Genomic DNA, 144,179 nt, shown 5'->3' on the forward strand with positions numbered 1-144,179 from the left:
AGGGACTGCAGGAGATGCAAAAGAGCAAAGAATCTAACCAGAGAAGCATTTGGAGAAGAAAAAAAACACAAAAACACCTATAGTTTTCAGATCATTTCTTTTTAAAGTCATCTTCTCCTTACTTCTAAAGAAAGATCACCACCTACTTAATATTTTACTGGTTGTGCTTGACAGAATATAGCTATCTAACAGCCTGCCACACAGCAGTCTAACAAGGCCATGTGAGAGCAAGCTTGATTTCTCATCTACAACTAACAGCCTGATCAGGTTGTCTCTGGCAACCCAGCAAACAGATCAGCCTTCTAAAAGAGAGACTCTGCACTGCTGTCAGACCTGTTCTCAACTGCAGTAAAAAAGCTTGCCTGCTCTTACCCCAGCTGGTACCTCCTTTATGGCTCTTTCATCAACTCAGGTTGTGGTAACAGCAGTCAAATGGCTTGAAGTGCAGTAACAGAATTCCATGTCATGCTTTCCTTAGGGAACACTACCATGAGAAGCCTGGGAAAACACATTTTTGTGCAGACTATAACATTCCTATCACATAGAACATTCTTGTCCTCCTTAGGGATTCCTCCAGAAGAAAGACCATAGAAAACAATCTAAATATAATATACTAAGTTAAATGCTCTGCTTAAAATATTTTCTTCATCTGTTTTGTGTATGCTGCCTCAAAACAGAAAGGAAAAAACACCTATGAAAGGAAGATGCATAAAATAGTCATCAGCTTTTCCATGTTCACAGTCATTATTTTCCAAAACGGGCTCACCACAATGTTTCCTAAATCACAAACAAATTGTGTATTAATTGCTTAAACATACAGCCAGCAAACAAGCTTGCTTCTTTTGCACTCTTCTGACCAAAGAGCAAGTGTCCACAGTGATTATGCGAACACTAAGAAGTCCATGGAATATCTGTACTGTTTCTTTCTACTGCCTCACTATCAGAAGGCCTGACAGAGCTTTGGGAAGTGAACTTGGACATATCCAACAAGTAGCAGATTTAACTGAACAATACTAGGAAGATTCCATGAGCACGATGCCATACAGCCTCCCACTTGTTTTGTACACTTGCTAGCAGCCTCTGAGTCTGAGAAGCACATAAATGCATTTCCATTTGATTTACTCAAAAAAAAAAAAAAAAAAAGCAGGAGCACTCTTTTAGAAATAGCATCATGCATCAAGCACAGCACTCCGAGATTACAACAGACTTCAACATTTGTACTGGAATAATACACTGTTCCAATTCAGCAGGTTCCACAGCCTCTTTTGAAAAGGCCTCATTCTTTCTTCAGTCAGTGACTCGTTATTTTTCCACAGTGTCATTTTACTACAAACTCTGTAAATCTGCTGTGCTCTATGGCTAGGAATATGTCTCTCGCTCTCTGGCAGGTGATAAAGCTAGATGATCAAATAAGGAAATGGACAAACATTTCCCAGCTCACATGCAGTCAGAAAGTGGAACTGCATCAAGTAAGGTCATCAATCTGTCACAAAAATATCTTCTTTGAAGCTGCCTCTCTTCTCTCATGTTTCTTCTATAGCAACTCCCAGTGCATCAATAAAAAAAAGCCAACCTTCCCTGATAAATATCAGCAATAAATAACAGCAATAAAGTTTTTCTCCCAGTACACATACAAATTCAACATGGCTTGAGAATTTCTCTCCAATTAATTGTATCAGGAACTAATGCAGACCTTGAGCAACAACATTATTAAAATGATAACAGTCACTCAGTAGTGTTTGGAAACAAGTTATATGGTACACACTACAGACATTCATATTTGATCACAGAATGACCCAGATTGGAAGGGACCTCGAGGATCACGAAGCTCCAACACCCCTGCCTGGCAGGGCCACCAAACTTCCACATTTACTAGATCAGGTTGCCCAGGGCCCTATCCAACCTGGCCTTGAACACCTCCAGGGACAGGGCTTCCACAACCTCCCTGGGCAGCCTGTTCCAGGGCCTAACCACTCTGATCTTGGTTACCAGCCTGTAACAAGTGATGTTAGCATCCCAAACAGCCACAAATAGCGCCACCGAATTACCAACTGAAAGTTTCTGCAATACTCAGTACTTTCCATTATGTGCCAGCTCCTCAGATCACATGGTTTAATCACAGATTTAAATGATCTGGAAATTGTAGCTTTTGTGACGGAAATATCTGTTCCCAAAACTTGTTTGGGAAAGGCTCATTCTACCACCCATCAGAGAAAAAAAACCATCCGTCCCATCTTACAAATAGATTTCATTTTGAGTAGCACAGCACCTGCCCTGTTTCTTCACACATACAACACCTACTCAGTCACATGCCCTGCATGTTCTCGATGCACTATCTTCAGTACCTTCTCCCTACAGTAACAAAGTATTTCCACGTTTATATCTATATTCAGTATCTCATGGTCCAACTCACACCAGAGTCTGAAGCAGCTTGCCCAGTGAAGGACTAAATAAGAATCCAATGTTCTTAATTTAAAGGAAAATTAGGTATTTCATTTACTATCAAATCATCTGGGGAATTTCTGAGCTAACACAAGCAGTGCTTTAACTACTGAGTGAAGAACATTTGTTCACAAGGCCACACCATGAATTAGGCCCTATAGAGGAATCCCATAGGTGAAACATCAGCCTTGCTTCTGTCTCAAGACGGAACTATTGCCTCCATTTGTTAAAATGTTAAGTGATCCAAACCTAATCTAGGCAGAGGAAAAATAAAAACTATAATCATACTACCTAGGGAGGGCTGGGGTGGAGGGAATTTGTAAGCGTGCTGGAAGGCGGGGTACAGACCTGTCAGACTCCACAGGCATCTCAGGAGAATAACACTGCTATGAAAGGCTGCTGAAGTACATTTCAAGAATAAAATGTTCTCGGAAAGTGAGATCATCAGTAGGGCAAAGACAAGTTCATCTTCCCGTGAAACCAGACAAGCTGTGCTGATCTGTTCTAGCTGAAGATCTCACCTCTGGCTTTCACCCAGTTCTGAGGAAAAGATTTACCTGTATCAGCTTCAAATGGTAGTCAGGATAAAAGACAAAACAAGAAGTGATGCAATCCATCCAGAGGAGTTATTTAAAGTATTTTAAAGATGATGGAGTTACAGTGTGCTTTCAGAGTCTGTGACTTATTTATTAAGCACAGTATCCACATATATGTTGGATCACAGATACAAAAAAACAAAGATGCAGAACAGATTCTTGTTGGAAACGAATCATATCTCAAGGACGCATTTCTTGCTGACTAAAAGACTATCAGTTCACAGGGCATACTACACATAATGTGATCAGCTAGTACACGTTAACTGAACTATCTTCTTCAGAGTAGAAGACTTACAAGTTCCATTTTAATAGCTTCACCATCAGAATCTGTGAAGTTCATGAATTCAGCACTGAAAGATACATGAAACCATCTAGCCTATAAGCAACTGCATCCTCAGTACATATCAGCATACACATTTAATAAGATATATGATTTTTATGTAAACTATGAATTCATATCAAAATCATCCATCATATCAGACTTGTTTGTGTTGAAGGTGCATATTTAAAAGAAAGCCTGGCCAGAAAAAAAAAGAAAGCTTTCACACACAGGATCAAGGTGAATAATAATATTTACAAGTAGAAGATTGAATCACTTTGTTGTTCTTCCTCTTTTCTAAAACCATAATAAAGTACAGTGGGCACCTGTATATTCTGTTACTATGCCCCTCTGCTTACTCTAGACAGATTTATATTGACAGACCAGCACCTCAAAAGGAGATGAAGAAAATCAAATGCAACTTAAAGTTTGCTTTCATATGAAGAAATAGTCATCATAAGATATTCCTGTAATTTTGCATAATGAATAATTTCTCTCTCCATTTCCCATGTAGTACTTAAATTCCCTCTCACTACACACACAAACATAAGCATGTTAATTAGAGGGGGTCTTCTTTGAAGTTCAAATAATCACATAATGCTTAACTTCTTTTGTTATGCCCCTGCCTTTATTACATAATGAAGAATGCATAACACTGAAGTAAATGTTGAAACGGGGCAAAGGGGGCTGGAAGGGCAACACATGGAACAAAGCACAGAAAATTGCTTTTCTGTAGATGCTCAGAGTAGCCTGCACAAATGCCAGCCAAACTACAGAGAACTCAGTCTACCTGTAGTTTCTCACATAAAGGTGGAAGAGAAACTATTGCACTTCTTGCAAAAAAATGCTATAAGGCAGAAAATTGACATAATTTAAGTCAATATCGAATGATCTGAATTAACGTGGGAACTAATTCTGAAGACTGTTTAATTCCTTGCTAAAGGAAAAATCCCACTCAAGTCAAACACATCCCACACAATCTCCTTAACAACTGTAATATGAAGCAGTACAATACCAGGCAGTCCATGAGAATAAAAGAATTTTACTTGCATATAACTACCCTTGTAAGGAACACCAAAACGATCAGAAGTCCCACAGGGTTTCAATTTCATTTTAATTTGAATTGAATCATTTCAAAACAATTCTTGAAGTACATCAAACTCAAAAGCAGTCCCAGGCTTAGTTATACAAACAGCCACAAAAGCCACGGATCGGTTTGCACAAAAATACTCGTGTGAAAATGTATGATTTCTGCTTCTTTCAGATGTTGTCTTTAAAATACTCTTTTCAGGATAGATCAAAAGAAACAAAACCAAGATCACAAGAACTGCTATATCTGTCAGCATTACACCTATGTGGGTGTCCTAGAGGAACAAGCAATTCAGAGAGAAACTGAAGGCAGTGGGTCGTAGAGAGACATCTGGAGTCACAGTCTCTGATTTTGCCTTACTTAGTGACCAAGTTATTGCTAGTTAGGGCAGAAAAATATGAGCATGGCACAAACCCACTTTGTGATCTAACAGAATAAATCCCTTGAAAAGCCTTGCAGTAGATAATTAGAAAAATCTTATTCTCAAGGAACATTTCTTCTAGAAATCTCAGCAGCTAGACATTTGGCTTATCATTGAAGCACGAAAATTTACTCTTAAATATGCTTCCTTTATTGTAGTATGACTGTCAGCATCATCAAATCACAAGCCGTAAAGTATACTCTTCCTGAAACTTGTTGCTTGGTTGTTCTGAGAGCAGGGGGAGAGCCTTATGAGCCATTAAGGTCCTTGAAATCTCAAACTGATTGTTCCTCCTGTCTTTTCTATAAAGAACACATCCCATCTTTTCTCAGTTGCTTTTCTTGAACTTACCTGTCTTTTCAAGAGTTTTCTCCCCCACGTACTGATTTCCCCAACACTGGGGGACATAGTACAACGATACTAAGAAATATCTTATATTCACTGTTCTGCTTTTAATGTATACTCATCTCTCATCTGCTTTATTTCAGAGGCTGATGCGATTCCTTCAAGTGAAAAATTAACTATTTAAAAATCCAATCACTCCAAAAGCCACATCATGACCCTTCCCTTTAGTACTTCAAAATTTCTTAATTTGAAAAGACAATATGATATCAAGTCATCTAGTTTGGATTCATGCTGAAATTATTCAGTCTCCTTTTGACTTTGATTAAGTTACCATACACAACCATCCAACTTTGCAATTTTATTCATATTTCTGTGGAAAGTCTGAGAGCAAAGCATCATTGATGCACAGTTTAGCTGATACATGATATTGACCTCAAATGAAATATTTATGTTGTCCTCCCTCCTAAGATTCCAGACAGTGTCTGAATTCATAGCAGTACTTTGACCCTCTCATTAGGACAACTGGCATCAGTAATACTTTGCTATGAAGGATCTTTGCAGGGTACATCCATAAATCTCTGCAGGCTTCACAGAATACAACAGCTGACACCACCTAAAGCTTGCAGTGGTCCCAGTGCTCTCTTCTATACTCTGCCAGAGCAAACACAGCTTTGAAATCTTCCCATCTAAACTCAGCATTAGCAACTGTTTGACCTCCTAACACTGCATTCATCTTTGCACCCACAAAGCAGTGAATTCAAGTGTAGGCACTAGCATTAGAGCCATAGAATCTGCACCAAACCCATAAGCTCTGCAAAGAGCTCCTCATGCAGCCACGTGCTGCTTCACTGCTACCAGAATGAACTGCTTCACTAGCTCACATGCCTCTGGGCCCCACTCTGCAGCCTCAAGCAACAAACCTTCATGATACCAAAGAACCACCCAGTTTGCTCTAGTAAGGAGCAATGCTGTTTCTCCCCCACATTATTCTTCCACGTGTTAAGATTTCCCTTAGAAGAATGCAAAGTCTTGCAAATCATTATTTGGAGTACTTAATACTAAAGCCACTGAAAATTTCCTTCTGATACATATAAACTGAAATCTTTCTACCACAGAAGTTTCTTTCTCATGAAACAAGAAAGAAATAAGGATCATTTTTTTAATAATGTATTTTGGTAAACAGATCATCACACTTCCTGCCTTTGGAAATTAACCAAGCAAGTTGGAAATCTAGGGAAAAACCTTACAGCCATGTCTGCTGGCTTTCTCACAGTCAGAATCTCATCACACCACTTTATTCCCCAGTCACATTTTTTAGCCTTACTGTCACATCATCTGAGTTCCCGCTCACAAAAAGGAACACACAAACATTAGTTAATATGCTCTAACACAGAAGTTACCATCAAAGCCTGTAGTAGAACACTTTGCCCCACTTTGCTTTCCAGTAGTATAGATAATGGCTACTGAACAAGCAACAGAATGGCAGAGTCATCCCTCTATTACTGGAAGAGTAAAATATCAGTTGAATTTCTCTGCTTGTTCAAATGTTTTTCTTTGAATATCAGCTGCTCTATATTTTAAGTGTTTTAATTGCTTTAGTATTGTTTATATTACTGCAGTATCCATTAATTTGAGTGAAAACTCAGTAAAATTTAGGAAAGATTGGTGTGAAGATTTTAAACAGAAGCAGCACAGCAAAACTAAACATAATCCTCAGAACAGAGAACTGTTATGCACGAACTGTAGTCACTGATCCACCTAAGATAATTGCCATTGGGAACAAAGGGTTTTTTTCTGTTCAGACATATGATAGCATAAAAGAGTTAATGCTGGAACTTCTGAGAAGCTATTACGAATCTGAGAAATGTCACAACTTCTTTGCAATATGAGGAAAAAGTCCCTTCCTTTTGCTTCTGAGGCAACATTACGCTTCAGCAGGCATCAAAAAAACTTGAAAGTAATGGAATTGGATCAACATCACAGCTCTTTCACAAAGCTTTGCTTTTTGCCTCTGAGAAATTAATCTTCTTTTCACGAAACACTACTTTAAATAAAGCAACTTTCTCAGTGAAACTCAGGGTACTGAGAACAGTGACACAAGAAGTGCATCTGCCCCAGTCAAAACAGATATACTTATGAAAGACCACACCATTCTTACCTGTGGTTCATTCCTCCAAAATTTAGAAAAATCTTAGACATCTGCATACACATATTCAGCAGAAGTTTATTTTTTCCCTAGCCAAACTGTCAAAAGACAAGTAATTTACTCGACCTTTGGTTTAGGTACTATATTTACTTCATTTTGAAGTATATATCCTAATTAAATATCTCTTCTATTTTTTTCCATCCTCCTGCTTCAAATCACCTCCAAGTTTTAGGTGGTAAGTAATATAAGACTACTTGAATTCTCTCCTTGATGTTTAAAAAGCACGCTGCTTAAGCACTAACTTCTTCCAGGCCAGTTGTTTGCTTGATTGTTCTTTCCAAGGTGATCTTTAGAAGGTAGAATGACAGTGACCTATCAAACCACTGTTTCTTTTTCTCCTACATTTCCAATACCTCCACAATCAAGCAAGCCCAGAACTCTCAAGCTTTTCCAGGGCCAAAGATCAGATTGGTCTCAAGTATTTGCAGAGCTCTTGATAGCTTACATGTTGCAAGATGAAAGGATCAACTCTCCTGGTTGCAGTTCCAGCCTTAGAAGGATAATGAGGTTGACTCAAAAAAACCTCTCATGGGACTCTGAGGTTACAGCTTCCTTCTCAGCTGTTCAAGAGCCTATTACTTCTTTCTGCAAGCTTTGTCCATGCATGATGAGTACATTTCCTTGAATCAATGGGAGAGCTCTAGAGGGTAAAGTGGAATGTATACACAATAGTTGCTTTTCCACTTTCTCATTCTGTGTGCAGAATCCAGAAATCTTACAGATTCCTTAAACCAAAAAAAAAAAAAACAAAAAAAAACCCATGCATTTTAAAGATGCATTTACCTGGAGGGGAGAAGGAAAAAAAAGTTTTGTCAGGGAAGACTTCCATAATTGCTGCAAGATTATCCAGCACAAGGCTTGTCATGTCTGTGGTACCAACCTAGCTGAACTGGATCACAAAAGATACAAATATCAGAAGCATGATGACACAGATAAGATAGTTATGATTACACATAAAAATTTTCTCATGTGCTGCCACTTGCTTTGAAACAAAACAGTTGATCAGAAAACTGACCACTGCAAAAAGAGAAAGTGAGTGAGAGAAGACGGATTCGGGTGGTACTGCTCTCAGATAGCTGAGAAATTCAAATAGTGGAAGCACACATTAGTAACACTTCTGCCTGCTCCGTGGCCTTGAAATTCTCATAATAGTTAAAAGTTTTGTCTAAGTGATTAACAACTGGATAACACGAAAAACTTGTGACTTAACTCAGAGTTCTATTTATTGTTGTTCAATATGTCCATTGGATCACGCTATCAGATGTTCAGGCATAATGAAATAGTGAAATCCCAGTACTAAATACCTGAAGTATTTAGAAACATTTTGCTCTAAGTTCTGTAAAACTAGTCTCTTGTTTAATCTACTTAATATTTAGTCTAAGCAGAAGCTGTGTTATGATGCGATCAGAAAGTAAGATTTAAATATTGCCTGGCAAAATAAAAAGACGAGTTAAAACCAGCCCTTTAATGAATTGCATGAATAACTAGTTGAAAATGACAAAGTTGATCACATGTATGTGGTTTGCATGGGACAGTAGCTATGAGGTACTATCAATCTTGTAAGTATCAGCAATCATATCACTATAGCTGCCCATAAATCACTTCACATAGCTGTGCATGTACACTTCCCAATATACACTGAAAAGGTCCAGTAATCAGCGATTTGAGTTTACATAAGAAGCTTTTTCTCCCTAGTTTCAGAGTCCTTCCCAACTACAGACTGTCACAGATGATCGGCCAAATTATTATATCCATTTGTATATATACTTGAAACTATTAAAAGCGGGGAAGAAAAAAAAAATAAAAAAAATGGATGTATCAAAATCAGCCAAGAGTTTGCACAGAATTTGGCGAAGAATACTTGAAATACTGGATCCCGATGCCCCAGCTTGACCACAATAAAACAAAACATACACACACACACACAAAATAAATAAATAAATAAATAAATAAATAGTCCTCTTTTTTGCAGCCTCTGTTCCTCTGTTTCTAAGACCCTAAGGAAAAGGCTGAAGAAAGAGTCATCTATAGCCATTCATTGACACAGTTTGTATGGAACACTAATGAGGTTTTTTCATTTCTTCCTCCTCATGTCCCCCCAGTGAGGCGTTTTGGTTGTAGATACCAGACACACAAACCCAGTCTGCATGAGAGAGTGAAATTGGAAAGATAAATGGAGTGGAAATACCACATTGTGGATTGAATGCTGAAACATGCATGGATTTCCCAGACTACTAGATGTGTCCAGAAATGAACCCACAACATTTCCACATTCCTAAACATCCTGAAAGAGGGCAGAAATGCTGTCAACAAAAAAAAATCAAAATTGAAAGAAGAATGTGACTCTATAGTTACCTGTTGCATGTCTGTCATGTTGCATGGCTATGACTGAAAAGAAATCCCCTTGGAAATGATACTAGCATTGATTATTTTTTAATTTATTTCTTCTGAGAGTTTCCCTTGAGAACTCAAGTTGTTCCATCATTAAAGCAGTGTATGCGAACCAGTGCTCTGTCAATTTACATTTGAGCCTGAAAAAATATTAATGATGTAGCATATGTTCTAAACCAAAAAAAAAACCAAACAAACAAAAAAACAAAGCCAACAAGCATTGAAAGGTAGTCAGCACTTAAAACATTGATACGTGCACTTTATACCAGAACCTGTCTTCAAACAAATGACTACTGAATCAAGTCTTATGATAGCTATTGTACTGAGTTTATCTATCAAGGCAATATTGGACATGCATAAGTTACCCTGCTGTCACTCTGGTTCTCTCTACAAATAATAGCAACTTTAATAGTTTAAGAGGATGATTTTAAGAGTTTTTTATGTACAAATGAATTTTAATGCACAATTTGCTGCCTTTTAATCAGGAATCACCAGCTGTGTTGGTACTGACCAGTGATTAAAACTCCAAGCATAGAAGCTTTAAAAAGAGGAGATCAAAAGCATACACACTTCATCATTAGTACCTAACGCCATCAAATTGCAGTCTGAAAAAATGCTCTGCATCTGATACAAGAAAACACATTTAAGCCCAGTAATGAGACCAGAAAGTCTGTGATTCATTAACTGGAGCAAAAAGCAGCTAGATATCAAGTAGTGATCACTACGTAGGTTTTCATGTTGTTTAAGAAGGATGGTAACACAAGAATAACTGAGGCTTAAATCAAAGTAGATAGAAAGTAAAGCTGGGAGTTTAGTAGGAGGACAAAGGAGAGGTAGAGATGCAAAGTAGCAATGCTATTCCCCTTTTTCAAAGGGATTTTTAAAAAAGAGAGTGAGAGAAAGTAACAGAATAGATACAAAGAAGTACCCAAGGGTCAACGCACTTTAAACAAGAAACAGAGATATTACGTATAGCCTTCTTACTTCATAATGCTTAAAATAATACTTGAATACTTCAGGTTTGCCAGGAGAAATGCATAGAGCCACCCAAAATATCATTTTCGGTAAATAATTACTTCCTTGAGAATACAGAAATAAATTAATTCATAAATTAGAATGGTTAAATTGACCCTTCAGGAAATGCAGTCACATAAGAGTGTAAGAGATCACGTTTGTTACTTTCCCCAGATAACTCATATAATAAAAAGTGACATGAATTTGAGCAGTTTGTGCATGGTTAATTCATGTTTAAGCTTGAAGACTGTTTTTCTTTTATTCTTCATAAATAAAACCTTATTATTCTACGTAAAGTTCAGACAAGAATAGACGTCCTCCAAGAACAATTGCATGACTTTCAACCAATTCCATTTAAACTCATTTATAAACTTCAATAATCAGCTCATTTACACTGCTACAAGTGAGGACCCAGCAACTATGCTGATATATATTACTGGCATTTGAGTTCAACATGCTTCTTCTTGCTCCAAAACTACCATAAAGTACTCCTCATATTTAAATTGTGACTGAAGTGAAGTAGGATGAGATATGGAAAATGTCATCCTTCAAGGGTGAAGGATCAGACTATTGTAACCAACAGAAACCAGCAGAGCAAAGCAGGGTTGCTTGTGTAGTATCAACTATTGCAGTTACCACCACCATCTGTATTTATCTGATTAATCGAGTTAGAAACTTGTTCACACCAAAATAGATTTAAGTTCTACTCTTCTTACTGACACATAGCAAAGAAATAAAACCCATCACACCCAAATGAGCTTTACTCAGCCACTCCTAAGCTACAAAACACTCAAAAGCATTTGAATGGGCAACAAACACAATGAGTGCTAAGATTCTTCTCGCTTATGCTGAAGTATAATTTATTAACTTTAGATTGCCTAGGTTAGTGTATAACCAACAAGTATATAGTTGACAAGTACACAGAATGGTGTAGTTAGAAAGGGACAACCGGAAATAAATGTAAAATGCTCACCTGCATAGCATCAAGGAAAACTCCAAGAGGAGTGATCTCCAGAAAGAAATCCTTCCCCGCTGGCAGTCAGACCTTAAATGGGGTCTAGGAGAGGTGCAGCCAGGCTCCACTCCTTCTGATCACACCTGTGAAACTGAATTGCCTTCACCTGTGCTCCCAGAGCTGACTCATTGCTCACCTCAGGTGGTCAATCAGAGGTTCACGCCATGATTCAACAGCTCCTATACAGTTAGCTACTGCAAAAGCTGACAGATAATGTCCTCAATTTTTCAGATACCTAGTTTCCAAACCAAGAACTGAGGCATTTCTTTCCAAACTCAGCAGCATTTGAAAGGTATAGGGAAGCTGCTCACCATTCAGGCAGGAGACTGGAGAAAATACATTGCTACATTATGACAAAAGGGAAAATACTGAAGTTATTGTTGGTTTTGGATGATACTTCTGGGACTGATACAATCAACTGAGACTTTTGATAGAGCCACAATTTATTGCCCTGCTGTCAGGAGCTGTACCAAGCTGTGCAGCTGCCTCTTTTTCCACCCTTGCTGTCACTAGTGAGAACCCTCCACAAGATTTGCATCCAAGCAGGTATAACAGCAGGAGAAATTACTGGGTCTTGCAGAGCTCACCTTGCTTAAGCTGCCCTAACACAGTGATAATGCTGGGAAAGCATGAGTGAGGTCAGTACATTTCCATTAGTACCCTGCTATTAGGTCTTTCCCACCCCCATGCACACTGAACACCCTCCAAGATTGCTTGAATATTAAGCTGCAGTAAAAGTGAGGCAGTAATTCTACTAAACAGGAAATAGCTTTATGGCATCCAACACTCACTTCTTCCCTAGGGCCACCGTGACCAGGAGCATACTTCAAATATCCCTAGGACTGGAACACAGATTTATGAGCACACCACGAAGATTCAGCAGCCCTTTATCATACTGTGACTATCTTGCATCACAGATGCACCCTTTCTCCTTACTCTGCTATAAAATAAAAACCAAACAGAAAGAAAAAGAAAAATTCCAACTGCTTTCAAAAAGGGAAAAAAACCTTTTTACGTGACAGAGCTCAAGTTGAAACACATCACCTCTCAGTTGATTTTGCCTACATAAGTTTACATATGCACAGTGCTGCATCTGACATTACTATTTTCTGTTTCTGAATGTTTTCCCAAGTACTTGCTATCTGGATAATCCTAATCACTTACTTACAGGGCAGGATTTGGTTTTTAGGTTGAAAAAAAGCCAACAACCTAACTCCTCTCAAGCCCCTGGAAGGGATTATTTTAACCAAATTCAGAACATTGAGGAAGTAGTTTGAGCTTGAGAGGCACTAGAAGTTACCTTTTAGTGGTAACATTTCTTGGCATCCCTAATGAAAATCTGCTCTTGAAATAATGGCTACCACAGAGCAGCAAACTTGAACAAAAAGAAATTTGGAACAGAAAACAATTTACTGTGCCCAATTTCCCTCATCCCTGTTGTGCTGGCTAATTATGGACATTTTCATGTCCAACTTCTCTCAGACTATGTTTTACTTCATTCTTCATTAGCTAGTTCCACTGCAGAACAATGTATTTGTCATAAAGTTCATTGCCAAAACTCACCTGTAATCTCACACATATTGATCACAATGACTTTACAGCAGAAGCCAGAACAGAGTAGAGAACTTTTTCCCTGAGAAGGAAATATTTCCAATTCTGATAATTAGTGATTTTAAAACGTGAGTAGGACACAAGTCCTCATTTAAATACAACACGTGGTCCACAGCAGAATTCTTAGTAACCTAGCCTCATATAATAGGAGAACTGAATACCTCCCCTGCTATGCATCATTTGCATCAGATTTCCCCGAATCTGAAACCCCATTTAGCTGAATGATTTCTGTCTCCCCACCCTGTTCAGGGTAATGTAGTTCTACTTTATGCTTGGTTCTCATAGTACCCACATACAAAACATTACAGAACTATGTTTCTCCAGTTCACCTGCATTATGTACATCCATATTTGCCTAGATCTTCACATACAGGGATAGCTTATGGCATTCAAGCATCTAGTTTCTGAACAGACCTCTAAAATTCCTTGAAGCAAAGTAACTTGTAAAATACTAACAGTCCTATCACACGCATACACACTGTACTGGTACACCTCTGCACTGTCACCTCATTTGCAAACTGACTAATATCTAATATACCGATAAAAGAGATAAATATATTTTATTACAGAGTAATGAACAATTCCTGAATGCCCTGTACATGAGCTAACAGCTAAGGTATGCTCAAATATAAATTCTCTTATTGTAAAAGTAGTTATTATCTCTCAAAGATTTAATGGCATAGCCAAGGTTTATTATGGAATAATATTTAAAATGTGATGGAAACTAATTTTTTATTTATTTTTTTTTAATATCTATGTGACATTCAGGATAATAAAAGCATTAAGCCATAACAGACACAAAAGGAATGTCTGTGCTTATAGACATTTAAGAGACTATCACCGAAACAGAAATTTAAGAGTATTTTTGGTTTCCCACTCACAAACACTTCATTATTTTATTACTTTATAACAATAAAATTGTGAATTCCAGTTATTAACAGTCCATCGTGGTGAACATTTAACATGATTTACTTGTTAATTAGGGAGCACTTTCTGAGGCTGAAATAGTTCACTTTTATCAAGAAGAAAGTCATCATCTTTTTTTCCCCATAAACTGTGAATCCTTGAAGGGCTTAACAAGCTACGAGGCTGACTTTGCAATCATTACACTCAGTAAAAACTGAGACTATTAAAGTTTATTTTACTGATAGAGCAGCTAACATGGTGCACTGTCTCAATGTTCTTGGGGATACAATAGGCTGGGTTTTATTACTAGTTAGTTTTATCTGTACCTTCTCCTGAAGGTTGATGGAGATTTGTGAATGGCTGGTCAATCATAAACATGCAATCTTAAAATCTGGAGAATGACTTAACATGGGGCAGACAGTGCTTTGACCCTCTGAAGGTGACTTTGCACAGAGCAGAGCAGCATGTTGCCTTTCCTTCAGCCTATTGACAGAATGACTCACAATATTAGGGAGGGAAAAAGTTTGAGAAGTGTTGAGCAGAGATATATCATCAGCCACAAGCAGATTTCCACAGGTTATCTGAGAAAGAGAATACCCCCAGTACAGTTCACACTGGGTTAGGTTACCAGGTTGGGTTGTTTCTTCTTTAACTGTTCCCAAAGTTCAACACCCTTGCACAGAAACTGGAATGTCAAGGCACACCGAAATAGATTCCTGACACTGCAACTAGAAGCATTATACAAATAATTATATTTCTAGTTCATGTATACTATTCAAGTACAGAAAAGAGCTGTTTAACTTATATTTTGCAAACAAAAAATGCATTAGTGAGCAAGCAAAGCCAGTCTAAAGGAGGAGGGACAGATTCAGAAGTTTTATCCCAAGCCTCACATTTGCTGCCCAATAGAAATAAGGATGATAGCCCATGGGCAAAAGATCTGATAGCATTTTTCATTAATTATACATACATTTATTAAAAATATTCAGAACGGGCTGGACAAGCCTTGATGGATTTCAAAGGTTCTCAAACTCTATGTACTAAATAGCCCAAATTTATTAAAATTCATCTTTCAGCTGTATATACTGTACATTGCAACTCCAATAACTTCCCATAAATTGATGATCTTAGAAATGTAGATTAATTGAGGCAATGAAATAGCAGCTACAGTAAAGAAATTACATATTCCCTTTCATAACTTCTTCCTTGAACTTTCAGATTTATTGGTGGTGGCAAATTCTCTAAAACAAACCAGCAAGAGAATATAAACTCATATAGCATTTATTAACTCCAACAGTAGACTTGATAAATGGTTGCATGTTGATTTTTCTTCCCATCACATGCCATTCTGAAGCAACCAAACACACGGTTGAGCATTGTGGTTGGGAACTTTGCTTGTTAAAGAAAAACGAGAAAGAAGCAAGCGTAATTTGGTTTGTCATCCTTCTTTGCCAGCAAACTACAGATGCCTTTGGGAACAGAGCATTTGCTTCCTGAGACAAGTAATTTTTTGCTTTTTAAGAAGTAATAAACCCAGCATAGCTCATGGGCCGTTTAGTTTCCTGAACAGACTTTGATGCTTTAAGCATATGCCCAGCATTACATGGATGATTTCTTACTCAGTTGGCTCTGGATGGCTCCAAACCATACACTTACTGGAAAATTTTTATGCTGTGAAAGCAGTTATGCAGTCAGCTAGCTAAACAGCAAAAGCATAAAAATCAAGAGTTCTTGGTGAGGGATGCTGAGTTATGTTCTTTGCTAATCACATCTACATTTCTACAAGAAAATTCACCAACAAATAAGTTGTTACAAGATCACAGCCTGTGAAAGCAGCATGGGCCCAGAGCATGCACAAAAAGTTACCACGAGCAGAATCAAAACTAAACACTGAAGTCCCTGTTCCCGCCCCCCACTACCAGCAGTTAACTCACAAGCAGCCTTTTTTCTAGAACCATTATTAAGGAAAAGAGGCAGCAGAAACGATTGCCTTTGGCCAGTTTTTGGATCACCTAAGAAAGATATTAGACACAGACTGGTTACAAAGAAGGAATAGCTTACCCTTTTCCAAGGATCAGTGCTTTCCAGAAACATCTAAAGAAGACCACCTCCAAGTACAGATATTTCCCCATCAACTGCCAGCCACTAAATGAGGTTAGGTAGGGGTGGACCTGGCCCTGCTCCTTTTGGTGGCACAAGCAAATTACTTGCACCTGTGCTCCCAGGGCTGGCCCCAGCCTTCACCGCATGCTCAACCAATGGTTCAGGTCATGACCTAATGGCTCCTACATGCCACCCTGTCCCCTCTTTGTACCATCTCTTCATGCCCCACCTTTGTATTGACTGAGGCCAGGCTCACCATCTGGGAAGTGCAAGAAGAGGTGGATAAAATGCAAATACTTCAGGGGAGTGCTCCACCTTACACTGCAGGCCCCATTCTTCTTTTCCTTCATGCAGTGTGTTCAGGCACATAACAACAACTGCTACAGCAGCATGGCTGCTCCTAAATCTCTGAAAAGCCAGACTCTGGTAGCTCCCAAATCTTGAAGATTGTTTTCTATCAGTAGAAAGGTAGTTACATGATGCTGATTATCATTCAGAAAGCACACATCTAATATAACTGCACTAGCCCAGTTACAGAGCTAAGAGAATCAATAATAACAGTAACAGAAAACAATAATGATGAAGCAGCTCAGTGTCTGCATTTAAAATGAGATGGAAGTACCTGGCTCCAAATTAATTTTAAAAAAAAGCATCAGCAAGTAAAGTTGTTTTTTTTTTTCCCCACAACTTCTCCTGTTCAACCTTTCAGCTGCCTTTAAACGACTCACAGCTTTAAAACCTTGTCAAAGAGAACAGCCGTGGATTTTTTGGAAGTGCTAACTTCACTCTCACGATAACCTCGTATCTCACTAACTGTTATAACAATTTATTTTGTGCTAAGTTTTATATAAGTTCTTCAGAATTGAAAAGCATTTTTAAATGGGCACTGTTAGGTAAGTCATGAGGAGCTTCCTATGTACTAAGGAACAGCAGAAACAGGGCAGCTTCCAGAAGAAAGGCGAGCAGAGGGCAGCTGCAATGCAAGATGAACAGCCTCACAAGCAGAACTCGGCCATATAACACTAGAGCAGGGAAAGACTAATAACAGTAGCAAAAAGTCCTGCAGATGGACCAGGCAAGAACGAGGCAAGGAAACAGACTGAGGTCAATTCAGCCAACTCAAAGAACAAACTGGGAGCAGAACTGCAAGCAAATACACCAACAGCATAACACAGGTAAGAAGAAACCACACCACAGTTTTAGCAGAGCTTCAGCAGTGACATCCAGGGGATGGAGGGCCAGGTGGCAGCAGGTCCCAGGTGAGGCTGATTAGGGCAATTAAGGTTTATTGATGTCTCTGGGGGCCCTGACACAGTGTTTTGTTTGAATGAGCTTTAGTGATCAAAGCCTTTTAGAGAGCACACCCTAGCAACTGAATATTGCATCGTAAGATATATCAACTGATTTCTTGCTTAAGCCAAAGACTTACATGGTGTAGATTAATGGAAATCTATCTCACAAATAATTCTAAACACATTGCACATAAAATCCATAGGAAAGTCAGTGGGAAACAGCAACCTACAATTAATAAGCTTCCAAATTGCATACTTTGAAGTAAGTCTCTGTGTTTTGGTCTGCTTTCGTAACATCTTCATTCTGACAATGAACAAGAGGCCAGCTGTATTGCCATTACCATATTACCATCAGAGATCACATCCAAAACTCAACCTGGAAGAAATAACACAGAAAGAGGTTGACCCCAAGAGCTCTTTCCATGTTAGCAACACTGGAAGTCAGCAGAAAATCTGAGCAGCAGCTTGTTTTCCCTGCCTGCAATATGTATGGTCTGTGGGCATCTCTATGAGCTACCTGCACACATAATAGTGTAGTTACCAGCTCCTCAGCCGGCCTTAACCTTGGTACAGATATTCCTTGAAGTTTACTGCATCAAGACCTATTTCTCCAGTATCGTTCCCTGCAAATATAGACTTTCACCTCTCCCATGCAAGTAATGTTTTACATTTTCTATGTATGGGATTTAGAGAAAAAGCCTTCAAAATGTGTAAGAAAAAAGATGGCTTGGTTTCCTTTTTTTTTTTCAAATAAATAAAAGGTATGAGATTGTGAGTTGTTCCTTCACTTCTGAAAAACCTTCCTTCAAGCCCTGAAGATAATTTGTTCTCCTCCACTATATTCCTTTTTAAACTTCTTTATGCAGTGTTCCAGAATATATCAAAAAACCATCTTTGATTCTAAAAGTACTCATCACTCCCTCTTGAATAACACTGGACCATTGGTATAGTTGCACTTCACATGAAGCAAAGCCCAATTAGAAGAATGTACCCATCAAGTACATCATCAGCCTGCTTAAAGGAGGGCACTTTGCTTCACAGAACGTTAGAAAAAAACCTCAGAAGACTGAGCACTCCAAACATACTTGCCACTGTTTTTGTAGGCTATCGCTGCTTGAAGCCACACGTTGGAAACTAGTTTCAGATAATAAATGTGATAATAGATGTGATTTTTTAAAGATATATTTTTATAGAATGTAAAATAATTTTCAAACTTAAGCCAAAGATCATGCAGACAACAAGACAGCAAGTATGGCTCTCACACTGAAAAGGAATAACGCCTGCCTGCTTTCACAGCGATATGCCACCACACGTGTACATGGAGACAGTGCAGCCACATGAAGCAGCAGCATGAAACTGCAGATGAAGGAGCTTTTTCTCCCTCCTCCTTCTATTATACCTCATGTGGTGACATTGACTCAGCAGCAAGCGAGGCAGATTCATCCACTGAAACAGAACAGCTTTAAGTGCTTCCACTATAAGCAACAGCAGAAAAAAAGACACAAAAACAAATGTCCCTAACAAACAGCACTGCCTATTAATATTCCTGCACTACTGTCAAGTTTCAGGGCTATCATTTTCTGTGCATTTTTTTTCCTGTTACTTTCATCTGCCAGAAACACCCACTGAGGGCAGACAGCTAACTTTTCTTTTGGCAGAGAAAAGCTCTACAGAACTTGAAGCCTACATTTCTCAAGAGTTCTGCTCAGCTGCTGTAAAATTTGATGAGTGAAAACACCATTTCTACATCCACACTTTTTTTGACAGTCATAGACGTTTTTTCTGACCCTCCTGTGCAGCGAAACACCACAGTCTTCTTCCAGCTTTAAATCAAACAGAGCCAAGAAAGAAACAAAATCTCTAACCTTATTGTGGTGGTACTATTGCTTTCATTACTATGATCTTTTATCCTTATTCCTTGCTAATATTAAATAGCAGCTATGATATAGGCCTGAATGAGACTGATCTTTATTCTTGTTTTCCAGAAACAGACAGATGCCATAGTTTGCCATTCCTCAATTCCTTAAAAAGGGCAGAAGCAGGAACTTACTGAGTTCTGCCCAGCTGCTGCACAACCACTCACCTGCTTTTATTGGAAATCAAGTTGCACTCACTCTGCCTTCATCACTGAGATCTTTACTTGTCTCAGTGAAGCCAAGGCAAGAGCTACATGGACAATACAGATTACAAAAACGAATGCAGGATTGAGTAATGGCTGTGATACCAGCCTATCCCAGCTGTGCAGGTAGAGTCAACACTACACTGCTAGATGCATGATGACTGAATTGAGAGGTGACACTGCACAGTCCTTGCCAAGGGACAAGATAGAAAATAAAACATTTTCAAGTGCCCTGGGAATCAACAAAGGAACGACAAAAATATCCTAATATAAAAAAGTCACAGTTTAATAAATACTGTCCTTTCAAGGTGGTGGATGCAAATTCACAGAACATCATGCTTTGTTTGCCCTGGTGCTCAGAGAATTATTCATTTAATGATATTTCCTGATGTGACTGTAATCTCACATTAGTTGATAATTTAGCCAACGTGTTCTTTGCGTTGACAATTTTATGAGATAAATTCTAATTATAAACAGCAAGCAGCAATTAAGACATCGGCAGTGAATTGTGTTTGATAGGTGGTCATTTTGAAGGACTGTCTCACTGATGTCTTTATTATTTTTCTCTCTCACCCACCTATACACAAACTTTCATTAACATTAGCTTCTTGCATGGTTTTGAAAATGCAGGCCTGGTAGCAGCAACATGAGTTTAGCAGTCCCTGTGCAGACTTCCAGCCATTACAAGAGCTCAAGTCTCACTTGTTCCCTGCTCTCTTTGAACACTGACAATGAATCACATCAACTTGTGCCAGATGCCAAAGCTGTTTTATGCTGTCAATAAATATTCAGAGGAGACTTGCTTCAGATAAAGGCAGCCATTTATTTCAAACAATGATCTAAGCAGGGTTCAGACCTAGAGGTAAGAGGATATTGGACTAATTTACTGCATATCCTTCATCACGTCAATCCTGGGAACATGAAGTCATATTTTAGGAATGAGAATAAATATTTTTTTCACTGGTCCTAATGCATGCCAGCCTCATCCTGGCATCTTTATAACTAGGAACAATTCACTGGCATTCATTAGAGTGCACATGCACAACAATTTCAGGACAACAATTTCTGTTCTATTATAATAGGATCAAACTCTCTCTTTCCTTTTTTGTAATGCTAGTTTATGTTCCAGGATTTAAATAAATTTTGTCTCTCATGCTGGACTATAGATACTGGTCAACAGCCCTGGTTAATTCCCACAGCAGGGTATTTTGAAGTCTTTTCCTCCTTCATCTTCACATCAGATCATTTTAATTCCGGCAGAGACTGAGAGAAGCGATGCTGATTTCCCCAGATGGTTCTGCTTTCTTAGAACCCTGATGGAATGACAATTACAGCTGTGGAGATAGGCAAAACTGTGAAATAAATGATAGAAAAAACAATAACTAGATTTCACTGGCATGCACAAGCTAACTGAAGCGATCATATGATTCATTATTGGCCCCGTGCACAATGCTGCCAGGCATATCTTTCATTCTTCATCAGATTTCACTAGGCCTCTTCCAGACCTCTTTTCTATGAATTCAAAATGATTGGCAAATTCCTAAAGTAAGAAAAATGCTTTTCTTCCACACTTCTCCCCTGTGACAAATGGGGTGTTATCAGCAAGGGAAAATCCATTTACTGGATTATCGAAGATGCTGCTTCTTGGTATTTCCTTCAGGAACATGTGAAGTTCTTTCTAATTTTAAGACAGTTTTGCTGCACTACTGATAGGAGTGGGGTCCCTTGAACGATACCAGCAGCCAAATCCAAAACCAGAGCCAGCTGACTTACGGATAGGCTGTGGCTGTCTCACAGTCACTGACAGTACTGAATAAATATGGACAGTATTTTTTTGAGCAGGATTGAAAGGCCTCAGAACAGCTCGTATATGCTCAGAAATAGGAAAATAAAAGCAAATCATGGCCATCGACAGATAAGAAGTACAATAGACTGTTGAAGTGGGAGGGAGTTGGGGAAATTGTCATTTATACTGAAGTATTTTAGTTTCCTGTGAAGTTGCTGATTCAACACCAAACTTGTAACAGCTTTTTTATTTGTATATATCCTAGGATAATAATAGGTATGGCTAGTAATCAGCCCAGCAGCTATTCATGAGATCTTCTCTGATTATGCCTATTTCTTTCTAATACAAGACTTTCTATGAGGTGCCCATTAGCAGCACAGTTAACAGAAATCAGAGAGCAGGCTTGCTTTCATCCTACACCTTGATAATGGAGCACAAATTCAGCTAAACAGGGAGTGCCTATGGCAGCCAAGTTGTCAGTTAAACAGGCAAGTCAGCAGAGACTCAGCCTAGCAGACATCCATGTGTGAAGCATCTGCATAAAGCAGGGCTGTCTCATATCCCCTGCTGACTTTAGACTCTTAACTAGAATGCACTACAATTTATCCTACCCTCCAGCTGAGCTAATGGTGGAGCAGGCCACTCCTGGGATTGTTATTTTTCATTACTATTTTATAACGCCTGCTGGTGTTATTTTAGCAGCTGCTTGCATGAGGGAGTAACTAAAAGCCAGACCACCTTTGTGGCATCAGCACAAGCGTATGGGAGCTGCTGAACCACAACCTGTACCTCCAATTGACCACCCAAGGCGAGCAATAAGTCAGCCCTGGGAGCACAAGCGAAGGCAATTCTCCTGTGCAACTGGAAGGTGTGGAGCCTGGCCGCACCTCTCTTAGACCCTATTTAAGAGCTGACTACCAGTAGGCTCTCTTTTGGAGATTGCTCCTTGTGGAGACTTTCAGTGAGCCCCGAATAAGGGTAAGATCCATCTATTCCTGTCTAACATAGCAACCTGTTTAGCCTAACTCTTCTGTATGTTTCTTAATGATAACATTGGTATATTCACTGGTTACACAATGAGGCACGTGCACTGGGAACAGAGACCAAGGACAGAATGATGCTGCGTATCTGTGTCAGTGCTAGTATTACTGCAGGATGACATAGGTGCTAGTATCATGCAAGTTCTATAAATGCAGGAATCACCTTTTCATAAATTGGCTGAATAAACCTACAGTTACACTTGATTATTGAGTATCTTGGGTACCTGCAGCTCTAACTAAACTGCAATGGTAGAAGCTTCAGCTGAAAGAAAAACTACTAAGAGCTCCAGCAGCATAGCACAGGATAAAACCTGTCAAGCAGGAGAAATACCAGCAAATCCTTACCATTTTTAAAGTGTAGTTTGTTCCCTTTTTGTAAAGGGTTCTCCAGTGTGAGGCCTGGGAGGCACTGACTGAGGTAGCTGAGTCATTCAGAAGATCTCTCCAGTCCTGTGCTCCTACTCTACTCTGTGCATTCCAAACATCAGAACTGATCATGAGCAGGTGCCAAGTGGTATGATCACACTGTCCTTCTTGTATTGGCCTACAGGAGAAGAAACGTGGAAACATTTGATAAGAAAATGATCAGTGAACAATTGTAGTAGCATGAATGACAGGGTTATATGCTGAACAGTTTCCTTGGCTGGGGGTATCTGCTTTCAGACACCTAATACACAGCATAATACCAAATTTACCTAAAGTTTTACAGAAGTTACAGGACTCCCACTTGGATTCTCTCATTTCCTTCAATAGCTTTCTCTTCCATTCTACCTCAGTGTCCAACTGCTGTGCACTACACCCAGCACTCCCCATCCTCTGCTGTTCTGCACTTAAATCCCTTCCCCACAACTCCTTCCCAGTCTCCCCATGGACACAGTTCAGTCGAAGAAAATCACCCTGGTGCAATTTGATACCAGCACAGAATGGAGGAGATCTCTTCTGTTCTGCAAACTGTCCAGGGTCTCCAGAATCTCAGAGGGCTCTGGGAAATAAAACCGAGTCCTTTTCCAGCAATTCTGACAAAGGAATCTGAAAACTCTAGAGTCTGGCACCTACATCACTGTTGTGGGGTATGTGGGAAATGGCTTTTCACTTTTCCTCATGTTAATCATCACAGACAACACAGTCAGAAACTCAAGGGATCTCCCAAGCAAGTTCCATGGTTTGAGATGTACTGTCTTTCCCTTGGGGAAGAAAAAACCCAAAATCTCTTATCTGTGAAATGATCTAATTGCCCCACAGTTGGTTTCTGTAAGTTAGCTCAAGTATATTTCTGCTAAACCTTTTTAGCTTTATAAAGCAGCATCTTATTAAAATCCCCTTATTAAAGTTTCCTTTTATCTCATGAACATTCAGCTTGGGCTGGAAAGAAAACAGTAAAATCAGTATATTCTACCACCTCAATGAGCAGAGTCACCTGCAGAACAGTGAATTACTGTACTGGTAAAACACATTCACAATTAATACACTATTGATATAACCAATGTAAAATATTTAAAGTGCAGCATCAACATCTATTACAAAATCAATATTATTGAAGTAACAGTAAAAATAAGTGAATTTCATCACATGCTAAATAATTAGTGTATTTGTTTTTTTTTTTAAAAAAGATGTGTATTTACATGAAATAACACTGCAGAAAAATATGATAAGCTAAAAATACCTACAGAGGGACAATATAATTTGAGACAGGCAGGGTATTAATTGGAAGGTGATATTTCTGAGGTGATAAACAGGTCAGTATGAACGCTTTCATTTTATCAGACATTGCAATAGGTGCCATGCAGGTTACTTAACCTGTATCTGAAATGCAAAACAGGAATTGTCCTGTTTTCACCGAAAATGTGATTATAACTAGTAGATTATATACTATGAGGACAAAACAGATGTTAGATAGTGTGATAGGTGTGTATTTTGCTGTGACCTAATGTAGGTCACTCAGTGATGAGATGCCTCAGCATTAAGAATAATGAGCAATCACACTCTCCAAACTCAGACTGCTATAAAACCTCAGCCTTTTCTCTTTCCTTTCTATTATGCCCTTTCATCTGATTTAAATGTAGTATATTTTCATATTGGTTTGTATGGTTTTAATCTGATTCCAAAACACATGAAAAATATATATATACATGATACACTGGGCAAATAATGGGACTATATACTACTTGTCATCCCTTTAATAAAAATAGTGAAAAGTTAGAACATCAGGCATCTTATTTTAGGTCCTTGTATATATTTTTAGTATGATTACAGCCCTTCCAGTTATTACAGACTTCACAGAGATGATTCAACTTTCTTATCACATCACAACAAACTGCTGGACATCTAAACCTCTACTCTCTGCGAACAGACATAGCAGATATGTACAGAGATTATTAGCACAGATACTCCATTGTGAGGGTTGCATCCAAATAATCTGAAGTCATACATGCCTGCTTTCCTCCAAGAGCACAGCTTTAGCAATGGAATTTCCTGCTGCTTTAGCCTACAGATCTCTTGAAATTTCCTCCATGCTCCCACTTGCTTTCACTCCATAAATTCTTAAGAGGTGGCCTTGAAGTTGAACCCTGGCTGATAAATTTTGAGGTTTGGTGGTTGGTTGGGTTTTGTTTAATTTTGCTTTGTTTTGGCAGTTCTACTCTCCTTACTGTAAGTACACAACAGTGAAAAGTTTCTGAGGAAGAATGATAATCTGGAAACTCTTATTCAAGTAATGGCATAAATACCAACAGTTCTGCTTGATTTCTCTTGAAATATTCCACCCTACAAACTGCAATATTATACCAGAACCAACTGCAAATCAACTAATGTCTCAGAAATCATGTAATTGCTGCACTACATTGCTTCTGGTACCACTGCAAGCTACTACAGATTCATTTAGAGTACATCTGCTGCTCCAAGCTGAAATAAGGCGCCTATCAAATTCTAGTCATAATGGGCAGTGAGGAACAGGGGCTGTGGTGGATTTTTAGTACTGTTTGATATCATCCAAAGCTCAATAGCTCCAAGAATTCAAGAAACACAGTTTAGCCTGCAAAATCACTTCCTAAAGCTGTGAACATCTGGGTTCTCCATGGAACACCCTATTCCTTTAAAACCTCAGTCTTTTTGTTGTCTTTACGAGTCTAAAAATTCACTGGCCTGGTGACAAAAATAGAATGGCTCCTATGACTGAGGAACAAGCCTGATGTTCTCCTTCTATTTCTGTGCACCCTCTCTATTGTTCACAAGTATTTCAGACTTTCAAAGAAGGAAAAAAGAAGCATTTTCATGACATGAGAAGACAGGCTGTATTTAACAGGGGAATAGAAGATTTATTCCTCTAGTGGCAGATACAGTTGTAGGTACATTATTATTATTTCCTTCTTATTTAATGCTTTTGAAGAAGTCTCCTTACACGTAGCTGGGAAGCTGGTCACGAGCCAGTAGCATGTGCTTGCAGCCTGGAAGGCCAACACTATTCCTGTATCAATAAAAGGGGTGGCCAGCAGGGAGAGGGAGATATGGTGGCAAAGGGAAAATGTGGTGGGAGTAAAAAGGAAAAGGACTGTAAAGAAGGTTAAATATATAAACAATGGATTTTGGTGAAAACTTTCCTGTTTTACTTGACACTATTGTCATAAAAGCTCACACAATCAAAGATCTAGATGAATAAACACACCTTGTATCAAGGCTGATTATACAAAGGTATGCTGTATAATTAGCATTTTACCTACTACTCTTACGTTAATGAATACCTACAACAGTGCAAAATTATCTCACAGCTCTTATCAGCAAGACCACGCTTACCATCATTAGGAAATATACTATAGGAGTTCCAATGAGCTTTCCATCCTTATTTTTATTATATTTTTACCTTAAGCTTCTAAGTTTACTTTTATTTTAGTACCATTATTCTGCTTAGTCTTACACTTTGCATTTGATTGCAGGTCCACTCCAATCATATTTTCCAAAAAATTAAAGCCCCCTTCCAAGGACTTTGGTTGCATATTATGACACAGTGTCGTACCACTGTTGTTGAGTTATAACAGAGTTGCAAGCAACGAGTTGTAGTCTGAAACACTTAATCATGAAGCTACACAAACAGGCAAAATGAAAGGAAAAGGAATTAAATGTACACACTGAAATTATATTTCTTTTGATACAACTCAACTGTCAAGTCTCTGCTGAAAATTAGCAGCTAGCTAAGTTGGCTCAAACCCTTCTTGATTACAATTTAATTATAGGATTATAAATGTGATGTCATTTAGCATTTTGACAGTCAAGTTAACCAGATACATCACTTAGCACATCAGCTCAAGCTCGTAAAGTTACACGCATAAAAGGCAAATTATACTTATCTCAAGCATCCCTTCTAGAGCGTGCTTTGTATCTCTGCGGGTTCAGAAGACTGAACAAATTTCAGGACTTCTTTTCTTGTGGTCCCAGGTCTCCTTCAAAAATCAGGGTCAGATTATTGTCTTTTCAGAGCTAAAGTTTCACAGTGAATCCTGCCCTTCCTCAAAACTGGTAAGGATTTCCACATCAACAAAAATGGGGGTGTGTGAGAGCCTCCTTCAACCCAAAGGGGCTCTTCACTGTCCAGAAATTAGATGGATGGTTTCTCTCACAGGTGAAGGTGTCTCAAAGTTCAAAGAGTATGCTTAATTCTGAGGACTGGTGAAAAATTAGACAAATGACAGAATTCAGGGCTGGGGCCAAGAGAAAAAAAAAGGTAATAGCAGGATGGCACTGTTGTGGGAAAGCTGTTGCTGTTCTGACCTTTTTGTCTCTTACACTAGTTCCATGCTGACCATAAGGTTCCTGTTTATTAATTGTTGCTTCTAATCAACAAAGTTTGAACTCTGCTACCCAAGTCAGAATGGATTTCAGGTGTGGAGGTACAAACTGACAGAAATTTTGGTCCTTAAGAGGACAAATTCCAGATAAATCTTTTAAAAATTAAGGATGCAACATGCTATTCAAAGACAGAATTTTGTTAGGTCTGCTTCTTCATCTCTAATCTGAGGTAGAAATGAGAAGACTTGTAGCAACTTTTAGATCTTGATTAATGGGTCCAGACCAGGAAACACTGCAGTCTGCTAAGCAGTGGTGATAGCAACACACTGGACTAATTACAAATATCCTTTAGATGAGCAAAACTTTAAAACTGCCATGGATTTAAGCCATATTGTAAATTTAATCGCAATTATTCACACACAAGTGGAATGTGCCATTTCCCCTCTCTACTGAAGTTCATTTATTCTCTTTTAATGCCACCACACATCATTTGGCAAGGACCAGTGTTATTGCAACTTTATAATATCATTTCTGGAGAGCAGTCATTTTGGCACAGCAATATATGAGACTGTACCATATGGCATCCGCATGTAAAGGGGATGGGATCTTCTTTCCTCTTCACAATGCTTTACATAAAAGTGATCATATGAGTGATATATCACTATGTCTTCTATGAAGTATTTGAAATTGGGAGTTTTTGTCAAATCTCCAGTCACTAAAAAATTCCCAGGCATTAAAGACTGGAGTCTCATTATTGCTATGCCTGCCAATGCTAAAAATTAACTTAAATTTCAAGATGATAAATTTAAATTACAATCCAAAGTAAATCTTTTAATTCAGTGAGTTTCATTTCACTTGAAAAGGTAGAAACACAAACAACAAAGGTGCATGAGTCAGATCACCATCTTTCAAGAATGGTCAAGCAACTCGATCATCAATTTCTGGATGGTATCAACAGAAACCAAAAAGGAAATTTTATATGAAAAATACTCAAAGTTATTCAGTTTTGGCAAATATTTTTATAAATCTGATTCATTAAGCAAAAATAATTCTGTATAATCTAGCAGTTCTGAAACTTTAAACATTCTACCAAAAATTGTTAAGGATGGAAAACTGTAAATGATAGTTTTATATTCTTAAGACACAATCTTGACATAGAAAACATACAAGGAGATAATTCTGAAGCTTGTGGAAGGGAGTAATAAAATGAAATATACTGTAATTACTTCAACAGAAAAGGTGTTGACTAAAATAGTTCTGGAAATTTCTGGAATAATATGTACAGTTCAAAATTACGTACTAGATTGTTTGAACAGAGAAGAGAAATGAGATGCAAGAATATTAAAGTACTGATCAGGGATAACAAGGAGGGTCCCCAGCTGCACTGCGAACGAGAATGGTAAAACATCACAATAACTACTAAAAAAGCTTTGTATTTCAAACTGTTTTCCTTCCACATTTTATTCAGTTAGGAAATAGAAGAAGAAAAAGAAAAAATCTGGGGTGGTAAAAACAAAACAACACCAGCTACATAAACGGTGCAGAAAGCAATGGAGACCTACAGTTCAGTGATTATATTCACCATATCAGGAAAAAATACCTCCAGGCACACAGAGGGAAGCAAGAACACAAAGGAAAGGGACACGCACTTATTAACTACACCTATTCAGCAAATAGCTTGATATGTTTCACTCCATTTGACAAGTCTTAAGACTTAGAGGATGCTGATCTGAACTATCTGAAAGGACCCATTTCCCCCTCTTTCAAGTTTCAGATATGAATTATATTCCCAGATTTCTGTTGGATTTGTGACATAGCCCTACACATGCAGCTAACTCACTCAGGCACACACAGGGTTCTGAAAAGCAGAATGATGGGTTGATTGTGTGTGCCACAAAAAGTTCTATGAACTGATTGATGAAAACTAATATCTAAGTGCCAAATATAATATTGAGCAATGTCTTAATTGTTCTGATCAGGCTTTAATACCCTTAATTAAGTGTCATTTCAGAGTATGATTTGAAGCTGCTTTTTGCTACCCTAACAAAGCACTCTGGATGGGGTCTCACCAAGCCCCATATGAGACCATCATTTAATGCACCGTCTGCCTTAGCTTTTCAGTCTATTCCCTTAAAGGCTTTTCAATCAATAGTTGCAAGCCAGGCGCCTGCAGTCAACAAACTTGTGCTTGAATATCACCTACATCCCACCATTTCCTCATCCTTTGATGGTCAGGAAATACATGTAGCTTGCTTCTAATGTGATCTCCTTTCAGATTTTTCTTTTAATGTTCTCTGAACTTCTGCTGACTCACTGTGTTTCTTTACAGGAGATGGCAAGCAGAGCCTCTTTATCATGATAAAGTGTCCTTTGATCCTGCTTTCTGACTTGCCTGTCTCTCTCTGGTTTGTTCAGCACACCCTGTAAGTGCCCTTTGATCTCATGCACTCTGGCCTCCCTTATTCATTCTTACAGTACAAAGGAAACTGCCTTTTCCAAATTTATAGGCGGACCACTTCTTCTGAAACCCATACATTTACTAGAACTTTCAATGTTTTAATGTTATTTGTTTTCTTTCTATGAGCTTTAGTTTTTTACTGGCACATTACATCACTTTGCACATTTTCCTTTACCTGAAGCATTATTTCTTTCATGAAATAACGTGCATTTCCTTTACAATGTTCCTTTGTATGTAAACTTCAACTTGTGTGGGGTTTTTTTGGTTTTTTTTTACACAGACTGTTCTGCACCAAGATAGCTCTGCTATGATTGCTAACAATTAATGTACTCTATACATTAATTCTTATTTATTGGTAGGCAGCTTGAGGATCCCTTTATTGCTGTTCAGCAAAATAAACCAAACATAAAACTTAAATAAATCAGTGCAAAATAACTAACTATGAATGCCACAGCATTTGAGAGCTCAGTTCTCCTTCCTGGTGATGACCCGATAACATCATCCAGTTCAGATGTGTGTTGTGGTGTCCTATAAAAGAGGCCCCCCACAAGATATGCTCAGATAGCATTTTCCTGTACCAGCTCTTCAGTGCATCTGCTAGTTCAAAGGGGACTGAGGACCTTCTAACATGACCAGCCAACTTCAGCTTAAGGCCCTGTAGCTGCTGACTGTCGATGAGAAACCTGCTGCAGGCCATGTGGCTACACAGTTTATCTTTGACATTTTATATAAGCTCCATTTTCCAAATCTCAGTCTCTCCATGTGTTTGACTGTTTCCTCTGAGTTCATTTTCACCTGTTTTTCTTCAGCATGTGTAGATGCTTAGCGCAGGCTGAAGCCTACAGGTATTGCTGACCTCAGAAAATATTGAACTGCCTTGCTTTCAGCCCTATCCTGACTCAGGTAGACATGCTGCTTTCTGGCATTTTTAAAAATCCTTTCTATACACAGTGCAGTGTGTGCTAAATGGTGCTGCAATTCAAGCCTTTTCAAATGCAAGCATCTTCCCATACCTCACTGTTCCCTTGGTTTTTTATCGTCACACAGCTAAATTCTGTTGTCCAATTCATACCCTTTTTGCAGCCGTTAAAGTCAGCTGAAAGTGTTAAATTCTGATTTGTCAGTGCCAGGAAGCATGAAATCTCCGACTGAGACCTGTTTTAAAAAGCATTTGAGGAGATGGCTCTCAAACTTTGCTGTGCCACATACTTACTGCAAAGTCTGACAGAGAAAAATGTGCGTTGGCAACACTGCTTAATCCACATTGAGAAAAGAAAATTGAAGCCATACTTCTAGCAAGATTAGTTAATGATCAATAGCGACAGGTAGCTATAAACACAGTAATGGAGATCCTCTCATATTCTCTCTCATCCTCTCACACTGCCCTCCCATAACTACATTTCAGGAAAATGAATTTGTTCTGACTCCCACTCTGGGCAAACTACCACAGAAACAACATGAAACTGAGGAAGGAAAAGGGAGAAAAAAAAAGAAAAAAAAAAAGCCAAAGAAATTTCCCATGAAGAGAAATACAAACAGCTGTAATGCAATGACCATAGAGTAAAAAAAGGGGGTGCTCCTGAGAAGTCTTCTCTGTTGGAATCTCAGTATCTGTAGAATAGCACTCTCAAGAGATGAGAGGAGATAGAAGAAGTTTATGAACAGACTGAAAAGTACTTTTTCTCTGGTAAAATGCCCAGAGGTTTGGCCACTAATGGTTAAAATTCCAGTTTTCCTGAGTCTGTTTCTTACTTATTAATGGGATGTTCCCAGAAGCATTCCCAAGAAAAGAAGAACTCTAACATCCACCTGAAAATGTCACATGTTTTGACTTCTTAAAATAGGCAGTCCAGAAGGAGGAGCTGAATTTCAATTGCTATGTGGAAAAGCAAATGCAGCTTTCAAAATAACTCAATCATTTCTCAACTGACAGCAGAGCAAAGGAGCTAAAGAGAGGGAAAGCCCTGCAGTTGCTGGGTTAGCCACACTCAGTAGCAGCCTCTTGGACTGGGAAGATCCAAACAAGAACACAAGAACTTGGAGAAGTTTCCAATTCAGAGTCAAAAGAAGTCTGGTGGCTTCTTGATGTAACATAACCGGTGGGTTCGCTTGAACTACTGAAGTCACTGGAAAGATTTCATTCTCTCACTGAGATATTTTGATGTAAATTCTAGCTCCATCCAAGAGTATCTCACCCTCCCACGTCAGCTGACTGACCTGGTGTCTGGCATGCTACCTGGACGTAGTTTCAGAGTGCCTGTGCCTGGACAAAACATTGCTATGCTGAGCATCCGCCTCTCAGGGACACACAACTCGAATTTTTTAATACAGCTCATCTGGTTGTGAATGTATTGTCAGGAGACTTGCATGTCCCGTATTCTTAAACTACAATGGGCAGATTTCTTACTTATTGTATTAGATTAACGATCATGATTTCATTTAGCATTAGCGAGGATGTCAGTTCTATTTCAGTGAAAGTCTCATTAATTCAGGGTAATTTATATAGGATTTAAAATGTATTTAAGTAGCTTCCTGCAAAGAAAGCAATTTCTAAGTTTCCTAGAGTGATTATATGTTCACTATCACTTTGTACATGTTTTGACATGTTACAAAGACTCCATTGCTTTAGAAAACTACATTTGGAGGTCTGAATTTAAAACATGGGAATATTAAGTACTTGACATGCATGGACCTACAGAATCAAGACACCTACTCTGGTCACCTCTCTTGACCTGCCGGCCACATTCTCTTTGGCTTCCCCATGATTCCATTGGCCCTCTTGGCCACAAGGTAACACTGCTGATTCATGGCCTACCTGTTGTCCACATAGGTAAACAGAAGCAACATTAGTGTCTGAACTATCTACTTTGCATAAGAAGGACCAAAATGCCTAGTGCTACCTTGAAGACGACTTAGAAATACTTAAAGCTGCAAAGTTTCTCCTTGAGGCGTTCCACCTTGACTAGGCTGAATCCGGTGTCTGTCCTCTAAAAGTCCAGAAGAAGGCTGAGAAAGATTGCCACACAACCCATATAAAAAAATCCCAAGTCCATTTGAAAACTGTATCAGTCAAGACTTCTGCATTTTCCATCGGTGTTTTGGCATCCAGAGAAATACAGAACAAACTGTACATACAAAGAGCATCCTGTAAAAGTTGTAAGCAAATCTGGCTCACTATTGAAGTGATTTTTCTCCTATTTGTCCTACCTTTCAGCCTTTAAAATCTAGTAACTCCTAGAGAAGGGATGTCACACTACCACAGTATTTCACTAATGACAAAAATTCTGTCTTGTAGTCCTTGAGAAAGAAAGTTTTTTAATTCATGTTTATCCTAATACACATTTAAGGAGATGTTACCGCACAGATAATTCTTTGCTACAGTTAAACAGACCAGAGTTCCTTGGCTTTGCAGTCTCAATTTCAATCTGTATGGTGAGTTTCCATGGAGATTTACAAAGGGAATGATCTCTGCTATGTCAAATCTGGACAGCACAAACATTTTCTTTCCAATATTTAAGCAAACAAATCCAGAAAGAACACCTTGCCCTTAAGCTCCTTACCTTGATTCACAGCTTCAGCCTTAGGAAAAGTTAAAATCTCTGAGCTTCATTTTCCTGTTAAATTTTAACAGATCTTCCATTCTGCCACATTTTGCCATTCTTGTGTACTTCAAAGGTATGATCTTTAGGGCACAGAGTCTCTTACTGAAATTTTGCTCATTGCTTAAAGTAAAAAAGAAAAGGAAAAGAAAACACTATTAATTTGAGAATTCGTACATGAAGTATTCACTCTTGTTCACACCACTTGATGCCAAAGAGATAATTTTCTATAAGCCTGGTAACCTCCCAAGCTTCTGTAAGATGTTTTTCCATTGCTCTCAACAGGTGCAAGTAGTGCTTTCAACCATCAGTGATTAGATCTTGCCAGCTGAGCTTATATATATTAAGTTCAGAGCAGAACTAGCTTAATTATGGTGATAGGTATAATCAGATACTGCTAAATAAATGATTAAAACAATTAACTGAATTTTGCAAGACACTGAATACACACAGCAACAGTAAATTGCTTTCAAACATGGCAGATGATTTGGCTTCTTGTAATACTTAGGGAAAAGCTGTTTGCACTGACAATAAACTAATCTAACAATTTTGTCTACACAACTTCTATACATAAAAACTGCAAACACCCAGCACTGAAGAAAAGGGAAACGTAAAGAAAAGATGTGTGGCAAACATACTATTTTTCAAAGGATTTTAACTCCTTTTCTGTCTTGCATTCTTTCTTGATTTCTGTCAGCATCTCACACAAATGCTTTCTCTAAGCAGTTTTTTTCTATAAGGTTGAATATCATCATGTTTTTATCATTTGATTTTTAAAGCAACTTCATCAATGTAGGATTCTGTAAACTGAGCCTAGAGCCAGCAGACCAAGATTAAAAGCTATGGAAAAGCTTCAAGTCAGTATTCTGTCTTTCCCCTAACATTGCAGTACATACATTAAAGAATAATCCAAAGGAAAAAATATATATATTTCTTATGCTGAAGCTGGTTCCCAGGCTTAAATTTTATGGGTAATATTTTTTATAACTTTTTAAACATAAAGTAACAGAGAGCAGAGGAGAAAGAGCAGTTAAATAGTAGGTTCCACAGTTTTATAATATAAAATGTATTATTCAATTTACCAAGTTTTTGCAATATATGTGAAATTTACCAGTCCAAGATTATGAAATCATCTCTTCCCCTGTTCTAATTTAAAAATAAAGATTCTTTCCCTTCTTTCTTGCTGTCTTCTCACCTATATCTTTCTTCCCTTTCAACTCCATTAGCATATTTTCTGACTGCTACATTCTCAAGTACATTGAGCTGAGAACAAAAATCTTGCAAGGGAAACAGCTGTGGAGTTTTTAGAGAATGAAGACACAAAGCAACTGGAATCTATCTATAACTGGAGCACTATTTTTCAGAGGTTCACCAATACAATGATTATTGCAGGGCTCTGTAATTTCTTCCCCCCCCCATCCTTCACCTCCTCCATCCTCCCTCGTCGTCGTCCCCCTCCCTCCCCCCCAAAAAAAAAAAAATCCAGAAAGATAGATAGATGAGAATGTTAAAACAATTCAGTGTATACTTTAAACTGTAGCACAGTACATTTATTTTGGCATTTAAATCCCTCATTTCCCCAAGGACAAACTGTGTGTATCTCAAGTAATGATGCCCAGATGGCTCTATGGATATGGCTTAGCAGTCAAGTTTCTGCTGGTGCAAACTGGCAAATTCACTGATCTTTGATATGCTCTGTTGAAAACTCACAAGCTATTTAATCTTCAGGATAGCACAATATCCTTAGTAGGTCCAACAGCCTGCTTAAGAACCAGCTTTTCAGCAGCACTATTTGCCATTATGATTTTGAAATGTACTATCCAGAAATTCACAGTATTTATTCAAAACACATTGCTTTGCAACTATACATGTCACTAAGCTTGGAAGTGAAGGGAAATCTCCAGCGCTGTGAACACTGCCAAAACAAATGCACGTACGAAGTCAAATAAATATTTGCAGATTTCTTTTCAGCATTCACCAAGCTTTAGTGTCAACACATTTGCGATCACTGCAATTAGCAGCAAGAGAGACTTCAAGACTGTGATGCAGGGAAATAATCTTAAAGAAGGAAGAGACCTTACTTGACTTGCTAGAATGATGAGGAGGTAAACTGGAACTGAACAAGCAGCACATGGTGCTTCTAAGGAGTTATACAAGTTTAGCAGAAAGAGCTGCACCATTAGTTCAGTTAATAGAACATTCTGTTACTGTTAATTTGCTCTGTTGCTGTGCAGAACAAAAGAGGAATATGTAACTTTATTTTAAACAGAATCAGAGCCTAGTGAAAGTAAACTATATAAAATAATTACATTGTTATGAGACTAGATTTACTGCCAGAATTGTCAGGATTCTCTCTTTACCATCTTTTTAATTGGCATGTATATTGAAATATAAATCACCTTATATGGAAAATTGACACTCTGACTTCAAGAGTAAGAAATTTATTTCTATTATTTATTTAAGGATTTATTTATGTATTTATTTTTCTGTAAGCATCACTGATAGTCCACAGGCAGATGAAATTCATGTTTTAATCAGCACAGAATTGATGAAGGTATCTCCTTCACTTCTTCATATCTCCTTATGGCTGACTCCATAGCAGCTAAAATGTATCTACTTTGCTTAATGACATAATAAAAGTAAGAGAAAGGTGGAAAGAATGGAAAATTAAAAGGGAATGAATATTTTGGCCTTTGCAATACAACTTAAAAAGGCAACGCTCTTCAGGAATTAAGAAGCACCGTATTAAACCAATTAATACCTTCATTTTCTCACAGAAAAAGTATAATTATTCACAGAATGCAAACTAGTGGAATCATTCAGTTGCTGTGCCTCCTGTGATTTATAGCTAAATATCTCCTGAGTTTTCAAATGAAAGAAGGGCTTTCTTTTGAAAACAGAGCCTTGAGAATCTGGCAAGATAGTGAATGGGCAGAACAAACCTTCCCTCTTATTTTCCTACTATCAGTTTACTCAAAGGAAAATTACAACAGAAAGGTCATCTCACTGAAGAAAGTAGCTGTGGTTTTTCATCCTCAACAAAACACACGACTTTGTCATTTACTGTTAAAATCTAGCAGACTTTAACAATAAAACTTATGAAAGAGCTAGTTTTTATCTTAATGCCATTATAGCTGCTGTTTTTCTCCATTTTTATTGCTCTTTAATTTCCATTTTGATTGTCTAATGAAAGGATGATAAACATTTGACCTTTAGTTCACAGGCTGACAGGTGTGGTATTTGATGGGACACATTCAATATGCATCCTCTGTGATAAGACACCTTGCTGTGGGGTCTTCATGTACTGTATGTTAGCATTCTAAACTCAACCAAAGAACATAAACTGCGCACTTACAATTGCAGACTCCAGACCATTTGTGACCACAAACACCAATGGTATAGACGATATACTTTCTGTACCCCAAACATTTGATAGTTCTCCATGTATGTATTTATGACTACATAAATATATTCAGCCACAACTTTACACTGATTTCACGTCCAGGTCAAAATATATCAGAGTTTCAAGACTTTTCCATCATCACTTGTCTCTACCCTTACCATTAGTTTCACTACTAGAAACAATTCACAATAAAACACAGATTTCCTTGTTCTTTTCTACATAACAACTGATTCAGATCATTTTGCATCAGTAATCTTCTCTTTTCCAGCAAATATTATACTTTCAAAATTTGTGTCACCTTTGAACATCAGTAGTGGTATGCATCCTCTTATTAAGCCAGTACTAGAAAGAGACAAAAGGAAGCATTTCAGACAGGAATCATTTCTCATTGACTTCTTGTTTACAGGTCAATTTGAGACAACTTTTATATATTCTTCTTCCATACATTTTATAACATTTAGATTCTGTGTCATTTCAGTTGCTAATGAGAAAGCTGGGTAGTATCCTGGGTAGTATCAATATGATGTCTCATCAAATTATCAATGTTCCCCATTCATCAGGAACAACAGTATCAGATATTTCTAAAACAGAATGTATCTAGCACAGTTTTGTCCAGGTTTAGCACCAAATTTATGGGCTAAAAAGTACCAATCTGTTTTAGTATATCTAAATATCGTGTATTTGTTTTCTTTTATTTTGGGATGCTTTTTAAAAAACTTTGTGAAAAAAAATCAGCATCCATGATTCATAAAGGCTCCTCGCAAGTTACTTAGATCTACTGCTACAGAATATTTTCCTTTTATCAATTTCTGTTTAAGAAACTGCTGAGTTGCAGTTCTCTTTCCTTTTCCATGAAAGATGAGATTTCAGTATCCATTTGTAAGCAGACTTCGTAAAGCACAGGGGTCCACATACACAATGCTATGTAAACCAATGAAACATCAGACTTGTGGGGAAGTGTCTCAAGATTTTCATTTATAATTTTAGGCTAATAAATTAATGATGTGTTCACAAACGTATTTAACCAAAACAGACTTCTAGTTTTTATTTTTATTTTTTTAGTTTAAGCAAAGATTTTGATGTGTTTAAATTGGCTAATATCTGTCAGTTGTTGAGATAACTAAGATATTAACCTTGCTTTCGTATCCTCTCTAACCAGGGTGTTTTTCTCTGATGCACACACTTTTCATGCTGAGTATCTAGACTGTTGATAAACTTGTTATCAGTTTGTAAGCATTTACATATGAATATATGTAAATGTGTATAAATATGTAAATATGTATAAATAGAATATTCCTATTCTATTTATCATTCCTATCTTAGTCTGCCCAAATTCCTGGGTAATGAATTTAGCTCTGGCTAATACAAGTTTCAGCATTTGGAAACTGCCAAAAACTGAACACAATTTATCCATAAGGTACCAGTCATTTAGCATCAGGACATGCACAGTTTACCATTTCCTCTTTTTTTTTTTTTTTTTTTTAAACTTGGTAGATCATGTTCACCGTTTTTACTCTCGTAATAAAAACCTCCTCCTCAGGATTCATTAGTACTAATGCTGGTAATACAAACCAAATTACTGTCTATAGAAAAAAGTAATATTTTTCTACTTTGTTACCAGTGAAACTAGTGCTAAATTAAGCACATGAGACAATTTAGTCCAACTTTTTTTTTTTACTTCTATAGAATCATGGGTCTGATTTGGGTTTGTACTCAGTTGGTTCTGCCATTCACTTTCCACTTTCTTCTGTTCTTTAATATTCTCCTAATGTCTTTTTGGCTTTGTTTTCAGAATAATTCCAGCAAAAAACAGGCTTCCTTCTCACAGTTTCTCCAGCTACCCATCACCCACGTTTTGAAGGGGGTTGGTCCTCATATTCTGAAGAATAATTGATCCATCCTGTTCAAGAACTTTGACTGTCCAACATTTCCTAGTGCAATGGTTTCAATAATGTAGGCCTGTTTAGTTTTGCTTTAAAAAAAAGACAACAAAACTTTGTGGTTTTTTTGGAAGGGCTTCCCCTAGATCCAAGCAGGAATATCATTCCTGTCTCTCAGCAGCCTGCAAGACAACTTGCAGCTGAACAGAAGTGTTTTAGAATAAAAAACTGTAATGGCTATAAGGATCTCTAAGGCAATAACCTAAGCAGCTCAAAATGTACTAGGATCATTTATACAGAGCAAAAAGTATAAAGTAACTTCTAAAGGAAACACATTTTAAGCATATTTTGCTCACTGAAACAATTTACAAGAAGCATTTGGTTCACTCTACTTTCCGTATATATATCTATCAGCATATACAGTTACCGTTGCATAGAGATATAGCAATTTAAAGAAAAGTCACCTGCAATTCAACATGAAATCCAGAACTACCAAACAGGCTTCAGCCAAGGCTGCCCCAGTGCACTACAGATACAATAAAGCATAGAAATACACAAGAGAGCTGAAGAGTTGAAGCAGGCTGAGTCAGCACTTAACTCAAGATGACTTTTCCTTATGCTATCGCTCAACACAAAACAGTCATAAAAATGTCCATCATGCAAACATATTCTAAGTATCTCTAGGATATTCCAATTAAATTGCATTACATTTACAGAAAAAAAATGTTCTCTTCAGTTTGTTTACTTGACTGATTGTTCATAATGATGTAGTTTGAAGGCTGTCCTAAGAAGCATTTCAAAAATTATAAATGCTGTGGCTTTGCTTTGAAGTAAAATTAAGCCACTTTGAATGCTTTGGTGAGTTCAGTACACACTGTCCCTCTTTTGGAGGTGACACTCAACTGTAGGCACACAAAGCAATTATCAACATTAGAAGTAAGAGAGTAGTAAAAATCATATAAAACATCTTAACATCATAGTAAATCTCAGCTTTGCATCTAGCTTTTGGTGTTGGTACGCAGAGAGGAAACCGTAACTGTATTTTAAATGACTACTGAAAATCACTTTGATCAGCAGGAAATTTTAGGGAAGTCTGTAGGGAAATGCTGAGCACAAACACTATGAAGCCGGAGCCTCTAAGGGGTGATAATTAGGAATCTTCTCCAGAGAGAAGGTACTTAGAAGCACTCCCAAATTTTAGAGCACTTTATTTTGAGACAAAAATGCCAGGTACCTACCTTTTCTTTAGATTACTCATGGTAAAGCCAGGTTATGCTTAATTCCATTGCCCATTTTCTCATGTGTCTTAATTAGTCCTTCCTTCAAATTTTGTTTCAAGCTAGGCATGCAACTGAGGGGAGATTAATGGCCTGTCCTTTCCCTCATCACTTTTTTCTCCCTGTTCTTAAAGAAAGGTACTACATTTGCTATTCTGTACTCATATCCACCTTCCCCCGAGGTTTATTAAAAATATTCACCGTCACTCTTGCAGTTTCACGTGCCAGCCCTTTCAGCATTGTGGGATGGAAATTAGTTGGTCTCCAGGCATGAAAAGATTACGTTCTTCAGCTTCCAATCCAGGAAGTGGTAATTTCTACCTATATAACTTCACTCCTCTTAGCCATCTTGCTTTTGTTGTAATGGTCAATATCACAGACCTGCAAAATTCCAACACAAACCATTCATTCTGATTCCTAGCTATGCTCAGATTACACTTTCTCTCTCACTGTATATCAAAACATTCTTTATTCTTTGCTTGTTATGGTGGGGTTTTTATGTGTGTGTGTCTGCAGTTTTTGTTTGCTTTCAAGGCTGAGGAATCTTTGCCTTTTCCTTATCAATATTTCTTCCAAAGTCTCTCAGCCTTGCTTGTGGCAGTTCCATTTTTATTCCTGTTCCTCTTGACTTATCTAATTTGGCCATTTGGAAGAATTTTCTCCTTTTCTCTGTTTAGAAACCGTCCTCAAATCTGTGTTTTCAATTACTGCAGCCTAAGTCCTAACTGGCATTCTCAGGCATTTAAATAATGTACAAACCTACCTATTGGTGACACAACAGCAGAAGACACAAATAGTTGAGAGTGAATGACACACACAAACTGAAAAGAAGAAACTGCAAAGACCTACAGATGTAACAAAGCAAAAGAAATATCAGTGCTGTCAAGTATATAATGAGGACTTTGTATGTGAGGCAGCTCTCCTTCAGGTACTCAGATTAGGAAAAGTCCCATTGAAGTCTGAAGAATTACTCTTCATTAACTATGAAGCAGTACAGACAGGAGTTAGGATTGCTGAAAGTAAATACTTGTAGGATTTCCTCCTCCATTTGGTCTTAAGTAGTTCTCACTCTCATACACTGCGATTGACACTACTTAATGAACAATTAACATGGTTAATGTTTGTACTTTAATGTTTTTCACACTTGCTCACTCCTCACCACAGCCTTATGTTTACTAGATCTTAAAAACAGCCCATAGTGGTTGCAGTGAGCAAGTAAAAGATTTCTGCTTGGATGTTCACAAGCTCAATTTTTAACATTCCCTGCCACTCACCTACACATAATTTTCACTGTATTTTGTCTATGACACTCCCCAGTCAAAGGAAAGTTTCCATCATTTTCTTCCATGCTAGGAACTAGGAAATCTTCCCAGTCTCAATTCTTTCACTACAAATACCAAGAACTCAGTAAGAGAAACATAAACAAAAGATATACTGTACCAAAGTAGAATTAAACCTCCTTCTCTAGAGTCTTACAAATTGTTAAATTTGAAGTCTTAAGACAACATCTCCATATAATAGATTAAGTCATCACTTTGGCTTTTACTGTGCTCCAGTATATTTATAATTCTTTTAAAATGCCATTTTTAAAATGCTATTTTGTTGTACATACCTCTGAGGTATTTTAACATTTGTTTTGCAGTCCACAAAGGAATAGTCATGCCATTATGATAGTTGTTTCTGAATCTAAATTATCAGTTCAATATAAATTGCACACAAAACCAGTTTAACCAGCCACATCATGAATTCAGCTAATTGGCAGCCTACTGGAAGCTTCAAATGGACCATCTGCAAGAGAAGACAAGAACTGTAGATGATCAACCTCCATCAAGCTGTGGTAGTCCAATATATCTAACACAACTCAAGGAACATTTACAGGTGTTCGTTTTATCACTCTATAATGTAATGCACCACAAACTGGGAAAATATCACTGTGTAAATCTCAAGAGTGTATTTGATAATCCAACATTATTCAAATTCAGGTAAGCATTTCCCATAGATTCTTGGACCCCAAAGCACTTCTCAGTCCTCTTGTTAATTCCACTCGCTGCTCAAAGTAAATCCATTGTAAATAATGGTACAGATTACATTTCACATAGTCAGACACAACAAAAACGAAGCTAACCACCTGAATTCAAAGCGAGGCTGAGCAACAGGTATGATTGACTAAAGAGATGTTAGTATCTGTAGACTTTAATGGCCCAAGATGTTATAGAAAACCTGCACACAAGAGCTGAGAGGGGGTATTTCCTTGTGTGTGCTGTTCTAACAGGTCTCTGAAGTGTCTCTAAATGCCAAAATCAACACAAGAGTACTCATCCTTGCTAAGAGTAATAGCAGAAAAAGATGTGCACAGTAGACCTAGGCATTAAAAAAGAGAAAAAATCTTCAGTCTCCAAGTGTTCATTTCACTCTCAGTGAGCAATAAATCCAACTGACCCCATATCATGGAGGTGGGTGTAACTGCAGCTGCAGGAAGCTACAAAGGAGTATTAAAATATAGTGCTCTGACTACATGCCAGGCTGTATGAAGTTGAATCAATCAGGTTTATCAAACCTGCTATGGAAACCAGACTGCTATAATTTACATCTAACATGCTGTTTCCTGCCGAACTATCTTTCCTCTCTAGATGCATGCATGCAATAGTTTTTAAAGGGGCTCTTCCTAGGGTCTTCCTCACTTCCCAGTCTCTGTGGGACTCCAGCACTGGATGCCTTTTTACCTGCAAGTTGAACACAGCCATGTCATCCACCTCAGTTTTGTTTTGTTTCCAAAATGGATTTCATTACTGCTGAAATGCACGTCATTATCTACTTGTCCTAACTAATGACAAATGAAAGAAAATAAGGTGAGTACAGAGAGAGGTAATAAAGTATGGCTGTAAGCTCATGAGAGCTGTAGTACAGGTGCTCAACTGCAGATGGCCAACAATAACAGACATTTCAGCTTCATCTAATATTGCTTTTCTTACTCCAATATGCAGCATTTCTCCCATTTAGAACTATCTGCCCCCACCTCAGATTCTACATACATACTGTAACATGTCTGTTCAACTTCTCTTTCATTGCTTGCTGCTCAAAAGCCTTGCTCTCCTTTGCTGCTGAGCAGTACTGACATTCTCCCTGCTCCATCGTACAGTTCCTTCCCCCTGCTGCCACCTGTCCCCATAGTTCCTGGTGAATTCAGCTCTCACAGTTGTGACCAGCACAACCCACAGCTATGCCTCCTCACCTCACTGATTTGGTCTTCCCAATCATTGATTCCATCACATTGGGGAAAAAACAGTTATTTCTGCCTCTCATCTCACTTTTACATTAGGGATTCTTCACTCTGATTTCTCTGCCTACCTTTCCTGCGGCTCTCACACCCAGGGTAGCACCAATTCCTGTGCATCAGCACTGTGAAATTACTCACTTGTTTCAATTTTGTCTCACCAGCTGACACTGACCTGGCAACCACTTTTCTTCTTTCTTTCACCTTGCAAATCCAGTATATCCTCACCCTGCATTCTAAATATTTCTTACTGAGGAAAACAAGACCAAATATCTGCTATGGATTTGTCCCATCACATTTAGCTCATTAAGCAAATCTCTTTCACTTAAACTAAATTCCATGTCATCGCGGGTGAAGATTGCTTTGCTACTGTTGCATGTATTCTATCAGTGTACAATTGCGTCAGGTGGACCTTCTGGAAGGAAGTGTAGAAGTAAAGGAAGTCAAATATCCAGCCTGCTTACTTGGAGTAGTCCAACACATGAATAAAGAGCATACAAGAGGTCAGCACAGAGATCCTAGTAGCCCAGGATAACCAGTTTCTCAGAAGCCAGCAAATACTAATGTTACCTGTAACAGCCTCACAACTGTGGCTCAGATGTAAAGGGAAGAAAGAGACATTGACAAACCTGAACAGAGCTCTCTGAGGAAGAAAACCAAGTTGATAAGAAGCAAGAATGAAAGAAGACTATAGCCCTGCATGAGCAGAGAGGAGCAGTTTTGTTTACAACTTCCTTTTATCTGTCTCAGCTGAAGTTTTCTCTATTTTCAAAGATTTCCTTCTAGTTTATGTTCTAATAGACTTAGCTATTGAATTTACAGTCCTTTTAGACTGTTCCAGTGTGCTCACCGTAAGGAGCAGGTCATCTGGGGATCCTGTTGCTCATTTCTAAAATCTGTGCAAACTTTTCAACATCTCTGGCTCCTCAAATAGACATTCTCACTTTGACTCCTGTTTCTGCACAGAAGCTGAGAGTCTTACTTCAAGGGAGCACTGACACAATATATTCTGTTTTTCCTCACTTGCTTCCTTTCCTCTTTTATTCTCCCTCCAACAGATGAAGAATTAATCATTTCCTTTTCTTCTCTGATCCTTCATATGTCTCAATCTTGCTGCTCTTCTCCTTCTCTCTCTCCTGTTGCTTTTTCCCCTCAAATTGCAGTGTATTTTTTTTGCATATCCATGACTTCATTTGTCTCTCTCCTTTTGTCACCTGCTTCTCTGACCTTTCGCTTCTGAGATTTTTAGATAAACTGCTGCTACTGGCTATCAGGTATTTTCTTTTCTGCAGTTCAGTCTCAACCACTTCTTACCTAGCTTCTGCTTTTCTTACCCATACATTCTCCTGAGAGCCAACCAGTCCTTAATGGCTGTTTCATGGTTTTGATTTTAGAGTAGGACCTCCATTTTCATGTGCTTTGATATGGGCTCTTTTTGCAATTACCATTTTCTGTTATTTTATTCTTACTTCCTCCCTACTCTCATCTTGTCCCTACACAAACCTAACTATAACTTCCCTCAGTTCTTAAAGGAAGCCATTTCTTCTACAGCATATCCCATTTAATATGAGAACAGAAATGCAGATATCTTCACCTTGCCATTACTTCAAGTACCGATGTATGTTTCATATTTGACTCCTATGCAAATGTTATCTTGGCCCACTTCTCAGTGATTGTTAAACATGCAGTGCAACAAAACCTAAAAAGGAGTTCTTGATTCATCCATTCCAGAGGCTGTACCTCTTTTCTTCAATCAATGTAACTTGCTATTTCACCAGTTATCAGGTTGATGAAGCCCAACCTTACCTGAGCACTTGACCAAACTCAGTAGTGTATCTTGCATAGAATTTGAGTGAAATCCTGTCTAGCTACTGCCATGCTACTAAAAATTACTTTCATACTTTCCCTTCCATTTTGCTCAGTACAATGTCATTTACTCTAGCTTTGAAAAATAAAGCCTGTAACTGTTCACAGCCATCCCAAACACTGCAGAAAGGATCATATTCCTAGGCAATCATTTCAACTACACCAACTTTTTCAATCTGTATTCTTTTATGGACACCTTTATCATAAAGTCACATGGAATGTTCTTTCTTTTCTTTTAAAATATTCCATCAAGGGCACTTTCCTTCTAATCTTTCATTACCCACTGAAGGATTACTGCCAGCCCCTATTTGTTTTGTGACCTCCTCCTGCCATCATTTATTTATGGTGATGTAGTTCTTTAAAAATGAGTATTTTTCTATCTCTTCCCACTGTCCCTTATGGCACCTTCTCTCTAAACTTTACATTCTCCTCAGCTATCCAACAAGTCATACACAAAGAAGAGAAAACATCATTTTCATCTTTCCTCTCAGCCTCTCTGGTAGCTGAACATGCCCACTTATGGAAAACTCCTTAAAAGAGAGAAATTATTTTCTGTCATTATTACTTATATTATGGCAATGCACTCAGGACATGGACCAGGACTCCAGAACAACAGTGTCATTCATGAAGAGAACTAGATGGGGCATCCATTCTCAGCTATGATAGGGTCTATCCTGAATGGTACTACACATGTTTTCAAAACTGTCTCTCAAAAATAGTCAAATAAAAAGAATTCCTGCATTTCTGTACTATGACAATGCAGATCATTTTGTACCCCATCTGCAGACTGCTAATTATACACACCGTTGTTATTTGTCAGTATAAGATATTTCAGAATGATATCTGTAAGCCATCTGCTAGCTATGTTACTCACATTCTTTGGATGATCAGCATGAAATCTTACACATTTCTTCCATAGGTAACAATATGTAATATGCAAAAGTAGTTAAATAGGAATGACTTTCTAAAAATGACTTCTTAGCATATAACTGAATTCAAGTGAATAAGTTGGAATTGTTTAGAAATGTCACATATGAAGTCATGTATTTGATATTCCATGTTAGGTATTAGGTAAGAATTTCCAGAGCCATTTTGTTCTAATTTTTTTTTATGTCATCAGTGTGATCTTTGCATAGAAACAGTAAGAAATTAATGTATTTAAAAAAAAAATCCTACCATGAGCAATGACATGCATACAATTTATGATTTTTTGTTTTCTAGCTGCACAACATTATTCATTCTCGTTAAAGCAGTTGCTTAGCAAAGTCTTTCCTCCTTTCTTATTCATAACTGAGCCTCTAAAACTATAATTTCATTGCACAGATGGGTACACCTTGGGTACTGGAAACAACAGGGAAAGGAGGAGTTAAGAAAGATCATTCCTGAATAAACAGTGAGCAGCAACTGAAGAAGTGCAACACTTTCAATTCAGTGGCTGTAACACAACCTTCTGCCAGGACTGAAGTGACATTGCATGCAAAATCAAATGAAGATCTCATAACCAACTAAAAAATTCATTCAAAAACATACATAGGACTTGAAGAGTTATGCTCAGTTCCTGACGCTGTAGCAGGTTCCTGGCACGACCTCCTGCACAACATTTAATTTCTCCTTACTCAGATCTTACCTGTATATATACACATGTATGTATACACACACATACATATCCCACCATAAAGCCACAGTAATTCTTAATCTCCCCTCCAATTGTTCTTAATCTCAACCTTTGTCCATTTGCTTACTAAGAATGCAAACAATGAGAATTCCCAACATCTTTTACTTTACATGTACACAGGATTCATGCCATCAGTGCTGGAACTAAAGCATGACTCACTGCTACTACTGCAGGATATGCAGGAAAAAGTCTGGACCACACCAGCCATCCTATTGTTAAATTTACCAAGCTGTTATGACAGTTGCTTATTGCTGCTGAATTTAATACATAAGTTCCAAAAGAACTGGTAAGGTAATCCAAGAAAAGGATTATTATCACATGCTAAAAAGAGTTGTAATGCTCATTCTAACAAATCTGTGCTTCTACAGAAAATGTAACTGCATAGGAAATTTTAAAATAATTGTTCGTGCTCCCCCAAACTCACTATTATTTTTATAAGTTTCAGGAGTACCCACACAGTATTTCTTGTCCTGACTTAAGATCAGCAAGTTGCTGTAGTAAGTATTTTACAAACATAGAACAAAAAAAAAAAAAAAAAACCACCAAATTTCTTTTTCAAAGAGGATAAAATTTAGTACGGGAAGTCTGAACATCTATAGACACAAAAGGGATTTTTTAGACTTCTTTTCAGAAGATAATTAAGATGATATGCAAATGTCTATGAATATGCCAAGAATTTGTTTTTTCTTTGGAATCATGAATCAAATCATCCAGGCAGGCTCTGTTCCTGTGCTCAGAACCTGTGAGAATCTCCCCAAAGATATTTATAGAAAAAGAGAAAACATTCACAACATTGGAATCAACAATGGATAAAAGAAGAAAAAAAAGAAAGAAAAAGCACCCCTCGACACAGAACCAAATGGGTTACTTTCTACTTTCTTCTTAAGAACATGAGCTTCTAACTTCACCACCCTCACTCCATCTGATGGAGTTTTTCTACTGTCAAGTAGATTGAGTTTATATTTTCGTTGCCAGAAAAAAAATAATGTTGGCTATTTGACAGCAGCACAACCATCCTGATTTAGTGAGGACATTTTGTAAGAATAACAGCTATGTAAATGTCATAGTAATATAGTTGACTGAGGTCAGTGTATAGTCAAGCTGACATTATTATCAATTTCTCATAGCTATGTGAAGTTTAAGGATCACTTGACTCCAGCTAGGATTATGCCACAAAGCAACTATCTGGAATTAATTATCTACTAAAACAAGAAAAACCTCACGAATTGTTACAGCTTTTTAAATCTTTTCCCAAGCATCTCTGTTTGAACTTCCTCTAAATCCTATTCAGTCCCCTCTCTAGGCTGCTTCTTAGTGATGAGTATAATGAGTGTAAAGCCAATGGAGACAAGTTAGAACCATCTTGTTGAATCTAGGACACTTAAAAACAGGACTGTTTGCTGTGTGCATTCCAAATCATATAATTCAACAATACTACTCAGATAAAGACTTTCTCAATAGAAAACAATACTACAGTGACTGTTCAGATTCAGTGCTCCCAAATATTTCCTTTATTGTACCAGTTATACAATGCACTCAGATGCTTCCCTTTTGAATTCACTTACTTTTCAAATAAATTTAATACTTACTGCATAAATCTTACTTGCCAGTTACATTACTGTTTTCATGTATGTCACAAGTGCTGCCTCAAAGAGCTCATTGCCCACTTTTCAAGGAAATGCAGTTAGTGCGTGTAAGGAAGAGAAAGTATGATATTATCTACACTGAAAGAGATCATTAGGCTTCTGCCTTCAAGCAGTATCACATGGCTTTAAGAGAAGTGAAGGTTTCATTTATACAGACTCAGCTCTTCTTTGCATTGTGGAAATGGTAACACCAGTAAGAACAGTGCAAAGATTTATCAAACAACCTGAAAGAATATTCTCCAAACATAAAACAATACTGGAAAAAGCATAGACTATGTTTAGTTATGAATGGGTAGAAGGTATAGTTAAAGAGAAGATAAGTAATCAGGCAGGAGATGCAGACACACATGGACTTGCACAGAGTCGTAGGAAAAGCACAAAGTCCAAATCTCAGTGGCATGGCAACAGAAGGGGAAAAAAAGACTTCATTCCTACTTCCTCAGTGGGAGGAACAGCATGGAGAATGTATCAAAAAAATTTCCAAAGAAGGGAGACTGGGGCAAGGGGACAAGGGGAGTTATCCGCGTTCTGGTTCCTTGCTGACTGAGTTCTAGTTCAGAGGAAAGTAAAAGAGGGAACGGCTAGCCTGGAGGCAAAGGCAATAATCAAAATAAGCATCTCCTAGCACTACTACATTATCAGTCTAGGTGGCAGTAGTAGTAGCCATATGGTAATACATATGATGAAGAAAGGTTGGAGGAGGAAAATTAGTGTTCTCCGTACAAGATTCAGGAAAGGAAGATCTATTCGGTCTAAGCTATACCTAGGGAAGAGACAACTTCACTCCATGACATTTCAGGCCTGACAAGGCATCTCCCTGCAGTAATTCTTCCACTTATATATGAACATACTGTCACAGAGATGCTCTGAAAAGCCCGGTCATATTCAAGCGTATAGTGAATAAGTAGCCAAGGTTACACTTTAGCGCTTTACATTACCTTGATACATTATTACAAGCATGTGTTTCACCATGTTGTCTCCAACTTTCATTTAAATCCAAAAGATAAACAAACTCAAACTGTCTCTTGCAAAGAGAATTTGAAGACGACAATTATAAGGAAAAAGACTTTAGAACCTTGAAGGTACATAAACCAAAATGACATTACTGTCTCCCCTATTGTATACACACCTTATTTCCTCATTTGCAAAGGTCACCTCTTATAGATTAGACACTGTAAGAAAGTTAATAGCTGGCTTCAATAGAAGAGGTACTTTGTAAATCCCACATTAATTTTGATTCTCCCTGACATATGGCTTTGAAAGCTTTTTAAGAAGTCTTCATGCCAAAAGAGAAACCATTAATAGCAGCAGAACAGAGGTGTACCTTTTCCAGCCCAAAAGGGACATGTTTTGAGAGTTTCAGGATGTTCTCCACTAATCCACAAAAACCTTTTATAATCCTGTAACTTTTACATGGTTTAAAAGCTCAGTAAATAAACTATTGAGATTATTTAGACCTTTTTTTGGCTGTCTACAGACAGACTGACTGCAGTTCATTGTGTACGGGGCTGTGCTTTCAGTGCTTCCCCAAAATAAGTTGTCATCAGCAGCCCTTGCAAACTGTTTAATTGATTTCCCTTAAGTAACCAAACTCTGCAGCATCCTTAGTGCCTCATTACCTGAATCAGATATTACAGTTATCTTACACAATGGCCTTGCTCTCTTATATTATAGTTTAATTCTAATAAACGTACTGCTGTAGTTTATTTATGTATAGTTCAGCATTTCCCATGCTCTTTCACACCAGCTGATCCCCAGCATCGAGGCTCTCGTAGGCTCAGTCTTAAAATAAGGCCAAATACACAGCATAAAGAAGCTTTACCATTGATTTTAAAAGGCATTTCATATGCTTTTTAGGCCTTCAGAACAATAGCAATAATGCGTTTTTTAAATTTCAGCCTGTAATCAGTATGAACCTAGATTATGAGTCTGAGGTTTGTCAGAATAAACATCTCAGGCTGTGGCTTAGTTTTCAGGTACAGCCACTGTAAGTCAGTGAAATTAGTGCTCTTTATCACAACCTCAGCACAACACAAACATTAGTCAAGAATCTTTACAAGTAATTTTCTCTAGGGAACGATAACAACTGTGGCAATTATTGACCTGGTGGTTATCCCAAAACAATAGAATTTATGCCATAAGAAAGGAACTCCTCTCACCATAAATGTAGACTTCCAGGCCATAACAATCCCAAACTGAGGAAATAAAGTCAATAAAATAATCAATATGTAAAAATCAATCAGTATAAATAAAGCTTTTTCCAGTTGTTATTGTTATTTCTATTTTTTTTTCCACTGCACAGTAACTCAGCACCACACAGTAACTCATCTTCACAGCATTCTTCTCTATGATGCAAATAGGAGAGAAATCAGCTTTTTTGAACACATCCACCATCTCTTTTGCATAAAAAGAACTGACAGATGAGTATTTATATTTAGGATTGGAGTTTTGCATAGAGAAACTGCAAATAAATGTGCCCTTGGTATCTGGGTTACATCCTTTAATGATACACAAATATATGCCAGAAACACTTTAATTGCATTCTGGAGGAAGTAAAAAGTATGAGAGATGTAAAAGAAGGTGCAAGATATAGTGAGATATAATAAATAAGAACTAGAAAGTTGCAAGTCAGAGCACAATGTTCAAGCTTATTTACAAGTCTGAGGAAAAATAATCACCCTCAAGTTCAAGAAAAACCCTTTATGGTGACTCATGTAGCTGCTAGATTTTAATGATCTAATCTAGATTTCACAGAACACATTTGCCTTCATTTGTGACCCTCTGTGGCTAACTAGGACCTGGAGGATAGCAGAAGTCATGCTTCTCTCCAAGTAGTACAAAACTGGTCATTACTGCCTACCTACACACTATACTCTGTGGCAGAAGCAATACACAGCTGAAGTGTAGCATGAAATGATGCAGATGAAATAAACATCAAGGCAAATGCATACAACCATGATTCTGTTTTCTGCAGTGGTCTACAGGGACCACTGCAGGAAAGCTGGAAGATTCCCAAAGAGCTTTCTGAAGGCTGAACCAGCTCTTTTCATTTCGGTCCTTTTAGCATTGCCTTTCTTTCCTTTTCTCCTGTTAAGACTGGCAAGGTTTGGGACTACAGAGAGGCTGTAGAAGACACGGTCATCTTGTATCAACAACTTCAAAACTGAAAGGAAGCAAAAATGCAGCCTAGTCAAACACGTAAAAGCAAAGCTCAAGGCTAAGAGCAGAAAATCAACCTGTGTCCTTGGGCACTGAGCATGCCTTGAAATCTTAGATCACTACAACTGTCTCACTGACGGACCTTCAAAGCACTCCGTATATTCTGCTACATAAAAGAAAGGTTTTCAGTGTTACTTTCTTCTCAAGCAAGTGAAATATAGTATATACCCCTTATACTGGAAAATAAACAGAAGTGAAAAATGGCTGTAGCACAGATGTGCTTGTGAGAAAACATAGCCAAATAAATGAAAGGGAACCACTGTAGCAGTGATTCATGTGCAGCAAAGGTATTCTACTCATCTGCTTTTTATTCTGCTAGGTGGCTCAGTTTGTCCAGTTATATCAGCCTGTTTGTTTGCTCACTGTCGGCTACGACTGACCCACAGCATTCCATTCACCTGAGAAGTTTTTTGTTCCTTGAGTACTCATATGGACAAATCCTTTCCAAATAGTTTCTAAATGGTGGTTTCTTCTAACAGATTAAACCAACGTGGACAGACTGACCACTACTGAAAGCTGGGGCAAGCAAAGCAAGACATATGGAGCCACATTAGTCAGCAGGACTACTCAGCACACCACAAAATTAAATAAATAATGGCTGTATGAAGATTTAAGCAAGAAAACTATTATTTGCCATTCGTTTTTTTTTTTTTAATTATTATTATTATTATCTGTTTAATATTTTCAGCTGCCCAATCAGGAGGACTAATCAATACTTTGTGTCCCACGTAATCCAAATTCAGGAGCAAAATTCTTAATTTTTACAGATACTTGTTTTCACTTCACTGAGAAAAGCCCTCAAAGAACACCATATAATTTGCAAACCTCAGACTTTGTCTGGGCAAATACTCATGCCCTTCCCAAACAATTTATGAACATTGCATTAAGTGCAATAAATAATTCAGTTTGCAGTGCTCCTAGTACAAACCATTTTAAGAACCCTGGTAAGATATACAGAGAGCACATGCTGAGATACAGCAGATAAAATTTGGGCTAGGGCTAAGACAACATCTGTCTATCAAACAATGTTGCACTATAGACTATGAGATGTGTTTTATCGGTACCTACCCTTCTCCTATTCTCTCTAAGGTCTGAGTATATCTGTGTAGCTGCAATCATATGTAGAACGATGCCATGACAAAGAGATGCTACCTGACTTCAGAGGCTCCAGCGCTCCTCGCAGTCAGATCTTGAAAGCCTGATAATTTCTAGCTGTTTGATGGCTCAATAGCACAGTTCTTCTTGACCCCCTGCATGAATTGAGCTTGTGACATAAAGGTGACAAGTTTAAAGGAGCCAGATCAGAGTCTGAACAGTGTTTTCACTACCTTTAATGTTCTCTGCTTTTTACTAGGTGCTTTCACAGACCACAAAGAACGGTGCAGCATTCCTTGCTCTAAGAGAACTTAGTCCATAGTTTTCCCAGTCCTCAGCAGGACACTGATTGCAACACTTTGGTTGGGAACTAAGAGCATATCCTACTTTTTTCAGATACTTCTTAGCTTGCTGCCTGGAGTCCTCAAACACCAGTTAGTCAAGGGCCCTGTGACAGAGCAGACAGTGAAACCTATAGCTCCGGTAGCATCCATAGGGTAAAAACCAGTGGGGTTTCCATGGCTCATGCTGAAGGATTAGGATTAACAGAAACATCTTTCCCAGATTAGGTGATAATCTTTCATACTACTACTGCTTACAGATGTGATCATTTAGATTTACTCATTCTGTCATCATCTGTTTTGTTCCACATACAATTAAAAAAACATCTTCCTTCCCCATATAGTTGGAGCAATACAACTATAGTTGTAAATAGACAACCAGAGAGCATCCAAGGAAAAGACTCACCAACTATGAGGCCTTCAGTCAAGATGGATGTTTGCTAATGTTGAGGCTCACCACAAGAACTCCACAAAGAAGCAATCTCCAGAAAGAAATGCTACCTTAATGGTAGTCAGCCCTTAAATGGGATCTAGGAGAAGTGGAGTCAAGCTCTACCCCTTTCAGGAGCACAGCTGAATTACCTTCACCTGTGCTCCCACAGCTGACTCGTCGCTTGCCTCAGATGGTTAATCAGAGGTTCAGGCTGTGATCAACAGTTTCCCATACACCCTCAAAAATCACAACATATCCACAGCTATCAATATTAACATTATATTTTTTCAGCCCTGCCCAAAGCCTTTGGTTTGGCCAGTGTTTGACACACATTGTTCTTCTGGCCTAAGTCTGTGGAGAAATTTTAAAAACTCAAGAAAGAGTGTCCCTGGCAACCAGGCCTCTGTTTCACCCACGCTATTATTTGTGTTAAAGTTCTACACATTTGTCTAATCAAGGAGTAGAAAAAACATTACAAAATGCTTCTAATCAATAGCCTGTAGGCACGGAGTTTAAACACTGAATATTCACCATCAATCAATAGAGTAAACATTCAAAAACACTTGCTGGGGAAAAAAAAAAAATCAAAACTGCCTAAGCACAGCCTGCTCCCAAATACACTGCTAATGCTAAAAGGAGAATTCTTCCATTCTTACAAGTGCTGTTCCTTGCAGACTATTGATTCCTTTCCAACTATATATTTAAGTTGCTTAAAGCTTGCTATAAAGTAGAGGTTTTCTGGATTTAATAGTTCTTTTCAAGTCAGGAAGAAAGAAAAACCTATCTAAAAGACAAGAAGGGGCATTTAGAAAGACAAACATTTGGACAGACAAGTTTTTTAAACCAACTACAAGTCAGGAATCAACAGATATGTGCCATTCACACCAGCACGGCAAGACACATAAGAAGGAATGATATACAACCGTAGCTGTATGTTTTTCTATTAAAAGAAGATGCCTCCTCAGACTTTTAACCCAGGAGGTGGAAACTTACTTTGCAAATAACATGTTAAACACAATTTATTTTTGCAGTACTTCTGAAAAAGCACGTGAGATGTCATATGCATAGCACCACACTCCACTTAAAATGTGGGTATGAAAACTTTCAAACAGACAGTCATCTTGCAAGTAAACAATTTCTTCATTTATTTAAATGTATTTCAAAGGAAAAAAACACTTTCACACTTCAGCAGTACAGTCCCTAGGGACATGAAGATGATTTAGCAATACCTGGATAGTGTTATGTATATATATCAGTGCTTCTTTAGTTTGCTGAGCCATATACTGCAGTGTACTGCTTATAATTTGCACTTTTATGACTTCATCCAGATGAGAATCCCTAAGAATTTTTAAACAAGAGTGAATTAATCCTTGCAGCTGAAGCAAGTAGAGATTCAGCAAGTCCCTCAAGGACACAAAACCCAGCTTTGACTCAACTCTCAGGCTCCATTCTGGCACACAGCAAACTCTCTATGTCCAAATGTTTCCAAGTTCTCAGCATAATATTTCTCTGTACAGCCCTGATTTTGTTAAGGTGATGCAAATAAATAAAGGAGTTGTAGTTGTAGAAATGAACTAGCTCATAAATCATATAACAAGACCAGGAGTCAGATCTCTCCATTCCTTCCAGTCATCACACCAGATTTTCTAATTGGAAATTTCTGGAAATTAGTTGGGGCAGTGGATGGGTCTGGAAGGCCAAGCTAAATATCACAGAAGAAAATGGACAGAAAGCATTGCATATTGTCTCATCATTTTCCAACTAATATCAAAAAGAATGGAAGTAAATTGCAGAGAAAGAGTGGATTGCTTTGAAGGAGAAACAACAAATACCCTTGGGGAGATGTGATATGCAAACCTAAGCCATCATTTCTTCCTTTAAGCCAAGTGTGTTGCCTGAAGATCCAAGACTAATGCACCCTATAAGTCGAAACTTAAGACACGTTACCTTTCAGGCAGAAAATATTCTTTCTTCCTTTTTTCTGCAAAGAATATGTAAAAGCATTTAAAAGAAACAGGCATTGATAACCAAACTGAAAACAAGGCAGAACTTGATTCCCCTACATACTTCTGAAAGCTCCACTTCAGGATTCTGATGTAGGCAGCAGGGTAAATCTTCATTATGCAACAAAATCAGGTATTAGATGTCCAGACAAAAATTAATGGGGTTATTGCAGGACTGGAGAAACAATCTGTTTTCAGAGTACCTTCATTTATTAGTTTGTTTTCAGCCATTTGTAGCAAAAGCACATTATCCAAACCATAAAACATGCAAAATATATCAAAAGGCATGCAGGAAAGAGGTAAGATTCACTGAGGGAGACAGTACTAACGTAACTGTCCTCAAGTACCTGTTGCTTCAGTAAAGGGCTCATTATTCAGAGCAGCATTGCACAAAACAGTTATTCACTACTTATTCCATCTGTGTATCCAACCTATTTATTTATTTATTTTTACAAAAGATTAATCTCATATCAAGAAATACTGACTTCTTCCACCTTGCAGGGATTAGAAGGAGTATTGGTATGCACAGTGCACCTTGGAAGATTCTCTCTTCAGCATAGATGAATAGCCAGAGTATCAAAGTTTCTGATTCACCTCTTAGCTGAAGATGTTTTTAGTGTTATGCTTAAAACCTTTAAGCTCAGAGGCTTGATCAAGCATTAACACTTCACTAAAGCAGGAGCCTTAGTGCTTAAGAACAAACACTGAAGTGAATAATGTGGTGTTAGAGATCATACTGGAGATTTTAATAGAAACCACGCATATCTACATCATTACATAATGAAACCACCTCTTCTCACTTGGTTGCTTTTATCTATTTCCATATATGCAATGTTTTTATGAGACAATACACTCCCAGGTTAGAAAACAGACATACTTGTGAGCTTGAATAGACCATAAGCAAACTGAGGATATGACCTCCATGTAACACAAGCCTTTCCCAGTGAACGAACACACTGTCTGAAAGGATAGTTTGCCTAGCAGCAGGAAGCCAATTAGAACAGATACAAAAGGTCAAATTGCCCAACTATTTCCGATCTTACTCTGAAATCAGTGGAATTATTTACACAGACAGAAAGAGGGAGTTTTGCTGTGATGTAAGATGGGACTAAAATTCACAGAATTCTAACATCAAATTCCAGCCCCTCCCTAGTTACGTGTTTTTTACATTACCTGAAGGTCAGTTTAAATCATTGAGACTAACTTTATTTCATTTTGGTTGATTTAATTAAACGAAGTTTTTTGATTAATTTAGTCCTGGTGGAAAGTTGGACTGACACCCCAAATCTGTAAATATTTGACTCAATATTTTACCTCATGTGACAAGAAAATAAGAACAGAGTTAAAAGATTCGCCTTTCATGTAGACTCTGCAAAAAGTATGTTTAATGCATACAGACCAGCAGTGAGCTCTGCAGAAAGCAGAAATCTATCACATACAAGCACAGCACCCTCAGTCCCCCAGAAAAAGGTTCCACAAATTCTAAAAGCATTAGGATTTCAGCCATAAGCTTGCCAGTTGCTGCATTAGCTCAGGCAGCCAGCATTTCCATGGGAGATAAACTAATGCCTCACTAATATATTGGCCACACTTCAGTGACATTCCTAGAAGAGCTTTTGTGGTAGGAACTAGAGGTAAAACACCATTTATTTGAGAAATCTGCTTTGGTAAAAATAAAATCGCTGCATCCTTTTATATACTTTTCACTTCTTAAGAGACATACTCCTTGTTATCCTCTACCAGCTCCTCCATCAGATCTACAGTGGTGCATTTATTTCTCACATAAAGGAATGCAGAAGGTGACAGCTGACCCACCACATTTTGCAGTGTGCAGTAACAATAGCAGTCACCCCTTAATTGGGCTACAGATACATTACTGGGCAGTAGCCCTATAAGTATGGGATATACTAGCATGAAGAGCATTCTCACCCTGACCAGCAAGGGCTGACAGAGGTAGCACCAACTTATCCTATTGTTCCCACCACATCAGCAGTGTTGTCTTTTCATGCTGCAGAATATTGCAGCTATGATGAAATACCCATGTAATTAAATCAATATCAGTGTTAGTCTCTAATATCTCCACTGTGACCAGTGGAATCAATTTGTACTAAATTTCAAGGTAACAAGATCAGGATCCAGTCTGCCATGTTACTTGTGGTGTGGTCATACCACATCTGTGTCATGACAGATCCCCATACCACCAAAGAGAAAAAAAAAAGCCTGCTGGAACTTTCAAGTGATGGGATTTAAGCTATAAACAAGACTTAGCTTTTTAGGCTCTCCTTCTTCTGAATACATACAGTCCTTTTATTACTGCTTTATATGCCAAACTCATTCTAAGCCTCAGTTATGGCACCTGAGCATTATTCCCCTCAAACTATATGGAAGATTCAGAATTAAAGAGACAAATATTTATGCAAGACAGACAAGCAGACAAAGGGAGGCAAAACGCTCACTTTTAAAGTGTTATCTTCTGCTGAACACATTGCACCAGATGCTGAGATCAATTTTTCTTTGATATTAGCAACTGTCTCCAACGTTTGTTCAGGATATTCAATGACAGTAGGTTAAGGCCAAGGGAAGGGAAAAGCGGATCATGCACTAAGTGGAATATCTCAGGTTTTTCAGGGCAGCAATCACCTCTCACTGTAATGAGCAGAACACACGGTAATGTGCCATGGTGTGCTGCAGCCAGGAGAAAAGGTCATGCTTAACAGAGGGCTGCAGAATTCACTGCAAAATGAGCATCTATTTAATCACCACAATGAGGCCAAGAGCATTATCCACGGGTAATCATATTATATCTCAAATACAGTTTGTCATGTTAAAACAGTATTCCACCAGAATGAGAGGCTATTTGTGCCACTGTGTGACACTTTATAGCTGTGACTATCAGTTTAGTGGATTTGTGTCAAATGTACAGAACGCGTGAGTGATGTTAATTCCCTTCAAGTTTTCCCCATTAAAAGGAATGGCATGACAAAGAATTTAAACAAAGATGTGCTGATACTATTTAGGCAACTATTTCAGGCAAGTATGCAGATGATCTCCTGCTAATTGCATTATTGATAAAGGTACTGGGCAAGGAGAACAGAATAATTTTATCCAGAAGTTCTTCAGTAGTGTTTGCAGGAAAAATAATAATAATAATACAGCAGGTCAAAGAACAACTAAGTTGAAGTATATGGTGAAATCTTTAATATGTACTTAAACATTTTTATCTCATGTATTATTCTGGGCTTTACAGACTGCTAGGTACTGAGAAATAGATCTATCTGGTTTGTAAATACAGAGATAGCTTTAGTAGTAGCTTTTCTTAATCACTTAAAGATGAGATTAGCATTCACTTTAATTTCTACAAGTAAAAATGACAAAGAATGACAAATGACCTGAAGAGAGGCTGTAGTGAAGTGGGTGTCAGTTTCTTCTCCCATTTAACTAGTGATAGGACTAGAGGGAATGGCCTCAGGTTGCTCCAAGGGAAATTCAGATTGGACATTGGGAAATACTACTCCAAGAGAGTGGTGAGACACTGGAATGGGCTGCCCAGGGAGGTGGTGGAGTCACCAACCCTGGAGGTGTTCAAGAAACCATTAGAAGTTGTACTGAGTTACTGGTTTAGTGGGAAATACTGATGATGGATGGTTGATCTGGATGATCTTAGAGGTCTATTCCAACCTTGGTGATTCTATGATTCTAAGCTGACTCAGTAAAAACAGTAAGATCAGATCAATGCAATATTATTTCTAAAAGTTCGCTGGTCATAAAAAACATTCTGGGGACAAAAAGGCAGACATTAATTCTCAGTCTGGTCGTATTATAACCACAGTCACTTGAACAAACTGAAAGCAAATGTTGCTCAATGTGCACTTCTGCCATAGAAGTAGGGAAATCAGGTAAAATCTGCCACTGATGAAGACTGGTGAGTTTAACTGAGAAAATCAGATGCTATTCCACATTTCAGATGACTGTTTCCTCCATTAGCCTCCACTCTTTCCCTTAAAACCTTCTAGATTCATTATTACAAAGTTCAAAGTCTTCTTCATCTCTGAAGACAGCCCCAATTTGTGCTGTTTGCAATTAGGATTCAGCTGCAGATGGCAGATCAGCTGGAGACAGGAAGAAGGGGTGGGTTTCTTGCTGGAAACCTGGACTATGTGAATGAATTCTCGGAGCTTCAGCATCATGTTTCCATGCCAACAAACAGCACATGAAGACACGTGTAAATAGCAGGCTTTGTGAAGAAAAAGAACGATAAATTTTACTTATTCTGCCCTCTGGAAGGTTCATTATAGGGCTGATGAATATCTGTCCAGGCACCTTCTACATATTTAAGAGAATTAAACATTCAAAGTACGCTTCCTTCAACACCAGTATGTTCACAGAGTTTACCCATGTCTGGACCTAGCCCGTTCTGTGGTTAAGTTGTCCACATCTGGCCTCTGGATCCCCTGACCCAAAGGATGTCAGGGTGATCTTTATCATCAGAGTGTGCTGGCTGCAGGCTACTCTCTTTTCAGTCTCTTAATTTTGGGGTGATGACGAGCCACTACTGTTAGTATCCTCTGCTCCCTTGCCAAGTACATGTTTGGTTCTGGCTACAATAAAGCATTATGCAGGCACCAGAAGTGAGACTGAAATAGCAGGCTGCAAAGTGATGCTAGGCAGAGATATATAAATAAATAGGTATCTATTTCACATCTCCAAAATTGGTCCTGTACAGCATCCAGTATAGGATCAAGCACATATCCCTTTCAGGCATGAGCTAAAAATTGCTAAAAAGCCTGGTCCTCAGGAGCTGCATTTTCTAAGACTTCACAGTCCTTCTAGCTCCATTCCTCTCACAGGGCTCACCCCTAACCTTGACTAAAGATCCTTATTTCCTTATTTGCATCAGTGAACTGGGTCTTAACTATTTCATATCTCTTGAACCTGTCTGCTGAGTCTCATTCTGGTCTGAAATTGAGATGCTTTTACATGCCCAGACATTTGACCTAGTCAACATAAGCACAGCAAAACATATTCTGAGATAGAAATGAAAGACTTAAAACATACACTGGGAAGAATTTGGAGATATAATTTGAAAGGCCAGGTTCGTATTTAAAATAAACACAAAAACAAGCTAATTGCTGGGTAAGCATAGTAGAGTATCCCAAAGGCATGTCTATGTTGCACAGGACAGGGGAGACATCCCCAAATCCATGTGTCTACATATTTCATTGCTAGTTACAGATGCTCAGTCCACTTCTACTGTGACCCAAGCAATGCCAATATGGTATGCTACCTCTGGACTTCAAACCAGTGATCTTGGCAGCAGCTTTGTTCATGCATTTTATTCAATTACTCTTCTGGAGATCTGCACTTGGCAGCTTCTCTGAATGCTGTACACAACAGAAGTGGTGAGGAGGGAACCACCTCTTTGTCTGTGGTCAAAAGAAAAAGACAGATAGAGTAGGAAGCAGAAGTGGCAGTGGCAGATAAAAACTGAAAGCTGCCTCTCTTCCCTTATTCTCAGAGCAAAGCCCAGAGCATACCATTCTGCTTTTGCAATGGCTTTGCTTAGGATGGACCATTCACTCTGTAATATGTTTGGCACAAGCCTGTCATCTAAGATGAAGTTGTGCAATACACAGTCTTGCCAGCATCATCCTTGAAAACAAACTGTAGTGTTTTGAAAACCATAATCCATCTAACTGTAGAGCTCAATTTACTTAAGTACCATGCATCTATGATATACTAAGATTTTGTACAGAGTATAAATGAATATATTGTAAAAGAGACTAAAAACCGGTTGTAAAATTCACATCTATCCAGTTATCCACTGAGATGGTATATCTGTGCTGTAGCATACAAACATAAACAGCTACTGTGAGGTCACAAAGCCTGAAAATCCATCAAGGGGTAAGCCTCATATGGCCCAGCTCCCATGGAGCTAGCAATGTAAAGCAACGCTTAAAATCTGTAATGGAGCTATTCTGTTTAACAAATACCACTTAATTTCAAACAAGATGGGAAATACACCCCTACTGATTTTCAACGTTATTTCCACGTCTCATGGCCTTTTATACAGTAATAAATTGGGCATTGTGGTAATTCATCCTCTAAGTTTGTATCTACTATCTACTGGCTTCATTAATGATCTGAGCTCTGTCTATTTAAGCCTCTGTTTAATGACACCATTCCCTGTATTTGTCCTTAATGCCTTTACAGTTTAATGCAGCATGACAAATGAACACTGTGCATTTCATATAGTTGCAACTACAGTAATGCCCCATTTTGTATTCCTATCAAGTGGAAGTAGAACAAGCAGACAAAAATGTGCTAGAAATGCAAACAGACTTCGGGAAAAATATTCAGTGTTCACAAGCTGTACACTGCTTCAAGCATTTCACTTTTCTGTATTCACCTGAAGTGAGTTTTCCAAGCAGTTTGGGTCACAATGGAATTAATCTCACAGAAAAGGCTTCAGATTTGGCTTACTGCTAAGTTTCTATTTGGTGCTGCTGTAGAGTTGCTTCAAACTCATCATTTGAATTCACATTATCTTAAGAGCTACAAAATCTAGAAATTATTTTACAAATGAGGCTTTGTTATAGTGAATAGCCTGGAAATTTTTTTTTCATGTTCCCTCACATACGTCTCCTGCTGCGGCATCAGTAACTAAATAGATCAAGTGCAACATGTCAGCAGTTTAAGGAAGAATAAAATTTTATTTCTTAGACTACTTAGTCCACATCTATTTTTGTTCTTGATTGCTTGTTCTGCTCTCCTAGTCCCAACAGTGACTACAACTGCTATTCATGTGGCAGTTCTTTGTATCTTCCCTAATATGTAGCAGCTATTCACCATTTCCATGCTCTTATGAGATTTAGGGGTTATAGTTTTTTTAAAGTTGTTCTTCCTGTACTGTATGACAGTCAGAGATAAGATGTATATCCACATCTTTTGGGTTCTGCTTGGCTCTCTCCAGAAAGGATTCTTAAAAACACACTCAGTTTAACTCATATTCCTTCAGGCTCCTTTCTCTGTCAATCTTCTTATCTCCAAGGCAAGAATCATCTTTTTTTTTTTTTTTTTCCTTTTCTTCTGCATCAAATCCTTAAGTTCATCAGTGCTCTAGTTTCATCCTTTGAGTACCGCTAAGACAACCCGTTTCTCCCTGCTAGCTGGCTCACTGGTACACCAAATGTTCCTCATCTTTCTTACCACTGTACACCATTAAGCCTAACTCTCTCATATACCTTTCTGCTTTGTTTCCAAAACACAACTTCCAGAATCAGCTTTGCAAGATATCAGCCTTCAGGTACTCCCAGTGGAGGCAGCAGCTGTGTCTTTCACTGTCTAAGAATAAAACTCATTATGCTGTGAGCAACTTGTTAGACAACTGAGTGACAGAATTATTGGAAGATTACATTTAAAAATTAGGTGAAGATGTTACAAAGCTGAAAATAATATAATCCACACACATTTTCAGAATTACAGATCTGTTTCAGCTGTGCTTGACATAGATACCTTGCAGCTGGTTAATGCATGAATGCAAGTTCTAATAAAGAAGGACTTGTTAAAAAGATATTATTAAGTAATTACAATACAATGTGCAAGAGGAATGCTGATTTCATCTAAGTTCAGTAGATAATCTTTGAAGCACTTCAGAAAACTTTACCATAAAATGAGTCACATGAGTCACAAACATCTTAGGAGCTGAAGAGGCATATTGTGCAGTTAAATATAGTTTCATTTTCAACAATAAAAAAGTTTTTCCAAGTCATTTTCATATGATTCCCATTTAACTAGCAATTTTGATCATTAGGAAAATACTTCAGGAAAAAAAGTAAAACATGAGAGATGGGGCTTTCTTTGGGTTTTAATTGCAGGGTGCAAAAAGACACGAAAACAGAGACTGCAGCAAATTTTGGGATAAAAGCCAAGCTTGCAATTTTTAGAGGCAGACTTCTAGCCAAGAGATCAGCCTGACCTTGTGTTATGAGACACGGCACTCAAAGACACTCTATTGGAGGGCCCAGAATTAATCCCTGGTACAGCAAAAGAATTTTCAAGCAAAGGATTACTCTTGAGAGAAGTTTATAGAAGAATGTCCTGACACTAATGCAGTAGACAATATAATTTTTCTTTAAGCTCAAGAAGACTTTAGACACTAAAGAATTCAAAATTGGAAAGTTCATCTTATCCTCAGGGAAAGGCAAACAGAAAAGCTGGAAGGCCTCACAGCTTTAAAATCACAGAGCAACTGGGGAAAAAAGAAACAACCAAATTTAAAAATGAACTCTTTTCTTTTAACCTTCTGTATGGAAGACAGTATTTGAAAGGCAGACAAATTTTTTACTTCACTTATATGGATAACTGTAACTGTAGGACTTATTCAGTGCTGGTACACTGAATATGGTACAACCCTTCTCACTTGGTAAATATCTACTTAACAGTTTCAGGAAACTTTCATCAGTTTGCCACTCAGTTGCTGGCAGTATCACATGCACTGGATAGAAGAGAATAATGTTTTCCCTACATACTAACTGGTGTCTGTTTGGCCTTCTTCCATGAAACAGCACCATATTAGTCCAAAGGCACTCTTCTTCCAGAACAAGATGTGCAATAATGTGCACCCAGAACCTCATCTCCAATAAATATTTGCATAAACTGAAGTTCAGTGTTTGAACACCATTCAGAAGTACTTGTCATTAATCAGAGCAGTTATGGATATCCAATACAAATATCTACTTCATCATCTCAAAGGTATTATTCTCTTGACCTCAATATCTTCCTGCGTCTGGAAGTTCAACGGTTTAATCAAAAGTTGCATAGAAAAGCATTTACATTTATCAGTTCTGAATTTCCCAATTTAATGTAATCATGTTTGTTCTAATCTTCTGCTTTCTCAATCAATTGGACTCTTCGACTGAAGTTAAAAAAGAATTTGATATCAAACTGTATCAAGGCTGTACCCCAAAATGTGTACATTGTACTTTCCCCTGATAAGAATCTGAATTCAACATTAATTTACAGGCAAGAAAGCATTTTCTTCCATTTTGCACTCTAGTGAGGACTAGCCGCTACAGTTACTGCAGAAATCAGCCAATGGAAATTATTTCAAAAAGTATTCTTTGGTACAAAACTTTTTTGTCACCGTGTATACTCACAGTTGTCAAACCAACAAGTTCCCATTTTCTCTCCCCAGAGGTCATTATAGATTTCCACTGGCTTGTACACTGAGGAATTCAAGACTGTATTTTCAATTGATTCCAGCCCTGTGGCACTAAAAAACAAAAAACAAAAAATGTTAAAGAAGTGTATTTTAAAAGACCCTTTCTGGGTCTTGTTTGTCCTGTTCATATCTTTCATCCATAAATTATAAAATACTGTGAAAGTCAAGAGGAAAAAAAATGATTGTTTAAAGGCACAGATGAAAGGGAATTTAAACACTCTACAATTAAAGAACCAGAAAATGATGATGTTCCCCACAACAGCTTGTGATGTCAGAGGAAACAGCCTTTGCATTTCTTTGCTACCAAAGTAAGTTACATGGCCCAATCATAGTCCCCCTAAGCTCCCAGAGTTCTCACGCCTGGAATAACATCCTGTCTTCATATATTTTTCTCTAATACAACAGAAGTTATTCTAAGAAAGAGAAAAAAAAAATAATAAATCAATAGTTATTCATTCTGCATCCAAAATGAGGTCAGAATAGAGTGCATTAAATAGGGCTTTCAGTGATAACGAAGTACTGACCAGGTGTAGGTTTTTTGAGCAGTATTCACGTCTGTGCTTTTAAATGGTCATGGTTCTTGGGGGAGAAAATACATAAATGGTCGACTGACAAAATAATGCTTATCTTAGAAAACACTAATTCAGTGTAACTGCATTTTCCATGGAAACGTATCAATGCCATTGAACATTTGACTGCAAAGGCAGTAAGACAGCCCAGGGCTCATCTCAACTTCGGTTTGATTCCAAATTTCTCAAAAGTCAAACAATACTGATTTTGTTCTTGTTTGCTTGTTCTCATTTTGCTTGCCCAGAAAGCCCTGCTCTTTTTCTAAGGAGCCTGCTAAATTTTTTTTCAGCTTCATGTCCCCCCTGCTTTTCACAAGCATTTTATTCTTTTTCTTTAATCAATAAAGTTGCCAAATATGTGTCATATGTTTATTAATTTATTTCACTGTCAGGAAAATCCCCACTCTAGTCAGTTCTAACTATAAGCATTACACGGACCTTAATGAAGGTTAAAATAGCCTTCAAAGACAACTTCACCTAGTTTACTTTGCCAGATGTTTGGCTATTAGTTTAGTGTGCTTTAACTGGTCTGTACATACTCTGACACTCAAAACACATGCAGGAAATTTGGACAAAATGCCTATCTTGACAGGAAAGTCAGAATTTGATAGCTTGGCATTAATGCAGTTTCTCTTCTTCATAGTTGTACCAGAGAATGTGTCTACCAGTAGTTTCCAACCAGCGCTGGATTGAAACAGAGCAGTAAAGTACCTCTGTAACAGAAACGTATATATGTGTGTGTGTGTGTGTGTGTATACATCTGTTTCCCATGTTTCAGCTTCAGCAGCTTAGCAATCAAAAACTTTACCTACATTTTTTTTCTTTTTTCTTTTTTTTTAATTCGGCTTTTCTTTTTACTCCATCATGCCTGCACAGCAGGTAAGAGAGAGGAGTAAGAAATGGGAGAGAAGCAGCTCTGAGGCCCCCAAGGTTAGTGCAGAAGGAGGGCAACAGCTCCCTGCAGCCCAGGAGAGGCCCATGGAGGAACAGGTTGTCCTCCTGCAGCTCACAGGCACCAGAGCAGCCATGGAGGAGCCCACAGTGCAGCCCAAGGATACCCTTGCAGTAGCAGCCTCTTCAGAGAATGGGGAGTGAAAGAGTTATGTGGTTGTGCTTAACTGTCTACCAATGTTAAGCCAAAACAGCGAGCCATCTCTACTTTCTTCCTCCCTCACTCAACAAACAGATAAATCAAAGCCAAATGGAACACCTTCCATTCTGAACCCACATTTTGTTCAGATTACAGTTACTTCCTCAAAAAAAGATACTGCTGGCTATTGGCAAATTAGGGTATTCTACCAGGTTACAGCAATCTGACTGTACATGTATAGAATACAAACACCAAACACACAAGTTCCTCAGCAGGACCATTCTTCATCTTAAAACAAAATGGTTTGATTACCTTTTCACCAGTCTTACTCACATTTTCACTCTGCCAATTTTTAAAGTGATTTATCACCTTCCTCAAGTTTCAAATGGAGCTATTTTGCACTTATTTTAATACTACTCGGTGACCTTAGCAGACTCTGTTCTTATCTATTGTCTTTATGACAAGCACAACTGAAGCAGTCTTAGGAGACAGGGCAGCCAAGGTGAGTTTCTATATTTCTAACACAAATGAAACAGAAAAATAAACCTGGGTTAAGCTTTACAACTTCCATGGAACAATTTTATTATATCCTTTCTGTAGCTGCTAGTGAAAAAAGGATCCAAATACTGCTCTTTGGTTGTGGCAGAGACTTAGAGCTCAAATTCATCATTACTGTATTGCTGTAAAGCTGATCAATTGCAAAGGTGCTGAGAGTTATGTGCAAATTCCTTAAAGAAATCCAGCTGTTTTAGCTGGAGAAAAACCATCAATAATTTATTTAAAGATAATTTATTAAAGTTATTTACTGAAAGTAATTCATTTTTCAGCTTAAATTCCCACTGACCTCATTATTCCCTTAGGATCTAACAGAAATGCAAAAAAAAAAAAAAAAAAAAAAAAAAAGAGGAATTTCAGTATGCTGAGATCCTTCACTGAAAGGAAGGCAGAGATGGGAAAATAAAACAAAGCTGATTTTGTGAAGTCTTAAATTAACATCATTCCTTGCTTAGGCAGAAACATGGAAGAAACAAAGCTTCCTCCAGCAGTCAGAACACCTTGAGCCTGTTTAGGCAGAAGCAGCTATGAAGATATTTTCTCATATTCCAAATGTCTGTTCTACAATTAACCCCTGCAGGTGCCCACACAGTAGAGGGCCAGGACTAACAGTTAGGCCAACAAGAACTGCAGCCCTCCTCAACTCCAATGACAGTTTACATGAGAAGTGGTCCAGGCAATTAATGAAATCTATAGTAAAATAAATTCACTAGATAATTACAAAAAGAAGTACGAAAAGATATACAGGCCCAAACTTGCCTGATATCTGCTTACCAACCTAAATTTGGGAGCTATACTCTTCTGCTTATGGACTTACAGTGGATTCAAGAGATAATATATAAAACATGTCCTGATATCACTTTCATATTCCAAAGACCCCACACCTCTTTTGATTCAGTTTCTCTACTAAAACTGAGCTGAAATAAAATGTGAAACTATGTGGAAACAAACCCTTCTGACCTTTCTGTAGTTCATTTCACAGTGATGAACAACAGAGTTATCCAGTCAGAGAAATCACAGAATACAATATGGTATTAAGAAATTAATCCCAGCAGTGGTAGAATATCTCTATGTAAACTAAGAATTCACACACTGAAAATATTTTACAACAAATTTGCAAAAAAAAACAAAAACAGAAAACCTTAGGTTGGTCTCAAACTGTATGTATAGCTAACAAAATAATGTCTCACAAAGTATGCTAAAAGGCTTTCTGAAATTGTGCTGTTTGTCACGTGCACGCCAAGTAATATAAACACGCTGCATGCTTTTCCCCTTAGATTGATGGAATGTTTTGATAAAGGTATCGATATTGCACAAATTCTCTCTCTTCATCAGCACAATACTGAGAGAACACTTTTATAGGCCACAATTTATCTACCAACAAACAACTCGAGAAACAGAATGGCTAAGTAGGCTTAAAAGATATAAAGTGTGCCATAAACCAACCTTAAGCAATCATTTCTTCTTAGATTAATGAAGACAATGGCACTACTGAATTAATGAAGGTATTATAAAACACTTGCTTCATATTCTATTTTTTTCCTAGGACTCCTTAGATTAAAAGTTCCATCTATGGAGGTGTTCAAGGCTAAGTCAGATAGGGCCCTGGGCAGCCTCATCTGCTTGGAGGTGTTCCTGCTCATGGCATGAGTGTTGGAACTTGGAGATCTTTAAAGAGCTCAACACATTCTATGATTCTATCGTATTTAGCCGTATTATAAAATAAATAAATACAGCTAATGGAAATACTCTCCTTTGATTTTCATGGAACTTAACAGCTGAATCAAATTTAATAGGTAATAATTTTTGAAATAGATATTTCTACTCAAAACAAACAAACAAACAAACAAACAAAAACACACAAAAAACCCAAACAAACAAACAAACAAAAAAATCTTGTTATTCCTAAACTGACAAACTGAATGTTTTTTACAACATGGAATTTGAATTATTTTGTACTGAGAAGGCATCTGAATATAGGTTCTTAGGTTTAATGAAGTGAATCAGTGATTTTTATCAGCAAACCATAACATATTATTATTGAGTGTTTCTTGATGGCTATGACAATGACTTCTTAATCTTTCATTTATCCAGTAGAAATTGCTACTCATTGATATCTCCAGTCCAAGATTTAGAATGTTCCAACAGACAAATTATATACAATAGGATAAGGGAAAGTAGAAGTACAGCACTTCCGTTTCCTTAATATTCAATAAGTATTACTGTAACAAGAGAGAGAGAAACCTGGCATTGAAGATGAAAATAACAAGGATTTGCGAATGGCAGGGATAAAGCCTTCACAGAATGTCTTGAAATAGGCGGCACATCAAGGTGTCCCAGTCAGGTATAGCACCACAGCTGCACTGGTAGCATATAATGTACAAATGAAGAGCATGCCAAAAAGAAAAAAACAAAAAACAAAAAGCCTGGAGCATGGCCAAAGTAAAGTATCTTGATAGAGTGCTTTTACCTGAAAGGATGGGGGCACAACAGATAGCAGATAGATAGGATACAAAGCCAAATTTCAGGCAGCAAAGGGAAAAAATCCCCTGCAGCAGGAAGTAGAGGCTATGGCACACGGGTCACTTGGTTACTGCTCAAGGCAAGCTTACAGCAAAATGGGATGGCTCATTCCTCAGAGAGAAAGCTTGCATTAACCAGTATAAAAGCCTGTGATCTAAAATAAATAGAATCTTTCATTTTTCAAACATAGAAATGTAACCACATGAAAGAAGAGGTAGTATTTAGGAGTTAGAGTTAATTAAAGCAAAGGCTGGAATTTACAGTCAGCTAAGAGAAAAGAAAAATAACAGACTAGGGAAAGCCCAGCCTTCAGATGTGACTGCATCTATGTATTTATTAGAAGGCAGATTCATTCTTTCAGATTTTAGGCAGCTTTGGTTTCTTGCTTGCCAGTATTATTTCTAGCCTTCCAACATAATGCTTTCATAACGGCCAGCCCACCATCTAGCTCAGCAGAAGCCAGATCCATCCTGTTGGTTCTATCACCATTGTTTTACTACATCAAAATGAACATGTAATTCTTGTGGCTATTAAATCTTGACTTAGCCAATGCAGGTAGTTGATGTTTATGTGCAAAATGCACTCTTTTTCAATGGTATGTTTAAATCTCTTTGGAGATATTATTCAGAAGCCATGAAAAAGCTCATAATGGCAACAAAATGGAACAAGAAGGATAAAGAATAGCAAGAAGTAAGCTCTTTCTACTCTGGTCTTGCTCAGGAACAAATTATTATACCAGATATCGAGTGGGATGAAGATCACCTGTCTAATTTTACATTCATTCTGGGTGTAGGTACAAAGATATTAAAGATAGTGCAAGTCAGAGAAACAAGCCTAAAATATTATTTTAATTAGCCCATATTTTAAGGATAGAATAGTTATGAACATACAGAATGTCCTTAAGGAACTTTGGTTTACTTATATTCCAAAACGAGTGATTTCAAATAATTGTAAAATGTTCATTGAAACATACACAAACTTAATAATTTTTCTCTTGAAAAGTCTCTTCTTTGTAATCTCTCATTTCCAAGACATGCTGGATTAACATGAACATATTGCACTTTGACGTGGAAAACTGTTGAGAGGTTTCTTACAGCCACACTGCCCTCTCTGGGGCACAATCCCTTGCATCTGTTCCCACACTAAATTCTAAATGTAGTTTAAGCACCCAAGTGAAACTGAACTATCCATAACATTGAGAGTGCAGGGGTAGTTACTTGCACCAGTGAAGAAATAAAGGAAATGAAGGTACAAATGTAACAGCCTTTAAAGATGTCAATGAAAGGCATAGTGTATTAGCAGAGAGAAATGTTGCACAGCAGTACACTGATAAACCACTTCAGCTGGCTTTAGCCCTGTGAATATGTACTACTTCTCTAGAATGGAAATCTGGGTATTAAATAGAATAACTCCATCACATACAAAGTAGGCATGTGCAAACAACTCATTCAGGCAATTAAGAAAACCCAGGTGGCTCATGTTTTTTGGTTCCAAAACACCTTCTCATTTAGTGGTATAAATCGAGAGTAATTGTATTAAAAATTAAGAAATCAAACCAGTATGGGAAGAGATGCAGATCCATTTAAAGTTATGTAGAAAGCCAAATTTCAGTCTCAAGAGAATGCCTAACACTTCAGCTGTAATTTCAGTGTCGAAAGAGAAGGCACGTTGATGCTTAATACAATGTATTATAACAGACAGGTCTGACATACTTAGCTAAAAAAGCTTAAATTGCATTGTTAAAATTTAACGTATTTGCAGAGTTCTTATTTTTCAGTATTGATTAAAAACAAATTATCTTCACTGGAAATGTTAGTCATTTCCAAAGCTGAGAGTTTGAGGTGCTTGCTCTAAGCCTTCTTATAAAAAATGAGAAATATAATTCACCATTTAATAAGAAAAGCACACATTCTATCAATAGCTAATATATTAACCAGGAAGATTCTTTTATAAACTTTAAGACAAAGTTTATAAAAATAGAATAAAAATAGTAGAAAAATAGTGTTTTGCAGCTAAGAACTTGCTCTATCAGAATTGCTGTACTCTTTTTATGTGCTGCAGTTTCCATGGAAATAAATAGGAGGCATTACTTTCAGAGCAACCTACAAAGTTAATATAAATCTTGAGTTCATTCAGATATATGCAGAGAAATGTAATCTACTCCGCCACATTTTTCTTCACAAGCATAGTCAGATCTCTTTTCAGTCATTCCTGTGTACCATAGAATTGGTGGTAGATTTCAGCTTTGGGTCAGGCACAAAGGGCAAAGATATAAACAAATCAGTCTCATTGTCAGACCACAGGTAAATTTGTTCATGGTAAAATCTGAATTAGGCTGACGCTTCATTTGGTGTTCTTAATTTTTATGTCCCATCTTACATTTGAATTCTTTAATTCTCCACAGAAAGACTAAAATAGTTAATAATGCAAAATCTGCCATCTTTAAGTCATACCCACAGTATCTAGGAGTCATGAGAATCACACCTCTTTTCTTGTGACTCATGTCTGCAAGATTCTGTCTAGTAAATGAGAAACTTCTCATAACATCAGAAAAGCTTCAGAAAATATGAGCACTTGGAGACTCACTTTGCCCAGGAATGGCAACAGGTTTTGCAAACTCTTCTGCCTTTCAGTTCTGCACATCCCCAGGCTGTGGCTGTCTGTCCTCAGAGTAGCTCTGCTATCACCCACAGTATAATCTGGGATCAGACTGCTATGAAAAGTAGTCCTGTGTCGTTACTGTAGACTAAGAATTTAACCATTTGATTGACCCCGGCAGCCACTCCTGACACTGCTCTGCTCTTCTTTGTCACATGCTGTGGGCCTGTCCCTTTGTCAAGGAGGACACTCCACCCACACACAAACTTGTCATCCTTGCTTCCATCTTATTTTCCCTTGCATAGAGCAGCTCATTCCTTTAGTTTCTTGACTCCTGCTCTTCAGCTTCTCAGAAATGATGATCACTTCCCACACCCTACTTAATCCATCCTAAATAACTTTAGACAACTGACAATGAGATAAAAAACTCTGTACCCAATAAGATAGAATCATGGGTTATCTCTAGAAAGCGAAATACCAGTGAGGAGATTTTTGGAACTCATTAACTCCATATCAAGAAAATACGTAACTCTGATCCAAATTAACTCCACAATAGGCAAGACAATTGTACATTATTTCATGTGTTTAATTCATGAGTGCAAAAAAGAGTCTGCCTGGCTGAACCCTGCTTGCCAGAATTATGCACTCTATGCTGGCTGCTGATAATTTTCTGGGGCAGATGAAAATAGCAGCTAGCAAAATCAACAAAAAAGCTTAGCCAGCATGGAAAGCAATCTCTTAATTAAGCAGGTTAATCTCTTTCTCCTATTTACATAAAGAAAGAAGATGGTAATCAAAATGTAGTTTTAATTCTGGAGGAAGAGAATGCCAGTGTCACCAGTTTCCCAAAGCACAGTCTGTAGATGACAATTATTGTTAAAAATTGAACTGCATCTGGTTTTCAGCAAAGTATACATACAGCATGTATGCCTGAAGCCTTTTATCTGCTGTTTTTTCATCTGCTATTTCTGTATGTAGCCTACTTACTCACATTTTGTCCTGTAAATAATGCATATCTTTCTATTTATTTTCATTTAGCTAGCCAAAGTGGGTTTTCTTGAATGTTGCAATAAAATTTAACACATCTTCATGATAATATTCTGCATCTAAAGAAAGCTGTTAAGAATGGAGCTTTATTCCAGTTAAATCATCTTTAAAATAAATTTTATTAACAGGAAGGTAAAAAATATCTTTAAATTTTAATGACCCTAAACCATAGCTGGCTGAGGGCAGTCTATAAGAAGCACTGAAGAGACAGCAATGCTGAGGATTCAGATTCAACTTTTGCTTCCCTACTGACAACAGTGTAATGCCAAATACGATTGTAGCAGTGGGAAAATGAAACTACAGAACAAATTTTAGGTTTTAGATCAAGCCCAAAATGTTTAAAACATGTGGTCATACATCAGACCTCACACTCTGCTCCCACCTCTGCTATTCACCTGCAAAGAAATGCCCATTTTCCCTTGCTATCGATCTTCAATTAAATTTACTTTCTTCAAGTTTTTGTGTGAGCTTTCCACAGCTACCAACCAATTTCAGAATCTTTGAGTGAAAGGAGATGTATACATGCAGGGTGGGGATATTTGTCTGGGACGTTACAGTCTGCACTGCCTGTAATACTGACCCATACAGCCATGAGGCACAGGATGCTGAATGTGCTGAGCACAAATAGAGGATATCCAAAAACTGAAATGTTCTTCAACTTAAAGTGAGGTGTTTTTTTCCAAGCAATCTCAGCTTAATTTGTCTCACCCAGATTAGTTTGTTTGCTTTCTTGTTTGTTTTGCTGTTGGTCTGAATTTAAATGCATAAAAGCCTCAGTCGCAACAGGGCTGACAAACAACTACTTTGTTCCAGGTTTGCATTTATTTCCTTGTCTTTCTTACAAAACAGTTCTATAACTTGCACTTTAAATAAATAAATCAGCAAAACTTTGATTTCAAATGCCAACCTAAATGATATCCTCATCATTCAAACACAGGTTGCAACAGGCTGATGGTCTCTGGTAGACTAAATCTATATAGTCTGAAAATTCTCTGTAATGATATCTTAGAGAACTTTTTCTGGGCTACTTAGATTCACTGCAACTAAATATGATCCTCCTGGCCATATTGTTTTCATAAAGGGAAAACTTTACACATTTTCAGGAGAAATTTACATTCATTTTTATTTAGATTTCTCAGGTCTGATTTCAAAGCAGACCTTTGATTTCTTCCCCATAAGCACCATTTTGTCTCAGAAAAGGGAGCAAGTGAGGATGAATTAAACTATATTATTAAACAGATTTCTGAGTTTTGTCCTCAGCATATATTCCATCACAAAGAACATCAGTAGGTGTTTAAATTCAAGTCTGAAAACAGTTTCAACAGTAATCAAGAATGAGATTCATAGGCCAAAAGTGAACCACACTCTTAGGTGCTTTGCTGAATGAGTGCCTTGGTCAAATTGGTAATTTCATACTGTTTTGAAGTACTTCAAATTTATTCTATACTGTGCTGAGACTCTCAGATACTACTGAGATTATAATTACGTTATACAGAGTACAAGAGCAGTAAAATAGACCCTGACCAAAGTCCTGGCAGTCTAATTAAAGAAAAAAGTAAAAATTTAAACATTTAAATATCTACTATATATTCATATTATAGGATATTTATCCAAGTTGAAAACCTGCAAATTTCCTTACTGCTAATTCTCAGAAATCAGCAATGGCAATAGCCATTGAGTTCAGAGCCACAGAGAATTAAGCTGCTCAACTAGGAAACCAAGTAGAATGCTCTTTCTACTCTAACACTGGGTTTTAGAGAGGAAAATGAGTTTGCCAAAGAGAGGAGACAAAAGAAAAGCTTTATCCAGTGAGTGCTTCATAGTTACTGATGGTGTCAGTCATTTACTTCTTGCCAGAAAAAAATGAATCACATTGAGTTATTCCAAGACAAACAGCATCCGTTACTATCTGGCAGAGGAAATACACCAGTAAGATGCTCTTCATTACTTGTGGTGTTTAATAAGCACTGCAATATTAGTTCCAATCTTCTGGCCAAATTCCAGTTCAGGTAATTGCCTCCTGTCTCCCAAAACTCCCTGTGAAATTCACTTAGTTCAAATACTCTTCTGCCTGCTCTAAGCTGCTGATATACTATTAAACACAAGAATGGACTGCTTTCGGTAAGTGGATTATACAAGAGAGCCAGTGCCTCCAGATCTTCCTCAGACTGGAGTTCACAAAATGCCGATACATGGTGAAAAACATAACTGAAATTTACAGTACTGTGCACTGGCATGCATGAAACATTTTGCTGTTACTGGGATTACCAGTAATTTTTTAATTAATTCTGGATTCTTTGGTTGTATACTTTAGTATGAGATCAAGTGTTTTGCTGGTTTGCAGGTCTCAGCTAATAGGATCACACTCAAAATGCATTGTGCTATATATAAACGTACTCCATTGGGCTATCAGTGGGTTGTGTCATGAGCCCGAAGGCACAAACATCCTAGCTTATTAAAGAGTCCGACTAACTTTTATTTCTATCTTCTGTATCACAAAAATAGGGAAAAACAGGAAGTACAAAAACTGCCTGCTGCAAAGAAACAAATTCTTACCATCTCCACTCTGATCTTTACCAGGAATTTCTGTCATCCCATTCTCTTGGAATACTGCACACACTGCCCTCAAGGTCAGTAGCACAACTCCACTGCAAATCCCTTTTAAATTAAAAAGAAACAAAGAAAGAATTATGATTTTACTACAAGGATGTGGAAAGTATGTATCTCAATTAACTGGGTAAATTACTTGCATGGCCTACAAGTCTGCATCTCCAATATTCATAATCCTTAAAAGGAACCCTAATGTGAATAGGTAAGCTTTAGGCAGCAAAAAGATACACAGTACCTCTCATTTCTTTCTCAAAACATTAACCTCCATAATGTCAGTCATTTCACCTGTTGGCTAAATTTCAATACTTCCTCACACATATACGAACGAATGCAGGACTTGTATCTAACACAGACTCTTGCCACTTTGACCTTTAGGCTGCAATTACAAGGTATTTTTCCATTTTGCATATTTTGTTTTTGAAGTGCTGTGTTGTTTAAGCATTTTAATTAAAAATAACAGGTGAAAAAAATTTAATACAATTTTAAAATAATTTCAAGTGCTGTACAGGTAACAGAATGTGTCTCTTCTATCAGTAAAACAGAAGGGAAAAGCTATATGTTGGAAACAAAATACTCTAAGTTCCAGTTTCATATTTGGTTGAGTCAAAGACACAAGCTTCATCCACGAAACACCATCATGAATTTTTTATCTTTTCATTTCCTAGTTATCAATATGCAATTCCTTTTCTTTTTAGAATAAGCACTTATTTTTCACATTTTCATTAGGTTCTCGAACCCTTTCTAAATTCCAATATTCAAATGCCATATACACCATACCTAAGGGCAACAAAGAGATTACCTGAAACTTGCAGGCAACATACAATGGTGAGAAAAATACAATTTCCTTTTCATGACGAACAGCCATCAGTGATAGTCTCTTGCTGAATGGGACTGGCATAGAAGCTTATTTTTTCTACAGATTTAATGAAGAATCATAGCCAAACTGAGTCCATGAGGACAAGGCAGCCCAATCAGCTCATCATTATATCAACTGTAGGACAGACTCCAAAAGCGGCACCAGAAGCCATCACAACAATTACCTCATTTGCCTGCAATTTCAGCCAAAGAATTAAATACTGCCTTACATCAGGGCACTTGGATTTGCAACTAAATACAACAAAGCAGGACAGACAAAATCCTTTCTGAACGGAATTGTTTAAACATGTAGCACATAGAAAAACTAGAAATAGGCAAAAAAAAAAAAAAAAGGCATTAGTTTATTAAAAAAAGTCTGGAAGAACATATTCCTTTTATGTAGTTAATCTCTTACATTACAACAGAAATTATTTTTCCTTCGGTAGAGAAGATGATCCATCCAGGAGGTCAGAAGCTGCCCTGAAGTGCCAGAGCTCCTCTTAAAAACAGAAAGGTTGCTGCAGAGACTGGATTATTGATTGACACTCAGCTGAACATGAGCCAGCAGTGTGCCCAGGTGGACAAGAAGACCAGTGACACCTTGGCTTGCATCACAAACAGTGTTGCCAGCAGCAACAGGGCAGTGATTGTCCCCCTGTACTCAGCTCTGGTGAGGCCACATCTTGAGTACTGTGTCCAGTTTTGGGCCCCTCACTGCAAGAAAGACATTGAGGACCTGGAGCATGTTCAATGAAAGGCAACAAAGCTGGTGAGGGATCTGGAGCACAGGCCGTATGAGGAGTGACTGAAGGAGCTGGGAATGTTCAGCCTGGAGGAGGTTCAGGGGAGACGCTATTGCTCTCTGTAACTCCTGAAGGGAGGTTGTAGTGAGCTGGGGGTCAGCCTCTTCTCTCATGTAACTTGTGATAGGACTAGAGGGAATGGCTTCAAGCTGTGCCAGGGGAGACTTAGGCTGGACATTAGGAAATACTACTTCCCTGAAAGTGGAAGTGGAATGGACCGCCCAGAGAGGTGATGTCACAGACCCTGGAGGTGTTCACGGAACAATTGGACATTGTGTTGAGGGATGTGGTTTAGTGAGAACTATTGGTGATGGGTGGATGGTTGGACTGGATGATCTTGTAGGTCTTTTCCAACCTTGGTGATTCTGTGTTGTTCACTAATTTGTTTCTAAAGTAATTGCAAGGTGTAAATACAGAATTACTTTTGAACTGTGCCCATTTGAAATCATACTATAAATAATTTTGTAAAAACATACAAAACAAACAACAGCAATGAAGCTTTCTGTTAGAGAGGAAGATGGGCTTTGCAGACAAGGCAGCACACTCAGATTAACTGGGCACAATTAGATAGACTCTAACAGCACCATTACAACGACATCTGGCAAAATCATATTATACTCTGAGCATTATTCCTCCTTTATGTAAATGAGAATCTCCAAAAAAATCTTATTTTTTGTCATATTATGTTAGAATATAAACTCACTTTCAGAAACTCCTTGTAATGTTTAGATGCATTGACTAACGTAACGTTCCAATTGCTGTTGCCTGCCTGGTGCAGTACAAATAATAACCATCTACTCTGTGTGCAAAACATCAGGAAAAAAGAAACAGATTAATACTTAAGGCCCTCTATGAATTTGTTTCAGAAGTAGCCTTAGGATACAACATTCTTTCACTTCTTTTTCTGGTATATATTTTGGCATTGTAAATTCACATTCTTCCAATCAAAGGCTTTTAGGAATACACCCAACAAAAAATAATTAAGAAGAAATTAAATTTTCCCATACACCTCAAGATTACAAACTTAAGAGGTAACTAACTTACTGTTCTGAATTAGACACTTTGGGATAAAAGACAATCACATTTCCTTCAGCGAGATCCAACAACTTCTACTTAAAGACACAAGCACTGTTGCACTGAGGACAAGACTAGTTAGGAATCCAGAAAGCTCTCCATGAATTTCTTTTAGTTAGAGTTCTCCTGATTCACAGGTTTCAAACCTGAAGAATGAAAGAAAAAGGGAGGGAAGGGATAAAAACAAAATGGAGGTAAAATTACAGGATTGCCAAACCACCAACTCATTATTTGGGCTTGCATAATCAAGACAGTCATAACTCTACACTTAAGCTGCAGCTAACCTTTGGCTCTGCTTTGCAGAAACTGCAAAAACATCCCAGGAAGAGGAAGACGCATTACTATACTTTGCAGATGTGCTGCCCAAAAGTGCAGGAGTCCCTTTCCAGGAAAGAATGAGTAAGGTCTTAGGGAGGGGAGGAGAGGTTTGTGTTTTTTCCTTGGCTTTTTTTTTTTTTTTTTTAATTGCTGTTTAGGTGCAGCTTATGGAACCCTTGGGTTAGTAGTCTGCAGTTGGAATCAACTCTGAAAAGTGCTATGATAAGCTATATTGAATATAAAACAACTGCAAGATTGGGAGATATTGCAAAGCTTTCTCTGATAACAGCATCTAGGGAATATCTACTCTGGATGGATATATCAGGTTAGATATTAGAAAGAATTTCTTCTCAGAAAGAGTGGTGATGCATTGGTACAGGCTGCCCAGGAAGGTGGTGGAGTCACTGTCCATGGAGGTATTTAAGAACAGTGGGGATGTGGCACTGAGGGACGTGGTTAGTGGGCATGGTGGGGATGGATCAAAGGTTGGACACGATGGTCTTAGAGGTCTTTTCAAACCTTAATGATTTGTTGTTTATCCCCATATATCCATTTAAAAGAAAATGAAAAATTTGTTAGTAGGAGCATTAATTTTTAATACATCAAGAAACCTCTTTAAAGACTGGAAGCAATACCACATGGTATCTTATTACTTTCCTTTTGTTACTTGTGGGTATGCTGTTACAAATCAGACTTGATGCAATGTGACATGCCAGAACAGTGTGACTGAGTGCAGTATGCAGTGTGACAGGAATCCCTATGCATAACATTCCTAGCTTTCTCTGATGCTGGACTTGCTATTTTATGGAAGGTTTGGAAAGTGTGGGAGCTGCTTGTTTTGTTTTCAGCCTTTTTTTACCATGCTGCCCTGTGTAGCATGATGAAAAAGCATTCTGCAAATGTGCTGAATAAATTACTGTGCATGCATTTCAAGAGAAGGTTTCAAGGCTTTTCCATATCTTAAATAAGAAAACCATGTTAAGACCAAATACTTTCCTTTTTATTATTAATACACTTTAAAAATTCTATTAAAGTGCATATAAGCAAGCAAATAATGTTGGATATTGATCAACAAGCACGGCCGATGTTAAAGGATACTGACTGGCTACAGTTGCCTTGCTATAATGGAGTTCTCTCTCATAACTTGCATCGGGAATAATATGCAATGCTTATCCCCAAAGAAAGATACTCAGTCTCTGTTATAAAAATAAGATTTTCAATGCAGGCTTGCCATTGAATACTCAAGATTTACAAGACTAAAAAAAATATACTGATTTTACATATCAATAGGTCACTTAAAATGCATGATATTATAACTTTAGAAAAAGGTGAATGAGATGAGCAGAGAACACTCCAAGTTGGTGGACTCACAAGCAGTAAAGAACTGCACAGGCACCACTGAACTGCATAGCTGTCAAAGCAAGTGCTTTGGAGCATGCAGACTGCTAGTGCACTCCACTGCATTAAGAATACTTCAAAAGAGAGGGAACAGTCAGTTACTCCTGGTTGTTATAAGACTAACCCTACTGCAAATCAACCAGCAGAGAGTGGAGGAAGATTCTGATTCAAAGTCAAAACAAGGACACAGAAGAAGAGTATGACCTTTCCCACCTATTTTCTCCTTCTTCCTTGTCTTTTTTCTGAAAATGAAACTCTCTAGGTATTCACTTAAAGACTGTTTTTCTTGCTGAGTCAAGAAATCACCACGTGTGACTCTCATAACTCTAAGTACCAAGTTTTGATTGTGTTAAGAGCTACAGATTGTGCCTTCCAAGGTGTACAAAGTCAGGAAATGCTTTTGTGAACATATTCTTACAGTGAGGTGTACACAACGCAGAAGAAACTAAGAAGAGCAACTACCGACTAGGTACCTATCTGGGCAGATGCACTGATTTCCCAGATACACACACAACTGGCAATAATGCAGCCCCCTCCAAAATACACAACCTGGTACACAATGTAGCAGTGCTGTCATTGCCTACACCTGTGGCTGGAAAAAGAAAGGCTAGGAAGCCTTTCTAAACAACATATGCCTGCAGAGGTTGCATTTGTAAAATAACTAAAAATACACAAAAAAAATTCAGTGTTAGATTTTGCATCATGTTAAACTGTGCTCAGTAATCATGCCATTAGCATTGCAACATGAAGCCTCAGCCTGTAGCCTAAAACATTTCTTTACCTTATCTATAAAAAAACCCTAAACCAATAAAGTTAATGCAGTAAAAATAGTGGCATATCTTGTCCAAAAACCCAGAATCTGAAATATTCAACCGCTCAGTACCTATACTGCTAGAGAGAAAGAACAACAAAACCCTCATCTCAGACAGCAATTCAACACTGATCATACAGAAATCAGGGAGAGGAAACTGGCCTTGAAAACAAAGACCTACCTCTTACCATTGATGTTACTGAATTTCTATTTCATCATTCAGAGCCAAATATCTGGTAAGTAATTTGTGGCACATGAATTGAGAATATCAGTACAAGTTTTTCATTCTGTTTCGTCACTGAAAGAGCAAACCAGCTATCTAGGACGTGCGTAACCTCTTTCCTGGTAGCAAAGGCTTTATCCAAAAATACCCTTTTAACCAAGCTATAACACCTCTAGGATATTATATGAGAATATAAGCTCTGATAAGAACTGTAATGGCCATAAATCATCACAGGATATCCTTTGCATTATCACAGGGCTATGTCTACTACAGACATTCAAAATCAAAAGATTTTCAACATGAAGCAAGGTACGCCTTTACCTCCACACCATCAGATTTGTTGAGGACCAAAATTTATGATCAAAGTGGTTTTAGTGAATCAATTAAACGGTCCACTCTCTTACTTATTAATTGTGCTCTGGAATATAAAACCCTGATTTACAAAAGAAATTAAGGATTAACTTCTCAGGGACGCCAGTCCTTGATCATTTTCATTGATGTCATTTGAAGTGATCGGTGTTCAGCACTTCTGGGAAAAGGAAAAGCCCTGCCAATCTCATGCAGATGTCATCAAAATCAGCAGCAGATTAATGATGTATAAGCCAGAGCTTCAGAAGTTTGAATGGCATTTTTATATCAACATCTCCTTGGAAGAAAAGAAGAGTTCAGCTCCTAAAGTATGAAAACATCCAACCCATTTCCTCTTGTTGTTTTCTAAAACAAGGGGCCACATACAGACAATTATTTTAAGGCTTTTTTGATCTTAGTCTGTGTTATGAAGAAATACACCTTATTTACCTTAGCTGCTCTCACTATTTTCACAGTCTTCTCTATTGTCCTCACAACATTTTTTTCTGAACTAAACAGAGAATCTCTTCTGTTTTGATTCACACAATTATCTCTATGTCTACAATACAATGATGTATGTTTTATTTTTAGTGAACAGCTTAAATTTCACAATAAATATGCTGTGGTGTGATAAGTAGGAGTTAACACCATGTGCAAAGTGTACTTTAAATCAAGTTATGTTAGCACAGCTCTCTGTACTGAGAAAGAAAATGTGATCAGCTCCAAGCAGATTCCTCCTCACACTCATAATCACTCCAAACCAATTTGCAGTTTCATCATGAAACAAGATCAGGCCAGTTTGAGACATAAGATTACAGATAGCTTATGATTTGAAAAATACCTCATAAAAAAAAAAAAAGAAAAAAAAAATCTCTCTGTGAGGATGTCACTGTTACACTTTTAGTTTTTACAAACATTTAATCCTGGAAAAATATGTTACTACATTTTAGTAACTCAAGATCTGCACAGACACTGTGACTCTCGGAAATAGAAGCTGTGTAAGCACAAGGAGGAAGCTCATACCTCCTCGCACAGCTGATTTTGCTCTCTAGAAAATGGTGTCTGTTGGGCTGAAACCTGTGAACTGCTGACTGGGCAGCCTAATTCCCTCTGACTGACAGCCTACATATTTGGTTTAAAAAAGCAATGCTTAAACATAGAGTATTTACACTAAGAAGCAAATCAGCAAGATTCGGGACAGCCACTGCCACTTGGGAGAGACTCAAACATAGCTTCATTTAGTATTTGCTGTTATATACCATTCCTATTGATTATGGTAACACACTGAGAGCTTTATGAGATGGAAGCAAATTTGCCTTTCAATACACTGAATCCTGATCATATTGTAAATACTGCTGCATTGTGCTATTTCCTATGAGATGAAGAAAAACTCTTTTAATCTTGCAAGAGGTAATAAAGATTATCGGGCTCAGAAGTCAGAATGCTTTGCATCTATTCCTCTTTGCTGCAGCATACACTCAGAATCTTGCCTGGCAGACAATTAACTCAGCAGCCCTTGGGAAAGGATTTCTTTCTGCAGAAATAGACATAAAGACTGCAGTCTCTTTAATATACTTCAACATGAAAAATACTTTAAGGTTAATGTTAAATAACTTTCTTTATTAACTGTTTTTATGGCTTTTATGTTGTTTTCCATCTGATGATATTGCTACAGTGACTGCACATTATGGAATGCTCCCGTCAGCAAGAGTTTGATGCACACCAAGGGCAAGCCTTTATTTTACTCAAGTGCATTGAGATTTCACATTAAAGGCACCTTCGTGGAGAGGTACTCTGCAGAGTTACACAGACTTTTCAATGAGCATATCAAAAGACAAAATACATATATGTAGGCTGTTTGGAAATATATACCTCCTACTTATTTCCATGGAAACTACAACAGAGGCAACAAGCACAATAACATGGTATGATAGAGCAAATGCTCAGCTGCAAGACATTATTTTTCAATGTATGCACCACCATGAGCTCTGCATTTTTGCCAGTGATGAACAAGAGCCTGTATGACCCAGTCTTAAAACATTTGCACCAGTGGAGATGAACCACTGCTGCTGTTGCCACTGCTGAGATACACCACTCATGATCTCATTGTGCTCACATTCACTGTTGGGTTTCCATAAGCATTCAGCAAGCATCAATGAATGGCACTGGGGGCTACTTTGTCCACACTTTGGCCCCATTACACATCCATGTCAAATGCCTTTTTGTCAGACTGCCCCTTTGCTGCCATTAGTCACGTGGCAACAGAATGTAATGGAATACTGGCAGGAAGTTTCAGTTCTAATGCCATACTACCAACATCTGCTTCTGACTTTGCGGACCAATGTAATAAAATAGGAGGCAAAACTTTCAGAGCATCCCTCATAATTCAGTCCAAGTGACAGAGGTTCCGGGACATTCACCTCTTTGTTAGTGTATGACACCAGCTATGTCACACAAAATTTAAACATACACCAATTTCAGGATGCACAAACCTTTCTGACAAGCAGATAAGTGGACTAGGTTTGCTTACTTACATTTAAATGAAGATCTTAAAGAGAAAACACAACACTTCCTCAAAAACTGTTAGATATCATATGCATAAGAATTTTGATAATACGGGAAGAGATTTACAACCATGGTACCTTATACTAAAAATTAGCTTTCCATAAAGATTAAAAAACACCAAGAGAAAAAAAAAGTGATGACATAAAGCACAAAAATATCCTTGTAACATTCTGTGAGAACTTCTGCTTTGAAAGACAAGGCTCCTTGAAAATTTTTTATACAGGCCTGTTAATGTTTTTAGCAGGAAAGGGATTACACTGATTACATTTGATCTGTTGGTTGTTTTGGGAGGTAGGAGAAGCCATATTGACTTCCTTCTTCTGAGACATGCCAGTGAGAAATACACAGTTAGCAGCAAGAGAAAATGACTGTGCTGCCCTTTGTGGGACGGAATGGTTGGTCAAATGAAGGTAATTTATCATACATACCCTAAACACACACCTAGGACCTAAGACGTACTTTGTTTCTCACCAGCTGCTGAGTACTTGCTGGGAAATTCCACATCCACACGTTCTTCTTTCAGAGTTCCCCAACTCATAGCTCATTCTGTCTCTTTTACTTCTAAATATCTTTTGTTTCATCTCTCTGCAGTTTCTTAGGTCATTAGCCCCACTGACTCTTGCCTACACTTTATCCTTCTCCATCAACAGATCCTTCTCATGCTCCAGAGCACTTTGTTAGTTGCCTGAAAAGCAAATACCCAGCAAAGCTTTGTGCTTCTATTTGATGTTTAATTTTCTCTTTGGAACCAATCTTTAATACATGAATGAGCTCTGATGCACCTTTTTTCCATATTTGCTCTGCTTTCTTCATCTGTCTTCCTCTCAAGATTTTTGCTCTGCAATATCCTCAGACTGTTTTCTGCTCTCTTGGTGTGTCTGATTTTACTAATTCAGACCTTGAACCTGCTCCAGGGTTTGTGAAATGTGCCCTTCTGTGGCCACATGGTGGAACTTGGCAGAGACACAGGAAACTGGCTACATGTACCAACTCAGGAAATAAGGGACTTTAAATAATCATATATTTAGAGCAAAAGAGAACATATATAATGTTTTGCGTACATTTAAAATTGCTTAGGAGTTTTCTTTAATTCATCCATAGTGAAGCAGATACTTTCAGCAAAAGAGATGCGAATTTCTTATTGCCAATGGTCATGGACTCTAGTAATTATATTCTTTGCCTTTCAAACTGTCTTATTTTGACCCCATTTTATCCCACACACTCAAATGATTTTTGAGCCAATGTTAATCTAAAAATATATGCTTCTGAAATTAATGCATTACCAGATAATAAAAGTTCAATGTATCTCAAATTCAAAGAACGAGTTCCCTAGAGTGATAAAGCTCCAGCAACCACCCACAGCTAATTTATTTTAGATGTATGTACATGGTTCAAATTTTATAATATCCCAGCAGAACAAGGCAATCTTAACCTTGACTACATTATTATAATTTCCAAATTGGTTGCCCATCTTGCTTTGTGCCTTGGGGAAGTTTGTATCAAAAGCATTCTTAGAGCAGGAGAGAACCTCTGGAGTGGGGCTTTGGAGAAAATGATTAAAAACAAGGATGACATTAAAGCTTCAGTACTGTATTTTTAAACTGTAAAACTATAAAAATGGTCCCTCAACCTTTCTTCATAAGAGAGGTGTTCCAGCCCTACAGCACTGGTAAAATGTGTTCCATACGACACCACTGGTGCTAGTCAAGGATAGTTTCCTATGTATCAAGGATAGATCTAGTATAAATACTTTTCTTAATGACTATCTACTGCTGCCAGTATTATGTAGTTTTACACCATATTTCGCTTGTTGGAATTTCGTTCTGAACTGTGAAGATCATTTGCTTCTGAGCTATGCATGATGAAAAGCAAGTTTGACTTCTTTTCTGTCTGATCCTTTCTATGCCATGGGTTTCGACACTTTAGTCACACATATCTTCTTGGTCTCTGTTGTACCAGGTATGTTAACCGTAAGTTCACAAATTAGGAGTTTTATTACCAATTGCCTATCACTACAACCGCTCTCAATAACATTCGGACATTCAAGGAACTGTACTCTGGCGCCACAGCTGTCCTCACTGTACTCATGCTGATCACATGAAATGCAACCATGTGTTATCTTTTAACTCTAGTTCACACCCCCAAAAAAATCTGTTATCTACTTAAATAAAGGATCAAATGCATACATCCTTCCTCCTCACTCATTTGAGGGGAATCTCCTCCCCTCAAAATTCCAAAGACTCCTAAAACCCAAACCCTTCATCTAAATCTTTTGTCCAGTCATCAATTCACATCCAAGATCTGCTTGCTTTCTTGAATGAATTCCTGACCGTTTTTCTCAAAATAATCAGCTAATGCCATCTTAGTTAGCACCAATCAAGTCAACAGACTTGCATCAATGTATACCACAGGCTTTCCTAGCCAACATTCATTATGCATCTGACACATTATCAATATACTACACCAAATGAAGTTGGCATTGTACTTTATAACATCAAAGAAAAACATTCGTATTCCATTTGCTTGTTATCAAACTAAAACAGAAAAATTAAACAGACCTTGACATTCCAACAAATACAGGGTGGGATTATTTTTTTTTTTTTAATTAAACAAACTTAAGTGTCATTTATTTGAAACATAAAACAAAGTAAAATCAATGTGATATGTAATTCCTTTGTCACTGTTGTAACTAAGATGTTTCACTCTGTATTACAATAACATTGTGAAGCAATTTCCTCATTTCTTTTGTGCTCTAGATTTCTCACTTCTTTTAATTAAGGCAATAGTTTGTTTAGCCTAAGAGAAAAAAAAATATATATGTATACATATGTTCACTTATGGAATATCACTCAGGTAAAGCAGAAATCCACATTTTCTTCATGTTAGCATGTATGCTATGGGGTCAGGCTAAAGCTTTTGAAATCCGTGTGCTAAAGTTTGGCTTCTTTTTTGTGGGTTGGAAGTAGAAGTTGTTCAGCACCTCTGAAAATTCAGCTGTGAGTATTCATAAAGTGAAACTTTGGTACTTAACATCACACTGATGAAATACAAGGACCAGAATACACACTATCGCTAAATTCCTCAACTTCTCCACGTTCCTTGGAATATGTAGTAAACCAGTCAGACAATATTTGGCCTCGTTTGGTCTTAGTCTCACTCCAGGTATTTATATATCAAACCACCTCTTCCAATAATTGGTGTGAGACACTGTCTTCACTGGCCTACTTCATTGATAATCAGTGTGAATCAGTGGACTGGAGTTAAACATTTGTTTCTTTTATCACATTTATGGGCATCTCACACTCAAAACTTAGATGTTTCATGTAACCTAAAAGAACTCACAATGATATGTTCCAAGTGTTTTACATTATCTATATTTTTATGTATAGTTGGTTTTGATAGCAAGAGCATTTAAAAAAAAAAAGGAAAAATGAAAAAACAGGAGCAGACCTCCACTGTCACCTATGTTCCTATCCAGATATCATTGATTTCCATGGTGATTAGGCACATAAATGCAAATTTGAGTACCAGGGCCTGATTTACAAATACACTTAAAACTAGCAAGTGAAATCATTTTGAAAACCCCACTAGGTACATATCTTCACATTTTGCCCTGTAACTGTTTCAGTGCAATTAGCCCAAATTCTCAGCTGAAAATGAGCCTGTGCTGAGATACGTCATGATCTTAAAAGTTCTTCAATTCTACGTCACTTAGCCAGCTCTTAGTACTTTATCCCTAGGTTCATTCATCACAGAATGGAAGTCACAAAGATGACACAATAATAGCCTGGAGGTAAATACAAACATAGAAAAGCACGACTACCCAAAATACAATACTTAAAAGTTCTGAGATAGCAGTTTTTTTCTTCCAGAAGAGTTCAGTGGATCTAGGTCTCTTCTTAAAAAGCCAGATTGTTTTTACTGAACTGCTACAAGTCCGGTTACATCTTAAAAACCTGAGGGAAATGTGGTTCACCAACATTTGTCAAGTTTACTGAAACACAGACAAATCTGAATTTGAAAGTCTTTAATTCTCCGTATCCTGTCCCCTATGATGTGGTTAACTCCTTTATAAATCACCTCCAGTCATGTACTGTTCCTATACTCGAGCAAGCATTGGTCCAGCAGATTTAAACACCCATTCCATTTTAATTTCAGATGCATTACAAATTCAATTTCATCAGCAAATGAGATAATCAATTAAAAGTCAAATCTCTGCTTTTACTGTACATACGAGAAGTAGATCCACCTGTGTGTTCCTTCTCAGTAAAATTAGAAATGAGTGGGAAAGAAAAATCCAACCCGCCTCCCCCCCCACCCCCAAAAAAAAAAAAGCCCCAAAACAATGCATTCAATAGGAATAAAACATGCCAAATTACCTAACCAGCTGTGAGAACTAGGTTCATTGCTGGCATTACATAACATCTCACGGCTGTGTTTTTGGTGTACCTTAGCTGCCATTCTTATACCAAAAATGCTACAAAGGTTACAAGCTGACAGTCTAAAATCCTCTTGCATCTCTAGGCCCTAAGCTGAACCTGCACTTGCCAGCCGTTTCACTTAAGTTCTGCACATCAAAACAACTGCCTTACAACAATGAACACCAAAAATTAAGAAATAGCAAGACTTTCACAGGTAAAAGAAAAAAAAAAAGAAAAAGAAATCAAGATCTGTTGCCCTTTTCCTAAACATTTTTCTAATAATACTGCTAAAAGATTATGTATCAAACCTTAACTTTGCTAATAAGAACTTCCAACATGAGGCAGTTAACTAGCTTAATGGTCACACCAGCTTAGCAACTAGTCAGCATTTATTGTGGCATTAAAGGTGAAAAAATTACTTATATTTTGAGAGATGAGAATGCTATCAAGGAGATGTAAAAGTCAGACTCATACCTGAAAGAAGGCTTGGCAGGAGATTAGCTTCAGTTACTAAGCAGAGGACCATTACTTGCATCAAAAAGTAATGAACAACTGTGGCCCAAATTTCTATAATAAATTCTCCTTTAAATTCATTCACATTTTAATTAAATCTACAGTTTAATTAAAACAGAAAAAAAAAAAAAAGCCAAAAAAAAAGAAAAAAAGCCAATCTGGGCCACCACATGAAATAGTTTCTAAATGAGGTTCCTACAAAAATATTCAAAAGCAAAATTAAACCTTTCTTTTTGTAATAAGGCTGTGAAACAGATCAAAGATATATTTAAAATAAGCATTGCTTCATTTTAGTAAGAATTCATGATAAAATTTCAAAGTTGTGTGGTGGTGTTTGAAATATGCTATGCATAATATGTATTGAAAAATAGGAATTTATTTGAAATGTGAGAGCATTTTAAAATAATTTCTTGGTTTGGGTTTTGAGTGAGAGCACTTGGCTTAAGTTTTTACTGAAGAGGTCTTCCTTCACATAAAAAATATGAAGTGCAATATTACATAAATACTCCAATATTCCAGGGATTGCAAGAAGACTCAAACCCACATAATTGCAGTTAAGAGCAAAGGAAAAGAGAAACAAGAAGCTTTTATGGAGAGGGGACAGCAATCACTGGAGTTCATTGATTTTATTGTAGCTAACTGAAAAATGTGTGTGAGAACATTTATAGTAAACCATAAATATAATTAGAAGCAGCCCAGCTATACAAGCTAGAATGAGACTGCTTAATGAAAGAGAGGATTCGCTAAATACGAGCATCGCTGACACTGATAGGCTAAGTTAAATCTTAGCTGGTCCTCCAGTATTTTGGGCAGCACTTGTCCTCACAAATATGGGTAAACAAGAACAGTATACTTCTAACTTGTGTTTGCCATCTTTATGCAATTACACATGCCTGAGGTCACAGAACCACATTAACAGATATTTCAAGCAAAGTAACCCTTCCCTTACCTCACAAAAGAGAGATGAATTCATCTCAGAATGTTAAACTAAGCACTAATATTCCTGCAAAGGTGAAGAGGAAATGTATTAAGACAACATCCCATCCTATGTCATCCTATAATAAAAATGAGATTACTACCAGACAATCCACTTAACAATAATTTACACTCAAGTAGCCATTGGGCAGGTCTTAATGCATACAAAGATATGTACAAAGTATGACCCACAACTCTTCTTCTCATGGTGGGAAAAAAAATTCTCTTTTATTTTTTCTTTTGCTAATTCAAATTTTTGCTTTGCTACACAGACCTTATTATCTTTCACCACAGCTCTTATTGTATTTTTATAATTCAAAGGAGATGTTTCAGATACTCCTCGGGACAGGACGGACATTATGCTGCAGCATGAACAGATGATAAATGTCTTCATCTTTCTGAGCTAACAGTGGAAGTCACAGTCTCTTTCCTCATGTTAAAAAGACCTTTGAATGAGCTTATACCAGAAAAAGTCTGTTACGTGGCTTCTGCTTTAGCCCTTTTTTCAGGATGTGAATATTTCATCATGGTTATTATTTCTTTAATTTGAAAGAGCATCATACTTTTTAATTAGTGTTTAATAAAGGCTGCTTCATCTTATCTACTGATTTGTAGCTTCAGTTTCTAAGAAAAATCAAGCAAATCATAAAAATAGCTGTTGGGAGATAGAAAGGAAAAATCTAAACGTGTCAAATTGCAGCCCTTAATAAAAATAGCTCTTCTCCAAAGCTACCTACATTTCACTTATTTCACCTTCTTTGGCATTTACAGCTACCTCTTCAATGGGCTCAGCTTTGTTTATGTCAAAGAAAGAACTTCCATTTTTAATGGCCAAACATAAAACATTACATTTAACTTGGGATAAAGAGAAAAATCACATGGTAGTCTTAAAACGCTACAAACAGAGCTGAAGTGTAATTCTCATGGAGAACTGAGATTTCAATATGCCCACTGTTCCCTTGAGTAGCCATACAAAACAGTATGACATTTCTTAAACAATGATTGGACAAGAGCAGATTCGATGACATTCACACTTTTCATTATTACATGGCACAGAATGCTTTTTGGCTGAGTCATGAAACAAAGTGTCATTGCTGCTGCTGGTATTAAGTTTGCCTTCCAGAATTTAACATGATCAGCATGTGCTTTCACAAGTGTTTAAATCCAACAGGGCATACTGGCATGCCTCAAAAATATCCACAATCAGTTAACAGTAGAAGATTTTGCACAACAAATGGAGTAAGTGTTGATATTATCTAACGATTTAAAATATACATATTTTCTATTCATTTATTCATTTATTTTTAAGATTTGCAAAAAGAAAAATCATATATATTTTGGTAGTACCTGCAGATCTGTTACAGAGTATAGTCAGGAAAGAGTTCAAGAGACTATTGCATAATAAGCAATTTTATCAGTACTCTCCCTCTCTAGAATCTACTTCTAACTATGCTATAAAAGAAGTGCAATCTGGTATTACACAAAACATAAGGAAGAAACAATCATCCAGTCATTTTCTGGTAAGCAGCGGAAAATATGCCTGCAATTAGGAAGTTCTTCATATGAGCAGCCATTGGCCTTGGCTTAATATGCATGGTTATTTCTTAACTGCAAATTATCTGAGCGCTGCAGGGGATACAGCACCAAAGTCTGCATTACAATGCACTAGCCTCACTAGCTCCACACCACACCAAAGCTTATGAGGAAAATGCCAAATGTAAGTGGTGAGCAGGGATAACATACCTTACAGTCTTAAACTGAACAAACACAAGTGTTCAACTCAGTCACAGACAGGTTAGGAAATAGATTAGGTTCATCTGTCTGCAGAACCTTAAGTCAGCCCTCCTTCTCCCTTGTTGCTTATAGTTATGTTGCTTAGCTCCTAAAACCAAGACCACAATTCTCCTTGAAAATCATAACCCCCTTCCACTGGAGTAAAACTCAAATGTAGCTACTTCTGTGAATGCACAAAGCTTTTCTTTCCTCTCTCAGCCTGCTTTGATCTCCTTGGCACAAGGAGCCAGAAGGTCCTTAGGTAGCAGAATATGACATGGAAGCTGGTGCCGATCCTGCGTGCATCAGCCAAGTGTGACCAACTAGCTGCAGGCATTTTAGAGGTATCTTATACAACTCTTCCAGATTACAGTGAACTTCTGAAAATAAAGGAGAATTTCTGACAACACAAAGGAACCTTCCCAATCACTCTGACTGGCAATACAATAGCAAAGCCTAATTAGGCGACAGAAAGGTCAGCAGTACACTTATGTGCTCAAGCTTTCAGTAGCAGCAGAGCGGTGCAAAATATTAAAATGTATTTTGCATTTCATACAAAAGAATTATTATTCTGAAATCTGATACTACAAACAAGGTATTTTTGTAGGTATTCAGAGAGTGGCCTATTTTCAGTGTACATTCCTGAAGCAAACTTTATAGCTAGACTTCATTTACACAACTCCACTATCAACCTTCCATGTGCAGATGCTATGTCTGACTGGCGTCTTTCCGATTTTTATAACGCTACTCTATTATTTTTCATCTCCACGATGACTATATTCTCCCAAGCTGGTATTTTAGTTTGTTGATTCATCATAATTTCTCTTTGATAGACCTGCTACCATTATCCAGAAAGTCTTTGAGGAATCTTCTTTGGACACTTGCACATTGCTCAGATGTTTATTTCAATTATTAGGTCCAACAAGTTTTTTGGTAGAATTTCTCTCAAGAACAGTTTCTGGCTGCCTCAGAAATAACAGGTATTTGATTCCAGGCCAAACCAAAACAAACTTTTTTATGTTCTAAAGGCTGCTACAAGTCCTTTACTGCAACATGGGGTCCACCTGCCACATTCACCTCCCATTTATTATGTTCTTATTTCTACACGAATTGTTAGATACAACTGCAATAATGTCAGTGAGACGCTGAGCGCTGTGACTAGCTAATGGTCTACCGCTTCGCCTGGATGCTTATTTTCTATAATTTCCCATCCATGAATTAGCATTTATCTTGCTGATAGGGACTATTATCCAGTTGAAATCCATATGCTACTGAAATGGATCACTTAATTAACACCACAGTGCAATTCTTATTGTGTATAGAAGTATTTCCCAATCATTTACAGTACACTGAATGCTATTATAGCTGTAGGAGCTGTGCAGTATAATAACATACTCTCGAATAATAATTTGCGCTTATAAAGCAAAAAGGTGGCTAACATTTTTCAAAGAGCACCACAGTACGCAACCTTTAACTTGTTTGATTCAAACTGTGCATGAAAGGACACAAATGTATTTTCTGATAATATTCCCAGTTATCACATCAGATCTTTTCTGTCCAAAATTCTGAAGGATCTTTAAGGGAAATAATCAGATTGAAAACACTAAAAACACTCCAGTCAAACAATTGCTTTGTCTGCCTTTAACATTGCATTTGCTTAATGAAGAGACTGCAGGATTTCAAAATTAGCAGTTCCATGTATACTACTGAAATTTCAGTGCCAGTTGGATTTTAGACACTAAAGAGGGTAAAGATTCCAATTGCTATCAAAGGAATTTGGAACAGTCATGTTAAAACAATGGATTTTTTTTTCTTATAGATGGTCTTGAACTAAAGCTGCCAAGACAGTTTCTTACAGTGCAGATATTACTCTAACACTGCGCTTTCTTAACAACTAGAACTATCACAGAGGTGGTATGTGATTTCCAATGGGGGAAATATTGGACTTTATGGCAGAAATAAGAGGACTGATAGAGAATAATACACTTGCTGTAGTAAAATAAAATACTTACACAGTAAACATCAGAGCCCTGCTGTGGATCATCCCTACTTGAAACAAAATGCAATGCAATACCTCCTTTTGATCAGCTTTAGACACAGCCTCATCACTCAATCATAAAAGAATATTTCTTCTCACATAGAAATCCCCTAGAATTCATTTTTAGAACAACCTTTTCATCAGTTTTCTCAAAAAAACAACCCACATACAATAATTCCATAGGAATAAATACTATCAAGAAATGAAACATACACAACATATATTTTCTGAAGTCTCAGGTTGGTTCATCCCTTCAGTTGTAAAACAAAATGAGAGTTCAGATCTAAAATACAGTCCCTGTTTCTCCAGCTGAACTATCAACTCAAAACACCCCAGTGTTCCAAAGATCGATGAGGATTGCTCTTCTTTCCCTGTCCTATTCCTACAATTTCTGCGCTGAGCCTTGGCTTGGAGCAAAGCGGAGGTACTTCAGCTCTGTTCAGGGAAAGCCCCATTCCCTTACCAGTTCTTCAAACCATTCCGTTCCCTGCGATCTTCTGCATCAACTTTTATCTAACCCACAGAAAGGTAAAGACTGTCATAGTTATGCAGTGTCCATGTAGCTGTTACTTCGTCATTGCTACCATTACCATAACACAACTAAATCTCTCGGTGGCATCTGGAGAGGAGATCATGAATTACTTAACATGGCAAAGAGGAAAAGATCTATCAAAAACCACAATCTCAACCTGATCTCCCTGCATTTACACTGAGGGCAAACCATTTACCTGTTACTCAATTTGCAAGTAGGAATCAGGACACTTACTGTAGACCCCGTCTTCAATACAGGATAATTCTTCCTTTCACCCAGATTTCAGGGCAATTATAGTTTAACGCCAGCACTTTGATCATTTCAGAGAAGTAGTAAGTAGCTTATAACTATGCCTTCTAATAATATAAAAAGATTCATAAGTGTCAGGACAGTAATATAAGGCTGAACCTCAAAAAGCTGATGCTTGAACTTCTTTAAAACTAAAATTAAATAAAGTGTTTGTGAGAATTACTTATGTAATTAAAAACAGTCATTGATAAGGAATTCATTTTCCTACCTATCATCTAGATTTAACAAGAGCCAAGGTGGACATAAAGTTCTGTGAGAGCTTTTACCAGCTTCATGGCAATAAATAAACCTTTTAATTGCTTAGTCTGTTAAAATAAATTGATTTACTTATATAGCAGACCTTAATAATACACCTCAAAGTGTGTGCTGTGAAGACATACACTTTTCCTAGAGGTAAAAAGGTAAATGATCATTGTTGATGCTGCAATGTCTGAGCTGCAAACTTTGCTGAAAAATCTTTACATTCAAACAGTCCCTCAACACTGAAGTGAAATAACCCAGGTCAAGAACCCCCATCTACCATGCTGCTGCTCTCCATGCAAGTCAATCAGAAGTTCTTTGTCTGGAGCTCACAGTGCCATAGAGCTCTACACGTAAATTACATCTGGAATGTGTTTGGTGTTAAACTTGAATTATGCATTTCCCTGAAACATAAGATTATCATTTTGAACCACCACTTCTGGTGGCATTTTAAATGCTGGCCAAAGTTTGGGTAGATACACTTGTCAAAAAAACAACAATGTCCATGTGCATTTCCCCCTGTACTCGGCATTGGTGCGGCCACACCTCGAGTACTGTGTCCAGTTTTGGGCCCCTCACTGCAAGAAAGAAATTGAGGCCCTGGAGTGTGTTCAAAGAAAGGCAACAAAGCTGGTGAGGGATCTGGAGCACAGGCCGTATGAGGAGTGACTGAAGGAGCTGGGAATGTTCAGCCTGGAGAAGAGGAGGCTCAGGGGAGACCTTATTGCTCTCTATAACTTCCTGAATGGAGGTTGTAGTGAGATGGGTGTTGGCCTCTTCTCTCGTGCAATCGGTGATAGAACTAGAGGGAATGGTTTTAATCTGTGCCAGGGGAGACTCAGGCTGGACATTAGGAAGTATTACTTCTCAGAAAGGGTAGTCAGGCATTGGAATGCACTGCCCAGGGAGGTGATGGAGTCACCGACCATGGGAGTGTTCAAGAAACATTTGGATGTTGTGTTGATCAATATGATTTAGCTGGGAAGTGTTGGTAATGGTTGGACTAGATGATCATCTAGGTCTTTTCCAACCTTGATAATTCTGTGATTCTGTGACTACGAGAGCTTGCCGGTGAAACCAGCACAGCTAATCATTGCTTGCTTACTCTGATCTGATCAGTTTGTAGATAGCTACTGAATAGATGTTTTTTTTCACTCTCAAAATACCATTTCAACATTTAAAATAGCACCGTGTACTTCTGGTTTCTTTTAAATTACAGTTGTTTCTTGATATAGATATGAACTTGAAAATAACTCTCAATGAGTTAACCAATGTTACCCAAAAATAGGCGGGACTACCTGACTATATTAAGTGGAGGGAGGAAGAGCAGGGAAAGTAAAAATAAAAGAGTAATAAATCCTCTACTTCTTCCCAGGGGCAAAATTATAAGAGGCTGTGAAGTCTTTATATCATAATTTAGTAGGTCAACCCTACAGACAGGAGAACTACTCACTTTTAATGACGTGTGGCCAATTTTGCCATTTCTACTGCTGCAGACTGTGAACTGATTTTCATTTCTTTATGGGTATTTATTACAGAATTAGTTCAAGTAAACAACATCCAAATGAAGGCAAGTTACATGTGCTTTGGGTTTTTCTCTTCACTTTGAAAAAATAAATAATGTTGAGATTAAAATTTATACTGAATTCCACCCAGTAACCGGCTTCAATGAGATCTTATGTCAATCCATGTACTGTTATTTAAAACCTACAAAACCAAGGTCTCTCGTACATTTTGAAGAATAACCACCTGTAAATATATTTTAAGAATAACTGAGCTTATGAGTTACGGGACAAATGGCCTGCTGACCTAAGGGAAATAAACTATTATTCTTTTTTCCTTTTTCTAAAACCATTCTGTGCAGTCCATGTGGTTTTGCACCTGCTTAAAGGCTGCCCAAAATAATCTGGTTGGCAGTTTTAAAAATCACTCTTATTTTTACAGCACCACATAAGCATAGTCTCTCCAAATACATTTATGGAGAAATGATCACAGTAAAGCTGACAAACTGTGTAGTTTCAAAACAACATAAATTAAAATGGCCATACTGGCATGCAATGCCTCTATTACAGAGATTTATTAAGGAAAAGCTGAGCAAACTTTAATTACAGAAGCATTCCCTGTGCCGCTGTATTACTGACAGGTCTATTGCCTCTTGCTCCAAGCTAGGATTATAGCTTTACTCAAGGGCTTTCTGTTTGAGAACCTCCTGCATAAGCTTTCTATGACAAAGTGTATCAGTAAAGTGCCTAGAACTGCACTGTCTAAACCAGCATAGCTCATTGTTTTTCAAAACAAAAATCTGGCATCCTGTGGGAGTCCTGATCGCTTCTAGAGCAAGCTAAGTCCAGCAATGACATAATGCAAGACACCATTCAGAGACAGTGGCAATAGGAACCATAAAAGCTAGATGAGACTGGTAGTTTTCAAAAATATTAAAGCAACACCACAGTTAAGAAATGAAGCAGTTAAAAAACATAATGAAATTCTAGTTTTATGATTACTTCTTCACTGTTAGATCAGACACATTCCATATAACACACTTTAAATGGCATAAATTAGTCAACTAAAGTAGAAGTCTGGTCTAGGTGGTACTCATCTCTAGCTGCTACAAAATGCAATTTCCTTAAGAAAAGCACAGCCATACATGCAAACGCAACCTGTCTTTGCACATCTCTCTACCAAGAACTTTCTAGAGAAGTGAGAAATTTTTGCAGTGGAGACAATTCTGTTCTGGGCGTGTGTTAATGAAAGCCAGAGTGCAGAAACTTTTTGCGAATGCAAAAATCAAACTCCTTCTTTTTAACTATGTGATATACCAATTTCTACCTCACAAGAGAATCTCAATACAAACCTAACAAATGATCAGAATAACAAAAAACCCCACTTATGTAGGCAAAAAACAGTAATAATGAAATCCTCTGCAATTAATTAGCATGTACATGTGTTGAATAATTGTAGATCTCAGTGTTATTTTCTTTGTTATCTTAGCAATTAGATGCAGGGACTGGATAGCAAGTTATGAGAACATCTGGAGAAATACACAATGTATTGTCAGTGTGTCTCTGACTTTGAAGCTTTTATCTAGTAGCTACTTGTCCTTTCAGTGATCTAAACCTCCAGAAAGTGAAAATACATAGCATCTGCAGAGACTGGAGATATTCTTGGTAGTCACCCAGTGATTTTCATCTCATAACACACAGGCAACAAAGGATGTGCTAAAGTAACACAGCTTCAGCTTCACTCTGCCCCTAGATTCTGGAGTTGTAATAAGCTGATGTATGTCTACTTATTTGCCTTAAAGATACCGTAAATTGACCGAAATCCTTCAAACTCCTTCCTTCAGACTCTCTTTCCATGGAAGTCAGATGATGAATAAAGATTCCTTTCAAATCATAGCTGAGTGGTCCTTCTTGTTGAGCCTTGCAGAGCTGTCTCATTCTGCATTAGAACCAGGGAAATTTCAGGCCATTAAAATGTTCATAAAGGAAAAGCAGAGAATTCTGCTGAGGGTCTAAGCATTGGCCTAACTTCATTGTTTTCTATTGTTGTATATTTAGGCTTCCTGGCTCTGCAAGTTACATTCAGTAAAGATGCTCTTTCTCTACTGTTAAACTAAGACCAAACAAATTCACTCAGGACTGTTGATAAGCTATCTCACGATAGCCTACATCTATCTCCCATGCTGCATAAAAATTCTTCTTCTCGTGCATTCTACCACAGCTGATCACTGCTTTGCTGCCTCCAAGTTTCACAATTTTTTCCATGATGGAGAGACAACATGTCAGGTATCTGTCCCCCTGTTGCCCAGTAAAAGTTGAAATTAGCGATGCCAGAACAGCTGTAATTCGGAAACATCAGTACAAAGATGTTGGAGTATTGTTGATAGCAAGTGCATGACACTGAACGACAGCTAAAAATGGGATGGCTGTAACTCAGGGGCCCACAGTGACATCTACTGGAATGATTCGGCTTGAAGTACTTTTAAAAGATGTAGTTAAAGATGGCAGAGTCTTTTTTCCTTTCAATACGAAAGGGATGGAAAATGATAATATGAAATCATCTATAATCTTGAAATATGAGTGGGCCATGCTAGAATTCAGTGCCTAAGTCTAAGGCAGGCTAGAGTACTGAACCCAGCTCACACTGAAAAATGAATCCCAAAACCTTTGGCACTCTCATCTGCTGCCCCTTTGCCCCTTCCCCGCCCCCCCCCCCCCCCCCCCCCCCTTCATACTGCAGCCTGAAGAAACAAAGATTCCAGGCACTCTTAGAGTGTAGTCAAAAATAATACATACATAGGCTGGCATCTTCTTTTGCTCGTTTCACTGAACGCACAGCTCCTGATCAGAGCGGGAGAGCTGCCAGTTTTCTAACAGTGTTAAATCCTTCCAAGTTTTCTCAACCATGGATTTTTCTCCTTTCTTCAAATCAGAGTGTTCAAATCCTCCAAATCTAAACTGACCAACTTTAGCACATTCCTAGCACACGTCAACCTCATTTAAAAACAAGGAACTTCTTTTCAGCAATATTTGTAGTAGGTTTTTAACAATAGTAACTCCATTCAGTAATTCTTCTATGGCCTTTTTCTTGATATATATATATATATATACATAATTATTTTATTTTTTGCTGCTGTAGTTGTCAACTGAAATACATTAATCACAACATTAATAAACAACAATTTGGGCACTGTGGGGTCAAGCCCTTTCAGGTCAACATTCTGCATTCTAAGATTAGGTATGTACAACCAAGATGCTTGATCATCCTGATGATAGCAAAACAGTACACTCTGGGATGTGTCTGGGTATCCAGGCCCAATGCTGAGTGACTATAAAAGAAGGCTACTAAGTCAGGAATGTTTTTTTTCAACCAGTAGCATCTCAGAGCAGCATCTCAGGGACTGCAGGAGAAACAGACCTCATCAAAACTGGAGATGGAAGAAAGCTCCTAGAAAACTCCTAGTAAGAAAAAGTAGTAATTGGTCTAGCATAAATTTCTGCATCAAAAATTTGAAGAACTGCAATGCATTCCCTTCCTCAAAAACAAATGCAAAAGCTGAAAGCTGTATTTTAGGTACTCGTTTATGAAGTCTTGATGCATGCACTAACATGACTATGAATTTATGCTTTATCTAAGTATACAACATCTAATATGGTATCTCATTATCTATTGTGCTTTCGGCTCCAAAATAAGTGCCCAAAACTTTGTGTATTTTATAGGAAGACTAAAAATGTTGTTAAGACAGATCTAGGAACCTGCATGGCTTAGCCAGCTGGTAAAGGCATAGAAAATAAGGGACATGGAGAGCCTAATTTGGCATGTGGCAAGTAGAATCAGCATTCTGCACTTTCCTGAAGTTAGGTACATATATAACCATATATATCAGTTGCTTAGGCCTCCCCCATATCAATGTCCATCTGAAAAGCTAATAAAAGACAAAAAGAAGGAAGAACACCCGAAAAACCAGTAACCTACTGGTTACATCACTGATCCAGCATACATGAGATCCAATTTCAAATTACTACAACTAAGGACAATGTTAATTGTCTTAAAAATTGACTTAATCCTAGTTTGAAATCTGGGAGACATTCACTATGCCAAGATTTTACTAGAAAAATAAAATAACTGTCAGGCAGACGTTAGCACTAAAGAGGACGTTGTTTGTGGACATATAAGTCAGCTGAGTGACAATTTAGAGTGTGATGGAAGCTAACAGTGGTCTGAGATGACCAAATAGGCAAAAGGCAGTTTAAAATGAAGATTCAGATAATGTTTAAATATACAATTTGGTTATCACATCCTTGAGTACTGTCAGTGGAAAACTGAACAGTCACATTATATAGATCTTCATATAAAAGATGGAGCATATTACCTGATTTTCAACAAAAACTCAATGAAAATTGTAAAATAACTTGAAAAATGAATAAACTATTAAAGAAACATGGATGGCTTATGATCATAAAGCATAGGAAGAAAAAGGAATCCTTATGATAAAGCACTTTTCTTTAAAAATATTAAACAGTCATTTAATCCAGCTGATAGCACTAGCGCTTCAAGAGCTTGAAAAATTTCTCAACTAGAAACATAGTTGTGCCAAAAATGTGTCAAACAGGCTTTTAAGAAGTCATGCCATCTGCTACGTTAACATTGCAGTTCTTGATCACTGGCTTTAGTTCCAACAATTTATGAAATGGATGAATTATTTTTCACCCTTTCTACAGTTCTACTGCACAGACTTAATCTGTTTCCTTGTCATCCCTGCAAGACAGACAAGCGGCATTCTGTAATTAGGCTGCAACTTCATTAAATCCTTTGGGAACCACTGACTATATACCACAAAGAAGAACAGCAAAGCCTCTGACTCCATCTCCCACAGTATTCTCCTAGGGAAGCTGACAACCCATGGTTTGGACACTCTTTGCTGGGTAAAGAACTGGCTGTATGTCCCAGCCCAAAGAGGGATGGTGAGTGGAGTTAAACCCAGCTTGCAACTAGTCACCAGTGGTGTTCCCAGGAGTTGGTACAGGGGCCTGTCCTATTTAATATCTTTATTGATGGTCTGAATAAGGGAACTGCGTGCACCCTCGGTATATTTGTAGATGGCATCCAGCTCAGGGGAAACATCAATCTGCTTGAGTGTAGTAAGGCCCTACAAAGGGATCTGGACAGGATGTATGACTGGGCTGAGTCCAACAGGATGAAGATCAACAAGATCAGGTACAGGATCATGCACTTTTGTCTCAACAACCCCATGTAACGCTACAGGCTTGTGGCAGAGGTTGGAAGACTGCAGAGGAGAATGACCTTGGGGTATTGCAACTTAACATGTAGCACTTATCCTTTCAAACCCCCTAATTAGAAAGCCACATCAAAGACCTAGGAAAAGTTCACCTGTTAGAAAAGCTGATGAATCACGAAAGTGGAAAAGTGATGACACCATATTATCAAACATATACCTCACCTGCAGGGATAAGTTAAAGCAAAATCAAAGCCAATTCTATGCATTAACATCTATTTTTGCTAGACCAGAAATAAAATGGAAACCTTTGTTCCTCATTAAGTTGAGTTTGACTGGTTAATGTGATTGTGTTCAAACACCAACCAGTCCACTAGCTGTTCAATTAGCAGTAAAACAGGCATAACAAATTGAATGCCAGACACTAACCACTCTGAGCAACTTGAGGCCTGGTTGTTCACACTATGCCACAGTGACACTGTTAGCCCAAAAATTATTTCATTTGTAAACTGCTCTCTCCATGTAATTACTTTGGCAAAGTGCAGAAGAACAGGTAAATCATGGGTGAATTGAGTGGCAGGCACCCTTGCAGCTGAACCTGGTTATTTGATAGTTCCCATTCTTTTTTAAATGTTGCTGATTTTAATCTACATTTTACATGGCAGCAGGTTGTTTCTCTACCTCTTCCAGGGAAACAGGGAGACAGATTTAAGGTATATTTATGAATAAATGGTAATCCTCAAATAAGTTGCAATTTTGTCAACCTTCCACCAGCAAATTCTCACTCTCTTTAGCATGGTTTTTAAGCACCCTGGTGGGATGAAAGTGGTAGAGGCACCGTCAGCTGCTGCAACATCTGCAGAAAGATAAATCCAGTCTGTAAGACACAACACCAAAAGTACATACAACAGCACAAGACATCTCTTAATCATAATGGGAGCTGTTCCAAAGCTGTTGTTTCTTTCCTCTTCCCCTTAGACAGCAGTCATCCCCTGTGTAGCCTCTACACACTTTGTCCACAGATTTGCATCTTCACACAGACATCTCTGAAGCCTAGAGGATGAACTGATATAAACCCAGCTATGTCTTTCCAAAACATATTCAAAATTATCTAGTCACAGAGCTGTTTATAAAATGCTAACTGGGATAAGATCAACAATAAATACTTCTCTTAACCACCTTCAGTTTTTCCCTCTCAGACACATCATATCTGTCTCCTGAAGTGGTTTCTGATTCAAACAGATCTAGAAACCATAAAGAGTTGTGTTACATAGAGAGTCGCGTTAGCATACCGCAGCCCAAACACATAACACTTTATAATGATCAAAGGCAACAATGCCATCACTTCAAGAGATGTACTTTCAAACACCCTGTTTCTGACACTCAAATCTCTACATCAACAGTCTTTTTTTTCCAGAAGAAACTGTAACGTTTTAATAGGCATAATACAGCTTGCATGTCCTAGTGTTATGTTTCACTTCCTCTTGCAAACAGACACACAGGTTCTTCTCTCAACCAGTTTCTTTTTTCATGTGTAGAATTCAGCACAATAGGGAATATTCCAAAATACAAAATATACTCCAAAACCACAGCCACTTTGTGCACTGTTTCTGTCTTCAGACAATCAAGCCACTTTTGCATTCTTAGGAAGTAGGTGTACCAGAAAAAGTTATAAGACTTAACAGGAAAAGAATGGTGAACGTTAAAAATCTTAAATCATACAGCTCATTCCCAGCCATACTGAGGCTGACAGTAACTCTCTCATTGGTTTAATGAGAACAAGTTTTTCTGTCTAAATTTTGAAGATAGACGGGGCCAATTAAACTGATCTAGCTGAGCTGCAGAACACCAACAACCATAAAAAGTCACTAGCTGTTTCCATGTCAAGTCAAAATAATTCAGAGATGAACTAGCACATTTGTCTGCCAAAAAACACCCAGTTCCATTTCAACATTTTGCCCAGGGAACTATTTCCTTTTCTGCTTTTAGTTCATTTCATCTAGTTGATCTTCACACATCTTTGTTTCTCAAAGAAATTTCCAGAGTCAGGTAGATTTTTCTTACATGAGATTTTAGGCATAGGTAGCTACCTCTTAACCCTCTTTTCAGTATATTAATATTTATAAAATGTATCTATAAATTCAAGAAGAAAATCTCGAAAAGATGTTGCTTAGTCATTGAGGATGAATAGAATGACTCACAAAGACTTCAGTGGTAACGCAGTTAATACAAATCGTGCACTGTACAAATGTTCCCTTATCTGGGATCTAACAACCCCTGAAATTCAGCTGTTTGTAAAGAACAAAACTGCTCAATGTGCCTCTTGTTACTCAGGTTATAAGGGTGTTTTAATTGTGGTGGTTTGGTCAGACTGTATATATAGGACACCACAATGAACATCAAAGACAATGTTTCATCCATTTTCCAACGAAATTTCAACAGCCCATCACCTCGGGCACCACTGAGTCACAGTGCATGTTGATATTCAAAGATTCCTGCACAGCTACCATCATCATCAGAAAAAGGTTTAGTTTCACTCAATTCATTCATTTTGAATAAATGGTTTTCAAAGCTTAAGGAAACTGACATTTTCAACCATTTCAAAATATTCATTTCCAGTGCAGATATTACTAAACAATCATGTTGGCAAGTGTAATTCATCCCTGCACAGCACATTAACATTTCCCCTTGGTGGTTTAATTTTGGAAAAAAAGACAGGTCTAATCCTTGCTGAGATTCAGATTATGCTATAGTAAAAGCATAGGATTTCCTTTAGGGTCTACTGGTCATGTACATCACATAATTAGGAGTCATGAACTCTTAAGGTATGTCAGTACTACTAAATAAAAGAGCAGATAAGCAAATCTGAGTAGCAGACCTTTGCCTCTTTGAATTGCTTCATTGTTTGTTCACTTTTAGACCTGTTACAAAATGTTTTCTACAGTTTGCTGTCCAGGAAGAATGCTCGAAGCTGTGTTACTGTAAGCTCACCAACACCACTCCACATTAGATACAAGAGCTACTAGTGTCTCCTTCCCTCATTTAGCAATACAGTTGTACTTTGTAATGGCATTTCTGAGTGAGATGAAAGTGCAGGAAAACCATCACCCTTCATTTTGTCCTCAGTCATTACTAAGTTGAAACCAGGAATAAATCTTCACAAAGTAAATAGAAGAACAAAACCTACTAGTTTTGATCATTTGTGCTAAATGGAGAGAGAGAACTGTGAAATATGTTCAAGAAAAAGCCTGTATGGGCAGCAAGGTCTCCATGATCAAAGGGAAAAGCTGGACTGGAGGGTGGGGGTAGCACCTTAATGATACAGATGTAGGAAATAAAGGGTCTGACTGAGATGGGGTAGAGTTTTGTTTGCTTGCCTGTGTTTAACTAGGGATGAGAGGATAGGGAATTTGCAACAGTTCTGGATCTGTCCTGCTTTCTTTCACTTTTAAAGATACAGGATGGATTACATATCCAAATACTGGATGCTACAAGCTTTTGATTTCAAGCCTGAATCACAAATGTCCATAATTAATCAGTTAAAATTAGCCCAGTGTAATTCTTACAGTCTTCTTTTCCCCTCACTTTACTTCTTTCTCCCATCTTGAGCACTACAACTGTGTTAAAAAATCTAGAAAATAGACCACAGAAATTACCCTAAACTGAATTATAAGGGACTTTTCATTCATGTCACTAATTCAATTGTTTCAAACAACTTGCCTATTCCAAAGCTCATTTAAATCTAATGCTGATGCTTGAATTTTTATACTTAGCAGCAGCAGCAGCAGAAGACCCTTTCCTCTTGTATCCTCTCCTCTTCAGAAAGATTCTGGAGCAGCTGTCAGATCTGTGGTGTCTAAGATCAGTTTCCATGGATATAAATAATTAGCTCTATGTTCTCATCTATCAGCAGAGCTTCTTGGTCCAGTATGATTAATTTCCCACTGCCAGATTGCATCACAGACAGAAGTACGCCTTGCCTCCAATTTAAGGAGAACTCAGAGAAAATAGGTCCTTTTGCCATCCTATGCCACAGATTTTAAATCCTACCAGCTCTCCCTGTTCATTACCAAGCCTGTTCTTTTGCCCCATCTTCCATTTATCCTTGTATTTTTACTGATGTCTGTGCCTACAGTTCAAGTTACACAGTTTATTAAATCCACTCGTAATTCAACAATATCACTAGCACAAAAAAACTTAATTTCAAGTTATCTATGGTGAATGCTAAATGAAATGAAAATGTACATCTGTAACTGCTTCCTGAGAGCCTCTGTTCAATCTTTCACTCCTTTATTTTCAGCCATATCGCTTAATGAGGAAAACTAATACTTCAAACAAATATTAAAGTTCAGATAGTTGTGATACATTGTTCTAATCCTATAAATTTAGTAAAAGGGAGTGAAAAAGACTGAGAAGATTGCTGTCAAAATGACTTTCTACATAGATTAAAATAGAAAGATGAGAAGACTAAATAGTTTCCCAAAATCATCAATCTAAAAGTGAGGATTGTGATTAAAATCTTCATATGGTGTGTGAAGATACAGAGAAGGAAAATGAGTGGCAGACAATTAAATGAATGGCTCTAATAACATTATAAAGGGGGGAAACTTCAGAAATGCTACTCAACTGCAATCTTTCTACTCTCTCTTAATATGAAAATGAGGGAGGATGTAAAAATAGGAAGTTATAATTAAGGCAAGCTTTAAACAAGATATAAATAGAAGGAAATCATGCTATAGAAACAGACACACACACACAAGAACAGGATATTAATGAAATTATTATAGAGACAAGCGATAGTCTATATGTCTGTTATACAATATACCATTTCTGCTCATAAATGCTAGCTAAATACTGAATGGTAAATTGGCAGACATTGACAGTATTTTAAATCTTGTGTCTTTCAATTATTTTATAAAGTGCTAGGAGGAGCCAGTTTCCAGGAAACTTCAGTACTGGAGTTATTGCTCAATACAAGAGCATATACACAACAAGAAGGATGTTTGAGATACAAAGCAAACAGCCTCAAGCCAACACCAACTTCAACTGGCTCTTCAGATCCTGGTAGTTTTGTTACTAAGCCTAAACAGTGAAGACTTTCATTTTTAATACATATATATGTATTGTGTAAGTAGGAATCAGACTGCTTTTTTATTCTATTAAAAACATTTGAATACCATTGAATAAGCTTCTGGAACTGGGAAGGTACTTGGACCAGCTGCACTGCTGTATAATTTCTCATTGACACACAGGGCCTGCATAAGCTAAGCATGGTTGTTCATTTGCTGAAGACAAGTAGGTTTGGAATCCAACATTCTGAAGTAGGTTTGGAATCCAACATTCTGTAGTCTTAGCTATTTATACAAAACTTCTCAATGTAAATGTGATAAAACAGATAGACATATTGTGCATCCTAAAAGCAAAACTTAAATAGCATTCCTTATAAAGGATTTTGGCTAATCCTGAATGTTAAAGCATCTGCAAACAAGAGCAAGGTCCATTAATTTTACATCACAACTGACGGGATAATAGGCCAAAGAATTTAAGACCAAAGGCAGCTGAAATTGTAGTGCCTAAGTGACACACAGAAATCTCTGGCTACATAGCAATACAATGAGAAAAGGAAAGGAAAAACTGAAAATTGGCAATAAGCAACACTCTCAATTCCCCAAAGCCAGTGAGTGACAGAACTGCAAATGGAGCCCAGGCATCCTAACTTGCACACTAATGCCCAACACCATCAGCTAAGCAAACTTGCAGAAGTATTCACATCCATTAATACTGCTAGTTACTGAATATCAGTTTAGCCCAAACTTGCATGCAACTACAAGCTATTTCTATGTTTGGAAGGCTAATCTATCAAGAGATGAATAGGAGCATCCAGTGTATGGTGCAATATATCACACATTCTATGCAAGAAAAGCAGCCCTCTCCCACTGTGCAGCCAGGGAGCATAACAAACAAAGCCACCTGAGCCACGGTGCTTCTACACAAAACATATGAAATTGGATATGTCAAATAAAGCTCTCCGAGCAGAACAATGTTTGACTTACATAGATTGTTACAATGCAGATTTCCCCCATGAGCCCAGGGAATGGGGGGGTCAGAAAGGACATGACAATGAAAGCACTGTTTTGGTGAGTGTACATCCTAGTTGAAAACTGTCATATAGCTGGAATCAAATCCAGTCTGTGCTGGCCTTGCCTTGCTCACGTGACTTTACTTAGATGATGACATCTTCATTGCAAAATCCATTCAGTACCATGTGTATTTTAAGTATTGAACACCATAAATAAATATATCTATATACAACTATATTTAATGAGTTGTGGCAACAAGATCAGAGAAATGGATTTTGCTTTTCAGATTAACACATACTTAAAAGAGCATACACAACCAGTGTTCCACAGCCAGTCCTGAGAGGAAATGTGTTTGGGTAAAATACATTCTAACAGATTCTCTAATGTGACAGGTGCTGTAAAAATATACTATAACCGGCAAAACACCCATAAATGTGATTAGAACAAACTATATCACAGCAAAAGACAGGGAAAGAGCCAATTAAATATAGTCAATTACTACATTTTCACCAGTGAGCAAGTAATCCAGGCAATTTCTTCCCATTCTCTTTCTAAACATAATTATACACATTTCAAAGATTTCCTTACTATATTTCTTAACACAGCAGTTTTTACTGGGCACCTTGTTGACAGCAATACAAGTTTTCAATGGAATAAGTCATAGCTTTTGTTTATCATCTAATAACAGCAGCCCAAAACCAAATACATATCTAAAATTTCACTTTGGCACTAAGGCTCCACAGCAACAAGGCAACTGGAGACAAAGCGGCTTCACACATTTTTCATACTCTGAGGTGTTTTAAAGCACAAAGAACATGTATACAAGCAACTATTATACACAAACTGTTCAAATGTTGCCATTTAACTTTAATTCATACTCTTTAATACATGTTCATTAATTAGGTGATCTCAATATGAAGCGGTCAGAAACTTACCAGTTAAGCCAATTTGGATACAAGACATCATGCAAGTGAGGAAAAAAGTGGAAATCCATATAACACATATCTTTTTGGTAAAAATAAATAAAGTTGTTTCAAGGATCATATGATAATATGATATATACACTTTCTTTGTAATTATAACAGTTTGTAATACAAGCCCACCTCTGTGAGAATATACATTGGCAGATAGGTGTGCTCCTGCCTGGCAATAACATTTTCATAAGAGACCAACAAGAAGAGGAAAACAAAAACAAAAACAAACAAACAAAAAGATGTATTTTTAGATTTAATGACTCTAATAAACATACTGTTGTGCTGCAAGAACTCAAATAATTCTGGTCACTTCTATAATTTTCAAGGAATTGGAAGTGAAGAGCTACAGTTTCTGTCCCCTTGTTTGAAACTATAATTAATTTCAGTGTTAACAGTGGAGAGAAAATTATTTCAAAAACTCTTCAAGTCATGTTATTTTTGCAAATTTACCAAGTTACTTTACACAGAACGTCAAGGACAGCTCCCTACTTTTGTTTGTGTGTCCTGGATTCTCTTCTAGTCAGATGCATACTTCTTCAAGAAGCTGCAGAAGCAATTAATATTCTTCATTGCCCTTCTCATGCCATAATATAAAATTAGTAGAGTCTTGAAAATGAATTATTCTCACACAGCATCTATTATCTCACAGAAAGAACCTGAAAACATCGAGGCATGTTCAGAGAAGAGCAACAAAGCTGGTGAGGGGTCTGGAGCACGGGCCTTATTAGGAAAGGCTGAAGGAACTAGGAATGTTCAGCCTGGAGAAGAGGAGGCTCAAGGGAGACCTTATTGCTCTCTATAACTTCCTGAAGGGAGGTTGTTGTGAGCTGGGGGTTGGCCTCTTCTCTCATGACATTAGTGATAGGACTAGAGGGAATGGCTTCAAGCTACAGCGGGGGAGATTCAGGCTGGACATTAGGAAGTATTACTTCTCAGAAGGGGTGGTCAAGCACTAGAATAGGCTGCCCAGAGAGGTGGTGGAGTCACTGACTCTGGGGGTGTTCAAGGAATGACTGGATGTTGTGTTGAGGGACATGGTTTAGTGGGAGCTATTGCTGATAGGTGAACGGTTGGACTGGATGATCTTTTGGGTCTTTTCCAACCTTAGTGATTCTATGATTCTATGATAAACCTTCTGTTTTTGTAGGGCATGTATAATAAACTTTTGTAATATAATTTTTTTCCAGAAATCTGATTTTGATTCTCACTCTTAACAGACAAGGTGAGTAAATCACAACAATTAACACAGACTTTGACTCAAATATGAGCTTTGTGCCCACGAGTGCACTTTGGAGAAAAAATATGGAATTCTGAAGAAAAAACTAAGTCACAAATCCACCAATTTCTCTGTTAGATATCACACCCAATAGTAGGAATATCACAGCCAATATTCATCTTTTTTGCTGAGTTTTCTTTCCATATATTTGACAAATGATGACTTGATTCAAGCAAGGTAACATTTAAATATTTACAATATGGTTACTTAGATCAGATTTCAGTCATTTCACTAAGCAATTGGGGGGGAATTAAAAAAAATAAACAGTAATAATAAATAACCATCAACGTATGTGACTACAGCACTGTGCCCTTGCTTACAGAAATACTGAATTTAATGTGTAGCATAAATTGCTTTTAGCCCTATTAAGATTTTTTAATGGAAATAAGTCATCTAGGACTTTTACTCAAACCAATTTGTTGAGGGTGCAGACAACTCCAGAAACTAATAAATAATCAGTCCTAATAGGCAAAACATCAACTATCATACTGCTTCAGCACTAGCATCTGCAGCCTGCTGAAAAATAAGAGTTCTAACAGGAATCAAATATTCAAACCTATCTCCAAAGGTACCTGATTTCACATTTGTACAGCAAAATTACCTTTTCCATAGTCAATTGTTTGACTAGCATCAGCACGTCAGATTTACAGTTTCAGACTTCGGTGCCTAAGAAGATGTAAAAATCCTGGTCTAATAAAATTACCTATCTAACACAGGAGATGCATCAGGAAAGCGTGCAAGGTAATAGAACATTAAAGGCAGTAGTTTCAAGCAGTCAACTTCAGAAAGACCAATTCTGATTTCATTTATATTAGCTGAAGTTAGAATCTCATTATATCTACCTAATAATCCATCTTCCTGACAAGAAGGCTGGGTGCCTTTGCAGGCCTCAGTGGCTCAACTGTCGATGCAGTCCTACTAGGAAATGTTAACCTAGCTCTGCTGACTCATTCTAGCATTTGATTTATTTCAGCAGGTGATAAGAGGAGACAGAGTGTGTCTGTGAGTAGTGCAGTATGACTGGGTAGCCATCAGACAAGCCATACCTTTAGCATGGGGGGGGTTACCTTGCAGTTTAAGCAAAAAGGCAGCAAGTCTAACTGATCTCCACCTCCATTTGCTCAGGTGTGACAGGGAAGCAGGCGTATGAGTTTGGAAAATTGGATGAACTTTGATGGCACACCTTCCAAACCTGTATAATGTTTGCATTCAGTTTGTTCTGTTTGCATATTGCTTATATTTGTCTCTAATCTGTATATGTATTTTAAACAATTCACCAACAGTGTGCTCTTACAATTGAGAGTAATCTTCAATTACTTCCAGCCAATGTGCAACCTTGCCTGCCAATTCATTACAGAGTTTACAAATGAGGCAATTGAAAGGCTAAAGATGGCAGAGGAGTCAATCTGATGAGGCAAGAAAAAAAGATATTTTATGACTCAGTTCTGGTGTCCACTACTGAAGACTGAAAGGAATGCACTAAAAGTCAATTGGTTATTTTCCAGAGTGCCAAAATGATGTTTCACATATAACAGGGCTCCACAATTTGTGAGATTTATGATGCATTCCGAAATATGAGGCTCATAACAGCAGCAATAGATCAGTCCTTGTTTTACAAGTTACAAATACTTTTTTAAGAGCCTATTTCCTAATAGCCTTCTGATTTCATAACAACTGTAATTAACGTTGACAGGAGCTGTGCTTCCTAATTTTTTCATGTTTTGCAAAAAGACAGATATACCATCAGTGTTACAGAACAGGGGGAACCTATTATAAAAGAATACCTGGTTGATTAAGTTTCTTCACCTATTATCATTTTCTGATGAACTTCTCACATTCCTTCTTCAGACCAGTTTGATTTTTTACCCCTGCAGTCTGACTGCTCTTCTAATTTCTAAACTAAGTACTGTCATACCCAGTTGCTTTTATGGCAATGCTGACATAAGCAGGTGGGATTTCTTTCAGAAAAGACATAACTGTATTGTGGAACTCATTACCACAAGATGTTAGAAATATAAAAGGATAAATTAGAAAGCATGGATTTACATAAGAAATATATAAGCTCAAATACAGATCAAATAAATTATTGAAAGTGTGTCAAGGGCTATTAAAAATGCACACATAATTTCCTTAAGTTCCCACACTTCAAACTAAAAGTGTAAACTGAGAAAGAATATGACCCTGCACTTGTCAGTTCTTATATTATTGTCATAAGCATCCAATACTAGTGACTAGCATAGAAAAAGCACTAGCATAAGCGGTAACTCCTGGATTATCTCTGAAAAACATTCCTCATGTAAATATGGGTGAGGCATCACCTTCCATAGGATAGCAGCAATTTTTAAGCAATTTTTTAAGCAGTAACACTCAATTTCAAAGAATTCCTGAAAAAGCAGGAATGGGTCTATGATGCAAGCCTTCATTAAGAGATGCTTTAAATGGCAACTTTCTGAGTAGCTTTGGCCATGTGAATAAAGGTTTCCATCAGTTTAATTGACTTTGTCAAGTACTATACAAAACACTGAATCTGACTTGATAACAGATGATGTGACGGTAACAGTAAGACCAATCTCATCTCCCTGTCCTTGCACTCTGAACATATTGCCATGGAAATTTTTCTCTCTTTACCCAAGACCTGTTACCTTGATCATGTCCAGATACATGAGGCTGTTGGCTGGTTTGTTTAAAGAGCAGCTGAGGGAGAAACTTGGGGGCCATGGGCAGACAGACACAATGCTCATATAGCCTAGAGCAACATGTTTATGAAAATTCCCTTGCAGTGAACCGTATCTCATCCTGATTGAAGTATCCTTTACATCTTGCCCCTAAACTTTGCAGTTTTAACACACCAAAACCAAAATAGAGATTTCCTTAATATGCATAGCATATGTCTTCAAATCCTAAGAGCTTTACCCCTCAAAATCAGCAAAGGGCTTTCATCTAGATCTAAGCATTGGATCTATCTCCTTCAGTGAATGTACGCTTTCATATTTACAGATACACGTTTAGAAGTATCATTGCTCAATATAATGGAAATTAGGCCAACTTCAATTCAGTAACAAATGTCTACAGTTCTGTTTTAGAATTTCCGTAGGGAAAAATTTGTCTTTGTTTACATTAAGTGACCAATTCTGGATATTAATTTCCATTTGGTATTTTTTTCTTGAAAAGGTTTTTGCAATGTTTGTTATCTTTAAAACTGAAGCTTATTAGGTTAATTTTTTGCATCCCCAGAAAATGCATCTGTCCAATTCAGGATGTTTTGGAGCAGAAAACTCTTCTCTCTACATCCTATACAGGCTTAGTTTCATGACCAGAACTAAAAAGATACAAGCAGTATTCCGGACTGTAAATGCACACTGCTGGTGCACATACAGTTTTTCATACAGCAGTATCTCTAAGCCCTTCTTCACTTGGCTGCTCTCAATTCACTCATCACTCAGCCCATATGGACGTATGAGCTTGCCCTGACCCAGGTGCAGCTTTTTACACTTGGCCTCGCTGAACAACACAAGATTTGCATGAGCCAACCTCTCAAGCCTGTCAAGGTCCCTCTGGATGGTGTCCCTTCCCTCTGAAGTACTAACTGCACCACTCAGCTTGGTTCATCCACAAACTTGTTGGTGGTCCATGTCACCAATAAAGATATTAAACAGTTCCAGTTCCAGTATCAACCCCTAAGGGACACCACTCATTACTAGTCTTCACCAGCACATTCACAATGTAAAGTTACTAAGCCAGATCCATGCACCATTAAGCAGAAAAGTTTCTACTGACCATCTTTGGATGAGATTCATTTTGAAATTAAAACTAGCTATATATGACTTTTGAATGTACTCCAATAACACAAAGTATTATATGAAGAAAAAATAACTATTTAGGAGTAACAAGCCTGTGACAATTCTGAAGCAAAGATACAGAAACTTTCAAGAGCAATTAAATGATGAATTGCAGTGATGTTTTTGCATTATCTCACTTCTGGGTTATATATGAAGTATTTAATATATAGAAGTCTTCAGAAGTTAAATAACAATGTTTTAAAACCAAAAGAAAGTTTAAAGATGCAAAAATGTGGAGAACCTTATCAAATTTTCATTCTAAAATGAATGAAAATTACATGGAATGACATGTAAATATTTCTGACACTTCAGATGACACACCTACATGGAGAGGCAAGATTATTTAATCCTAGAAACTGAATATCATGAAGGTAAAACAACAGAAAACATACAAAAGGAACATAAATCATTTTATAGCAATAAGGTTCTGATACACTTCCTCAGTAGTTTCAGACATTAAAACGATTACAGTTAAAACAGAGACCAGATAGAATCATTAGAGTCACTGCACAGTCTCTACAAAAGAGGTTTGTTGAGCCAAAAGAGGGAGGCGTACATGGTTAGAATAAAAGCCTGTTTGTGCCATCCTGAATCTTCACCAGTAACAGTAAAATAAGTCTACACCTACATAGAAGGACAGAGGAAAGGAAACTTCTGATGGAGTAGAGTAATAAAACTCTATCAGCTTCCCTTTATCATCTGAGTTCTCTTGAAGAGGAGTCTTTCCAAAGAAAAAGACATACTGCAGATTCTGAACAACAGCCATGGTTTCGTAATGCCATCAGACAGGTTTTAAACATTAGTAGGGACTGTAATTTCCTTTGTTGTACCCACATAAACGTGTATCAAGAAAAAAAGAAAAAGAAAAAAAAAAAAAACAGAGAAAGATAGTCACATTTGACACTGCAGACAGAAAGCCTGTGCCTAATGGGCTGGAGAAAGAGTCTAAAAGCAGTTCATCTCTCTGAACTCCCTAAATGACCCCTGTAATGCAGTTGTGGCTAGCAAGATATATTGCTACAAAATGGGCAAGCGACAATTGTGTGAAGGACAGTTAAATCTTGCATATGTGGTCGATTTTTCAGAATATTTTGAGGCAAGGCATCAGTCTGTCTCCTAATTCATCTGGACAGCCTAATACAGCCACCTTCAGTACCATTAATGTATTAACCTAGATTCTGGCAACCTATTTAAGGCTTAGTAAATTAAAGCTCTATATAAGGTTTATTATTTTCTGTTTTCAGGCTTTATGTGAAAAACACACAACTATTTAACCCTCTATTTACTGCCAACACATTACCAGGAGTTACGATCCCACAAGGGCTGTACTGCCTACAGTACAGGATCACGTATGTGATCTCCACACAATACATCAGCATCAACAAACAAATAACAATGGATACCAATATTCAGACATTGCAAAGGAGTTATTCATATAACATACTAGTCACTTCAGCACTACGACAAAGTTAGCACAGATACAGTGGAGGTTATTTCCTTTTTTCTGCTGTACAATGCTTTGAAAATAGTGCTAGTTTTCCAAAAGCAAAGAGCCAAGTGACAGACACCCAAACTCCAGACACCCTGTCCTTCCCAAACAGGTGCGCCTCAGTGCAGAGTACTCAAAATCAAAGTACTAGTTCATCTCAGTAGAGTACGAATGAATTCTGGGATATTTAACCAACAAATCTTCATATCTGAAGATATGACAGGGCTACTTCAAAGCTGAAGTGCTATTAAAACTAAAACAAAAAATAATAATAAGGCAAACCAAGCAGCACGAATAATTCCCCTGCAAAAGCTGCTGCTTTTCATTCGACATGGATACCCAAAGCACTCCAATTTTAAGGCAGGCATTTCGCTGCTCAGAAAGAAAAGGGGCCAAAGCAGGCGAATGAGATAGGCCAACACCTGCCCTTGGGTGTGCTGAGTTCACCAGCCTCTCTGGTAATCATTGACAGAAGCAGTAGGAAGAATGGAAACAAACAGTGTTTGTTTTCTGATGAGAGGAAAAAAATCGCCACTTGGTTGGACCTTATTTACTGCTATAAACTGGGTAGCAAACAGAAAACACCATCTCCCTTGGGCACATGCTTTCTCAGTAGCAGTGTCCTCAGCTATCCCATCTCTTCCTGCAGATTTCCAGGTAGAATGGAAGAAGTGAAATAACAGCCTCCCTTTGGGACAACATTTGACTTGCCAAGTCTTTTCTTCTATCCAGAATGTGTAAATCAGAAGGATATTGGCTGTTGTGTCCCAGGTTGTTCTTAGGGCTGATAGGAAAGATTTTGGTGTTCACCTTTAGGCTCAAATCAACTAAACTAAAGCAAATCAACAAGTTCTAGGCTAAAATAATTCTGCAGCTATTTTCTAGTAACAGAAAGAATTTCTCTCTGCTTGCAGACCTGCATATCAATGTCACAAAATCATTTCCCAGGAGAGAAATATATTTTAAGGAGAAAATATCTTCCGAGTGAGGAAAACCAAGTGTTTTATGCTCACCCCATTCCCCATAGTAAATGACTGTAATAATTAGGAAGATCCAATCTCAATGGGAATGAGGACATTGCATCTCTCTCCCCATTGCAAGCACTTGCTTTTTATTAGAGACAGCAATAAGAAAGGTCATCTCTGACCTTAATATTGCAGTTCAGAATACAATGAAAGTCTAGAAATCCCTGTTGAACTTTCTGACAGCTGCACACATACAGAACACTTTGAAAAATAGGTCCATGTCTCTGTTAAGGTCAACTCTGCCAGCAGTCTCCTCTGACAGGGCTGGAAAAACTCCCAGTAATCCTCCAATAAACATACCACAATGAAACAGAAGGGGGTCAGTGTTTCAGTTGTCCTGTTGCAATTTTCCACAGTGTTCTGGGCACTCCACAATAAAAGCACAACCTGAAAGTGGCAGATCAGAGCTCCATAGCAATTCTGCTTGGCTTCACCATGGAGCGAAATGCCTAAATGTTGTTCCTTCATATGATTTTTGGCTGAGGATGCCAGAATGATGGCCCCAAGTAGAAAATTTGGCTGAAAAATAAGAGTGGTAATTTAGCAACTGTGGGCTAATGCAGCGAGGCTGCATGAATAGCAACTCCTTTTTCTTTCTCTTGACTGTATTTCTAAGCAGGTCTCCACTGCCCTAACCTTTTGGGAGGGATTATGGAGATTTCCCTGGCATCAGTGAGTGTGAACTGCTACAGATTTTAATACTTGGGATTCATTTTAGGATCAGGGTTAAATCTTTACTCTTCATAGCCTAAAAGATGAGAAATGTTGGAAGACTTACACCAGACCACTTCCTTTTCCATATTAAGTATGCTTTTGTCTCAGTGAAGTTTGAGAGCTCTGAGGCATCATAGTATCTATTGCCATATATGTTTGTCTGTGAAAATAACATCCACTCTGATTAAACAGCCAGCTAACTCAATCCTGAAAAGCATTTTACTTTGAGGTTCAAAGTATGTTTGTTCAGGTAAAAGGTGTGATAACTTTACTCAAAAACAAACAGATTAGACAGGCTGTGCTTGCTTCTTTTCTCTCTCTCTCTCTTTTTTTTTTCCCCCTTATACAAGAAAGTAGAACATCAGAACTCCAAAAATAGCCGTAGGCAGAGAAGAGACTGAAAAGTCTTTAATTTCACTTGTTTTGAAAGTAGACCTTACCCTGCTACATGCCTAAAATCCCAGCACTCACCATAGAACTCAATTCTGTAATGTATTTTTTGTTACAATGGGTAGAGGAGCTGAAGGACAACAGATAAATCCACATTCTGTGACATATTCACTTATCCTGAATCAATAATCATGAAATCAGCAGTGTAGAGCTCTCACCTATGTGTAATAAATAGCAGGGAAAAGTTGGGCACACAACTTGCATCCACAGGGATGCAATACATCACCCATTTACAGCTGGAGAGTGGACAGATAGAATTAAAGAGTTATATGTAAAACTGATAAATCTACATGATTTTCCTTTTTAACCTTTCTCTTTCTGTCGTTTGCAATATAAATATCACTAATCAACTCACAGGCATTTTACCAACATTAATCGAGGTGGACAGCATGGCTATTTAATGTAGCTAGTTCGTTTTACCACCAGCATTTCTGTGTGGTAAATGGAATCATAGGGACGGCAATCAGTAGGAGAAGTAGAGCAGACCAGCAGAGAATCTTCCAACGCTACTCAGGGAAAGGTGCATTGCCAGCACTAGCTTTGCCACTGGCCCACTCCTTTATCTTGCCCTCTGTATCTATAAAATGGAAATAAAAGTGTTTTGTGGCTCTTAAAGAAACTTGGGGTGCAAAACACTGATCAGAATCAAAGCATTGTAATTTGCATCATTACTAATAATTGCAGCATGTGCAACTCCCTGATATTTAAAAAAGTAAAATAAAAGACAAGGAATTAGTAAAGTAATGGCTCTCAATGTTAATTTGAAAATCATATTCCATTTCTGGGGCCCGAATATTTACTCACATTAGGTACTGTGTAGGTATACTGTCTGTGCACATCTAAGGCATGACTGGTGACTTGCTGAGTTGCCCTTCTGCTCTGCCTAAATCCTAACCTGGAAAGTGCATGTTATTTCTTATTATTTTATCACTTGCTGAAAACACACAGCATAAACGGTCATTGAACTTGGGGATTTTTTCAACAGCAGAATCACAAATGAGGATGTTTCTAGCATCTAGAAACAAACATAGGTTGAATTTGTACATAATACTGACACACTCATAGAAAGAAAAAACGTAACAGCAAAATTTAAGCAGGCAAGAACCAGCTACATAAACCCAGAATGTGCAAATCAATGCCAGCGCAGCCTGCTAGTAGACCTGGCAGATTACCGCGGCATGCTCAAGGGGACTCAGCTTCTTGGTGTTTGTTCATTCTTCCCCATGTTCTTGCCCTTGGTGCAGAATGCATTCAAGCTTTGAATTTCAAGAGCAAGGGTATGCCAGCCCATTTTCTGATTGCTGCTTCTTTGTTTAAATTACAAGCTCTCAGCAACAAGCACCTTGTTTCATATTATACTACAAAACACCCACCACTGCACTGATGTTCTAACAAAGACAGACAAGACAATAGCATTTCAAAAGGCTGATTAAGAAAAGCCATTACTCATCTCCAGGGTATCATACAATCCCTTTTGGGAAGATGAATAGTGTTACAGATATAGGGCTTTCTGAATAAGGCACTGAGATGATAAGAACTTAATTTTCATAAGAGGAAAAATACACATTTAAGTTATAACTCATCTTATTCTTGTGTGAGCTTCCAGTCAGAATTTAACTGTAGTGTCACTAAGCAGATTAAAAGATTGGGTACCGTTTAAGGCATACTACAACATATGGCTGCTATTAATTTCTCAAGATAGACTATTGTCAGTATCCACCGTGTGAGAAGGGAGTACACAGCTAACATAAAAATCTACAAGTAAGTCTTGTGGATTTGTCAGGCCTACCCAACCTTTCTATATTAGGTGAATCCTCAAAGCTATAGCAGCGTATAGAACTTCAGCCTGCCTCAAACAGCTAAAACATAGGCTTGAGTTGAAAGGAAACTAGACAAAACTAGTTAGTTCCTGAGTTACTAAAGACTCCTGAAGACAAGATGAATCCCCTTAAAGATTTCCTGATATTACTGAAAATTAAACATGCATCCAGAGAAGAAAAGTTTTCTGGGTGCATAATCTAAAAAATATCATGAATATTCAAAAAACAAATAAAGGAATAATGTTTCCTGAAAGAAGAAAGTTCTTTCATATTTACATTATTGAAGCATTCAACCTTTAAGAATCTTTAAGAATTTTTAAGGCTTTAAGAATCATGCCTACCTGGATTTTAAAGCATTTCACTGCAGTGTCAAAGGCACATTTCAAATAAAAACTTCATTTTAAGTAACCCCCAGCAGTTTTTGCCATGTTTGTGGTCTTAAAGTTGCATTAGGAAGCAAAGATTACATTTCAAGTATACTTACAGGCAGCATGCTGCCTTCTAACAGCTATTTTTTCTCACTTGCATGTCAGTTCTTACAGCTTAAAGATCTAATCACATAGAAGAATCTTCTTAGGTACCATATGTACCATTATGCACATCCACCAAAGGTCCCTGTGATACAATAACCATGACATACTCCATTACAAGTTTGACCTAAGTTCTTTTGAAACACAGACCTCTATCACATAGAAAAAAAAAAAATCAGCCCAAACAGTCCCACTGTATTTCCTATTTCAACCTAGGAAGATGGAAAAAGGACTCTATTCCCAACTGCAGCAAAGAGACTACTCTGAAATACTCCAAACAGCAGCAAATACTGGATGTGAGCGACTCCATCCAATTACTGCATTCTGATGGGAGAAAAGCAGGGATTCACAGCCCTTTAGCTGGATTCAAATGAGTATTGTAGAAAAAACTCATTTTTAGACACAGCTCCCCAGTGGTGGATTGCTTTACTTAGAAGACAAATGCCACCACAAGGTTGACGTAGATGACTTTGCCAAACACCTGCAGAAATGCAAATCACAGCTGACAGTTAGGAGAGTTTCCATATAAGAAATGAGAATTCCTTAGGGGAAATCCTTTCCTAAACAATTAAATCTCAATTAGCAATTCCCCCTGCATTTTAAAACACTTATCCAAAGAGTTAGAAATGCCTATTGGCTACTCAGTTGCTAATCCAGAAAAGTCATAAATAAACCTCTTCAGACTTGTGCTTCTTTTACTTGGAGAATAAAAAATATTTGAAAACTAGCCAAAATTCTATGAGGACTGCACCAAAAGTAATGCCTTGTATTTTATTATGTTGGCCTATGACATCAGAGGTAGATATTGGTGGTGTGGCAATAGAGGCTAAACCTTTCTGCCCGTTGGATTTTGTTGCCATATGACAGATGGCAGCAGGAGGGCATTCTGACACAATTGCATCTGACATGGAAGTGCATATGAAGCAAAGGTGTGAAATTGAATTCTTCCAGGCAGAAAAAAAATGCCATCCACTGACCTTCATCGATGATTGCTGAATATATGAGCACAAAGAGGTGCTGGGTGGTACATTTCAGCAATGGGAAGGTGATGTGAAAGACAAACTATTTTGGACAGATATGCATAGCTGTCACCCCCTGAAATGAAGAGTGACTTGATCAGTTCTTCTGTGCAAATCAACATAATTATGACTAGGAAACCGCTACAGAGCTGAATATTGGCTTCAGTACATTGAAAACAATGCTGGCAGTGCTGGAACATCAGAAGGTTTGTGCCAGGTGAGTTCTACAAATGCTCACATACATAGGAACAGAAAGAACACTATATGGCCAGGCTCTTCTTGGTGGTGTGTAGTGATAGGACAGGGAGTAATGGCCTAAAACTTGAACATTGGAATTCCATACAAACATATGGAAGAACTTTACACTAAGAGTGATGGAACACTAGAACAGGCTGCCCAGAGAAGTTGTGGAATCTCCTTCTATGGATATTCAAGACTTGGCTGGACATCTACTTGTGTGACCTATTGTAGGGAACCTGCTTTAGCAGGGCGATTGTACTTGATCTCGAGGCCCCTTCCAACTCCTGCAATTCTGATACATAAGTTTGTGTGGATCTATTGAACAAATTGGAGGCTGAAGGTGGCAGTTTCCTGGATCATATCATTAGCAGTGACAAGATGCAATGTCACAACTAAAAGCCAGAATCAAAAGAACAGTCCATTGAGTGGTGACATGTGAATTCTCCATCAAAGAAAATGTTCAAGATGCAGCCACGAGCAGTTAAAGCTCTGTGATTTGGGATAGGAAAGTGGTGATCCTTCTGGACTTCTTGGAGTCCAGACAAGCTATCAACACTGACCATTATATTACAATGCTGACTAAACTGAAGGTGCAAACTTCCAGATCAGAGCCAAAGAAGAAGAGAACCTTTCTCTTACAATACAATAACACCAGGCCCCATATGAGTTTGAAGACTGTGCTACAACACCCATAGCATAGTCAAGAATTAGCACCTCCTGACTTCCATCTGTTCAGGCTGAAAAACTCTGCTCATTATATATATGAGATATATATCAGATACATAGAGAGTATATATGTCCCTCTCTCACAGGGACACAGAATTCTGTTTCCTTCCCATTTCACAGATAACAGTCATGGACCTTTGCTCTACCAAAAGTCTTGATATGAGAGGGGAAGAAGAATTAAATTACTTTGGTTCCTGGTTATCCTTGCAGAAATCTCCCAAACTGCTTTCCCTTTCTACACCTGACGTGGCTTCTGTATTTACTCAACTTCTTTTTGAGTACTCAGCCTGTCATTATATAAGCAGACTATTTATCTTGAGTTGCCTCAGAGTATGAATCTCAGCAGCACCACCATGTGTGTTTCAACACAGCCTCCTAACATGTAAAGAAACATGAAGGGAAAATAGTATGCTTGAATTTAGGTCATCAGAAGAATTGTACAGGAATGCCAATCAGGAGAAAATATGGAAGCCATCCAGCTGTTTGGAAATGCAACACAGTAATATTTAATGTTCTTTGTGGATCTATATTGATGCAGGCAATACGTATAATCATTTCCATCTTACATATTAACAGCATGAAAATCTTTCTGCAAAAGAATATGTTTTACTTTTTTTCACTATATGAAATATTTTGTAGTTTTTCATCTCCTGTTGTGGTAAAACAAAACTTGCCTTGGATTTCAGGTACTCCAGTCCTTCCTTACTCTCAGGTCCAAAATTATTTGAAAAGAGATCAAATTATACTGAAATAGAAACCTGAAAAAACGTTTAAATATGAACTTACTCCTGTCTATTAATCTTCAATTAGAGAACTCAGCTGTTCTTCCTTAGTAGAGAAAAAAATGTCAGGGCAATGATAATTCCCCTAAAACTCTCCCTTTCCCTAAAATTAGGCCATTTCTTTTTCATTTTTGCAGATAGATGAGCCATACAGCAATTCAAGACAAATAGTGCAGAATATTTAACTAAATGAAGCTACAGGAGGAGTACCAGCTAGGAAGAACGTAATTACCCAAACCAGAATTCATTCTCAAAATTATGATTAATTCCTGCAGGAAATAGGAAAGAGATTTAAAAACAATAAACCACAGAAATATGAACTTCAAGTAACACCTGAAAGGTATCAGCTCTTGTATTTTGTTTTTTTCCAGTGCATTAAAACAATTCCTGTCAATCAGTGTGTACTCATAGAGGCATGTTCTGCACAGGTATGCACAGAGGGAGAAGAAAGGTGGAGGTATTTATAATATGTCGGAATAAAGGAACATTGCTTACAAAACAGGTGCTATCACTTGTGATTTTCCTTATAGTCCCACTGAATTTCTAAAGCAAGGTGACTCTTCTTAACTCCAACAGTTTTTTTTCTGAAACATCATACAGAAACATTCCTATCCCAAATAACAAGAAAACACCACCTCAAGTTACACCTGCAATATTTTTCTCTAACAGTGCCATCAAATTTATTATGTGTTCATGCTCTCATAAACACAAACTGTATTCATTTTAAAAAAAATAATTATTTTTTCAGCTAAATCCCAATAACCCCAAGATTTCTCTACAACGTCTCACAATCCTGTCTCGCATACATCACTGGAACCAGTGAAAATCTATCTTATCAGAAAGGTTTCTGGATATCCCAAGTGTCTTTAGAGAGTTTAATTTAGCCTTTAGTTTTAGTCAAAATATGGCTTTCCACACCTCATTTTATTTATCTACATGCTTGGGTCGTCTGGTAGAAATCAACAAGAATGTACTGTAGCACAGTTTCAAACATAAATGAACCCTAGTAAGTGTCTTTCCACTAAGGTTTCTTATGAAAGACTAGAGAATCCCTTTGATTACTGCTATTGAAATAGTACTTCAAAGAAAACCTTGTAGGAAGATTTGGAATTTTTTTGTGCCAGTTAAAAGGAATATGTATCGGCTTCAATAAACAAAGTCTAGTGGACATCAGGACGTCACTGCAGTTAATATGATTGCATACTCTGCTTATGCATTTTAGGGTGAATGTCAGAAGAAAAGCATTAAATCAAGCAAAGACAATTATGCATGCTCATTTTATTTATACTCAGAAACCATTATTTGCTTTCTGCCAAAAATTAAAAAATTTTAAAAAAACCAAACCTTCATGCCATGATTACCTTATGCCAGCAGCATCTTAGAAAAAGACAATCACGAGCCTACATTTTTTTCATCAGGTACGGTGTTACGTATTTTCTAATTTGCTTACACCAGTACAGTATTCAGGATGGACTTAATTTTGCTTGTCAGCAATCTTTGTTATATGCTTACTGGAGTTTTAATTTTTCAATGCATTAATTAGTATATTTGTATTCTAATTGACAGTTTTCGTTATACTCTCATGAGCAGCAAAGTCTCTCAGCTTTCAGATATTTCAAAATCACTTGATCTGTATCATTTCTTTTAAGGTAGCTAAACTCTACTGAGCTATGTACTGTCTACTAAGGGGCCCTGCAGACATGTTGCGGTAAAAGGTTTTTGATGCTCAGCTGCTAAATAATTAGATGGCAAAAGCCAAATGGAAATAAGTGTTAGTTCAGTCAGCCTTTCTCACTGTGCAATTACGTCTAGAAAGTTGTCAGATGCTGATTAACCAGAACTGTTCAGAATGGTTTTGACGAGGTAGTCAGAACTTGGAAGGGGCTAAAAAAGTAAGGAGTAGGAAAGTTCAAAAAAACAAAAAGAAATCTTTTAATATGACAGCTTTTGACGTGTGTCTTCTGGAATTTAATGAGCAGCATCACCAGTATTTTATTTAGATGATAAAATTTAAATAATAACTCAGTCTGTCAACAGCAATAAGACAAAAACTGAAATGATTTTAATTCCTTACAGAGGAGGCTTAAAGGGGCACAATATATGTTTGAACTTGTTAACAGCCTGTTTTTTTCTGAACCTCTAATAAAGTAAGACAGATCATTCATCTCTGATAAACCTGCAAAATTTCCTTGATCAGGAAATGTGAAGTAGATTAATAAAGCAATTTAGACAGCTACATAGAAACCAGGTCCTATTATCAGATATTATTATTATTGTTCCTGACAGCTAAAAAATTTGAAATTATTATCAAAAACCACATGTAACCCCAAAGAACAGAGAAATGCCAGTTATTTTAAGTACAATCTAAGAAATATAAATTGGTAGGCTACTCATATCGCTGCTGGAGCACTTGAGTAGAATATCAGAAGTTTTGTTCTGGATGCAATGTAGAAAAACTCTTTTACTTATCCCACAAGAAACCTTTTCATATTTCTTTCATATTCTGTTTGAGAAAACTACAAAGGCTACAACAAAGCCAAGAGATAGAAATGCTAAATATGTTTCCAGTAACTAAACACAAGTAACAAAACTGTTAAAATAGAGCTATGAACAAAGCTTGAAGAGACACATCGTTAATTTAGGTACCTTCAGAACTATCTAACACCAAACTGCAGAAAACTCACTTTTCTCCTCCACACATTTCAAGTGGGAATTTTCCATCAAAATTCATGATAAAATATCATATGCTTCAATAGAATGAATACTGTCATTCTGTCCAGCTCTAATGGTAATTGCATCTTTAAAATCACTGCATGCAGGAGGCTCAAGAAATACGCTAGAATTTTCCTGAGGTTTCTTTAGTGGGAATGAATGTGACACTGAGATTTTAAGTGACTTACAGAGTGCTTAGAATGGGGAAAAGAAGGTGGAGGGAAAAAATAAAGCAGCTGATTCTTGTTGCAGGCCAAGAAGTAGAAGAGCTTCCAAAAGGGATTTCCAACACAAAGTAAAAAAAAAATAAATAAAAAAAAAAAATCTAGAGGTTGAAGTTGAGGAGGTGGTGGATACTCTGTTAAAATAATTCATCCCAACTCCCAACCAATGTATCATCCTATATATACTCTTAGATAACCATGGAATTGTTATCCATTCATCTTTGAGCGCTGTCCCTAAATACACATCCCCAAAGTAATATAAAATATTTGATAAATCTAAAATAAAGCTCATGGGGCTTAAAAAATTTCCACCCAGAAAGAATCCACAGTTCATACTCCATAAGGGTGGGTTACACACTAGTGTTCCCAAGAAGTGCCAAGCTTAGAAGTTAGCCTGTTCTGAGCTCAGAGGAGGCCAGACCCTCAGCCTGTAAAGAAAAAGTCATATACAGTTCTGCTAGATGCCTTACTTTTGGCTGCTCTCTTTCTACCCCAGTGATCTAACAGATCCATCATTGTTCTGTATAGGCAGGGTACTTTTGATCACCTTAAATCACTTATTCCTTATCTTTGTATCTCTGAGTACTACTTTTTCAAACTCCTATTTGCCTTCTCTTATCTGCCAAATTCCCTTTTCTTTTATTAGAACGGTTTTGACTTCAAGACTATTTCTAAAGGATAGATTTTAGCTTCAACAAGCTATTGTATCTTATCCCTTGAACACATTACAGGGACTTTCACCTTCCTCCATTTTCTTTCTTTTTATAGTCTCAGGTATGCATACTGTCCCTTCTGTGATGCTAATAAGATGCTTTTTGATTGCCTTCATTCAAAGGATTTAATTTCCTAACTTCTTCTCTTCAGGCAGTTTCTAACTCCTTTTAAACAACTAAAAAACCAAAAACCAACTTTGCTTTTTCAGGGTTAGCATTCTATTTTAACTTCTTGGCTTGATACCACTTTCAACAGCCTAGCTTCACCCTATTTTCACTTATCTCCTCACAAACACCAAGGACCACAGAGACCTATTCAAAGATGCATACTGCTTAGTTTTATCTCTATAACTTTAGCTAACTGACAGAAATCCTGCAAGAATCGCTTACTGGAAGGAATTCTATCACTTATTTTGCAGAATAGGTGTGATTCCCACATGTAGCCTTTACCTCCAGTAAAATTCAGGGGGGCTGTTCAGGCTGTAGGTGCAATTCCTAACCCCAAATCTTCTTGGAAGTTCAGGGCTAGCTTGGCTGCATAAAAGCATATTTTATATCTAATGTGTCTTTGTAAATGTTAGACAGATTGAGGAAGCTGAAAGGAAATGCAAGAAAGACCAAACAGCACCAAGGTCAGAGAAGGAGAGGTGCTCCAGGAACCAAAACAGAGATGCCCTGTTCCAGTGGAGGACCCAGGTTGGAGCAGTTGGGTGATTCCTGAAGGAAACTGAGGCCCATGGAAAGCCCACGAAGGAGCAGGTTTATTCTACAGGTCTGCAGCATGTGAAAAGTCCACACTGGAGCCGGGGGGGGGGGGGGGGAAGAGGAGAAAGTCTGTTTGGGACAGACCCCATCCCTGTGTTGCCCAGTCCTTCTTTGCCACTCACAGATTTAGTGAAATGTAGAGGGTCTTAAGTAAAAGAGTGAAATTAAGCCCGGGAAAGGGAGGAAGAAATTATTATAAAATGTTTTATTGTACATTATACTTCCACTGTTTAGCTTTTGGCTTCTCACTACTGAATTTGTTTTAATTGGCTGTAAATTATTTTTTTTTCACAAGTTAAGCCTCTTTTGCATACAACAGTAACTTGCAAGTGATCTCCTGTCTTTATCTTGAACCAAGAGTTCCCTTACCCCTTTTTCTGCCCCATTCCACTGAATGGGGGATGAGGAAGTTGGTGGGAACAGCTTTTGCTGCTGGCCAAGGCTAACTCACTACACCAGCCCTGATGAGGTTCAGGATTTAAGAAAATACAGTTCTCAAACAGGTTATTATGGGATGAAGCAAGAGGCCAGGAGGCCTGTGTAACAGCAGGGAACAGAGCTGCTGTGAAAATGTCCTGAAACATCTAGGAATTCCAGAAATATGCTGAATATTTTAAAGGGACCCTCCACTCCTCAAGACACATAACTTTCTACACCTGAAATTAATCTCTCATTTCACCAGCTAATGGTTTTTCTGTACCACGTCAGTTAACTGCAGAATTTGGGGAAGATCACAGAGACATTGGAAGTGCTGCAAGTTCCCTTATAATTCACAACAGAGGGACTGTGAACCCACCAGAGTCTTTTAGTGCCACTCCTTATGACATAAGACACACAGAAGAACCTATGTTGTATCCCGCTCCATGTGCTATGTCCCATCCTGCACATATAGGGTAGAGATAAAATTTCTTGTGTTTCCACTTGAAACTAAGGTTTGTCTGTGATGAGCTTTTTCTTACCTTCAGACCTGGCAGAAAAGCAGCAGTCTCAGCAGGGAAGCTGAAACTGGAATTAGGACAGTTGAAAAATCCTCTAGATTACAAGCTCTTGAGGCAAGCAAGTGCAGATTGTAACAGCAAGGTCAGCTCACACACAGAGGAGCGCTCTGTTCCATTGTGAAACAAAAAGGTAGTAAGCTTTTAATGGTAACAAACAGGTTGTTCCAAGATGAGCAGAATGAATTGTCCCACTTTTCCCAAGAGTTTGCACATTAACTTCCACTCTCCGACAGCAAAAACACCATTCACTATGACTAATGCTGCTAGTTCACCCTTGTATCCATCCACTTGTACTTTCTCACATTGCTACATGTTAGTCCACTTACTCCACAGCCACAATAGCTCCAGTATACCCCATGCTTCTCCCCAGCATTGACCGTGGGTGTTTTGAAGCTGTGTATGTCAACTAACGAAATGTGGTTGTGTTAAACATTCAAGTGGCAGGCCAAACAGAACGCATACCCAATTGCTTACGTTTGCACTGAGGATACAACAGAAACAGAGGATACAGAAGTGATTAAAACCTGCCAGTGATTGCTGGCAGGCAAATGTAGAGAAGAGGGAAAGTCACTTCACAGAGAGCAAACTTAATTTTTCATTCAGAAATGAAAATAAAATAACACTTGGGATGTGCCTGCGCTACTAAAATTATCCTTGACCAAAAGTTCAGGAACAGCATCCACCGTAAGAATGAGATCCCTGGGTGCATCACAACTTTTGATCCCCATCGTTCATTCTTGTTCTTATTTATCTACCAGTTGGGCAGGATAAATAAAATATCACCAGTAGCAGAGTTTGATATAGGCAAATACATATATGTTCAGTAATTTGTGAAGTTTCTGATATCAGAATATAAATAATAACTGTGTACATCATTTAGAAATGTAAAGCACTCAGCTAGATGATATCACATTATAGTTGATAATAAAGAGGGTTTTCTAAAGTAAATCTATAATTTAGCAATGATTCCTGACCTTTCTCATTAAGGAGTCTCTAGAGAGTAAGTATATATTCAATATATGTGTATACATATTCCTTCCATAAATAAGCATATAATCAACATTAACTTTGCCAAACACCTTCCATTCCCGATAGAACATAAAGCGAATGAAAAAGATAACATTGTTTGATTTAAACATCTAATTTAATGTTTCAATAGCAATCTACTTGCTTCTAGGCTAAAAATATCAAGGAGACTAAATTAGTTGGAGCTTTAAAATTAAGAAGGCTGCATGCCTCTGGTTTGTCTTTTCTATGCTCTTTGGTATGGCAAAAGAAACAGGATTAAAGCATTTGAAAAGATGCTAATTTGTTTATACTACATTTTGGCACTAACCCAAGTGGGGAAAAAAAGCTCTCTGGCAAGAAGCTCGAAATCAAGTAACAGAAAATTAGGTTTCATAATACATTCAAAAAAAGAAGAAGAAGAAGAAGAAGAAACACAATTGTTTTCTTCATAGTCAGAAATTCTCTGAGGCTCAGGCTACCCTTGATCTGCTCCCCTGAGATACTTTCCAGAAGAAAGCCCATCCACAAGAAGTTCTAAATTAATATGAAGAGTTCACTTATGTTTGGCAACTGTGAATTATTAATTTGCCATGGATCTCACCACAGAGGGTTGCAAGGTAATTACTGTCTCAGAGGTATTCCTTACACTGTAGTTGAGAAGATGTACAGTATAGTCAAGATGATACATCCTTGTCAAATAAATATTTTTAAAAGCACACACTTGAACTGCTTTTCAGGTGCCTTTTCACAACTGACAGAGCACAGATAGATGACCGATAAAGTTTTGCTGTCTTGGACATTTCAGTGGAACTAAAGTATTGTGAAGTAAGACACCAGAACTAAAAACCATCCATCCTTGCCTTCTGTTGGGACTGCAACTTGTGGAGTGGAAATCCTGAATCTCTAAAAGATGATGTTTGCTTCTTCAATCTATTGATTTGCTATGATCAAACTAGATATGTTGTTCTACAGTCTACTAGTGTGTAGTTTAATATTCCCCTTTAATATCTTCCTTCTCATGTCTAAGTATTATGACGTCTCACTTACTGTGAAAGTTCTCAGTAGTTAAGGGATTTTTCACGGTATGTGTACAAACAGCTTTGTCCTCAAGTCTTCAGAAAGGAGTTTGCAGCATTGGCAGAAGGATGAGGCTAGTAGCAAGTGGACCCAGCAACTCCCTGACCCAGAAATCCTGTCAAGACATGCTGTATCTCTTAGTGATTCTCATCTGTGCCTCCAGATGCGGAATATTGCCCTCGAAGACTAATGATGGACTTATTTCCAAACCATTTTCAAACAGTTACCAGCTTCACTATTTTAAAAGTCATGCTTTCATTATTATGTTGAAAAGAATTAGCACACTTTTACTTCCTAAGTGAAAACAGACCTTTGACAAACTAGAACAATAGTTCCTCAGAGACGTACACCAAAAAGTACATTTCTTATCATTAACATAGAAATGTCCTATATGGCCCATGAAGAAGGAAGAAGCCTAGTCTTTTTGGTTGTGGCTTAGTTGGTGAAATATGGAAAACTATCATGATATCAGCAGCCTGAGATCAGCATGCTTTACATTTTCACAATCATGATCGAGGATAAGTAAGCAGTATAGAGGAGTACACTCTTCACTTTAGGAAATGAAAAGATTCCTCACCATCAGTACTTCTCTGGCAATGTGGGGTTTAAAGCAGGTGTTACCTGGAGAGGTAGATGTTGTCATCCTGCCCACATCTTGAGCATGACAGCACGATCAAATAGATTAGACTGATCTAGAATACAGCAGATTTTGACCGCTGTTCCAGTCACCTGCTGGGTTATCCTGAGCTAATCCCCTCCACTTCCATAGCTTTATTTTCTTTTTCGTTCTTTCATAACTCTGGAGGAGTAGGGTCTTTCAGTTTTGAACTATACACTTCAAGGGTGCCCTGCAGCAGCCTGTGAGTTTAAAACAAAATGTTAACATCAAAAGCATAAAATTACAGATTTCTCTGTTGGTTACCCATCACCTTGGATGCTGCGTGCTTAGCATAGCAACAAGGCCAAAACTTCAGGGATGGAAAAAAGCAGGCTAAATGCCTTAATTATTTTTCTGGCTAAGCAAGACTGTGAGGGTCAACTTAACACCACAATGACACGTTCATTATGCATCAGCTGCAAACAGTTTTAGACCTAAACAGAGAAAAGAAACCAGATAATAAAAAGTTACAGAAGTGAGGCCTCCTTCTACCTACTTGTAATCTGTTGGTTTCACCAATTTTCAAGTAGACTCTCCCAGCCCATACTAACAGCCATCACCAAGTCCTGCAGCAACAAACACATGAAGGACTCAGTATTTCCTTGCTTAGTCAGCAAAGCTGTATGAAGTAACAAAGCACTGTCATGAAGGGTTGCAACACCGGAAGAAATACACAAAGAAATTCTTTTATGCCTAGAAAATTTTGAGTAGTAATAGAGAATAGAACAGCACAGGGATTTCATAATGCCAGGAAAGATGGATCTACTTGTACAAAAGAACTTATAGACTGAGATAAAAGAAAAGCAAAGGAGAAAGAAGGATAAGGCAGAAGGACAATATGATTATGTGGTCACCTGGGAAACTAATAAATATAAATTGGAGGCAACACACTAGGTTTCTGTTTTGTTTTTAGATATAATTCTATTAACTTGAACTTTTAGTCTGTAAATAGCTAAATGAAAAAAATGTTCTAAGGCAGAACATGTTCAAGGAGCAAATTCAGCAGGAAAGTAAAGAATGCATGTCTCTATCCAAGAAGGGAGTTCCTGGCAAGGGAGACATTTTGCATGAGAAGGCAGAGAACTAAGCTTGCTTTGAGCTGACCTGCCTGGCAAACGATACAAAAAGCAATGTGATGTGCATGGATCAATGATGATTGAACCATGATTACTAAAGCACCAACAGGGAAGAAATGAAAGAATACCACATTTTAAACAAAGAAAACAGCAATCTCCTACTATGCGCATTTAACCACAGAAACTCACTCCATCACAAAGAGACATAACACCACAAGTCAAATACTGAAATGAACATGCTGAGAAATCAGTATGAGGAGGTCTGATAACCCCCAGACTAGTTGAATCCCATCGAATCAGCAAGAAATAATAAAGCTATGACATCAACAGCCTGCCAAAGGCCTCAGTCACATAGCGGCATCTACAGCCAGTGGCAGCAACAAACTGGTGGCACATTCATTCAGCTCCTACCAAGATAATGGTTTGTATTTACACCTGTTGAATCACAGGATCCTCTCAAGGACTTTATGAGCAACTATCAGTCAGGTGCCATTGACACATCCTTCCTTCCCCCCCTCCACCTAGGAAGCAGCTGGAGTTGGCCAAGTCCAGGTAATCATCTCTCACTACATAGCCTATCACCCATTCCCTGAAGTACTGCTACTCCTAGATTTCTGAGGTTTTAATCAGTGAGTGCGTGCACTGCACTTACAGCTTCCCCATCACCAATATGGGGAAAGAGAACTAACGGAAGTTAGTGAAAAGACACTCCAGCATTTTATATCATAATTCAGAGATGCTAACAGAGAATGCAGGCAGTTAGTTTGCTTCTGTTCAGTGCTCAGGTTTACAGGGAGCACTGAACTGTTTTCTTCACTCCTCATAAATAAAAAACAACAAATGATTACAGTGAGCAGCCCTAAAACTGTGATATATACTATATTGTGTACATGTATATATACCTATATATAATATCTTTTTAAATATACTATAATGAGGGTAATCTCTAACCAGCAGCTCGGATAAAGACAGCACACTGCCTGTGACCCTCAGGGCTATGTGATGCATACAAACTGCCTGCTGGCATTTCAGATAGGTGGAATACAGCATTATGATCTGCTGACACTTCGTGGCACACACTACAGTAAGTAAAATTTCACATCAGCAATGGACACAGCCAAATTCCTTACTCCCAAAGCCAGGGCATGAAAGCTCTTCTGTTTGAGTGATATCCCATAATACAAAGTACTGCTTTTCTTTCTCACCTCTGGTTTTCTGGTACTATTTAAATTACAGCAATGTCTGGAGTGCTGACACCATGCAAACACATAAGTAAGTATTGAGTTCCCAGCTGAAGTAAACAGCACATAAAAGTTAAGAGGCCTAAGTTTAAAAGCATGGGATAGGGATGGAGATGCAGATGGTTTAAGAGACTTGCCCAAGGTCAGAGATGAAGTCTGACCGGAAAATTAATCTATGCAATTTCCTTGGGATTAATCCAGTTTGGAGAGGGAATTTATATTTTTCCCCAAGGACTGCAGGTAGGAAAATTATACTGCTAGGAGATCAGATCAGGGTAATATACCATGCTTTTCCTACACAGTGAACAGCACACATGCAGACTCTCATCCAAAAAGATAAATTTTAGGTCACGGACCTTAGCCAGCTTAAAGCTAAGCATGTAATTAAGGCCTTGGCTAGAGAGGGGTTTGGTTAAGCTTGCATACTGGTGCACAGCCTTCCCCTGATTTCAGACCACCTGTACTTCTGCAACAACAGTCCCTGTTCTCAGACAGAGAAGAGCTTAATGCAGCTGTATCAATAGGAATCACATTCATGTGTCAGAAAGGTATAATTTTCTACTCTTAGGAATCAATGGAGTTCTTCCAGACTTTCACCTGCATAATAAAACAAAAATTGCTGTTCAATTTAATTCCTTGATATCTTGCTGCTTTTTCCCTCCCACTGAATAAGCTACATTATTTTCCAGATATATCAAGTTCAGTTCCCCGAACTTTAAATTTTTTTAATGTATTTACTGTCCCTACCATCAGCTTTTAAGTGCCTGCGTAAATGTAAACTTGTCCATCCTCTCCAGCTATCACTGCTTTTCCTTATTAAGCTCTCTCTGGGAATTTCCATTGTATTTCTCTTTCAGGTCAATAACAAATATATTTAGTATGATATGCAAGTTACTCAACCAGACACGTTTCCTATATATCTACTACTACATATCCCAGTACTCAGGGAACTTGACAAAACCTTGCATATGTCAATCAAAAATAATTTTCAGCTGCATTTTCAGGAGGTATTCAATCTCCTCTCTCCACTCTCCTATGAAATTCATGAGCATAACTGAGATGTTGTATCATCTGCTGCCTGTAGAGACTAAAGAATACAACAGAACCTTACAAGTAAAGTTAAATTGTGGAAAGTTCCAAGCTTGAAGTATACCATGATCCCCACATCACTTTCAGAGCATCTCTTCTGAACTCCCTCTCTGGAGACACAGGACTTCCCTCACCTGATTCTCACCTGTGGAAGCACTCATTTCAGAGCATGGACAAGCCTGTTAATTGATAAGCTTTTCCTCAGCTACAGCATCATAGATGACAAAGGCCTTTGTTGCACACAAAATGCCCCACACAGCTTTCTAATTACTCTCATTCCTCTCAGTATACTTGTTTACAAATATCCACAAGAGCAAGCTGTTGGCTCTGTACATGGCTTCTCATTGAATATGTTAATATTGTAGCGAATTCATATTTTACCCTTACCACACACTGCAATCTGCATTGTCGCATTTAGTAATAGCACTTCAGATAATAAGCGTGAGCATTTTTCTGGGCTTTTTGTTGGGTTTGTTTGGGTTTTGGTTTTTGGTATTTTGGGGTGTTTTTTTGTTTGTTTTGGTTTGTTTGGGTTTTTTTTGTGTGTGTGTGTGTTGTTTTTTTTTTATGTTATTTGAAAAAACAGTTTCTCTGACAGTTCTATTACACCCAATATTTTCATTCCTGCAGATGTGCCATATCAAAACCGCTGACACAGTGCTTTGAAATTATAAACTTCCTCTAAATAGATTATTTGCTACCAAAGCACTTCATTAAACCTATCGACTCCTCTCTTGGATTACTAATTCACTTCTAATTTTAAAGGACAAGGTTATGAGGGTACATATAGCTCCTGCAGCATTTATTATTTAAAACAAAACACTTGTTATAAATTCAGGCAGCACCACAGCCATCTGCAATTAAAAGGCAAAAAAGAAATGATAAGAACCACTGAAACCATACAGACACTTGGGCACTGAAGACAGTTTTGTTGTTGTTTATTTGACTGGAACACAGCTAGGAGACAACGTGACAATTTTAACATATATATATAAATATGGAAATAATATTCCTGGCTTCGTTTCCAGAATGATCAGCAATATTTACCCTTTCACATAAAGTTAATACGTGTTGCCAACAGAATTTTACCTAGGCAATTCACAAGACAGATATGTATTAGCAGCCCATCAAGGGATTGACACAGTCTTTACAGTCACTTCATTACATACTGTCACTTCATTACAATTTCTAGGTTTAACTTCCTAGATCACGGGCCCTTCAAGTCACCCCAATTAAAAGAGGACAAAACCTCTCAGTACGTTTCCGCATAACACTGAATAAAGGAGATGCAATAACAATCTGTCAGAGTCCTGTTATGAAGTACTATACGTATATACTATAAGATGAAGGCTTATAGTTCCCACTCTTCTTGGCTATTCCCTCAGCCACCAACCTAGCCTCAGTGCTGGACTCTGCAGTGTCACATGCAGTGAGTCCATGCCAACATTAAAAATTTAGGTTTTTCTTTAATTCTGGCACTTAAATATGACCACTTTCCTGTTCAAGTGCAGTACATGTGGCCATGCATACTCTACCATTCAACCTGCTTGTCCAATAACAGAACTACACATGGACTCCCTATCTTTCAGAGCTTTTTAGGAATGCTTCTTGGTCTTACTGCCAGCTTTTGGAAACAAAGCTCTATCACTCATTTCTGCAGCTCCCAGTCAAGTGCAGGTTTGTGGTCAGAAGAAGTTATGTGCTTTAGGTGATGTCAGACCTCCTCAAACCTGCTGAGAAGAACAAGGCTTTTCATATGGTGCACTGGCAAAAACAGACAGGGCTAAATGCTAAGGCAGATTAATGAGCTCCACCAACTACGGATTACTGCATCAGCATCCCTGTGAAGCTCAGAAGTAGAAAGGGGGGGAAGGGCCATGACAAACTTCATGAAGGTCTCAACCCCCATCAAGTATAACAGCGTGAGAACTGAGGATAATTTATCCAGGAAAGGAAGAGACAAAAGTCCCATTTAGTTTAGCTCTATCTGCATCTAGTCAAGTATCCTACTTTACGTTGCAAAAAACAATTCTTTATCCATCTTTGCCTTCCTCGTTAATTTTTTCCTTATGATCTAAAACATGAAATAAAATATCTTTCTGGGTTATTACAGTCAGGTAAGAGTCTAGTTTCCTGAAATTAGAGTCAATCTCAAGACCTCCAAAGTAATTCCAGAGAAACAAGATTGCTCAGAACAAAAGAGTTAGAAGTCAAGCACAATGGCATATAGACCAAGTGGATTTTCTTCTAAAATCAAATTTTTAGTGGAATTTGCTCTGTTTATAAGAGTATTCTTCCACTTTCCACTGTTAGAAAAATCTCTTCTGTCACTTTCCTTAACGGTAAAATAACATCCAGAGTAGCTGCATATAAAACATAGAAGTACGTATCACTCTTTCTGAAAGCATATATAACATAATTTGATTATGTCAAATACTATCCCTATAATTATAACATAATCATCTTATAATCATTTCTTATAGATTTCAATTTGGATCACTGTTTTAGCACCTGGTGAATAAAATTAATGCGTCAAACTTATAAAGGAAATTCATATTGAAGCCATATATAGAAACATAATTATACAGCAATTAAAGTACAATTGCATGATGATTACTAGAAAATGTATAGCAACTGACATAGTAAAGGCATAATTCTCTTTCTATAATGGTGTGTTCGTTGATTTTCTTTATTGTATTTGATTTTAGAAGTTCCATCATCTTGATTTATTTATTTTTTAATTGTTAAATTTTACATGGAAACTTATTTTAAAACAGTTTCTCAGACACCCTTAAGATTCTTGGGCTGCACATGCAATGTAAATCAGTGTTTAGGTAACATCACTATCATCTCACAGTTCTGAGTGTCAAACTAGCACTCAGTTCAGAAAGTTTGGTCATTCAATAGGCAGTAAGAGCCTTGCTTTAGGAAAGCATATATATTCAAAACAGAGGAATAATTCAAATCACTCTTGAAATCAATGCTTAAACGATCTACCAAACATTGACCCATCCTTTGTATCAGGTCCCAAGCTGTAAAGCACTTGGGATGTGCTTAGATCTTTCCAGAATGACCAAATGACTGAATCAAACTTCCTGAAGACTCTCACTCTTAAAGTGCTGAAATGAGTCTGGTAGGTATGTTTCCACCAGTGTAATGAAGTTCTCCTTTATTTCCCCCACCTCATTTCTCTTACTTCTCACAGAGAACCTCAGTAATCAGCTTCAGCAGTTCTATCATTTTTATTGGCTCCAGCTGCCCTCTACCTTAATAGAGCCTACAAATATCTATATCACATTAAAAATTTAATAGCTGTGTCTGGAGGGAGATGCATTTTCTAATATCTGTGATTTGCACAATGGACCCCAGGCTATAAGTGAGATTTTTTTTTTTATTTTTTTTTTCAGCTAAGTCTTTTTGTATTCACAGTATAAAAGGAAATTGTTCTATTCACATAACTACACATAACTATTAGATTAAGTATCTGTATGTTTTTCGTCTGTGCACACAAATTTGGTAACAGGCATGAATATGCAGATTGTGAACTCTGCACATTATTTAAAAGATTAGGCCATGATATTTCAACCACTTTCCTCAGTGCATTTAATCGAGTGCCTTGTTTAATACTTAAACACAATTCACGTAACTATAAACAATGTACGACTGAGAAAGCAAAAGAAAAGATTAAGAGCTACTACAAAATAAATGAATGTAATAGATTTATAACGACAGTCAAATTCTGCAAATTCATGCACAGCTGATGAGAGAGAAGTCCTTGAAACAATCTGCTGTACTGATATATACAAACAGGTGAGTTAAGGTAGAATACAGATCTTCCAAATGAGAACTCATACCTGTTAGAAAATAATGGTTTTGTTAGAAAAGTATGTGATATACTGCGCTTCAACTGAGTGAATTCTCTTTCCTGAAGATGGTCAGAGCAAATACCACAGTGAAAAAACACAGGCAAAATACAGTCCACTGCCCTTGAACTCTGCTTTCAAGATGTGTCAAAGAAAGAAGCAGAGCAATGCACCTTGAATAAGTAATGACAAAGCAAAATAGAGCAGAAATTCGGCACCAGGACGGGCCTCTAAAAAGATACTTCTTTTCAGCGTTATTTACACAGTCATTTGAACTGCTGACATTAGAACATCTCATCTACTATATGACCAGGAAACTCTCTGCTTCCCCATACTTTCCTTCTTGCTTCTATTTTAGAATGCAACAATCTCTTTAAGATAGATTCAAGACACATTTAGTCCTATGTATCAGTACTAGGCCTGAGACTCAAGCAAAAAGAGAAATGGTAATGAGAACATACTAGAATTAAAATAATCAATGAATCTTTCATCTCACTGAATATATTACACCAATTTACTGCTGTTATGTGATGGATGCATTGACAAGTTTTCTTTGTTATTTCATTCCCTACAGCAACAAGACTTCCAACTGGTAATTATGCTGGTATTTGTGAGGTTTGTTTCATTTTAGAGGTACCTTCTGAAAAGCAGTCTCAGCATTATGTTAGCATCGCAAGGCTAGGGGGGAGGTATGGTCCACATCTGTCAGGGTTTTTGGGAGCTTGGACTGATACAGGCAGACAGGAGTGAACAGGAGGATGCCAAGAGACTGCAGAGGAGACTTATACCAGCCCACACTGCCTGAGGTGATAACAGTGCCTTTAGGGGCAGATGAGAACAAGAATAAAGCCCTGAATCTAGGTGGATGGAACAGGGACACAAGGGTGCATAGAAAGAAAGGGAGGCCCTGAGTTATTTGCTTTTCCATTACTTGTAAATCTTGTAATTCTTTTTTTCCCTTTAAAGGGTACATTCATAATTTATATTTCTAAAGCCAAAACCTAAAACCCACAAAATGTACACTTAAAAAGTGGAAATGAATTATGCAGAGACTGAAGGAGCATAAGTCCACACAAGAGCCTTCATGATTTTGTTGGCTTGACAATGAGAAATTTCTGAATAAGAGGAATTTTACCAGCCACCCAAAATTCAACCCATGACATCATCACTTCTTGCCCTCTTAGAAGCTGAGTACTGGGATGAAGGTTTTTAAAACATCATGCTCTCCTATGTATTTGCTAGCACCAGCAGAAGCTGCCAGCATTGTGACACTGGTTACAGCCCCAACACCCAGAACAAACTGCCTCTCCCCATATCGTCGCAGCTCTGCCCTTCCTGAGACATGGACACCAGGATGGCACCAAAGGCATACATGTACCACAGCTCTGCACAGGAGCACTCCATCTTTTTCCTACTACTTCTTCTGCTGAGCCCTTAGATACTGCATATCATGCACGTAAATTGACTGTGAATCCAGACAACCAGATGCAATTATAGTATGTCCCTACTTCTGCCTCATCACTTCTGTTTCCTGTGCAAGCCACAAGGAGCATGGCAGTTCTTACAACAAATCATCATATGTTCAAGCTGAGGACAACGCATGCAGCAAACACATGAATCTTGTCTACCATATTAGGAGCATTTCTATGTTTACCATTAGGTCTTTCCCTGAAAATGACTGTTTAACTAGCTCCATTATAGTCTGTCTGCAGTGCTGTCAATACATCTGTACAAGCAGACCCTAATGCAATTTCCCATTCAAGTTCTAGAGGCAGAACAGATCGTTAATTTCGTTTAAACCAAGCAAAAATTGAAAGATTCAGAAGGGAATGCTCAAGTGCATTCACAATATCATGCATATTATTTAAATACTAGCTAAAAGAAAGGCTAAAATAAGCTATGCTAGCCACACCATTACCGCTTGAACATCTTACTTGAACCTTCCTATCTGAAATGACCTGTTTGAAAGCATTTTAGTCTGAAGGACCATTCTGTTTTCCCAGTTGTGAGAAGATGATGAAATATATATACCTACTATAGTCCAGAAACAGAATATATTCTCCCTCGAAAGTTGACTCTTCAAATTATCAGAGATTACTAATTTTTGGATACATGGTTCATTTTGGTTTTCAAGTATTATTTTCAGTGTTTTATGTACTTATAACCAAAGATAAGTAAGCATATGCCTTAATTTTTTTGTTCCCTTTAAGTGTCACAGGCTGTTACACGAACCATCTACAATCATCAATAAACTGTGATCTATCAACAATAAAGAGCGTATATCAAATTTCTGAGGAAGTAACTAAAAGAAATTCTACTTTAAAACTCAAAAATTCAGTATTAGGAATATAGGCAGCAACTGTACCTAACAACATACAAAAGGAGTTCATTATCCATGAACAAAATATGAAAGTATAATGTTGTGAGATATCACCAGGCAAGATGCAGTGAAATATCGTAATGTGTCACAGCATTTACTGAAAGTCCAGAAGCAGAAATTTAGCCACAATATAACCTTCTGAATCTTCTAGAATGTTATTGATTTGTCCTTCAACTAAAAAAGGCTTGATGACCAAAGGCAGGATTTCCCCTTTCCTAAAGCCAGAAGAAACATTTTTTTTCTTTTGCAGCTTGTCTGAAATCTGCAGGAAAGACTATTGATGACCAAACGATAGAAGTTAAGGTTCAACTACCAGTATCTCCTTCCTGCACACAGTTGGGCACTGCTATCAAAAAGAAGAATCAGTCTGTACTTCCCTTAATTCAAACACGATAAGATTTCTTTGTGCTTCAGTCATGAACGTGCCTGCAACATTTACAGGAGCAGCATGCATGGCAAAGGATTAAAATCCAACAAAGGTCTGTCTATCACCATCTTATTAATGGCAGATTATCTACTTATTTCCTTGTTGATTTTTTACTTCTTTTTAGGTTATTAACCAACATTAAAATTACTGATTTAGCAACAACTGGGTCAAGCAGTTCTATGATTCAGCAGGTCTGATGAATGAGTAAACCTTTATATTGAAAGAGACTAAGTCAAATGCTTAATAGCCTTCCATCATAACCGTGTTAATAAATAAATAAGTAGATAGATAGATAAAAACCTCTTCTCTAAAGTCTCTTCACAATGGATGAAGGTTCAGAGTGATTTTGTTTGTCCTTATAGACTCACTATCAAGGCCTCTCTAGACAAAAATCTTTCACTGACACACTCTGCTCTCAAACTTCACCTTCCCTTTTCTGTTCCTTTTCTCCTTATTTATTTTCACTTTTTCCATTTCATGTGCCTCTGTTGTCAGAGGAAGATAGTTTGCCTTTGCTCCTTGACATTATATCTCGTACCTCTCCAGTGCTCCTCCTACTGGCATTCCGGATATGCCAGGAGCATTAATTCTTACACCTTTCTTTCCATCCTGGAAGTGTTCTTTCTCCCTCTGAACAAGACATAACTTGACCTGCTGAAATCTGGACCGCAGTACATTAAGCATAAATGCTAATTTTGGCCACATTAGAGTGCTTCTTGCAAGCAGAGATAAACCCTTAAAATTCTGTGGGAAACAGAACAAAGTCCTATGGTACTTTAGAGATTTACAATAACTTCAAATATATTCTTGTCACAATTAGTCAAGTCATTTGGGGATGAATGAGGAAAAATACACGTCTTTTCTCACTAAGTTATGGTTTCAATAGGTATAGAGGAAGATTTTACATTTCCACATGGATGCTCAAGAAGAATGTTTAGCTGGCAAGAGCTGCTGAGGTCACACCTCGTTGATGTTTCATTATGTCTCTGTACAATGTAACTGTATTTGCAACATTTCCTTCTCTACTTTTACATTCTGATTAATGCTTATCTACCTCAGGCAATGTAAACAAACAAAGAAAACATTTCAGGCCTTTAATGTTTGTGAGACCTATACTATCATATGTATTGACATGTATTCTTGGGCTGACAAAGGAACCACATGCAACATAGCTTCTCATGAGTTTGATGCAGCTTCATAAAGTCTGGCAACAAGTTCTCAAACTATTCAGATTCCTCAAGCTCAAGCAGTTCCCATACATGCTGCACTAAAGCTGCTGATTCTATTCCAGTTCCTTCCTCTCTAGCATCTGGTGTCACATGTTCGATTGACTTACAGCACAGTATTGCCCTGTCTTCTTTGGCACTTGATTCTCTGATCAACAGTTTCAGTTGTTAAAGGCAGTGAGAAATATTTTTTAATGAGCTAATTTCAAAACATGTAAGCAGGCTTTTAAAATCTTCAGTCCTGCTTTATTTATCACAATAATCAGATGTATTTTTTTTTTAGATTTCTGTCACATAGCAGCTTATCAGAACTCCTTTACTTATCTGAGGCATCTACTATTTACAGAGAAAGAAATCTTTGCCTAAAGAAACCTAAAAAGAAACATTTCTGCATACATAAAATAGAATTCATGTAGAAATGTGAAGAAAGGTACGCTCTTCTTACCCTAACAGTAATGACTCACATAGAAAAACTTATTCCTCCAGAACTACCAGAGTAATGTTTTTTTTCCTAAGATAATTATGGAACTGAATCACTCCTGCATTACTCTAATCCTAAAATACACTGAAATCAACTGACTCGAAAACTGAAATTATGCTGCAGTGAATCAGTTTTTACATATACTTAACACAAACTATTTCTAGATATTGGTTCTTTTAATATTAAACACCCTCTGTAATGCATATATTTCTGCACCTAAGTATTAAACTAATTATGTGTACCCTAAATAACCCTTACATCTTCCCTTGCCCACTTGTAGTTTGTACAAAATAGAAGTTTAAACTGTTGAAAATTGGTATTAAAAAAAAAAAAAAGACAGAGAGAAGGGGTGAAGATTTCTGTTTTCCTGCCTTCCTTTACAATGGCCTGCCAACTTTTTCCTTGCTCCGGCCTTTACAAAGTGCAATAAGCCTCTTCACTGGGAGTCCTGCCCTGGCTAGATGCTTCAATTACACGTTCCCTTTAGTATCTCATAAGTGCAGATGGACTTTCAAACCACATGATTACTCAACTATAAAAGTCTATATATTATGTATATTTAGCATGCTCAAAGCTGCAAGGAGCAACAGTCCTGCTGAGGAGGAGAGCTATTCTGTACAGGTGAAGATCTGGCAGAAGGCATCAGATGCAAACTACTGGACTCAGTGTTCCTGATGATTTTTCAGGCATCTCTGTGTTTTTTGAAAATAATGTATTCTGCATAGCAGTAAGGAAGAGGGAAAGAGCTACAAGAGTTCTATCTTTGCCTATTTCAAAATGAATTGTAAAAGGTCCATGGAAATCACCATTACAAAACTTAGGTTTTAGCTATCCTGCAAATTCAATCACATGATGAAAGTGAAGGAGTTAGGTACACAGCATCATGAACTGTCACAAACAAGTGTCTGCCACTGAATAGATACTGAAGTGTGACAGTTCCTATTCTGAAAAGAACGCAAAAAATACATGTGAACACAGGAACTAAGCACAAAGTAGATGAGCACAAGCAATAGTTAAACTCATTTTAGTGAAGACACTAGTAAAGCACTGAGATTGAATTTCTGCTTAACTGACTTTTTAATGAGTAGGCTTGCAAGAGAAGCAGTTACAGTTTCAGAATCAAGAACTGTCTCTAAATAGATTCACACTGATGAAAATGTTACCTCCTATAGACTCAAGCTATGCTGATTTCACTGGTAAATTCACTGCTAGATTACAACTCATTCTCAAAATTGAAATTAAAATTGAACTTAATTCATCAGTATGTACTGAGAAACATACAAATGGGAATCCACTTTCTGAACCGTCTTTACATGTTTAAGCGTGACTCCTGCACAGCGGGAGGATGGGAGTCAATGGGCTTGAATTTTAACTGCATTTTATTCAGCATGGTGCCAGATGTTGCCCAGAGAGGTCACGCAGTCTCCACCCTTGAGAGTTTTAAAGACTTGACTGCGTAAAGCTCTGAGAAACTTGGTTTGATCTTA

At 37.7% G+C, this 144,179-nt stretch overlaps 1 long non-coding RNA gene across 1 annotated transcript; it reads right to left on the minus strand.

Moving 5' to 3' along the window:
- Positions 1-20,672: 20,672 nt before the first annotated feature.
- Positions 20,673-64,914, minus strand: LOC107310830 (uncharacterized). The gene is made up of 4 exons (XR_001553746.3): positions 64,799-64,914; positions 33,493-33,654; positions 23,041-23,239; positions 20,673-21,221 (listed from the first exon to the last, which is right to left on the minus strand). It is a non-coding gene; the product is annotated as an uncharacterized LOC107310830 (long non-coding RNA).
- Between the last annotated feature and the right edge of the window lie 79,265 nt (positions 64,915-144,179).

Source organism: Coturnix japonica, chromosome 3 (assembly GCF_054131305.1).
Source record: "Coturnix japonica strain WE chromosome 3, WE-NBRP24, whole genome shotgun sequence".
Lineage (NCBI taxonomy): Eukaryota > Metazoa > Chordata > Aves > Galliformes > Phasianidae > Coturnix > Coturnix japonica.